Source organism: Pholcus phalangioides, unplaced genomic scaffold (genome assembly GCF_987345545.1).
Source record: "Pholcus phalangioides strain wild (caught in Gottingen) unplaced genomic scaffold, Ppha-v1.0 ptg000007l_1, whole genome shotgun sequence".
Classification (NCBI taxonomy): Eukaryota; Metazoa; Arthropoda; class Arachnida; order Araneae; family Pholcidae; genus Pholcus; species Pholcus phalangioides.
This window is the reverse complement of record NW_028301600.1, coordinates 30,865,163-31,009,341: the sequence shown is the minus strand read 5'-3', so window position 1 is coordinate 31,009,341 and position 144,179 is coordinate 30,865,163. Positions and strand designations below refer to the sequence as shown.

The 144,179-nt window shown below is 35.7% G+C and overlaps 3 protein-coding genes across 3 annotated transcripts; all 3 read left to right on the top strand.

Annotated features, from left to right (window-relative positions):
• Positions 1–29,928: 29,928 nt before the first annotated feature.
• Positions 29,929–57,493, top strand: LOC149085167 (doublesex- and mab-3-related transcription factor A2-like). Its single transcript, XM_089233928.1, has 5 exons — positions 29,929–30,096; positions 48,823–48,972; positions 49,069–49,189; positions 51,148–51,355; positions 56,404–57,493. The coding sequence occupies exons 2-5, from the start codon at positions 48,902–48,904 to the stop codon at positions 57,450–57,452; spliced, it is 1,449 nt and encodes a 482-aa protein (XP_089090054.1). The 5' UTR covers positions 29,929–30,096; positions 48,823–48,901; the 3' UTR covers positions 57,453–57,493.
• Positions 57,494–69,872: 12,379 nt separating this feature from the next.
• Positions 69,873–70,686, top strand: LOC149085166 (uncharacterized). The gene is made up of 2 exons (XM_089233890.1): positions 69,873–70,398; positions 70,499–70,686. The coding sequence occupies exons 1-2, from the start codon at positions 69,873–69,875 to the stop codon at positions 70,684–70,686; spliced, it is 714 nt and encodes a 237-aa protein (XP_089090016.1).
• A 5,702-nt stretch (positions 70,687–76,388) lies between these two features.
• Positions 76,389–133,403, top strand: LOC149085165 (glucosidase 2 subunit beta-like). The gene is made up of 16 exons (XM_089233032.1): positions 76,389–76,678; positions 87,133–87,249; positions 87,439–87,534; positions 95,879–95,936; positions 96,825–96,942; positions 97,367–97,430; positions 104,559–104,624; positions 108,225–108,327; positions 110,867–110,945; positions 114,685–114,774; positions 114,870–114,959; positions 120,736–120,892; positions 121,011–121,080; positions 126,518–126,682; positions 129,086–129,185; positions 132,413–133,403. Exons 1-16 carry the CDS (start codon positions 76,528–76,530, stop codon positions 132,554–132,556), a joined length of 1,668 nt encoding a protein of 555 aa, XP_089089158.1. The 5' UTR covers positions 76,389–76,527; the 3' UTR covers positions 132,557–133,403.
• The last annotated feature ends 10,776 nt before the right edge of the window (positions 133,404–144,179 follow it).

Sequence of the window (144,179 nt, the reverse complement as noted above, 5' to 3'; positions counted from 1 at the left end):
AACTTAAATAGTAAACGGGTTAAGTGTAAACCAATTTTTTTCAGTAAGGTTTTTAGCTTTTAGTTATATTTCCTTCCTTCCATAAATTATAAATGCATTTTCTTAGTGCCTATTTCAGGTATTTTTAGTGCCTTTTTGCCTACATATTTCGATCATTTTTAGTGCCTAAACTTTCGGGCTCTAGTCATTATATAAATGCTTTAATTGTATCTTTTCAGCCTTGTCTCGTCACTTGAACAAACCTTAAATTTTTTCTTAATCCCGGGATTATGAAAATTAAAGTGATGTAATCTCGTGGGAGTCAAGGAATTTCCCGTGATTCTATTCTTTGAACAGGTAAGCGATTTTTATAAGTATTGCCTACAGCATGTTTCTAAACTAATGTGACAAACTTCAAGGCGTGATAAAACACTTTTCATCCTAGAACATACAGGTTCAACCCATGGCCATTGGTCTAAATAGGACCCTCAGTCATCTCATGTGGCCCGTGACCTCAACCTTAATTTTGTAAAAATGAGCTAAGCAGCACATAACCAGATTTCTGAGGTGACCTGCGGCACATTTACAGATCACTTAAGTGACAGTTTTTGGTTAAATTTTTTCACCCAAATATTAATTTTTTTTCTAATTTATGTCTGCTTGGTAAGGGGGCACGGGCCTTCTGAGCAGCCCCCTGAGTATGCCTCTGCATGTGAGTGACCAAAAGAGTGACCTAGAATAATGAGGTTAATAAGCTTCGGACCACTCGGTGGGTTAAAGTAACCGACAGAGTGCCCGTATAGGAAGTTAATTTTTTTTAGTTTTATAACTATACAACCCCTTGCAATATGAATGACTTATCTGAGGTCCACACGATATTTGGATACTTTTCTAATTGGAAGTATGCCTCTAGGATCAACGATTCGCCAGTAATTCGCGGTATGTGCTGTTAGCTATGCGCCCTGTATATTGAAGGTGTTAATAGAGCAGGATTCCTAAACCGGATGTCCCGGCAATTTAGGATGCCGCCGAAATGTCTCGAGGTTGGACAGCATTGTCACTATATAAAACGCACATGAGCAGTTCGGAACCAGAGCGAAGTGGCGTTTACCCTGGGCGGGAAATTCTTAGGGAAAAACAAAAAAATAAGGTTATAAAATCGTCAATTTTTACAATGGGCAGCAAATAAACGTTAAAACGTTTCCACCCCCAACCCCCCGACAAAAATGACCGTCACTGGGCCTGATTTTTGCATGGGCAAGTGGGGCCCAAAAATCCAAGCAACGCAGTAATATATATTCACCGACAGTGCCGTCTTAAGAGCGTCGTGGACCCCCGAGCCAAGTGATTTTTCTGAGTGCCTAACAGGCAAATTTGCATGCTTTCTCTAGAAAATTTCATCCAGTTCTCCTTTTTGTGAGCCCCCTTTCCCCTCCCAGGCCATGTTCACGTTAGCCCTTGCGTTAAGACAGCACTGTTCACCGCCTAACCAAACATCTTTGGTCTTATTCACAAAGTGCCCCCAATTCCTGCCTTCCCCTAAAATCAAATCGGGCTCTGTCCTCACTCCTCCCTGCCCATGGGTACCGCGAACACAAACAAATTTACTAATACTGTACCTACTTTTTGGATAGAGAGAGAGACATTGTATTAATGTTGGGTTACCAACCGTCCTCCTACGTTTCGGAAGATTCACCCTTTTGTCCTCCTTTTCAGGTTTCCGGAGTTTGTCTTTTTCTTTGGGGAAAATGTTTTTTCCTCCACTTTGAAACACATATTTCTTCATTAATGTTAGTGTTTTTGTGGTTTTTTTTCCCCCACACGCAAAATTCACCAATAGCGGTCGAAATTCCCAAAATTTTTTCCGTTTATGCAATTTTTAGCGGTTCTGTTTTCGAGTTGGGGAAAATTATTGTTGTAGCCGGTTTTATTAATCAGAATAGTGGCGCCATCTATTGGGGAAATTGGGATAAGTGACGTCACTAAGGGTACGTGTGAAGACGTCCTCCTTTCTCAGTTTACGTAGCTGGTAACCCTACATTGTTCTGTGTGTGTTTTCAATCGTAGTTTGATGAATTGGTGGCGACATCTATGTTTTATTACATGAAAAAATATTTTTTCAATATTGGAGAATGTGTGATCGATAAAATAAAACTATAACGGGAGATCATAGGCGCAGAGATAGTATTTATGGTTTGGCCGCCTCTGCGATTCACGAATTTTTCCGCCCTTCTCCCAATCTAGTCCTAAATTCCTAATTTTCTTGACTATATTTCCCAGAATTCGCCACCCTGTTTGTGCCACCCTTCTGCTAATATAGTCTAGTTTTCTTTACTACTCATTCCTCAAATTTGCTGCCCTGGGCTATAGCCCGCTTAGACCCCTCCTCTCTGCCTGTCAATATGCCTCCGTCTCTAAGTGACTTGTTTGGTCACACACATGCTTTCACCCTCTCTTGATCACTCTTTCTGTGGCTCGCCAACAGAGGCGTTGGAGCCAGGGGAGGGGGAGGGATGCTGTGGGTGCTCGAGCATCCACGGTATTTTTTATCATGCGCCTGAACACCCGCAGCATTAATTCTCAAATTGAAATTTTCTACAAAAAACTTAGCTCGAGCAGAGTGCGGATACGTGGGTTGGGCTATGGGGGCGATCGCCCCTCCCAAGAGCAGAATAATATGGGGAAAATTTGTCTGCCCCGTAAAATACGGGATGATCCGATGCACCTGCACAAAAAGGCCGGTAACACATTCGATCGATATCTATTCGCAGCTGAAGATATCTGCCTCGGCTCCATTCGCAGCTGAAAATGGCTGCCTTCGCTCAGCCACACCATCCAGAGGCAACGGGAACGACCACCTCTCAGATGAGTCGAATACAAGGGGAAAATTTGTCCTGTAAAATACGGGACGATCGAACAAACTTACACAATTCGTCCCTCCTTTCACATCGTCCCGGCTCGAGTAACTCCTATGCGCACGCTTTTTGGTTATTCTTTTGGCCGCTCATTGACCTGGTTCTTCGCTCTCTAGGTCACGCTCATTTTTACACATCATCTAGATCTCTCTTTTGGTCATTCACATGCTTGCACACTCTCCAGGCCAATCTTTTGGTCGCTTTTACTGATCTTTTTCCTCGCTCTCTGTGATCACTCATTAACCTGGTTCGTTGCTCTCTAGGTCACTCACATGCAGGGGCGTACTCATGGGGTTGCTCGGAAAGCCCTCGCTCCCCCTCCCCACTAGCTGACCAAAAATTAGGAGAAAAAAATTAATATTTGGGTGAAAAAGTTGAAATATCGAAAGAAAATATCCTTTATATGCTATGTTAACCAATTTCTGTTAATTTAAATGCTTTTTTGAAGGGTGGTAACAAAATTTCTCGGGAAGAGAATTTTTTGTGCCCTCCAAATGTCGATCTTCCATACGCCCCTGCTCACGTGCTAGCTGTCGGTCAGCTATTCACTGACCAAGTGTCTCACCTGACCTAGAAAGAGGCGAATTTATGATTTTGCTGTCCGTGGGCACCAGAGGCGTTAATAAAGCATTGGTGAAGGGGGGAAACTGATGAGAGAGTTACAAGTCATCCCGTGTACACGGGATTCAATTCAAGCTCGTACGCAGGAGGGGGGGGGGGGAGTGCGTTGCATTGTGTATTTATTATCATTGCGGGAGGAGCTTAGCCCCCTCATAAAATTTATTTTTGGTCACCAAGAGGCGGTTTAAATAGCTTTGGCCCCCCAGGTTCCGGTACCTATGGTGGGCACACTGTTTTGTGCCAAATTTTGCCACCCTGCTTACAATTCTAATCATTTACATTCCCAATGCCGTTGGGCTCCGATTGGGCACCTCAGAAATTATATCTGATTACAAATTTCAAGAGGGAACATTGAAATTGGTAGGTAAGCATTTCTAGCCTGGTGGGGGGGGGGGGGGGGGGCTAAAAAATATCACATCATCTTGAAGCTCATAATCAGGGTATAGCCACTAGAATAAGGTCCTTATCAAGTCGCCTTAGATCAGGGGTGGCTTAAGCGAGGCTGCAACGGGTGCGGCGCACACGGGCGGCAGCGTAGACTTTACACAGTGAACGTAGTGAGCGTAGACTTTACACAGTGAACGTAGTGAGCGTAGACTTTACACAGGACCCTAAAATTTTACACAGTGAAAAATTACATGACATCACGCTTTGAGTCATACCTCAACAATGGAAACGTTGAGAAAATAAACAGGCCTCTGCGTAATACCAGAAACAAGAATGTAAGCTATCGGGGCGGCTCTGTACCCGTGCGGGACTTATTTTTTTTGTGCGCCTCTTACCTATTGCCTCCCCCACATAGCCCCTACGTCCTGCGTCAGGGCCACTAGGCTGGAATCTTTCGCTGGGCCCAAGCCAGATTTTCTATGAGGCCCCTTCTACAGTTAATTTATAGAGGGAAAAAATAAAAATCATAAGTATTTAGTCCCGGGTCCCAAGCTGGAGCCCTGTCAGCCCTACCCTTGGGGGGTCATGCCCAGGGCCGTCTTAAGAGCATCGTGGGCCCCCGGGCCAAATGGTTTTCCTGATGCCCTACCTGGTAAATTCCAGTAAATTTTAATCAGATCTCATTTTTATGAGGCCCTCTACACGTGAGGCCCCCGGGCCGTGCCCGGGTTGGCCCATGCGTCAAGACGGGGCACTGGCCATGCCCCTCCCTCATAATTTATCCAAACAATTCCGAACAAAGAAAAAATTTTCGCCTTTCATTTCGGATTCTGCGCCCCTCTTGAGCGGTACCCAGTGCGGCCGCAATAGGCCGCATGGCCAAGTGCCACCGCTGTACTCTATCACAAGGAACCATGGCCCCCACAAGGACCCGAGACTATTCTCATAATTTTTGGCGTTTTTTTCACGCTGTAAATTAACTATAGAAGGACCCGTGAGAAGTCTGACTTGGGGGGGGGGGGCGGGGTGCAAAAGATCCTAGCCTATGCTCTATGATGGGGGAGGGGGGCATGCCTCACCGAGAATTGGCTCCACAATATATATAATTACCCCGTTAAATATCATCTTCACAGGATAAGTGATGATGGCTCACAAAAATAAGCGTTGTTTCAAGGATTAAGTTATTTGGCGTTATTAAGAACTAGCTGTAATACCCGGCGCTGCCCGGGTTTTCTTCAATGGGCCTTCTTGGATCACGTGATATCTCCCTCTTTCTTTGAGGGACATGCAAACCCTGTCTAAGTTAACCAATATGGCGACTTCATGAAATAAACAAATCTAGATTTAAAGAAACATAGAAACGAATATTTTTTTTTCCTTTTTTAAGGGGCGCTAAGTATTTCGATTTCCCCCCCCCCCCCGAATCAAGTTATCTATTTCTGCCTGTTTCTGTTTCCAAAAATGCTTAAAAGCTGTGGATTTTTTTCGATGTACTTTTTACGGGCCCATAATTAATTTTAAAACAACCTAAACTATATGAATTCATGCAGTTGAATATTAAAAGATAATACGGAGACATTAATTTTCATGTTTGAGAAGATATAAATAAAAAGTTGAAATCAATGTTATTGCCTGGATATCCAACTCTAAAGAAAAGGTCCGGATAATTACTTCATATTTAACCTCCTGGGCTTCATATGCCTAAGTGAACTCAATATATTTCAAAAATCGAGAATTCAATACAATTTTTAAAATTATTGATGTGGCGGTAACCACACTAAATTTCCGCATTTCTATAGTAAAATCGGCAATTTTAACACTGATTGCTATGGGGATCATCCTTTGCCTTTCCCTCAAAGTGATGCTGATAATGGCGTCTATTCAAAAAGCTCTCATTACTGAAAGGATTGAAAAAAAGTGGCAAACCATTATAAAGGCACAAACTATTGTACATACATTTGCAACATTAAAGAAATGACAAACCATTGTAAAGGCATATACATGTCTGAAACGCATTGCTAGGAAACCACGGTAACCAAAGTGAACGTTCCGAAAGTGATTGTTGAGGCCCAATAACCATTGTTGCCCGACAGTTTTTTTGCCCGTTTGGGGCATTTGCCCTGCTCTGACGAAATTTTAAAGTAGCCTATCGTTCAAGTCGGGTCCCATTTGGTCGATCCAAAATTGCAGATTTGTATAGAGAACATACATACACACAGACAGAAAATCAATTTTATATATATAGATGATAAAATAATCCTGGGAAAAAAAAATTGTGCTTCAAAAGTGGGACGTATGGTCACGCACATTTTGCACGGTAAACAATGATGTGCGGCTTTCTGAAAAAAAAATCAGGTTTATCTCGAGGTCCCCTTCACTGAACTGAAGCCCCGGCCAGGGTCGCGTCTTTGGGACAGAGTGGCAGTGCCGTCTTAAAGCATGGGCCCACCCGGGCACGACCCGGGGGCCTCAGGAGAAGAGGGGCTTCACAAAAATGAGATCCTGTTGAAATTTTTTAGAATTTACTAGGTAGAGCCTCGAAAAAACCACTTGGCCCGGGGGTCCATGATACTCTTAAGACGGCCCTGCAGAGTGGGAGCCATATTCTGGTTTGGTGGTGGCCAGGGTCGCCATTAGGGACGGCATAGGAGGCTTCGCACAAGGGCGGCAGGTAAACTCGAGCCGCCCCTGCTCACGATGCTCAAAAGACAGCCCTGTTCATTACTCAAATTTGCCGCCCCTTTGAATTTTGCGCCTTTGGTTCGCGAAGTTGGTCCTAAACATTTTTGATGCCCCAAAACTGTTGAGGCGCACCTGGAGCAGTTATTATTTTCGCACCGGTCCCATGGGCAGAGATACGGGGGGGGGGCGTGGGGGAGCAATGCCCCCCAGAGTTAAAGGTAGAGTCGACTGTGATCTAATGTATATATGAGTTGACATCATCGTGCCCCCCCCCCCAGACTTCCAAGTCTATCTCCGCCTATGACCGGGCCTCGTGTGTCTGGTAAGGGCATAGGCCGGTATTACACTATAAAAGTTTGATAAAATCCATTTTATAAAACTTGAAAAATCTAGTTATTGGTTACTTTCTAGAAAATGCAACCGTTTACCTTATTGACTGCATTTTTCAAGTTTTATAATAGGACTTTTATCAAACTTTTATAGTGTAATACCGGCCGAAGAGAAATTCTTCATAAATTATATATATATATATATATATATAAAATGAGTGTATGGTGCTGCCATCTAGTTGTATTTTAGTGAAATATAGCTGAACCTGATCCAATCTGATCTACCTCCCCGATTTGTTTGATTCACGGAAACTTTGGCCCCGACATCTGGCCCCTGCCTTATGAGTGACCCAGTGAGTGACCTTATGAGCGACCCAGTGAGTGACAAATTAAGTGACCCTATGAGTGATCAAGTGAGTTGGACACACACCCGTGACATTTTGCCAGCCTTGACAAAAAGGTCACTCACTTGACCCCTCATATGGCCCCTCAAATGGTCACTCACAGATATGGTCACTCACAGATATGGTCACTCACTCATATAGTCACTCACTCATATAGTAAACTGAACACTCACAGATATGGTCACTCACTCATATAGTCAACTGAACACTCACAGATATGGTCACTCACTCATATAGTCAACTGAACACTCACAGATACGATCACTTACGTGGTTTACGGTCACTTACTGGTCATTCAGTCACGCACGTGGGCGTTAACGCCCCCTGGGGGCGATGGATGTTCCAGGGGGGCTGTAGAAGCTACGGGTATAACATAGGATCCTATGGGTTAGATTGCGTTGGAGGGCGATGGGAGAAAAAATTTCTGAAGAAGGGGCGCGATGGGACTCTTTAAATTGGTGTCTTTAAATTGGCCCTTGGGTAGAGACACCCAAGGGCCATGGTACTCACATCCTGCCATAAGGCCCCCTAGGCTGGTATCGTTGGCGGGTTCCTTGGCCAGGTATTTGACGGGCTTCTCTACAGCGATTTTATAGTGTAAAAAAACAAAAACATTATAAGAATCATTCCTGACCCCGGCACAGCCGAGCCTCAGGGCCGTCTTAAGAGTATCATGGGCCCCCGGGCCAATTAATTTTTCTGAGGCCCTACCAAACAACTTCTCGAAAATTTCAACCAGATCTAATTTTTGTGAGGCCCCTCTTCGCTTGAGGCCTCCTGGCCATGCCCGGGTGAGCCCGTATCTTAAGACGGCACTGCCAAGCCTCTTCAAGCTCCACCCTTGTCTGGCCCATGACCTCACTGAGCTCTAAATCGTTGCAAAGAGATAACATGGAATAATACGGGAGCCTTGTAACATGGCTCTGGAAGTTGCTAGTCGAAGTCGACCCGTATAATTCGTTGCATTGTTTTTTTTTCTCAGAAATTATTGTGGGGGCTCAAATGGCCTCAGCCCTTAGGTTCCGGTGTCTATATGATTCATCATAGGCGGCTCGAAGAAAAATCTCTACCCATTTAGGACCTATTTTTGGCGCCTCCTCCCTACGTCTCGTTTGTCACCAAAGCACTTTCAACCAGGGCCATCTTAACGCATGGACTCATCCGGGCACGGCCCGGGGCCTCAAGAGAAGAGAGGCCCCAGAAAAATGAGAAGTAGTTGAATTTTTCGAGAATTTTCCAGGTAGGGCCGCAAGAAAATCACTTGGCCCGAGAGCCTATGATGTCCTTTAGACGGCCCTGCTTTCAACTCGAATTTGGAGCCCTGTTTAGAGCGGCGTTCCGTGTGGCCGGACGGCCTAAGAGCTGTCTTTGCTCTTTATAGTGAATTTACAGTGTGAAAAAACAAAAAATGAGAAGTATCATCCCGGAGCACCCGGAGTAGAAACCCTACAGCCCGATCCTTCTGGGGGTCGTGTGATATTCACAGGGGAGGAGCTAATCGAGCTATAGCCCAGAGCGGCAAATTTGAGGAATTAGTGGTCAAGAAAATTAGACTAGATGAATGTGTAAAAGGCGGCAAAACTAAATCCAGCTATGGGTGAAGGAACTCCGCTGCAGAATGTGATGGCCTTGCCACTATGTTAGGTTTCATTTTTGATGTGCTCTCAGGCCCCTTTCATATCCCCACATCCTGGAGCAGGGCCCGGAGGCTGGGATCTTCGGCGGGCCCCCAACCCTGACATGGGCGGAGATAAGTGGGCCATGACGGCATTGCACACCCCCCGCCCCAGCGTCAAGGGTAGAGTCTACTGATCTAATGTATGTGTGTATATATGAATTGACATCATCATCGTGCCCCCCCCCCCGGACTTCCAAGTCTATCTCCGCCTATGAACCCAGACCTGTATATTAAATTTAAAGCATGAAAACAAAAAATGATGGTAATTGTTTCAGGCCCAGGGCCGCAACTAGATGTTTCGTCAGGTGGGGCAGGCATGCATTTGCGCGCCCCCTTGTAATGTTGAAGGATAGGTCGTAAGGTGAAATTTGCGCCCTCTCTTATCCAGCGCCCGGGGAACTAGACCAACACCAACTAGAGCAGAGGTGTCTGTTCTAGCTCTAGATACGCCTGCTCCCAGGGGCGTAGCCAGAAATTTCGTTCGGGGGGGGGGACCACTTTCATTTCGGGGGGGGACCAAAGTGACAGAGCAATGGATTTGGCCATCTTTTTCCCTTTTTTCGGTCATTTTCTCACATTTCGGGGGGGGACCAGACCCCCAAGTCCCCCCCCCTGGCTACGCCCTTGCCTGCTCCCCACTAGTTGCGGCCCTGCTCAGACTCCAGGGCTGGAGCCTTTTCAGCCCTACCCTTGTGGGGGCCATGGTCGCTTTAGAGGTTAAACATTTGCAAAAAAAATCATAATTTCCGGAGAAATATTCAATTAATTCCGGCAAAATCAGAAGGGGAAATATTTCAGAGTTACTAAATGTGGCGCCATCTATTATCGATATAAAAAGCGTACACGATTGAAATGGATTTTGTTTACACAAACGAATTCAAAACAAACAAAATATTTGTATGCGACAAATGAAAAAGAAATTTTAGGAATTAAAATTCATCAAGACACTTTCTTGGCGATTTTTTCAATAGGGAGATGGAGACCTGGCAGGCTATAGCCCAGGGCCGTAGTGTGCCTTTTCGGGGGGCCCCGGGGCAAACTTTTCCTTGGGGGGCCTCTCTTGAAAGGCTTATTATAACGCAAAACAAATGTAAACTTTTGTGGAGGCACTCATTCGGCTCGGGGCCCAGGAGCAGTGTTCCGGTTGCCACAGCCTCGTTACGGCCCTGCCAGGACTAAGTTTGGGGGATTGAGTGCTTTAGAAAATTTGTGGAACGGAAGAAGGGCGGCTAAATTTGTACAGTCCACAGGTGGTAAGACCTTGAATTCGCCTCTGTCTAGAGAGCAAAGGATCAGATCAGTGAGCGGTCAAAAAAGGCACCCAGTGCAGGGCCGTAACTACTTTGCCGCCCCCACAACTTTAAAATTCGATCTTTTTTTTTTAATAATAACTTGATCAGCACGTATTCCCAAGACATCGTTACGATCTGTCCAGGGAATTTGTTAGTGTTAGTAGACATCCATGCCCCACACGGGATTCGAACCCAGACCTGTCAGAAGCTAGCTCACTAGACTGCCAGGCGGCAGAAAATGTGAATTTTATGACGGTGTTCTTTGTTCCCACCTAAAACTTCCACCCTTAAATTTTTCCGCCTGGTGTAGTTCCCCCCCCCCCCCATTTTCGGTCCTGCCTAGTGAGTTTACAATCATGTGGGAGTGCACAAAACAGCGTTCAAGCATGTGGCTGACCAAAAGATTGACCTAGAGAGTGTGCAAGCATGCGAGTGACCAAAAGAGTGATTTGTAAGAGTGATTCGCTTAGGTATCTACTGACCTAAGTGGATTAGAATCGGAAAATTTGCCAAGGGGGGCGAATTTTTCAGGAATTAGTGATCAATAAAATGCTAGAAAATATGGGAAGAAAGGTGGCAAAATTGATGTAGCCCACTGGAAAGCGCGGATCTAGAGCAGGACGAGAGGGACGATCGCTCCTCCCAAGAGCCGAATAATATGGGGTGAATTTGTGTCCCGTAAAATACGGGATGATCCAATGCACCTACATAATAAGTCGCTTCTCCGTCGCATCATTCTTAATAATTTCAGAACCCTAGGCAAGGATATTTGATGGGTCCCAATATAATGAATTCAAAGTGTGAAAAAGAGCAAAATATGATATCAATCATCCCGGACCTCCGGGCTGGAGCCCATCATCCCCACCCTTGTGAGAGTCATGGAATTAACATTTGAAAATTCATATATTATTACAGAATACACAAGAATGCTGAAAAATATCGATACAAAAAATTATAAACGCACAATTAAATTAACACAAAACCGAATGAAAATTTTGAATCGATGACAAATTTAGAAAAAAAAATAAAATTTTGAATTTATGAAAGAAATAGTCCAAATTTCATTAATTTAGAGTTCGGCGAAAGAAATAATCTAAGAAATAATGAAAATTTAGAATTGATGACAAAATAAGGAAATAATTGAAAATATTAGTTCCAGCAGCGATAAAAACTCGGAATTAATGAAAGAAATATTGGTGAAAATGGTGAAATTGGTTTTCAGAATTGGTGAAAAATTCGGAATCAATGAAATTCTCAAAATTGACTACATAATTTCAGAATAGAAGAATATTTATATGCACTAAAAAGTAGCCAAATATGCTTTAAAAATATGCAAATACGCACTTAAAAATGCCAAAATATGCATTTAAAATGCCAAAATATGGATGAAAACCCGAAATATTCATTGAAAATCCTGAAAAGGTTGAAAGTCCCGAAATATGTACCGATGCATTTAAAAAATCACCGTGCAAGAAATGCATATTTTCTATTTCTTAGTACATATTAATTTACAAAAAATATCCCCACATATGCATATGTTACGATAAATGTGATAAATCGGTTATTATTAACCGGTTACTATGTATACTTACCAATCGTTTTGATAAGTATGATAAATTTACCACTCTCACCGGTGAATATGCATAATAACCAAGCGTCGTTGGTAAATTCGATAAATACTGAAAACGCTATCGCTTTTACTGGTGATTATGAATAATAACCAAGTGTCGTTGGTAAATTTGAATGATAGTTGGTAAATAAAGTTCGGAATAATACTTGAAATTTATCGCCTTTATCTGTGATTATACATAATACCCTAGTGTAATTGGTGAATTTGATATAAATACGGGAAAAAATTACAAATGAGTCTAGTTTGTGGGATAAATATAGTCGGACCCCGATATAATGAGAACAAATTTTACGATCGTATCCCGATAAATGATACAATACATGTGTGAATTATCATGTATTGTAAGATTGTCATATCAGTATTATATAATATGATTTATCATGTTTACCAACGACGGCGCAACACTTGGGTATTATGCATAATCGCCGATAAAAGTGATAAATTTAGGGAAAGTTAACTTACCAAAATGCTTGGTAAGTATGCATAATAGCCGGTTATTATGTATAATAACCGCATTTATCACATTTACCGTAACATATACTGCATATGCAAATAATTTCTACGCATTTCTTTTTAGGCATTTTTAATTTCTAGTTTGTTGTAGCTGCTCAGTCAAGAAATACCAGTGACAAGAATTTCGACACTATTTCTAAAAGAAAATTGAACACTTTTGACATATCCCTAGAAATAGCTTTACAATAAAACGTTTGATATGGAAGTATATTTATTTATTATATTATATTATTATATTATTATATTATTATATTTGGAAAATACAGTATTACAAACATCTCTATTAATTCACTAAATCCCCCTTGCGAAAAAAAACCGATGTTATGAAAATACTATGAGTAATATTTATTTGAAAAATTATAAATAAAAATCATCGAGCTTAAATAAACCTTCAAAAATATGCACTTATTCTGAAAATTCTTCAATTTTATGCATTTATATGCATAAATGCTAAAAAAAAGAAAAATATGCAAATGCGGCACACCTAGTAATAAGCTTAGGTGTGCCGTAAAATGTAACGCTACGCCAAACTCTGTTTTACTGGTACGCGGTAACCTCGAAAAGTACAAAATGTCCATGTTTAACCATGTCGTTGCATAATCCGAGGGGGAATGTGATGGTTAAGTATGGTACTCGGTTTTCAGTGAAATATGTCAACTTCCATCATGGAAACCGCTTTGAGAACTGGGTGGTCTGAAACAAGCTTGGGGGGAGAAAAAGATTCGAAGGCGTAAAGTAACCGCCCCATCGAACAACCCTGTTAATATACACATGCCATCATCTGTGTTATCCTTTGCTTACCCTCTTCCCTACCCCGGGTATTTTACCCTCCCCGTGCACATATCCGCTGGCTAAAAAAAAAAAAGAGAAATCCTTCTCCCTTCTTCCACCAAGAACAACACTATAAAGCCAACCCATAGGATTCATTCAGAACCCTCGAAAAGAAGCCCAAAATGTGGTCACAGAGCCTAAACAAACAGCTTTTGGGGAACTTGAAACCTCAAATAACACAATTTAGCCACCTCTGATAGTGTGGACTCGGGATATGGAAGCGGTGGAAAGAGACAGGGGATATGTAGGCTCTTCTTGGACAACGGAAGCGCTTGTGTCCGCGACTCATCCCAAAGTGCACTCACATTATTTGGCATTTTGCGCCGGAAGCGAAACATAGAAGCAAAAGTCTTTCCTGCCGATGATCCTTTTCGCTTTTCTAGTCGCTTTTGCGAACATGGCGATCCATACTCTGGACAGATGTTGTCGATTCTCGTAACAGATCATTCAGCATGCATTTCTCACTCAGTATCATGGTAGCACACAGACAGGCATGAAATTTCAAAAAAAAAAAATCGAATGTTTTTAGTTAACTTTACAGTCGACCCTCGGTTTGTGAACTTAATTTGTTCCTGAAGTACGGTCGTAAATGCAGAGCCGCCCGTTTAGGGGCACCGGGCTCCTTGGCCTCGCACTTACGGTAATACAGGGGAAAAAATATACATACAGTTTATTCGCTACAAGTCGAACTCCGATAACTCGAATATCTGTTTAACTCGAAGTTTTCACTCAGCCCCAGAACTTTTTCCGTATTTTAATGTTAAAATTTTCTCTTAACTCGAAGTTTTCTTTCTTCAAGTCGAAGTTTACAGGAATGAGAGAAATTTAAAAATGGTATTTAGTAATAGAATTTAGCATTTAGCAATATGATTTAGAATTTAGCAATAGAATTTAGCATTTAGCAATATGATTTAGAATTTAGCAATATGATTTAGAATTTAGCAATAGAATTTAGCAATAGAATTTAGCAATAGAATTTAGCAATAGAATTTAGCAATAGAATTTAGCATTAGAATTTAGCATAGTGTCAATTTCAATTTTATTATAATTTTAAATATAGTTTCTGAAGCAAATTATTTTCCGTTTAAAATATAGAAGTTGTATGCTATTGGTTATTTATAAATAGTGGATAAAATGGATTTACGAAAGGAGTTTAATTTTTTTATTTATTTATATTTATTTATTTATTTAGACAAGACAAAATCAAAAACATACAAGACAGAAACACAAAAAGAAAACTACGAAATAAACACTATTTGACCCAAAGGGATATAATCCTTCCATGGGTCATAAACAAATGGGAATTTATCATTTTTTAAATCACGGTTATTGTAGTTTCTGGGAGCGAGGTAAAATGAAACTGCTTTTGGAAAATGGGGGTTTCTTTGGTTTGTGAATGTGATAGGAAATTCCCTGTCTGCTTTCCGGGTTTGATCCAGTTTTTTAATTTCAAACCATTTAGGATTTCTCTGTATAAACATTAATATTTTAACCATATGTAATTTGCTGAGATTAAAACGAAAATCATTTGATAACGAGCTCTGTTTGAATCACAGAGTAATAATACTATAGAGTGCGCGCGAGGGGTTACAATGTGAAGCAAAGATCCGGAGTCACGTGACTCCAGTCGAAAGGCTGGTCAGGGAATCTCGCTGGCAATGCTTTCCTTATGGCTACTCGTATGACGATCTACACGCGCTGTCTTATTTTTGATTAGAATGGCCAACACTTGCGCAGCTTTCGGATGTTCTGAGCGGTTTAGGAAAGGGGGACCAGTATCCTTTCACAAGGGAATACTTTTTTGCTTATTCCTCTTCTTATAAATTAAAAATTGGAATATTAAATTGACGATGCAATGGATTTCTGACGTAATCTCAGTTTTTAACGACTCCATTTTGGATTTAATTCAATTAAAGTTCCAAGTTTTGGTAAAATTCAAATGTCATGAATCATTATTAAATGTTTTAATAGAATTTTTGGCAATAAATGATTGAAATTGTGAGTTTTATGAAGTTTTAACTGAAATATACGTCTCCGCAAGATTTGGCGAGCTAGTGAGTTCATTCGAGTTTTGCTCAACTTGGAAGAAAATATGCTTTTCAGAAGGAGAAATTGATGAAAAATATTCTATTTAAATAGAATGTGAGGAAAACTTCCCCCCCCCCCCTCTAGACAATTGCAGTTTTGCATAAAAATGCATAACAACCTCTAAAAATAATAGTATTTTTACCCCTCTTCACACCTGAGATAAAGCTATTACAGAAAAGAAATTTTTTTATTCATTAATTTGTTTTTTGTATGTGAAATTGCCGCTTCAAACAAGAAAATTAATTATTCAATTGATTTTTTGAGTCAATATCTGTACTAAGACCTGAAGTCATATATTGTGTACCTCAGATGTTATCTTGAAAAAGAATCATTCTAAAAACGATTTAATACCTTAAATTAAGATTAACATATGCATACTTTTGGAGCGAAGAGATTACATATGTCACATATATATATATATGTGACATGTGTAAATATTATATTATATATATGAAATATTATATCCTAAAATATTATATATATATATATATATATATATACACACTTTAAGTTATTACATATATACTCTACATGGAATTTTAATTCTTATAATTTAGAGAAATTGATGATGAGATTCTGTAATTTTCTTGAGTAAAATCTATTTTAATCCTGAAATATTATGTAAGTGTTTACAGTTTTGTGTGATGAGGTTATAAAAGGTTTTTCAGGAATGTTAGAAATGAAACTTTTTCTTATTGTTTGAATATTGTTTCATGACTGAATATGGTATGAGTGTGAATGTGTTACATTACATAACATAATATGATGCATTATAATTAATTATACATTAATTATGAGTATATAGAGTAATTGTAATGTTCTGGAAAGATATATTTTTGTTTTAATAACCCCTAGTATAAATAAATTTTCGAAATTAAAAGCGACAAAGTGAATGAAGAGAATATTTAAAAATATAAATGAATTAGGCTTTACAACATATACGTTGTTCCGTTTTCCAATATTTGTTTATTTTATAGAATTTATTTTTTCAAATCTGATACTCCCTAAATATTTCACATAAAAATGAGTGAAATTCATTGAAAAAATGAAGGAAAGTTTTCATCAACTTGATCGAATTGAGTCAAATTTCGTTACAGCAACATCCTAGCTTCTGCGAAAACGCGCCAAATGTAATAGCGCAGAACCTGTTCTTTCCCCGACAATACTGCTCATCTTTTCTTCACGTTCGACAAGTTTTATGAATAGCGTGCGCGGTCTATTTATATCTTAAGTCTATGGTTTGAATGGAATATTGTACGTGTTATTTTATTTAGAGGATATAAATTTGGATTTATATCCAAATAATCGAATTTAAATTTATTAATTGGATTTAAATTTGGAATAATCTTTTCGATTTTTTCATCTCCAGTAGTTTGACATGTTTTACTAATACGATATTCGTAAATAGCGATGTTATTTTAATAAAACTCTTTTTCTCCACTCTGAAATAAGAATTTCCGATAAGTCGAACAAACGATAACTCGAAGTTTTCTGTTGGCTGCTGCACATTCGACTTATCGAGATTAGACTTTATATAAAATAATTATATATGCAAGAGAGTTTTTAGAGAGTGCTCGATAACGCTTCACCAAAACTAAGTATCTTTTTCCGACGGATTTGCTGCGATATGTGCTATCAGCCATTCAAGGGTGCATATGGACCTGCGGATTGGATTGGTGTTTGTTTTTTATTGGTGCAGACACCATCAATGTTATGCTACGCCAAACAATGATCAAGCGGTATAATGACTTCTGGTAGAATTCGCGTTACCCATGTTGCACATGAGAAAAGGCATACCACATTACAGTACCGTGCACCTTTCGAATGGTTGATTGCATTTATTGCAGCAAATCCGTCGTAAAAATATTATATTTACTTTTGAGAAAGTGCTGTTGTGCACTCTCTAAAAACACCTTCTACCGACTTTGCTATTGCGATTCGACCGTACATTCTGTGACCAAAAATGCTTGTTTAGGAGTCATATCACCTAACAAAGTTTGTCCCATGAATTCAAAAAAAAATCACTTATTATTATTTCTTTCATCAATTCTGGAATCATTTCTTTCATCAATTCTGGAATCATTTCTTTCATCAATTCTGGAATCATTTCTTTCATCAATTCTGGAATCATTTCTTTCATCAATTCTGGAATCATTTCTTTCATCAATTCTGGAATCATTTCTTTCATCAATTCTGGAATCATTTCTTTCATCAATTCTGGAATCATTTCTTTCATCAATTCTGGAATCATTTCTTTCATCAATTCTGGAATTATTCTTCTAATTATATCTGAATTTTTATCAACTCTGGGATTTTTTCTTTGATTCTTAATTTGTTTCATTAGTGACTAGATATTATTCAGCATTCATATAATCTGTGATACTTCATGAATCTTTGGATGCCGATTTCCTTCCCCCACAAAATATATAAAACCGGGGCTAAGGATCCCCAAAATTATTTCCGCACCGGGCCCCGGTTCTGATAAGGGCGGCTCTGCGAAAAACCGAAACTAAATAATTTTCTCCATAGGAATCAATGTAAAATAAGTTAATACGTTTCGAGACCACGAAGATTTTTTATGGTAAATTTTTACAACAGTGCTTTATGTAAATCCAATTGAAATCATTAATACTGAAAACGCTTTTCCCTATAGGTAGTTCTAAAACATTTGTCACCCCACAGATCCCAATTTACGGTATCTTCAAATAGGTACTACAAATCAGTTACAACTACTATACAGTAGCGACTAAAGTGTAGTCTATAGTAACTAGAGGTGATTATTCTGAAGAACATTTAATGCAATTTTTTTAATGCCATTGTTTCTTAACCCTTTCCGTGGCATAGTAAAAATCACTAAACGCCCTTGTAAAATGTCCTATTTTTTTAATGAAGCAGGCTTTCTTCTGATTTTCAGCAGGTGCAAAATAAGGAATAGGCCTGTAGGGGATCCATTGAAAAACTTCACAAAATATCTATATTTGTCAATACTAAAATAAGAGGCGTTTAAGGAGGTGAGATATCTCGTTAATGCAGTTGAAAGGGCTAATACTAACGTCAGTCAATGAACATTTTAGAACCACGCATCTCCACCTATGGTCCACAGGTATTCAGAAGTTCTAATTGGATGTAGAATTCTAATTGGAATGAAGTTATTCAACCAGCTATCAAACAATACTGGGCACGGTAGCCCAGGTCGATAAGATACTCGCCTCACAGTACCGAAGGATGTTTAGAGATGTCGCGAGTTCGATACCCGGTTCGTCCTTGTCAGAAACTTTCCTGACACAGGGGTACAACAGAAACGGTGGCATGACCACAGAAAAAAATTGCTACCGCAGGGTGTCCCACATCGCGGGGTTAGCGCACCATCCTCTCGATGAGTATAAAAAAAAGGCTGCCAATCGGCAATAAATCGTAGGTCCCGGTCTAATTAGCCCTCGTGTGCAGAAAATGACCACGTGGTGCGACAAAAATGATCAACCAGCACAGATTTATGAAAAGATCCATATAAGTTTCAATTAAGGTTCCGACTTCGTTTAAAGCGTTATTTTGGAAAAAAAAAAAAAATCAGTTTTTCTATTTTTAAGAAAGCCCTATGCTTTGTGATCCCAAAACAAGCCTTATATTGTTTGTGTATAACCAACACCATCTATAGTAGATCTGTTATATATGGTGGTGGTACAACGCTTGGAACTGAAGTTACGCCATTTTTAGTATGGCGTTCTTACATCAAGTAGTCTGTGAATAAAAACTTTAAACTCGTTTGAAACATGATTTATAAAAATCTATTGATTGTATCATTGCAAAATTTTGATATGATATTTTTCCATATATTGTTATGGTTATGAACCAAAATCTAAGGTCTATCACGTGAACTTGTCTCACTAAAGTGTTTTATACACGATTTATGTAACATGAAATTCCAAAAAATTCACACGTACATCAACAGATTTGGTTGTAACTTATGAGCATACCATACAATCCTCTAAGTTTTGGCTCATAAACTGCAACATAAAAAGGATTTTTCCTTAGAAAATGACATTGGTAATTCAAAATCTATTGTTTTCAACATTTTGAGTCACTTTTTATCAAAAAATGTTATTAAAGTTCACCCCAAGTAACATTTTATAAAAAAAAAGTAGATACCTTAAAAACTACAACCTTAGAAGTTAGTGGTCCGTTGAATTGTTTAAGACCTTCTGCTGGTCCTTGGGTCTGAAAAAGGATTGAGAAACGCTGTTTCAGTCAAACCTTGTACATCTGCGTATGAGGTTATTACATGTTTTATTTCAAATATGAAAAAAAAAATAGTTTCACGATATTACAACTTTAGCAACACTTGAGACAACGGAACCCATCTACTATACAAACATTGATATAATTAAAGCTTTTCCTTCTTCTCTCCTTGAACAGTCACAAAGAATAAAATGAACTAGCAGCTCTCTCACACGAGGTTCAGTTACAATGTTGCGAATAAACGATGGGCTTGAACTCTTCGCATTCAGCAGAAAAAAAAAGTATGCTTCCAAGACGCTTATCAAATGAATGCCAAGATTCACGAGACATTTCTATTTGAAAGAAAAAACTATATCTGGACAAAGTTCTCTTTCAAACGTTTTGGAATAGATCATTGACGTTTGACAGTTTAATATTAATTATTTTCAAGAATTTTTATAGTTAAAAAACACTGCGCATTGTATTGTAACATAAGTTATTGCAAATAAAACACTGCATTTATAGCATTATTATTTACGGAACAAAATATTTTCGACTCCCGATAATACAGGGTGTTCCAATGGGTACGCAACGTCAGATTTCTGCAGATTCCGATAGAGATCATCTAGCCCAGTGTTTCCTCAACCTCTCTGAATCCAAGGTCCACTAAAATTTCTAAAATAGCTTAATAAATACAAATACAACGCCACAACAGGAAAAATGCCCAACGAGGTGGTATTTTTATCATGCATAATTACCGATTATGTTTACCGTAAAAATTAAGAGTATCAATGAAAATTAATTTTATTTCACAATTCAGAAAATGTTGCCACGCACAGTGTTTTCGAGTCCATGTGAAACTTTCGGTTTCAAATTCACTATATATGCAAGGTGATTACTTCATTCCCGTTGCCACATTTTACTGACAAACCGTTGATCCTAGAGGCATACTTCCGATTAGAAAAAGTATCCAAATAGCGTGTAGAACTCAGATACGTCATTCATGTTGCTAGGGGTTGTATAGTTATTCAAATAAAAAAAACTAACCTTTTATACGTGCACCCTGTCCTCAAAAATCCAGTCAAAAAGTTGTTGCCCTGTCTTTCCGAAGGCCCCAACAAAACACTTCCCATGAAAAAAAAAACTGCGTTTCAAAGTGCAAAATTCACTGAGATATTTGATTTCAAAAATTGGAGGAAAGTTGGGAAAGAACGGCAAAAACTAACGGACAACGATTCTTTCCCTTATCTATAGTGTTCTTTTCTAACTTCCCTCCGATTTTCGAATTCTAATATCTTTGTGAATATTGCACTTGGAAACGTGGAAGTTTTTTTGATGGCCTCAAAAAAGAAAGACAGGGTTAACAACTTTCTAATTGGACTTTTGAGGAGATGGTGTCAGTACGAAGAGTTAATTTTTATGTTTAAACATGATCAATAAGCTTATTTATGTAACCGATACGTTTATTGCTTGCATTTTTTAAGTTTTATCAAAACTTTTACAAAAATTTTATAGTGTATTACCGGCCTAAATGATTTGATATCGTTAAAGATGAAGTACAGGCTGTCTCATAAATTTGAACGGAATTTACAAAATCATTAAAAAAAATCAACAAATTGATGAGCCGTGGTGCGAGATTTGCGCCCTCGGACTTGTCAAAGAGTTCGATTCTTTTGACACAGTTGGATATTTTTTTGGTCGTGAGGGTAACTAAAATCTCGGGTATGTGTTAGTTAGTACCTTATCTAAGCTGAAAAATGCCATACTTTCGACTCGGACATGTTGTACGAGGGTGTGAATGGTTTTCTCATGCGACTGAAGGATGTTCTTGCATATGGCGGTGAATGCATCAAACATTAGTACAAAGTACTTTTTACCTTTTGAAAACAAAATTGCCTGATGTATCACATGCAGAGAGGACAGTTATGGGATCTGCATTTGATGCTTCCCTACGTTTCTTTGTCTGCGTTTACGGTGCTACGGTTACCATTCTAACGCCATTCATGGCTTTTCACTGCGCCGACCATTTTGCAGTGCATAAAAGTGTTGCCATTTGGATTTTTTTTAATTTTGTTGCTGTAACCGCGAGAGCTAGGTTTTTGTTTCTTTACTCATTCTCGAGCGCAAACTCTGAGATACCTCTTTCTCGAATTTCGTTCTCATTCGTTGATTTTTACGGCCGCTAGGGGCTAATATATAGGCAAAGTTATTTTATGGCCACCCTGCAGATTAGGGGTCTTCAACATTTCTTGAGTCGCGTGTACTTCTTATACACGTCATCGAACGAAGGGCACCCTTACGGCAAACTTTGACATGCGTATGCATGATATCTGCACAATTGTAACATTGGAATGTAGTTTTCGTAGGGTGTTTAATTGAATCGTTGACCGAGTGCTTGCGAGCATGAAATCGGCCACGAGCATTGAGCACCATGGTGCACTCGAGCAACAGGTTGAAGATGACTGCTGTAGATGTTTTCCTTTTGTTGACGTGTTGCCGAATAGTGCCTCCTATTGGCTAGAGTTTAATTTAATTTTTTTCCAGTCTCAAAAAAAACCCCAACTCTTCGACAAGTCGAATGGTATGAACTCGCTCTCTGCACCCCAGTATGTGCTCTCTGCACCCCAGTATGTAAATTTTTTGCTCTTTTTTATGATTTTTTTTAAATCCTTCCAAATTTATGGGACAGCCTGTGTAGAATAATTGAAGATGGGATAAAATGCTTGAGGTTTGAACGAATGATCTTTCGACTGAAACAGAGGTAAAGAAAAACGATCTAAAATTGGAGGAGAAGTTGCTTCCTGTGTACTACTCTGTAGGTTTTTCGTCTCAGCAGGATCTGCCAAGCCAGCAGTTACTCATCAAACTTGTGTTCTTGTGGGTATGTTCCAATCCTATTCAACTGGCAAAGTCACGAGAAACATACTTCCCGGGAAAAGTATTAGAAGTTTGTAGAGAGGAGGAAAGACAAAATGCTATGCTGCTCTCTTATACACTGTTGTGCTGTTCTCTTTACTGACATATGTTGCCAATCCTTTTCTTTTCAGGCTACCAGACAACTTGTCACTTGGGAGGCAGAATGTCTGAGATTACTTCTGTTTTATTAGTATTTTTAAATCTTTTCTCTCTTGGTCGCGTAATTTTTCCTCTCCTTCAGCCATGTTTCTTTTCTCGCTAGGTTTTACACATAATGCTTCCCTTAAAAATCACGGGAATGTGTCAGTTTAATGAACCAGGCACAGAAAGTTTAGGTATACAATAATAATAAAAAAAAGCAAGTAAAAGACTTTATACATTTCGCTACTGTAAATCGATTGATAGAAGCTTGAATACACGAAAATTGACAACGTGGGTAAATTTAATTATCCAGTTTTTTTCTTAATCGGAAACTTCATTTGGTGTTTATATATATATATATATATATATAAGTTATATAACTGGAGTATCGGAAATTGCCGAAAAAAATATTTCTCTCTACCGTTATTATGGATTTTCTCCGGTTCCCAAAGGACATTTATCAACATTATTCGGTGGAGCGACATCTATGATTTTCCCTGTTCAAACTTGAAACAGCGGTCGGCAAAATATTTAACATAAAAATAAAATAAAAAAAAAAAAAAGCTTAAGAGAAAGAATAATTTTCCGAATAATGTGTTTCTATCCAGCAGATACTTACAATACAGTAGGCTACATAAATACACGTAGTGAACATCGATTCCAATTTCATTCTTCAGCTCAAAAGTAATTAAATTGCCGAAATTTTTTGAAGATAAGAAATGGCTCACGTGGTGTTGAACGTTTCAAGGGTTTTTGCTTCAATAAAAACGTAGCGCTATAAATTTCATAAAATTGTGGAAAATCAAAAATAATTTTTTAAATTTTCAAGTTGCGTTAAATTTTTTTTTCCTTTTATTATAATTTAGTTAGTTCAGGATAAGGGTTGGATATATTCTCTTGAACCAATCGAAGGAATTTTGTTTTTACACGTATTTAAATGGCTAATTGAACTCTAACAAAAATGCAGCAAACCTTTCAATTATTAGTTTTTGGCCATTGCGAATTAGGTGATAGTGTGGCACAAACAATAAAATTGAATATTCGTCATTGAATCTTCGGTGATTCGAGAATAATTGAGTAGGATAAATTGATGAGCCACCTCTTAAAGGGTTAAACCTAAAAAAACTGTCCCTTTGGGCAGAGAGATACATCCTCTCTGTATTATTTTACCTTTATTAAGGTAAAATAATACAGAGAGGAAAAAATCCACACCAGAGATTAAGTTTGGCCGCTTTAAAAAGGTTATACTGTATCAAAACCAATCTATGAGATTGACCTATATCCAAGATTTACTGAACTTGAAATTTTTCTATTCGTTTTTAATGAGGATATACATAGTACAAATACAAGGCCACGACAGGCAATGTAGGCACAATGCATCGAAAAATCATGGCTTTTGTAATAATGAATCTTTAGAGTGAACTCTTGATAAACATGGAAATACAATACATATCAATAAAATAGAATGTAAAGCTCTTTAGCTATGCTTTCTTTAAAGGAGTGGCTTTTTCTATCTTATGGTTCATCTATGTTTCCTTTACTTCTTCACTACTTGGAGAGGTTCAAAGAAGTTTGCAGCCCGGATTCACTCTGTTGTGCTCTTCAATATAACGTTTACATTGCATAAAAAAAATCCCATTAGAAAGATTCCTGGCGTGTGAATACACAAAAGGAAGCCGATGAGAGCATCCAAGTCTTCGCGAACTGTTTACTCAGCGCTTTACTTCAAACATGCCGGTCGGACAATCTATCTCTCTTATATTCTTCAAGTACTACGTGTAAGAATTGGTTGGTACTTTTTGGCGCAAACATGGCCACGGTCATCGCTACATCCAGTGTTTGTGATTCCCGGATAAAAAAAAAAACACGCCGAAATAATGTTTCACAGCGTCGTACAAAGAAGGGACTAGAATAAAACTTATCCACCCTAGGGGTTGGTGGTTAAAAATATAGTACCTTGTCCTTAACAAATACTGAAACTGGTTATCGAGATATTTGATAACCCTTTCCAGTCCATAGTGAAGATCTCGGAAACTTGGTCAAAAATTAACTGAACGTAAATCCATCAAGCGATATCAGTGAGAAAATATGGAATAAATGCATCTAAAAGTAACCCCAGATCCGAGACCTTGTTACACACTTACACATGTGCCTACTTTGTAAAAATGAACCAAAATACTGTAATAACAAAATTTAGTCAAAATACAATAAGAGAAGAAAGTGCCTCGTGCTGGTATATCTTCCGACAATATCATGCTGGGCGCACGTGGACAAGAGGAAATGGGTATCAGTAAGATCTGTTACAAAAACAAGCTAAAACTTTTACGGTTAAAAGACGATATTCTCTCTGTACTCCCTATTGGAATCGTATGCCAGAGTGTTTCTTAACCTTTTTGAAAACAAGGACCAGTAAAATGTCCTAAACAATTTGGCAAACCACTTGTGTTCTGTATTGCAGGACATTCCTGTAATTTACGTTGTTCCGATTTTTTTCATACATTTGTCCCGTTTTTTCAATGATATTTATTTATGTAACTTGTAATACTGTATTTTCGTATTTACTAAAATACACGGGAGTTTCATAATGCAAATTATATTATGATAATTATGGCAAAAATTCTAAATAATATTCATCTCAGATTTGTCAGGTTTAACGTTTCGTCCTCAATCTTTTTGGAATTTTAATTACGATTGGTGAATGTGAATACTTCTGACAATGTTTTTGATGACAATTGGCGATGTTCCATATTTTACGGGTTATTATTCAAGATCCCAGTTAACCGAATTTTTTTTCCTCAATGAAATATGGTCATCAGATCATTTGAATACTTTTTTTCGTGAAGCACATTTTTGTTTACTGTGATTTGTAACAGCCCTTTACTTCCACACCTTCAGCAATTTCAGCAGTAATCATCAACTTGCATTTAAAACAATGAAATGCAATTTTTTCCTAAATTTAGTGACATTCCGTATTTAGGATGGCAATTTCCTGCATTTTCTTCGATGCTGTATGGGGAACCTAAGTATGAAAGTACAATTTTATTGAAACCCATATGGACAATTACAACGAGTGAATAATTTTATCAAGTCTGCCTGCGGACCACCTATGTCATCGTCCACGGAACATAGTTTGAGAAACTGTGGTATACCATGTTCATAGCAGCCAACGCCCTCGAGAGAGTTTCAAAACTCGAGGATGTACGATATCGTTTTCTAAAGGTTTCCAATAGATCTGTTTATGGCTAAAAATTTTCATGCTGATAAAATTTTCCAGTAATTACAAGTAACAATTAGTATCCTCTCTCTGTACTAGAATTTTTACGCTACACTATGGGAATGAAGTACAGTGGAGAATGTTAATAACGTTCCCACTTAGAACAACTCATCTTCGTGGTACCAACTGTTATTAATACTTATCCAGATTTCCCGTTTAAAGCGTTTTTCCACGGCTGTTTTTGGAAAAACATTATAAGCGGGATCCACTGCATTTTCAAATAAACTTTCATGACTTAATGAGTCAATATTTGATTGGATTTTCATTTAATCGACTATTTTTATTCATAATTCCAGATGTGTATATTCGATTCTGTAGTTTCTTCTCGATACACAAAGGAAAATTTACATTAATATCAACATTATGAACGTTCTGAAAAACGAAACCAATAAGCCTACCCAAATTTTTTGTTGCGACGTTTGTGTCATGTGTTGAAATGTTTTTTTAACAGTAGGTTCTACACCAAGCATACAATATCTTCTACGGAGCTGCTCTATTACGAGAAAAGAGAAAGAGGGCATCAGTGAGGATTTTATCCACGTAACAGCTAACATTATTTGCGTCCAACTGTCACACCGTAAAAATGATGGAATCAAAGCCAGAAAGAAGAGTGAACGATTGTGGGGGGTCCAACACGCTCCATCTGCAACGGATTACTGTCACCCGAATGTCTCTTTTGCCCCCTTGAGAAAAATAATTCTCGTCATTGAACACTACGTTATGCTCTAGCGATGGAGTATTCTTCTTCGTGTGAAGCAAACGAATTTTATCAACCATCGTAAATTCCGCAGATCAATCATTTTATGTGTGATTCACAAAAGTTGAAATAAACTTACTAATAACTAGAGTACAGAAAGTCAGACAAAAAATGCCATAAATGCCATTTTTTTGCCTATTTTCAATTTTTTCTGAAATGCCCTTTTGAAATTTTCCTGCCGTAAATGCCTATTTCGACTTTTTTTTTTGTGTTGATTCGTAAATTTTAGAAGCAATATTCTGTCGAACTTGGATATTTTTAGCATTGAGAACAATGCTAAAAAAATAATTAAAAAAATGCTAGAACTGACAGGACCTCTGGGTCCCATGTTGTTTTGATTTTATTTTTCTAAACCGTAAATGCACTGCGAACAATTATGGCAAGTTATTTTAGATATGCAAAAATTATCTCCAGAATTTGAGAGATATTTTTTTTTTAAATCGATGCAAAAACCGATCGGATACTAAACTCAATGTTAAAAACTTTTGAGAAAAATGGGTGCTGCAGATATGAAATGATTTTTTTTTTCATACATGGAAAACTTTATTACATACAATAGTTTTTATATAATTAGTCTTTTATTTCAGCTAGCACTATTTTGCATGTCATATATTAAGTATTCGAATAAATCAAAATCCGACCTATCCTCGAAGGACCACAAACTTTTGTTTTGACGTCATTAACAATATCAACTCAACTTATAATGCAGTTATTATAATTTATTATTGAAACTATAGATTCAGTGAGTGCAGCAGATTTTTTAGTCAGTATTCGGACCCTTAATATCGTAGTTTTTAGTTACTTTACATTCCCCCCCCCCCATAAATTATAGATACCTTTTTGCCTTCCTATTTCAACCATTTTTAGTGTCTTAACTTCCGGGCTCTACTAATAATCATTGATGAATCCGAAGTACGAAAGATTGGACACCAAGCGGACATGATGGAAAGAAAATTCACGTGTCTTTGCGGGGAATCGAACCACCAATCGAACCCACACCGTAGTCCGGGTGATTGAGTGCTCTACAATTAAGCTACAGAGGACGGCTATTTTCTCTTTTTTAGTGAGTAGGCCTATATGTGCTCTGAATCTGAATGGGACCACGCATGGGCAGCCTTCGTAACTCAGCTAACAGCTCTTATTGTTGAACTTCATTTGGACACCACAGGCTGTGTTGTATAAGCATGCAGTCAAATAAATGTTTTTTTCTACTTATTATTGGCTTTTTTTCCCCACTCGACGTCAAACCCTGCATAAGTATTTTTACGATTTTCACCGACTAAACGTGGTTTGCGATACTATGTTCTGTGGCAATTTTTGTTCCTTTTGATGCCTAATAACACCCCCTCCGAGTTTATCACCACTTCAAAGGCAACACCCCGTATACAATTATCACTACACTCTTAAGTTAACCTTGAAATTGGAAAGCATTGAAATATCCAAAGGAGAAAAATTTTGAGGAATTATATTAAGCATTAAGGATATTTCAATGCTTTCCAATTTCAAGGTTAACTTAAAGGCACCCTGGATGCTATTACATGACAAAAGAAAAATTTTGTCAGTATTACACCCAATATGGGGTGTTTGCACTTTAGAAAACACGCTGTATTTATATCATGGATTTGAATAGCATACAAATGCCATTCATTATTCCCCAACTTAATTTTCTATCATTATTGAAGAATTAATAGCAATATGTCCCCTCCCCACATGCTATTTTCCTCCAAAATGCCAGAGTTGAAATCGTTCTTTCTTGCTTTGTCAAAAACTAAGAGACGTGTACCTCTGAGCCATTCTGCTGGTAATTTTAAAAACTCCATGAACATCGCATAAGGGGCCATTCAAGTACGTAAGTAGATTTTCAGCCATTTTTGACCCCCCTCCCCCCCCCTTGTCAGCAAAAGACTGACCCCCCTCCCCCCGTCAGCAAAATTTTGTCAGCAGCTTAGAATATTTCATATCTTCAAAAAGGGGTGGTTGATGACGTAAACAACTTTCAACCCCCACTCTCCCCCCCCCCTGTTATCAAAAGTCTGCAAATCCGAAACCCCCTCGATGCTGACGTAATACTTGAATGACCCCTAAATAAAAATCGAATTTAGGAATTGTTGAGAAGCATCAATGCCGAAACCAGCTCAAAATACAAAATGCTTTTATTTGAAAAATATAAAATACTCGTGTATTGCTTGAGAGCAACATTGCCAAATAAAGGGTTAAAATGGATGATAAATGAAATTAAAATTTTATTCCGTAGGCTAAACCACTAAATTGTCAATTTTTTTTAATGATTTGATTACTCATGCGTAATTGCTTGTAGTAAAGCCGTATGTCAGTGGTTCTCAAACTTTTATCACTTGCGGCTCCACCCTTGCCCTATTCATGGTTCATCTAAGGATGCTTAGAATAATTTAGCTGATATTTCTCATTCATAAAAGAACCACTTCAAAGCATAAATATTCCAGCTTGTTGCGACGCCTGTAACAAAGGTCGGCGTCACCCCTACGAGCCGCGACATACACTTCGGGAAATACTGCCGTATGCGAGATCCAGGGCCGCAACTAAATAACCTGTTAGAAGGAGCAAAGGCAAAAAAGCATTTTGGAATAGCGTGTAGTGATGAAGTAGCAGTTAAAGGGTGAATTCTATGCCCCCTCGGCCCAGAGCTCGGGGCACCAGACCCCTGTCCCCCCCAGTTGTGGCGGCCTCTTGTAGACCAAACTATGCATGTTTTCGTGGCAGTGAATAATTACAATCAATCATGCTTGTAAGTCAAAGCTCCTCGTCAGCTAATTCGAGAAACGTAAACTCAGTTAGCAGCTATGGCGTTTACAGAACTCCGTTGTCGGAGGTAAGTGCAACTGAAGTTGTTGGTGTGGTTGTGTGATAAAGAGGAAGAGGGGAGACCATTGCCACCCCCTCCCTTCCCTATCCTGTGAGATGCTGTAGCATTCGACAGTGATATTTCGGCGGCAAAACAAACAAACCCTGATTACAGAGGTTAGATGATATACACATTCACTGCATCTCACTCAGTTTCCGGACCATCGGCGCATGGCTGTTTCTCCATTGGCTACACATACGGAGAGGTTGTTAGCGGAACCAATCGGATTCCAGAAATTATAAGGGGCGGTACTTGACTCAACCAATCGCTTTTTCACGTACCGAGGAGCGTATAATGTTTCTTTTTAACTTAGATTGCTCATTCTCTTTTGAAGTAATAGAAATATAAAAATAAAACTCATTTTGCTCTATTGTGTAAGTGTGTGATACATTTCAACGGTCCATACGCATCCAAGTCTTTTGATCGGGTCCAAGTCATCGTGCAATTGACAGTTCTAATTTTGTGTCCAAAGAGACAAGCTCATTGTATGTGAAATCCATTTTAGATGGGACTGTGAAAATATTTTCGCATGACTAAGGAATCGTGATTTTATTCTATCCATGGTAAGAAAAGCCGTATAAATACATTTTTTGCTAGGGCTGTGAATCGATTAAAATTTTCAACTGGTTAATCAAAAAGTTTCAATTGATTAATTGGCATTAATCGAATTTTTATCGACTATTTTTGAACGCTAAACATTCATCACAGACGTAGTATTGGTAACAATATAATATTAATTGACGCTATAAAAATATATTTCACTCATTTCAAGCACCTATTTTCTAGATGTGAACAAATATTGGAACAGATTAAGAAATTCTGGACACCCGTATGAAGCAATTTAATATGCTGAACATATTTTGTCACACACACACACATATCCTGGAATTTCTTAACTCGGATGTTGTTTTTTTAGAAAATCGATTATGTTAAGTTAATCACCGATTCCGAAACAATTTTTAATCTTCATACTGTCGCTTGTTTCCTTTAGAAAGTGTAGGAAATATCTAAGAGGGGGTTTCGCTTTCAAATTGTACTTGTGTGGGGGGGGGGGGGGGTACATGTACATGTTCCCCGAGCGCTAAAACTGATGTTCACATTGGAGACAATATATATATTTTGAACTTTTTATATTTTAAAACTCTAATCCAACTCAGTTGGGAACTGAAATCCTTCCAGTTTTCGTTGAATCGACTTGGGATTTGCGAATCCCAAAAAATTTGAAATTATTGATTCAATATTTAAAATATTTTCACTTATCTAAAATATTATGCAGAGGAACATCATTTAAGTCATCTAATCCGTTTCGTCGTGTAAATAAAGTTAATTTACATACTTTTAATGAAAATTTTAATTGAATTTTAATTGGATGTTGATCAACTCAAATAAGATTTTTAACTGCGATTAACAATTGATTGATCTGTAATTTCTGATACATTGATCTAGCTGAAAACACAACCAGATAAACATTGAGTGTTTATCTGGTTGTGTCAGTTTATGAAGTGGAGAAGGACAAAGCCTAGGGTAAACGTTTAACGCCTTAATTGCTAGTGTTTCTCTACATTACTTACGACGTATGCAAATTTAAATTTTCCTGGTTATTTTACTGATGCGGCTTATACGCCGGGAAGGTATAGACCCTGACGCTGCAGCTGACTGCTATGTTGGCCCTCGAACAGAAAGAAAGTTGGCCAGCCGTAGCCTATAGCCGTAATATTACAAGGATTCCTTAATTGTTAATATTTAAATTAATAGGGTTAGATCGGAGTTATGCGTGGTTTATAGAAGGAGTTAAATAGTAATTTTATTTGAAAAAGGGATATGTAAATTATATGTTACTTTTATGATGCGTGTTTGAACTTTTTTTATTAAGGTTACATTATAAGCAGGATCCACTATATTTAAAAGAAGTTTGCAAAATTTTGCCACATGCTTATTGAAAGTGAATAAACTCTTTTCTAGCATTCACAGAGCTGTCGGAAAATTATGAAATTATAATTATTTTTTGTCAGGTATGGCATTGATACATCATTTCACAAATGTTAGTGGTAGGCTTACGTAGTTGCTAATAATAGCATGTAGGCTATAACTGAAATTATCATCGTAGACACAAATATACATCGTAAACTAGAACATCTTCATGCATCGACCATGTGAAATCATGACGTACAGATCTCAACAAAGAACTTAAGTGATTTAGGTCTATAAACTTTTTACCATCATATAAAAATTACATTATGGTAAATTATATTTCTATTATTATATTTATCTTCCGTGATATTAATCGTAAATGACTGATTCGATCGAACAGTTTTATCATCTTTCAAGTTCCAATATACTATTGCCTAATTTCTAGTAGAATTGTCTCTCATCACCAAAAAGAAAATTCAATTTAATGCACGTTTTCTAGTTATTAATATTTGATATAGGCTTAGTCATTTTTCTGATGCAATTGGAACTGTTCTTCAAAAGATAATATTTTTCAATGATTATAATGTAGTTTTAGATAACATAAATGTTAAATTGTGTGAAAATTTTCAAATCAATATTGCTTTTGATTGAAAAATTTCAATCGAATATAAAATGTTTGATATCGCTTCAATTTTTCAGACTGGATTTATGATTTTGATTTTATGACGCTTACAAATATTGTGTTATCTACACGTCTAAAAAAGTTTTGTTCATTTAATTCCCTTACGTGTTGTAGAGCAGTGGTTCTCAACGTTTGGAAGACCGCGGCCCGGTTGATTTAATTTTTGTGAGTAGAAGGTCCGGTCATACACACGACTAATGGAAAATACATGAGGAAAAATGAAACAGCATATCACACTCACGGCCCGGTTTGACTGATGGCAGGTAACGGACCGCTGTCCGTATAGAGCAGTGCTGGTCAAAAAACGGTATCCGAGGAATGTGTTTCAGAGAAAAGCAGAAATTGAAGTAAGAAAATAGCGAGCGATTATGATATGGATCTGGGGAATCCTTCAGTTCCTCGATGTTTCACCAAAGGTGTCTTCGGGAAAGTGCTATTCGGAAAAAAAACTGTTTTAGAGATCTTACTACAGATGATGCGTGCTGTGATTGGTGGCAACGCAGTGGTATCCCAGGTTAATAAGACATTTTTCATTTGGTTAATAAGGCATTTTTCATTTGTTTCAAAAGATGGTTAGAGGTATCGCGAGTTCGATACCCCCTCAATTCTTGTCAGAATTTTTCCCGACACAGTGGTAAAACAGAAACGGCACCACGACCACACAGCTCATTGCTACCGAATGAAGTCCCTCACCGAGAGATTACTTCCAGTCTAATTAGTTTTCGTGTACAAAAAAAATGGCCGTTTTATAACAAAAATTCTCAAATTGCAGTACTTCATAGCATGTACACAAAATCCTCTAGAAAACATCATTTCATAATTCTCATAAAAGTACATAATAGACTAGTTAATTTACTTTTTGTTGTTGTTGTCACATGCACTACTCATGTCCGGCCTTAAATGGAGGGAACCTGCATGGCAACTCTAACATACGTATTACCATATTCAGACTAGTATAATGTGAATTATTGAATGCAATTTGAATGAAGTAGTTAAATTATAGTATTGATCAAAACCTTGAGAGCACGAAATCAGGCTAAAACATTGAGCCCTCTTTAGTGCTTGAGCGTAGCAATTTAGAAAAGTTCTGACGAACTTCTTTTCATATGTGCAATTCTCAGTGTGTGTGTGTGTCAATATTCAACAAAATACTCGGTTTTTTAGTCATGCCACACACAATATATCCGTCTTTGGCTGTAATTTAAATCCAGATTATTTTCCCAAACATAGTGTCTAAACGGTAGTTTTATATTGAGAAACCTCTCTACGGGAGACTATTTAGTTATCTATAATCATTGATAGAGAAAGCGGTGCTTTTTTCCTTTCCTATCGGAAAAGAAAAACTTGCTCATACCCACTTCCCTCGAGAGGGTATCAAATACAGCCCCGATCAGTTATTATAAGATTTCTAACTGCCAGAGGTCCTACAGACCTCCCCCCTCCCGCAATTGTGATATTTAATCAGTACTGTAATGAGGTTTGGTCTTTATAACAGCATATTTTTTTAAAAATTCCATGCGATTTCGACTATACACCCATGCTTTTTATTTATCCACCCAGTTAGCACGCAAACCAATCAATCTTTCCTGAGTAGTAGAGATATCTATAGTAATTCGGAATCTGGTTTAATACGTGAGTGTCGATCTCACAATTATGTGCAATAAATGACTATACCGTGGCAATAATCTAAATTTGGATGTAATTTAAAACTGATGCGATATAGCGTGAACATCCGATGGAATCGACGTGAAAACTCCAAAAAATGAAATAACTTGTAAACTCTCTGAGTCCTGGATTACACTATAAAAGTTTTGTAAAAGGGCTTTTATAAAACTTGAAAATTACAACCAATAAGCTGATTGGTTACATTCGTGCAAATGCAACTGATCAGTTAATTGGTTTTATAAAAGTTTCGTAAAAGTTCATTTATAAAACTTGAAAAATACAACCAAGCCTACATTCGATACGCTATGTATGTTTGAATTGTGTATTATTGTTAAATCGTATTAAAAATGAAATTACTGATATTGATGCACTTATATTTTGGCACTTTATTTTTTTTAATTTCAATATTTAATATGTAAAATATTGACTTTAAGCCTTGGAAATCCAGAAAAAAAGAATATAAGGTTAATTTTTTAGAGGGACATTTCTAATCATGAGGTAAGATTTTTCAATATTTTAACGTATAAGAATTACAAGGGTTTCATTCGACAAAGCATGAAAGGTAAGCTTTAAATCTTGGACGAAAAACTCTAAAAGATAAAAAGATAAGAATTTTCATCACTTTAATTAAAGCAATTTTTTTCAAATTGCAGTAGAATGTTATAAATTTTTCGTTGTGTAACTGATGAATGTTGTGGTTAACCTTTGATCGCTAGTGTATATTCATATACATAATGCAGATCTATATATTGGCCTACTTATTATTTTTTGAAGAAGTTTGGATGCCTAACATGCACAATTTCCAGGATACCGTGAGCTAGAAAGACGTTATTCTGTTGCACGTGAGTGTTAGGATACGAGGCATTGTCAGTGAGATTTATAAAATTTTTATTTTTGGAAAGCGGGGGGTATGGTTGCACTGTGTGGGAGTGCAAATTTTATCAATTAAAGATAATTGGAGTGAAAGTACAGTATTTGAAATCAAAATATGGAAAATTGTTAACGTAATTTGTGTTGGAAGAATAGTGTAACACATTTACCCCTTTGATTGACAAACTTTTACTGCAGTGAGAGGGAATGGAAACGTCAAGTGAGAAGTATTAATTTACAAGTAATTGCAATCTTATTTTCAAAAGGGAACATTTCTACAATTACTAAATTTACAATAGAAATAAAAACATTTTTTCTCCGGAATGGACTGATTTACAAAAGGGGAAAATAGCCGCACAAGTAGCATAAGGGAGTGGAATAAGTATATTTAAATATCAAATCTTTAGTTCCTTGGTAAAGATGGAGTTATCAACATTTAAATTTTGGAAATGTTCTGTTTTGAAAGAACATTAGTGAAAATATTACCTTTTGATCTTTTGATCAAAATTGGAGAGGGTTAAGTCTGAAAAATTGGAAATTTCTACGACACCCGTTGATACCAGAAGGTTTCACCTAGCCAAGGAAGGTACCCTTACTACCTTATCATGAGTACCTCTACCTTTTCAACACGGCCATTCTGCATTGGAACCTCCCATAACGAACACTCCCGTTAGCGGACACCCCCACTAACGAATACTTTTTTTGAATTACGTGGATGGGACTCAATGTATTTTACTATCTATTAACGGACACTCCTCGTTAGGGGACAAAATTTTCACTCCCACAGGTGACCATTATCGAGAGGTTCTGCTGTAAAATGCGACTTGAAAATCGCTTATGAAAAATGTGCTATTTTGAAAAAATCTCTTAACGTATATATGTATAAGTAGGAAAACCGCTTTTTTTATGTTCCCTTTTTGAATGAGAAATATCAAAGTGAATGAGCAAGGTGGATATGTTCCCTTTTGGTAGAAACGACCCACTTTACATTGCGATTGCGACGAGAAATATTCCCGTTTGAGTAAACCTTGTTGCATGATCCGACGGAGCTCTTCTCGAAGATTCAGAAACCGTTGTAAAGTACATTTCGAAAAACATAATGGAAATGTTCTCTTTCGAAAATAAGCTTCTCAAGTGATCTTATAGTTTATTTGAAATCAAAGTGGCATTTTACACGTAATCCGTTTCGAATATCCGACAAGAACGGATTATTTTTGGATTTCGCTCCGTAGGCTACTACTACAATCTGACAAGTGACAAAAAAAAAAAAAAAAAAAAATACGGTGATTAAAAATATAAAAATAGTTTCTTTGGAAACTGAAACTAGAAAATCACAAAAATATAATATAAAATATATATAGTAGCCTACTACTAAATTACACATTCACCTCGTCCATATTCCTCTGCGGAACTTCTAACGGATTAGTACAGTTGGAATGTGCGTGTTCGTAGTGTGAGTCTAACGTGGTTTATTTCTGTGTAATGCTTGTTATAGTGATGTCATCTGCAATCAATTTTTCGAACTATGAATGGAGTGTAATGATTGAAAAATTGTATCGTTGTAGCCCTGTTGCTCTCTCTGGCGACACTATTTTAACTGGGAGATGGGCTCACATTCGCGACTCGAAGTTGGAACCACAGAAAACCAACTTCAGTTGACCACCACTGTGGTGGTGGTAGTAGGGTCCTCATGACGCGACTCCGTCACTATGACCACTCGATCACCACAGCGACTTACACAGTAGTCTACTGTATTTCAAATATACAACAAGAACGGATTATTTTCCGATTTCGCTCCGTAGGCTACTACTACAATCAAACAAGTGACAAAAATAAGGTGATTAAAAAGATAAAAATGGTTTCTTGGAAACTGAAACTAGAAAATGTTATCAATTTTTCCAAATCCCAAGCGATTCTTGGGATTTTATCAGAGTGGAGATATTATCAAAAGAGTTTTCCTATAATCTTTTCCGCCTGGCAGTCGAGTGGTTAGGGAACTAGCTTCTCACTGTGCAGGTCTGGGTTCGAATACCGATTCGGGCATGGATGTTTACTAACACTAACAAATTCCCTGGACGGATCATGCTGATCCCTTGGGAATACGTGAGGATCACGTTATTATTATAATCTAGTTGTAATTGGTGAGACTTTGACCACTGGTTTTCACTCCTGAAATCTGTCATCTGTCCGTGTTTTTCACAATACCTTTGCTAAATTGTCGTGGTGAAAAACATTTTTATCATATTCGCATGCGTTAAAAACCATAGATGAGATCTATAAAATTTGGAAAACATGTGTGACTTCAACAGTTATAAAAGTCTTTAGAATCCCAGTTTTGGAACATTGAGAGATAATTGTTTCAACAAGTTTAATCAATTAATTTAGGGTTGGATGTCCAGTTTCATTATTTCCCCTGTCCGGAATAAAGGACGGACAGCAGTGTTTCTCAACCTGGGGCTATATGGCCTCCCTTGTGGTACTGGGATATTTTAAGGGAGCAGCGAGTAGAAATAAAATGGGAGGGTGGGCATGACTGCCAGCTAAGGGACCCAGAGAGAGCTGTGAAAATATTTTCAGTTGTGAAGAAATTAAGTCGACGAGGGCTATACATACATTATAGCGAAAAGTTAACAAATACTAGCCGTAGAGGAATTTACACTTTAACACACAAACTGAAAGGTATAATCGCTGACAATTATAAAATCATCTCATACAACCAGTCCTCGTTGTCTAAGTAAAAAAGAGAAAAGGATTTGGTCGCTCAGAGCCTTTTATTGTGTAATTTAGGTGGTCGTGTCAGAGCACGACAATATTTACCTTGGTCGCACAGAGCACATGACCTTATTTTCATCTGTCCGCAGGTGTAAAAAGGGACTAGGGTCAGTTGGTCTTTGTGCGTAAACATTTTTGCGGATAGGCGAAGATGGAAGAAATAATTTGCGGACGGGCGATATGTAAATAAATAGGAGAAATAATTTGCGGATCGGGAAAAAATACATAAACGGTATATAGACTTAAGAGGCGTTTTTTTTTCGGCCCGAAAATATACCGAGAAATAGGATTTTCTGGATGTCATGCCGAAACGAATCTTTGGAAAGAAAAGGGACTTGTCTCCTCCGGGAATCGAACCTGGTTCCCCTTGCATACCGGGCAAGGGCGATAACCAATACATCAGACACATTTTTCATTTCCTTATAACATGCATTATTAGCGTGAAGCGCTGAGTGGAGACATTTTGTCCTCACTTAACTACAAAAATTCTCGCCCAGGTGGCGATAGTAAAAAGAGATGTCTTTTTCGCCCCAAAATATACTGATAAATAGGATTTTGCTGTAGTTAAGGGAGGCCGTAATGTCTCCACTCAGTGCTTCACCCTAATAATGCGTGTTATAAGGAATGAAAAGTACGTCTTTGGTATATTAATTAGCTCACTTTCCCGGTCTACAAGGGGATCCGGGTTCGATTCCCATAGGAGGCAATTCAATTTTCTTTACTAAGATTCGTTTTGGCATAGCATCCAGACGTAAAATCTAAAATTATGTAACGGCTATGAATTGGGCGAAATGTTCCGTGGACCAGTGGTTGATGAACACTGATTTACATCATTCTGTAAGGGTGAAAAGAAAAAGTAGGCTACGGTTTTTTTAGACATAATGACGAACAAATGTATACCTACAATACTGTATTGAAAATTTATTTTATTCATACAGTAAATAGGATCAAACTTGTCGCATGTCGTACTTTGCTCATCACTGTCTTACGCTATTAATATTGATGTAGTTTTTCATCTTTGTGATACTTCTCTCATGCTAAAGTTGATAGTTAATGTTTCGTTGAGAACTTTTATGAAAACACAATCGATTGCTTAGAATGTACAGTTTTGTCGATGAACATTGCCAAAACTTTAATAAAATTGGAGGGAATAGGGGGCTCAGTTCCCTTACAAAATTTATTGGGGGCCTCAAATGGCTTCAGCCCCCCCCCCCCCCCCCCAGGTTCCGGCGCTTATTATAGTGCATCTATTTCAGCATTAAGAGAAGAATTCCTGTAGACTTTGGACCAATTCTATATTTGCTCATGTGCACGGGTTGCCGATTGCGGTAGTTTCCTGCATTGGTACAGAAATTTATATCCGAAACGACAATTTACGTCTTCTGCTATGGGTACCAGACTTGTGCTATACTTTGTTAATGAAATTATTTTACTCTATATCTCAGAAAGGTGTGTAGAAGATAAAGGTATAGATCTCGTTCAGACAAACCACACAATACTCTATTTATATGAAAAGACTTCTTCAGTTTTAGTTATCGGTCCAAAAATGCTGTGTTGCATATTGCAGTGTTGCGAGGTATAAAAGGCATATTCGTGTTTAAACTTGCGGCTGTGTATAGAGATGACACTTCCTCGACCTGTTTTTTTCCAGCGATTCTAAGCCATTGCCTCATTTTTTTCCCTTGTCAAAAAAAAAAATGTCAATTAGTATAACGTATGTACTATGAGTACGCACTGATCAATTTGTCATGAAGGTTGAAACAGTCATAAAAAAAGAAAAATACTGTATGTTTAAGATAACTAAAAATTGGAAAGAAAACTTTGTTTCTCTCCATGCTTCCGTCTCTATTGCGAGATGCTTACGGCATTTTACGTTGTGTTTACCCGAAGAATTCCTTCCAGACCCGGCCCGATGGAATAAAGTAACTCTCAAAACTCAGGTTATAGAGTTTTTGAACGGGGGGAGAGGGAACTATTGATTTTCGATGGAAAATCCATGACGGTTGTAGTCAGTGTAAGATCATCTAGAAGTTTTAATACCTGAAAGCACACAAATACACTGGCAAACTCTTAATCCCATCGAGAGCAAAATGCGCTACTCGAGTCCGAATTTCTCCGTTACGAATTAGAAAATTGAAACGGAGGCGAAAGTCAATTACTTAAGCCCCGGGGACAAAGTTATCCTATCGGAAAACGTGGATTTTCTTTTGTGTATTACACTGAAACATATAAGGTAGAAAAATGTGTTTTTCTTCTCTTTTCACACAAGTTCATTGAGAAGATCATTCGACTTGGTTTCACGCAAAAAAAAAAAATCTCAGAAAACTTAATTTAAGAAGAATTTTTCCACTTGCTTTTACAATTTATCCTTGCAGTTTCTGCCTTTCCCCTCATATTTCTTCGTTACAGAGTAAAAAAGTTTTGCTTTGATAAGACTCCAATAAATTATACAGGGTGTTTCAAAAAGAATAATCCGATTTAAAAAAATCATAACTATTCAGCTTTTAATCTGTTTTGATCGAATAATGTATAGGTAGAAAGAGGGAAATCTCGAGTTTCACACAGTTGCCGACAGGTAGCGCTAACGCTCTTCCTTCGGCCGCCACTTCAGTGTTTGTCAAGACTGCACAACAGAAATCGTCTTGTGTTCTAAGCTTCGCGAAGTGTGAGTCCGTAACAATAGTTCATCGTGCTTTTCGTCGACAATAGCCTGGTGTTGAACTTCCTACCGCTCAAAGCATTAGGCAATGGTATAAACAATTCCGAGACTCGGGTTGTCTGTGTCAAGGGAAATTCCCTGGCCGTCTTCGCATGTCAGACGAAAATGTGGAGCGCATCCAACAGTTTCGCACGTAGTCCACAGAAATCCACTCGCAGTGGATGTAAATATGCTCCCATAAGTTTGGGACGAATTTGACTACCGTATAGACATATGCGGTGCATCCCAAGGTGGACATATTGAGCACCTCTAATTTGGTTTGTAAAAAAAACCTTTATGATTAGCTATTCATTCATTCCTTTATGATTAGCTAGATTTCAAATCGAGAGATTCTTTTTGAAACACCCTGTATATAACCCTTAAATACTGTTACGAAACATCACAATGTGTACGAGTCAATTTCAAGTTTATTTAATTGCAGAATTTATCGAAAAAGATGGTTTTTTACCATACCGGATATTTTTTTTAAAACAAAGCAAGTCTCAGAGATAATAAATGAATAGGGGTATTTTTATTCTGTATTTATTAATTGGGGTATGTATACATAAGCTATTTTTCGACATGGTTTTCATATTCATTTAGACGTTTATCTGATCACACGAAAATCTCTCCCATCAGTATCGGTTGGTTAGGGACCAATCTAGGTTGTGATGTCAATGGGAATTGAGTCAGTGAGATAATTTATCATTACAATTTTATGCAGGAACATCAGGGCCGGACTTAAACCGGTGTGAAGAGTGCGATAGTACCGGGCTGTAAAACTGAACTTTTTTCAAAACTATAACTGCGTTAACGTTAAAAAGCCAGAACTTGAAGTTCTGTCGATGTATTGATGAAAAATATGTTGATGTATTAACAGATACTACAAACACTTAGACATTAACATAACACATAGGCTATCGCAGTGAATTCTCCCCCCCCCCCCACATCATCCTTGAATAAGGGCCTTGATTTTTGACAGGACCCCAGACTAAGATTTCTAGCTGACACCTTATAATTATTGATTTTCAAGAACATTTATAGTTTTAAATATTGGTAAAATGTAAGACCAAATACCCCAGAGCAGTGTCCTTAACGCATGGACCCACTTGGGCACGTTCCGGGGGCCTCAAGTGCAGAGGCCCTCACGGAAATTCAATCTGGTTAAAATTTTTGAGATTAAGAATGTAAACTGATAGGCAGGCATTTTTAACCAAGTACGGCAGAGACCTTCAACCTTTTTCTAGTCACGAGCACTGCCCATATCCATCATCAAAAGAAGAGCACCTTTTCGGAAGTTTGACATACTGAACGCATCGAATCAGGATGATTCTAATCCTTGAATGCAATTTGTACGAAGTGTTTAATCGGAACGTTGATCAACTGCTCGCGAGCACGAAATCAGACACTGGTATCGAGCACTGCGATGCTTCAGAGAGCACCGTGGTGCTCGCAAGTAACAGGTTAAAGATGCCTGAAGTAGGGCCTTCGAAAAACATCACTTTTTCCGGGGGCCCATAATTCTCTTGAGACGGCCCTGCCCCAGAATCCTGTTAGTCTTTCCCATGGGGGGGGGGGGCATAGACTTAACAGCACCATGAGCCCTCGGGAAAATAGATTCTCTGGGCATGTCTCCGAATCAGACTTGAGGTACCAGCCACCCCAATTCAAAATATTTTTTCATATATTAGCCATTATTTAGTTTTACATGTTTCGTTAATATTAGTCTCCCTAATCACCTGAGACACACAGTGGGCTGAAAAACTGTTCTCGCACCGGGTCGCTAAATGACTAAAGCCGGGATTACACTATAGAAGTTTGGAAAGTTTGGAAGTCTCTCTCACGGACACATAGGCCTATATAAATTAAATCAAACATTGCACACATCGAAACTACTCCCGAGACGTTATGTTTAACGTTATGACTAACGTTATGTTTCGCAATTAAAACTTCATGCATTTAAGCTTCAAAATAACTATCGAACACGTAATATTAAACAATTGCAGACAACAATTACACTATTTTTTGATTTGGCTGTGATCATATTGAATCAATCTAAACATCAATCAAAACATATTTCAATTAATTTAAGAAAAGCCTCGTTTTCTTGCCACACACACATACAAAAAACGGACTTACCGAAGATTTTTCATCACCTCGCTGCTTTGCAGCTACGAGCAGGCTAAATGTGTGGTCCTTATATCTATATATCTATAATTTTATTAAAATCTCCGCTCAAAATTCAAGAGCTCTCCAACTATTAAACTTATCATATGTAGGCCAAAAGACTATTCTGATTGACCAAGAGACCAGTGGGAATTTTATGAAATTTGCGCCATAATATGAATTTATGGTCTTGGCGCCTTTCAACATAAACCAAGTTATTATGCGGGGCAATTTCAGTGTATGAAAAAGCGGATGCAAAGATGTTATTGCGACGTGGTAAATGAGCGAGAAAAAAATTGTTGTTTATACGATTAATGTCGGCCTATAATTGCTAAGGATTGAATATTTCAAGATAAAAATTGTGTGTGTGCGCGCTGTGGTGATGATGCACTCATATCAATAGGTTACTTTCAAACTGATTCACATAGGCCTATATATCACTAGAGCCTGGAAGTTTTTTTCAGGAACAATGTAGTAAATGCTTATTTTTGCCTATTTTCCAACTTTTTTTGCGAAAACGTTTGTTTTGAATTTTGCAAGTCATAAATGCCTAATTTGACATCGTTTTTTTTCAAGTTTGTTCGTGAATTTTAGAGGCCATATTCTGTAGAACTTGAATGTTTTGAGCATCAAGAACTTCAAAATACTTGATATTTTTAAAATCCCTATATCTCTTAGGGATTTAATTATTATCCGAAAGTTCCCTCTCCCACCCTTCTAACCCCATTTAAACGCAAATAGGTGTAAGTGCCTGAGAGATAAAAAAAAGTTGATTTTGCTCAGCATTAACTTTGTTGGGTAGGAATGGATGTTTTTGTTTCAGACAACACATTGTATGTGTATAGCGACCGATCACTGCTCCAAGAGATCATCAGTTGATATCATGACTCACCTAGGCAGTGCAGGAGTTGAGAGGGCTCTGGCCTTGGGTCCCTTTTTATTTTTTATGCCACAAATGCACTGCAAACAACCATAGAAAGTAATTTTAGGTATTTAGTATTCAATTAAATTGACCAGAGACGCCCTCACGATCGTGTGACAGGTGCGACCCTACCGGGAATAGTTCTTTGAAGTACATGTCCGCATATTTGGTAACATGAATGAAAAAAAAAAAGTTAATATTTTTTTACAACAATAAAACGTTGTCGCTGTATCTCAACTATAAATATGATAATGAATTTTCTAAATAATGCAACAAATAAATGAGAATCATTCGTAACTCGAAAGAGCCCCGTAATCGTTTTCTCTTCGAGCTTCACGTCTGGTAATGCTGGCCCTGGAATCAACCCAATCTTGAGGGACCACAAACACTTTATTTTTGGCTTGAAATGAGTTTAATTTTGAAAATAATGCAGTTACTATAATGGAAAAAGTAGGTGGAAAAAGTGCAACCAATTTTTAGCCAGATTTCGGACACTTAATATCTAGGCTTTTAGTTATTCTTCCTTTCTACTATTATAAATGGTTTTTTTAGTGCCTATTTTAAGCATTTTTAGTGCTTTTTTGCCTGTTTATTTTGACCATTGTTCGTGCTTAAACTTCCGGGATCAACATATCACATAAGATTGGTGAAATATTGTTAGAACATCTGCTTGGGTATAAAGTTTATCATGAAAACTGGAGGATGCCGATGAGACACATATAAAAGTGGAATTGCCGATTCATCCACTTCGGGCTGATGAAAACTGAGTTTCCAGTCGCCTTTTTAGAAACCCATAGAGACAACGTCACGTCAAAAGATGTGTTTATCTGTTGATATTAAAGATGTTGAGGTGTTTGACATGGTCCCCATATTTTGGAGCAGTGCCCCTAGGCAGGGGCCGCCAAAGATCTAGTTTTCACTAACTCCTCTATAGTGAATTTATACCGCGAAAAGGCAAAAAAATGATGAGAATCATCTCGGACCCCTGGCCTGGAGTCCTGTCCGCCCCACCTTTGTGGGAGGCATGCTGTTTGGGTTTGACTGAACGGAACTTGGAGAATTTGTGACTGAATTGCTATTGGATTTAATGATAATAAGAAAATTGGAACAAGGAATTTAGCTAGGTTATACAGGGTGATTCCATAATTCCTCTTACCACATTTTACTGGCGAACAGTTAATCCTTGAGGCATACTTCTAATTAGAAAAAGTATTCAAATAACATATAGAATTCAGATGCGTCATTCCTCTTGTTTTTATTCATTTTTTCTCAGCCACCTCGTTGGGCATTTTGCCTGTTGTGGCGTTGTATTTGTATTCATGTTGCAAGAGGTTGTAATAGCTATTGAAGTATAAAAATTAACTTTTTATACGAACACCCTGTCCTCAAAATCCCAATTAGAAAGTTTTTGCCCTGCCTCTCCTGAGGCCAAAAAAAATCACGTCTCTAAGTGCAATATTTGCTGAGATATTTTAATTCAAAATCGCGGGGGACAAAAGTTACGGAAGAACAGCATAAATTAATGGAAAACGGCTTTTTCCCCTAGTTGATTACGGTCTTTCTTAACTTTTTCCAGATTTGAATTCAAATAGCTCAGTGAATATTGCACTTAGAAACTTGGAAATTTTTTTTGTTGGCCTCAGGAGAAACAGGACAATATAATATTTTTCTAATGAAATTTTTGAACACATGCTGTCCGTATAAAAAGTAAGTTTTTATATTTAAATAACAATTATAACCCCTTGCAACAGGAATCACGTATCTGAGTCAATTGGAGTTATTAAGGTTAATTGGATACTTCATTGAAAGTATACTCTAGGATCAACGGTTCGCCAGTAAAATGCAGCAAGAGGAATTATGGAATCACCCTGCAGATGAAGCTGTCTCTGTATATTGAATACTACAGGACGGAGAATCAACGTAGGTTTGTACACTTCACGTAGGCTATATATACGTAAAAAATGGCGTTCAATGAAATCACTTTTTTTTTCATGCAGTCGGAGAGAGAAAGACACTTCTTTCAATTTTCTCAAGTTGGAATCCGATAGATCTTCCATCAATTATCAATGAAGTCTACTAGAAATGTGATAGCATCAATTCTAAAATACTGACCTTAATACATCACCGCAAAGTGGCCACTTTTATCTGCTTTAGAAAACGTGATATTTTTGTCGTATACATATTTCGGAGTAGTTCAGTTGTTTAATGCTTTGTCGACCTCACTTTTTTTATTCATTCGCTCGTTATGGTCCACTAACTTGATATATTATATATAAGATAGTATTTCAAGGTATCTTTCTGTTCGAGTTGGATCTCATTACGTGAGACCGACTTTTTTACAGGGGCGAAGCAATTCGTGGAGTTAAATTTGGGTTTTTCGCAGAAATTTAATCCACAGTTTTAAGGCGTTAGCTTTAATTTCTGAAAATCTTTATGCTATTCACATTAAAAATGATAAATCGACACCACCTAATGAATTATCATGGCTTAGGTTCATTTCGATTTTATGATATTTCGAAGATCAATCGAGGGACCGATTCGAGAGCAAACTCATCACCTCAAAAACGTTGCTTCTGATTTGCATACAAGCACTCGGCTTTATTTTGACCAAGGCGTCTGACATGTGCGGACGTAATTTTCCGCGGAGCAACCGTGGGTTAAGATTTGGTGGTAAACTCAAGTGGTATCACAGGTCAGCGTGATAGTGGGTATACTTCAGTGGTTCTCAAACTTTTGCCACTAGCGGCTCCCTTTCCTTACTCACCATTTAACCATGGCTATCCAGAATACCATCAGCAAGAACCCACTTCACAGCGATAGCTCACCTCGACGATGTAAATTTGTACATTTAAGAGCCGCGGCGCACACTTCGAAAAACACTAATATAATGTATAAATGATATTTTCTGAAGAAAGTGTCAAAACGTGTTAGAATTCGTGTTTTTTTTTTTTTTTTTTTTTTTGTTATTTGCCTTTAATGTCGGTTCTTTTTTGTGTGTGCGCGTTAGTATCATAGGCAAAGGATTCCAATTTCGTCATGCTGATTTGTCTTTTTACAACTGAAATAATAACGAAATGTTTGTTTTTAAAATAACGCATAGACTCGAATACATAATAATACTGCGTTGAATAATACATAATACCTACGTCGAATCAAAAGTCTGATACAGCATTAATTGCAGATTTATTCACTCATGATTTGGGTGAATAAGATGATAAGAAAATATGTTTAAAATTGATTTTAAAAGATGTTTAATCTGGCAAGCAGAGTAGTTGGAAAGATCGCTCGATTTCACCTTTCGTTCTAATGTAGGGGAGACCGAGGCTTTTTGTCACACGCTTAATTTCACAGTTTGTGCATCTAGTTAAGGGGATTCTTCCTCCTAGTATTCATCTGCTTCAGACATAACCGTAAATTTTTAGAAAGATTTTTCTGAATTTTAACTGGATTGGTAATTTTTCGTTATCTCGGTTTTTGTTTTATTTAAATGGTATGCCTTTATTAGTCGATTTTATCGCGTATGTTTATTATAAAGTAATGTATAAGCTATTATTTTGCATAGTTGCAAACTTCCCCGTTAACAAAAAAAATCGTTGATGGATTAAGTTTTTAGATATATGGATCTGGGGACTGGTTACCCCAGACGAAACGGGATTAGTTGTCTCATATGAAAACTTACCCCTAAGGGAAATGCAGTGTGTTAGTTTGCCTTCACTTTGTTGATTTCTTTCAATATGTATGGAAAATGAAAGAATAATACTAAACTATAGTGAATTTATCAACTTTATTTCAATGTAGCGAGATAAATTACAGTTTCAGAGAACATTTTGATATATGACCTCAGCGTTGATTCCAGAAGCGAGTCTAGGGGCACGAAGCCCGAACTCTTTTTTTGTTTTTGGAGCCCCTTGAACCGGGGCCTTTGTGATGTTCATTTTTCCCTCTTACCGAATAGGTGAGAAGGAAAAATCACGAAGACCCCGATCCCGTTAGATAATATAAGAATTATCTAACCGAAGTCAGGTATTTATTTATTATTATCAAACTTAATACAGTATTATTTTTTATTATTTATGACCGAAAATATCATCGTTTGTTTTGCAAAGTTGATCTCGGATAAGAACAGTGAAATGTGCAGATTTCCGCATACAAGAATACCCTGACTTACTCCACCCCGAGTTACGTGATTTTCTGCGAAAAATGCACATTTATGAAATTCAATCATAATCACGAGATTATTTCTGAGATAGTAGAGCGTTCTGAGATTATTAAGTAATAATCAAATAAAGAATTGTTTTATTTTATCAGGACGTAGTATGGGATGAAACTACATTGTTTTTTAGGAGGCTATAGTGGCCTACGTAAAGATGAAAACTTCGCTGGGATTTAGAAATGGAATTCCAAAGCTTATTTGGTATCTGCAATTTTCACAGTGGTATCTGCTGATTTTATACCTCAAATCCAACGCCAGTTTAAAAATGTAATTTGTTCAATGTATTCATCTTTGATGACAATGCACTTGGGTCTGTAACTTTTAATTAATTTCAACTCATGGTTGAAAGTTGTTTTCTTGATTCCAAACACAAGGAGCTCTTTTCGTCCGATGTGTCAAGGTATTATCGAAACATCAAAGCGCTTAACACATGACTTTCATTTGTACAGATTTTAAGGGAAATCTGCACAAAATACTGTCTTTTTCACCAGATTGCAATAACAACGCAAGTTAAATTTTATGAAACCATAGAAGAAAAACCACAGCAATACGGTTATAGTAAGAAAGAAAAAGAGGTGTTCTTTCGAAAATTTGGTCCCAATTAATTAATGTTCATATGTATTTATTTCTTTGGAAAATTGTACCCCGACTTACGCTGGTGTCGTCGGTCCCACATATCTTGTAACTTCGGAGAGTTTTACTGTATTTTTAATCGTTATAATAACATCGTTAAATTTATGCATCAAAATTGATTTGAGATATAATAATTTCATTCAATATATGCAATCAGCCGTTTTCTCGAAAAATAAATAAAAAATATTTGGTTGAAATATCACTATTTTTTTATGTATGGAAAGATTATTTTTGACATCATACCAACATTTGCATATTCTATTGTAGTCATTTGACAACTTGGTTGATTTCTTTTCGTTATTTAAAGAAAAAAATAAAATTCGAATCAAAATGGAAAAAAATACCACATAACTCTATACAGAGTCCGAAATTCCGTATACGTATATATATTCTGCCGTTTTACTGCTAAAGAAGATGACAATAAACATAGAACCTATTTATACGAGCCTATGTTAAGCAACCATGCCATTTATCAAAAGCAATTGTAGAGCCCAAGTGGTGGAATAACGTATTTGCGGATTTGCTTGGCATACAAATACTGTATAGTACTGTATAACTGCAATTTTTATGTTTATGGATATTATCGTTTGTTGCTATCGATCTACTTTGTTTGTCAACAAATAACTGGTAATATGTATAGTTTTTTTTTTTTTTGACCAAATCCATCCATAACCATTCATTTTTACAAAATTTAATATTTGAAAAGCTGTATATTTGCTTTCGAATGATAAATTTTGTTTCTTTTCTATTTAAACAGCAATTTGTTTCATAGACTGAGTTTCTTCTTCAAGGCAGAACTTGATTCATGGTGCACCAATAGCGTGTTTCTATTTACAATGGAATCGCCTCCTCCTAGTCGAGTCATTGGGAACTCTGAACGTGGCATTCGCCGACCCAAATGTGCAAGGTAAATAGAACAATTTTAGCAATTATGTAAAAATAATCTTAATAACAATTATAGTTTTTTAGATTATTCTAAAGATCATTTTCTCTGATCTTCAAGGTGCCGAAATCACGGTATTATTAGCCTACTGAAGGGGCACAAACGACACTGTCGTTTTCGAAATTGCACCTGTTGTAAGTGCATGCTTATCGCTGAGAGGCAAAGAATAATGGCCGCACAAGTAAGTACAGGGTGATTCCGAAAGAATCATCCCATTTCAAAGTTATATACTTTTTTAAAATTAAAAACACATAAAAATGATAAGGGAATGTAAAGAAAAAGTATTGAAGATTGATCGATGACGCGAGTGTGTCGTTTATGAAGATCTGGCTTAAAAGTGAAATGGCGAAAATTATCAGAAAGCTTTTTGTGTTCTTCCTTTTGCATGATGTCAGCTGGTAATCATAGCCTAGCGTAAATTTTGTATAAAAGCATCATATTTATTCCACCTACCGACGGCTCAGAGTATTTATCGGTAGTATCAATAATTTGGGGATATTTTCTTAAACAAAAATGCTCAAGGCAACCTGACATGTCTGCAGAGAATGTATGTTGAAAGAGTGAAAGAGACGTTCCTATGCAGCCCGAAAAAATCGACTCGTTGAACTAGTCGAGAACTGGGTATTCCTTAGTTTATACTTTTCTTTCAAACCGAGCACAAATCCGGTCCATCATGGGCAATTTACTACCGAATGAGTTGTGTCGGAAATGTGGATGTTTGCACCTAACAATCTGAGTGCGTATATAGTGTTGCGTCTGATTTTTCAGTGCTGCCATCTATATTTCAAAAGTGGAGTGAGTGAAGTGTAATGATTGAATATTTGTACCGTTTGTAGGCCTGTTGCTCTCTGTGCCGAGACTTTCTAACGGAGAAATCGACTCGCCTTCGCGCCTTGAAGTTGGAAACCACAGAAAACCAAGCAGACTACCATGGTGGCACAAGTGGGGTTAAAATCCGGGACCTCGCGATACGAGTCCGTCACTATGACCACTCGACCACCACAGCAGCCTTCAGTTTATACCGGAAACAAATGTGTTTCAAGATATTTAAATTGCCCAATTTTAAGGCGCTGCAGCTTAGTGATGAGCTACAACGCGCGCGCGACTGAAATACTTGCTTTACATGCAAAAAGCTGTGAACGCAGACAATTTTTGCACTCAATAGCACTAGACCGTGATTTGCAAGAATTTTCATATCACCTTGACTTTATATGCGTTACTAAAGGAAGCAATATTGAAACATTTGTAATGCAATCTTAGACAGTTTCGCTTGATATTTATGTTCATTACTTATACTTATGTATTACTTGAATTATTTGCATAATTTTGAAATTAGATGATTCTTTTGAATCACCCTCTATTTCTCAGTTCCTTCTCAGTTTTACTACAAAATATACAGTGTAACTACTTCCCACATTATCACAGACTTTGTTATTCAGAAATACTAGAATATGATACAGATTTAGCATGAAGACATCAACCCTCTGAATGGTTTTTAAAATTTCCCTGATCCGCATTATAACTGCTATAGTGGAAGTCACTAAACCTTCTAGAAATTGATACCTGTTTTCAAGAAGAATATATTTTTTCCCTGTTGTAGTAATAAATGCTTTCCCCCAGGGACTTCTAAAATAATAATAAAAAACGAGAAAGATAAATACTCTAACTCTTTTGTATCATTTATTCTGTACGCATAGTTCTATATAATTCCGAAAAGATGGGGGGAAAATCACTGTCTGTCTCCTGTTATCTAACTTTCAACAAGAATTGACTCTACCCACGGGCAGTTAATTGACAGGACGGGGGAAGGGAAAAGATGTTATCGGGCAAAGCTCCATTGTACAGAGCCAGCTGGGTTCGGGATTGCCAAAATGAGAGGGTTTTAAGAAGACGAGATATCTCTCTGTGTCTCGCTCTCTTTCTCGGGATTGCAGCTGTAAGGATTAATAGCATTGTCATAAGAGTATTTCTCTGCAAGGATGGGAGGTCAAAATAGCTAATAACGGTTTGAAATAGTTAATTTATGAATATTTTTTCTGAGTAAGATATTCACTTTCATCCATCCATTCTGACATTCAAATTATGAAAATATCACGTTGTATATCAAGCGTAATTCAACATTGCATTAAAATCGATTAGGTTGCATTAAAGAGGGCTCAAGCTGCAGAAGATGCAATAGCGATAGGACTCAGAAGCGTAGCTACAGGCAAGGCTTTGCAATACCTACCACCAGGACCAATTTTCGGCTTACAGATGCCTGAAGAAACGACTAATACTGCAGCTAGTGAAAATAACGAACTAGTGAAAGACGATGAGAGAGACGATGAAAAGGAATTGAATCCGCACGGTAAGAAATATTTGAAAAATCTTAGGCAGGGATAAAACTTTAAAAATGCAACCAATAAGCGTATCGGTTACATTCAAGCAAATGTAACAACTATTAACCAATAGGCTTAATCGTTTTTTTTCCAAGTTTTGTAAAAGATTTTTTATCAAACTTTTATAGTGTAATCCCAGCCTTAAGCCTGGAACGAATTTAAAATTTACATTTAATCCTATAATAGTTAGTATTACTCTTTAAACGCGTTAGTTCTTTTTGAAGAACCCTGCATACAGCAGATGTGCACATATGCTTCATGTCCCACTTGACTCTCCTCCTCCTATTAGTCAGAACACAGTTCATGCACTGAATCTCACCTTTACACTCACTTATTTTGGCCCGGGCTCACCGCACTTCTTACACGCTTCTTCATTTTCACATTCACGCGAGGTAGGTGGCCGTATTGACAACAGCGAAAACACTGTAAGGGTCACAAGTACTCCTTGACAGCGACCCGTTGCCAGCCCACATATACTACGGCCCCCTGTATCACCTTCTGAAAAGGAGCCGGGATCCAGCTGCATAATCCAATTCTGCCCCTAGATCTTGTTCCAAATCTGGGCACCACTAATGTTATTTGTTTCTCGTTTACTCGACACACCTTCCGTACTGCAAGCTTCACCTCGTATTCGTGGACGTCTCCAGTGACCGCCATAAATAATTATTTTGGGGTCTGCTTTACTCGTTTCCGTCACCAGGAAAAAATCAGGAAAGATGTATGCATGGTAACTAAATTTGAAACTGAAATCATCCGTTTTCGTTGAATCGACTTGTTAGTCCTCTGCCGAAAAAATTGATCAAAATATCGACTCAAACATTTTAAATATGGCCATTTATTTCACAATGATTCATTTTTTCACATTTATTCACAATTATCAAATGGAACATAATTTATGAGCCATCTAAATCGGTTTCGTCGAGCAAATAAAGTTTATTTACATACTTTTGAGAAAAACTTTCGAATTTCAATCGGATCGATCGATTTAATTAACTCAACTAAAATTTTTAACTGCGATTCACATTTGATCACGGACCAGCCCGTTTTGGTATTACCCATTTTGATTTTTAACTGCTTGTAATTAGCCGGTTAAATGCAATTTTGCTGAAGATAGTTCCTGTTGAGCATTATTTGAAGAATTTGTAATGATTAAAAAATTTGCTGGTTTTTCCTAAATAATCAATTAAAAAAAATCTATAAAATTCCTTTATAAAAATAATTGTAAGTAATCATTGTGGATTTCTTCAATTACAAAAACCTTTTCCACGTATGACAAATTTAATTTATATCCAAAAAAAGGTCTACTACTTATTTTTATTTTATTTTATTTTTTTGGTAATAGGAAAACTAAAAAAAACTGCATATCTTTTTTTTTCGTATGAAAGGTTATTCCTCATCATAGACCAATAAAACGTATCTCAATATGACATAAAAAAAAGAAAACTTCTTTTCTGTCACTCAACTCTGTCTCTCGGGATCCGTGCTTATCGGAAGGCCTAGGGCAATCGGACTCGTCCAAGAGGTCCCAACCATCCCACGATTCAACTAATCGGATCTACGGTTACTTTATTTGCTGGATACTGCTACTCATTCGCTATCGATGGGGAAGACGGTGGAGAGTGGAGGCTCGAAATGGCAAATCCCGACTGTCCCTCGAGATTTGCCGGAACCACATCTCTTTGCTCAAAACTTCCGCAACTCCAGTCGATACCGTTTCCAGCTAATCAGCAATAGTAAGCCAAACAGTCAAGGGTTCTCGACGTTGGTTTGGGTTTATTAGAGAAATGCCGGTTCACACACATACACACAGATTTATTTCCCAAACCCTTTTCTCTTATGTCACAGTATGCGAGAATATCTCGATATACAATTTAGGCTCTCATTTCGATTTCCGATTCCCAATTCTCATTTAGTATATCTCCGAACTATCGTATACGCATAACAGAAATTTAGATTGGGGCAACGTCTCATGGAAAACTTCGCAGGATCACCAATTCATATCCAAGTAAATTTTACTTTTACAAAGAGTGAAAGTTACTTCGTAATGATTAGTAGCCTATAGTATACCGTAAAGTGGGGTGACTTGGTGACTGGCGAGGTGACTTCAGCACTGTTCTCATTTTTTTTTATTTTAGATGACGCTATAGTCGCTGAAAATGAAATAGAGAGGTGATTCCAGGTCCAGCCACCAGAGTAAGCCTAGATAATTTCCAGTTGTGCCCAAATCTCTCATATAGTTATCCAATCTCTTTTTACGCCTATTTCTATCGGTGTTAAATTAACCTGTGTTTTTAGGTTTCATGAAATCATTGCAAAACTGTTTACAGAGCTTTATGGTTACATCTTACACATAGGCTACTTGCTGACTACTACGGAATTTTACCGTAAAATACGGAACTACGGTAAATCGTAAAAACTAAAAAAAAGAGTCTGTTTTTTTTAGAAACTTCTTTTGTTCAAGGATTTCTTTGAATTCCATTATCTTATCGAGTACAAAATGATATCATCCAAAGACCGTATCTCCAAAGTATAAATATCAAATTAATAATAAATCCACCAATTGACATAAAAAGGTGCAGTTTACACTATAACTCATTATGGCGTCTTTTTGATAAGAAAATTCAAATTTTACTCAGAGATGGCGCTTTAAAACGAAAAACTCGCATCTCTATATGTAAAATTGATTTTCTGAGTCTGTCTTTGTGTATGTTCTTTATACAAATCTACACTTTCATACCAATCTTTGCCAAATTTTGTATGTGTACCGTGTACTAAACAGGCTCCAACTTGAACGATAGGTTACTTTAAAAGTTCCTCAAAGTTGGGCAAATGTCCGATAGGGTCAAAAAACTGTCCAGCAACGATGACTTTTGGAATATCTACTTTGGTTTCCTTGATTCCCAAACAATGGTTTGTCAATTTTTTCAATGCTCGCAGTGTATGTAGAAAATCCGGGCAGTGCCACGTATTACTGCACCCCCCCCACCCCCCACGCGGTGATGAATGTTGTCACTACGAAGAGGCTTGGTTCCAAAGTTGGCAGTTGGTATGTATGATCAAATTGCAACACAGCTCATCTTACACACTTAAGGAATAGAAAGAGTTTTTGGTCACGTTTAGTAAAGAAAAGTATAAAAAAATATTTTTGCGTATTAATTTTGAAAAAAAATAAGTGTCTATTTCAACCTCTCAGAAAAAAATCTGCAGATGAGACGCAATGGTATCTAGTCCGCACTAGGAAATTCCGAAGTTTTTTTTGCATGTAAAAGATTCGTGTATTATTCACAGGAAAATACGGTAATAGGTTACACGTATAATAATGGAATGTAAAACCATTTTGGTGTCCCTCCCCCACCGCCTTTCCAAAATTTTCTGTAACGCACCACCCATAGTCTCAAAATTATCTAAAGACAATGAACAAGACTTGTGCCACACACACACACAAGTACTTCTCTTCTCCGGTTCCCCCAATTCTTCAGATCAAGCACATTCGAACCAATCCAAGGCCAGAGTGCAAAACGAAGAGTCACGTTGTTCATCCTACCAGACCAGCGTACACCTCCCTCCCCCTTCCTCGAGCGCAGGCAAGCCCGAAGACGAACCCAAAGGGGCAAGTTATTCGACTTGTAAACATTATTTACGAACAGAAATACAAATAAATACAAGGCCACAACAGACAAAATGCCCAACGAGGTTTTTGGCTGAGAAAAAGATGCCCATAACAAATATGGATGTCATATATTTCTAAAATACAGCAACCCAATTAAAAATGCAATTATAAAAACTAAAAACTATATATACATGATAAAATATTATACAATGTCCACACAAAATATTTATGGTTGTCTTATATATATATTTTAAGTCCTGTTCCGTACGGCACTGTAACGTGTGCTCACATTAATGAGATTCGGCTGTGGATTAATTAAAATAAAATTACAAAATACAAGGTGACTGCTAAAAGGTTCCCGGCAGAGAGACCAGTAGACTTTTCTTTCTGAACACTAATATCCGAAAAGTCTTTTGTCCCCTTTTTGAAGTGCTTGATCAACGGTGATTCACCCCTTACGCGGCATTGACGAGATACTGTATTTCACCTCTTGAAAAGCCTCTTATTTTAGCATTAACAAGCCCAGATAGTTTGTAAAGTTGATTTCTCAATGGAGAACACTTTTCCTTATATCCCTTAGGTTTGCACCTGCTGAAAGTAATCCCACACTTAATTAAAATAGATATGGCATTTCGAAGAGAGTTCAGTGATTTCTTCTGGCCGCTCACAGGGTTAATAACTCGTGGTCCATCCTATCCATTTCGTTGAAAATTTTAAACACCCTTCCCCCCCCCCCCCCAGCCACCTGCGTTCTTCCAATGTAAACATATTCAGAAAATGAAGTCTCTCTTTATAGCTCAAGCCCCGTGTGCCAACGCACGCGTAACTCTTCTCTGCACCCCCCCCCCCAACCAAGTCCACTGTATGATGTCCCTCTGTAGGTATGATCTCCAAAATCTTACGGCATAATCCAGTTGAGGGTGAACTAAGCCTCGGAAAAGTGGAAGGATCATTTCTGGAGAACGCAAACACACCTTTTAAGAATGAAACCGTCCTAAATATATTCTATTCGCTTTTTCTGACCACCGCTGAACATGTTCTGAAAACCTAAGCCACTCGTCAATGAGAATACCCAAACCAGTGATCCTAGTTACATCCGGAATAATACCATTCACCACGAAGTGAAACGTGAGTTGTTCGAACCAAAACATGTGACCATGCATTTGTCAACGCAAAAACGATTAGTATCAAATAGTGCAATGTAATGAATTGGTGAGAACTATTGGTTCCTTGATTATTTTCGCACCTATACTATCGTAACGACAGCCCTGCTTCTAAGGAATATAATTCCATGACTAATCCCCAAATAATTAGTTTAAAACTGAAATACTATTTTTGGGAAGTATTGCGAAATTAACTCACTTTAAACCTCTAGTTTTGAAACTTTTTCTCTTTTTTTTGTTACAGAAATGTTGAAATCCAACGCAAATTCTAACGTTGATAATGGTAAAGAAAGTTACATTCAAGGTGAAACTCCATTGGACATAGTTCCAGTGATAGATTCAGAAAAATCTGTCAAGACGAAAAGGATAAATCGTAAGGAACGACATCCATCACCTCCAACCGGAAGACTTAGTCCCTGTGGTGTTCCGGCTGATTTTCGTCCAGGGCATCTTTCACCTATAAAAATAATGCAACGTATATTTCCGACACAAGAAAGGCGACTCTTGGAGCTTGTTTTGCAGGGCTGCAATGGAGACCTTGTTAAATCGATTGAACATTTCCTGTCTGCCAACGACGCGATGATGTTACGAGAGCAACCAGTCACTTGTCGGGCAACTGTAGCCGGTGGCCCCTCGTTTTGTTCAGCACCCAACGTTTCTATGACTAACACAGCTATGTTGATTCGAGGTAAAGTACCGGATGGAAGAGGAGGAATTCCTCATCAACAATGTGGATTGATTCCACACAGACTCACCTTAGGGTCGGTTAAGTCCGCTTTCACGCCTTTGACACCTCCTATAGCGCATCAGGGATCCCCATTTTGTGTCACGAGACCTCAAGCCGTCAATTACCATCAGCGATCAACTTTATTAGCCGACGCTCTACTTAACGAGGTTCCAGCGCCTCCGACAGCCACTCGATCCTCGACAATTTTCGGCTCCGTCTCTAGACTTACTGAACCAGTAAGTTGTCAACCTCCTATAACATCTCTCACTGCTTACGGACCAGTTCCATTTTCAGGACCATATGCTCTAGCATCTGGTTCACATGTACTTCTTCGACCGTACCAGGCGTGTCCTCCCGGTTGTATTCAGTGCCGTTCTGTTAGCATAAATACCGAAAATTCCACGAATAATGATTTTGGTATCGCTATGGACGACCTCACAGACCATTCTAGTCCAGATGCGGCATCACCTCCCAAAGAAACCGCTAGAGGACAACAAGCAGTTGATCTGTCAGAAAGATCTTGGCACGATAGTCCAACTAATGATCAAAGAATTTTAAAAAACTGAAAAACCATTTCTTGTTTTTTAGAAAGTGATAAGTTGTACAATATACGTTATGTCACTGAATGTAACTGTAAAAAAAAATTGATATTTAGCAATTAAATGTCTCCATTCTGTGTGTAAAATGTCTGTGGAATTCTATAATTAATCTATCTTTCTGATGAAAGTTTTATATGAACAAAAAACTTGTCTTCGGGAAATATTACCGTGATGCAAGTTAGTTTCTCAAAATTCTGAACGCTATTTCATTCAAGAAAAAATCTGCTCTCTAAACAATTCTGAAAAAAGTCTCAATGGCATTTACGAGATATCGTCCTTCTCATGCTAGAAGCACGAATCTGTATCTCTATTGAAACATATATTAAAACCCACCATTAGCCCTGAGGGCTGGGCATGGGGGCAAAAGTTTGAATCTGGTCTGGTAAGAAATTGTAGTCCACGCTGCAGTTCCTATTTATATAGTTTCCTTCTGCGCTGATTTCACTGTCTATGAGAGAACATATAAATACTTGTTTCCAAAAAAGAAAGAGTTCAATTAATAATTCATTAATAATTATTTATAATTAGTATTTAATTAAATGAAGAATTTAGTTAATTAGTAAAATATCCCGTTAAAATGTTTGCGGTCTCTGATGCCATAGCAAGCAATCAACTGGGTGCAGCTTATATACCGGAGTTGGTCCCTGGTGCGGCCCGCGACACTGCGTCTGCCCACTATTTTGGCACCTCGAACAAATAGAGGTTGGCCACCCCTGGTATAGAGCATGATAGGGGGCCAATATCTGAAGTATAGATACTTTCACTGTTCCACTTGGCGTCCATACCTGAAGGCGGAGAAAACCCGGTATTCCATATTACCCGACTATTTTATAATCCCCACACTTTATATGTAGATGGATGCATATCTTTATGCAAGTTTTAGGGAGGCCAATGTACTCATCCCTCAGTAAACAGAGGGCTTGAGTTTCTATGCCTAGCAGTCAGCCGCTAACTATTCCCATGTAGGAAAAATCCAGTAAAGAAGCATAAATGGATGTCCTTCGTGGCCACGAGAGTCGGTATACGTGGTACGTGTGTGGTTTTCCTTTCTCCACTTTCCTAACAACCCCCAAAAAGCGAACCTCGTTTGTGTCACAAATTGATGGAGTCAGATTGGTTATGCTCTCTCTCTCTCTCTCTCTCCTCCCTCTTTATATAAATATAAAACCCACACTTGGAGGAAATCCACTTGGACGCATTACTATATGGGTGATAACACAAGCAGCAGCTGACACTTCTCATGCTATCGATTACACCCTTTTCGACGGACTTTCTGATAAAATGCTGAAGTGGCGGCCTCCATGAAACCAAAAGAGAGGTAACACATACATCAACATATTCTTTTATATCTGCATTCATCGTGTTGATATGAGAATTTATTAAAAATTGAATGATTTCAATCACACAGAACTCACGTTTTTTACTTAACCATATTTTTTAACAACCATTTTGTGTTCGAATGAGAACTTAATTTTTGATATTGCATAAGAAATTCTTGAACGAATGATATCTGTTGATATAAAGCTTGCACGATTAATACTCGAGTTTACGTTCAATATAGGTCAAGAATATCGATTATACTTCGATTTATTCGGTCGATATATCGATTATATTCTAATAAATATATATAGAACAGCGCTTCTCAACCTATGATCCGCAGGCTGACTTCATAATTTACTTCTAACTGAATGAAAAGCTATTCAATTGTATAACTGATATCAGTAATTTATATCCTTTTGGGTCAAATAAAAATTAGACCTTCACTTATAGTAATCACTAATCACACATATCTCATTGAGAGAAATACAAGAAATTTCGATCCTAAGTACGGGATATCACTAAATGTAGCCAAAAAATGGAAATTATTGCTAAAATCGCTGAGGGGTGAGCGAACAAAAGGCAAATCGAATTTTTTTCATGAATCACAAATAAAAATTTGATTCATGAAAAAAACAGTCACTATGACTGATTGACCATATTTCATCGAAAAAAATGCCGGGAATTCCGATCACTTATTGTCACAAAAAATGTCGTCTTCAGTTGGCAAAATCACCAGTTGTTGCTATTCCTCTGAGGAACTTCTAATGGTACATGTCAGAATATGCTGTGTACATTACGTGGAGTTTGTTTCTGAGCCATGCTCTTTTTATGTGGTTTGAGAAGTACTGCCATCTCTTCCGAATTCGGAAGCAAATAACTAGGCAGTTAATTTTGTCTGTTGTATTTTGCGTGAACTTTTTTAAATATTGTACGCCTGATTGCTCTCTGTGGAGAGACTTGGCTGGTAAAGCTGATAAACGCCATGGTCTAACTGTTGCAGCCAATTTGTAGCATTAAGGGACAAAATTTCACAATTACGTCGCTGCCTTTCCAAGATGCGTCGGTGCATTATCAACGTTATATGTGAATTTTATAAAACATTGGAAGAAGACATCTTAAAACTGTACGCAAAGTCGCAATCCTCTCAGCCACCACGTACAAGTGCTTTTGTGGATATATAAAGTGGTTATACAATTACTCCGCCAACCAAGGGCGTAGCGAGGGGGGGGGGGGACTTGGGGGTCTGGTCCCCCCCCCCCCGAAATGTGAGAAAATGACCGAAAAAAGGGAAAAAGATGGCCAAATCCATTGTTCTGTCACTTTCGTCCCCCCCCCCCCGAAATAAAAGTGGTCCCCCCCCCCGAACGAAATTTCTGGCTACGCCCCTGCCGCCAACTTAGAGACTCCTGGAGTGCGTTTTGGTGATCTAATTCTTTGGGGGAACTTAGTATTTAAGTTAATCGGATCACGGGGAGAGATTCTAAATGGAAAAAAAAGTTCAAATCAACTACACCGGATGAAAATATGCCTTTTTAATAGCGAAAAAATTAAATGAAAGATTTGAAACTTCATTTTCATTGAATTTACTTAATATGTTGGCCTTCTCCGTGAAGAACAAGTTCAAACCGTAAAGAGCGGGAATAAAAGTCACGTGAAATGTTTGCACAAGAAAATCTCACGTCGTATAATATAATTCTGCTTTTTGCATTCAGGCGACATGTGCACATTTCTCTGATAAGTTAAATCTTTTAGGAGAAGCCAGAATCACACACAGACGAAAATCAACAGAAATCAAATAAAGTTGGCGTATTCTTCCTGGTGCCACACCTAAAGAGAGAGCGTCACCATTTTTTCGCATATCTTTAAATCATGCATATTAATGTCTCCTTTGTAATTGATGCTTCTCGCCGATAAACGACGGTAACGTGACAAAGGAACATGACTATTCCTATTATGCAGCTTAATCAACGGAGAGACCATTCTTTCTTAAGTACATTTTGCAAATGCTAAATGACTTGTTCTGCCTCATCATTTTCCAAGCTTAAAACCGGTGTTTTGCAAATTTGCATAAACTCTGGTCACTAGAACGCTCTCCAGAATAAATTTAATAATAGGCTATGTGCACATGTGGCAAAATTATTATATTTTTTTGTTCTGGATATGGGAAACTATTATGTACGCATCGCAATGTACATTTTTTTTATGAAAAACCTCACTGAAAATACGACACATACGAAATCATGTCGTCACCATAAAATTGAGCCATAAATTACCTTACTACCAACCTAACGTCAAGTCGAATTGTATACATATTTATTAATATAGTCGAAGCTCATTATAACGACCATGCGTTATTTACCGTTCCATTATAATGACCAGTACGATAAGTCCGCCGCTATGGTGGTCGAGTGATGATAGTGACGGACTCGTATCGCGAAGACCCGGATTCAAACCCCATCGTCGCCATAGTGGTGGTCGGCTGAAGTTGGTTTTCTGTGGTTCCCAACTTCAACGCGCGAATGCGAGCCAATCTCCCCTTTAAAAAGTCTCGCCACAGAGAGCAATAGACCTACAAACAGTACAAATGTAATTCAATTATAACACATCACTCACTTCCCTTCTGAAATATAGATGGCAGCACTGAAGAATCAAACACAACACTACGTATGCACTCAGACTGTTAGGTACACACACAGTTACACTTCCGGCACAACTCACTAGGTAGTAAATCGCCCATAGATGGTGATAGACCTGAGTTGTGCTTGATTTGAAAGAAAGAAAGTATGATAAGTCCCAAAATATTTTCTATTCACCATGTTATTTTTTTCATCCAATTCATAGACTTTCACGAAGACCATTTTATTAAATACTGTACAACGTCTGAACTCAGCTCTGCTCCGCCTCTTATTTGCAAAGAAATGTACAAAATTCACGTTTTTCGTTTGCCAAAGTTGTGTTTGACCTTGACTCTTGATATTGGAGAATTCAGTACATAGGTGCGTGCATGTAATTAATTATTACAATTTTATTATTTTCTAACGTGATGCATTTACACTGCAACTGCTTATATATCATAACAAAATCAATAATATAATTTTTTATACCATCCAAAGCACGAATTTTCTTGACACTTAAATGCGTAACTTTGCATATATGCAAAGGGTTCTTTAGAAGTTCATTACTGCAAGCCAGTTTTTGAAGATAAAAATTCAAAATTGACTTTGCACATAAGCTGTGATACCATATTCTTTCCATTTTATATTTTGAATTTGCTAGTAAATGCAATTATCGGCAACAATTCTTTGTTTGTTGCAGAGCAATTGTGGCCGTGATTTCGATAATTTGTTAAAATGTTTTTTGTTTTTGCATTTCTTTTTTTCTACCATGGCGTTTTACAACCCGAATTTTTTTCTTACTATAGTTTGAATCACAAATAAGGTAGTTATATATTTGGAATATAATACTGTATTACTTCAATACAGTTATTTTATGGGCTATTTTTGACGCTCTATATGGCCTCTTTAAGGCCCTGTGTAAGCAGTTCAATGCGAGATAGATTTTTTTAAAATTATTTTTAAAGCTTTCTATATGCATGTCATTAATTGTGAAAAAAATTATTAGCTCGAAAAAAAAAATTGATCATTTAAGGGTTAAGAAGAAAAAACAAGTTTTCAAGTGTCCGATATATATTGATATCGAATAATATAATGTCCTTTTTGCCATGGAACGAGGGGGTCGTTATAACGGAGGTCGATTGTATATTTTAATAACATATAATCATACATTTAAAACCACGGTAATAAAACTGCAGAAAATACATTCCTGAGGAATGTTAAAGTGAGAAATTGGGAAGAAAAAAATATAAAGATTTTCCTCTGAAAAAGAGAAAATACTGTATATGATTTTTCAAATGATCCAAAATGCGCTGATTACATCTCCAACACAAAGTACAAATTATCTTGTTGGGAAATGCTTCTCTCACATACAGTAAGTATAACCCACCTTTCGAGAATTCCTATCTCTCTCTCTCTCTCTCTTTTAAATAATTTGAATACTCGGTTTTCTTGCCTCAAAGCTATTTCGGCAGAGCAAACAAAGGAAAGACTTGAGAGAGAGAGGGAGAGAGGTGCTAACACAGGAGAAAAATATATATATAACGTGACGACAGCTCAAATGGATGCAAGAAACATAATAATGCCACTCACTGACTACATACATATACACTAAAGGCTCTCTCTCCCTCTATCTCCTATACCTTCCATCTCTAGAACATCTTTCAAAGAGCACAGAGAGAGAAAAGGCCGCGGGCTCGCTCCCATTTACTTATTGCAAATATTCAACTGATTATCTTTCCTAGCGTCCAAACAAGAGCTGATTGTAGATTCAGCTCTTTCGGGATTGCTCCTGTATCCTCAGCAACAAGGATCGGAGGGCGGAACAAAACTCATTGCAGATACACTGCCAAGAATTTTCGGCGCACGGGAGGTAAAAATTCAAAAAGCGCCTTTCGTACACAGTAAAAGCTTATATACAGAATAAAAGAGCCGAGAGAGAGCAAAGGAGGTAGGTAGGAAAAAGATCGACGTGTATATACTCACTCTACTTATGTACAAAGACGAAGGGGGTGGAAGAGAAGATATCGCAAGAAGATGAGAAGAAAGTTAAGTCTCTCCTCGTCTATTCTTTTCCTAGTCCAAATATGATTAAGATACATGCTTTAACGAAGCTGCTCTCCGCAAACAACAGCATTCGAGTTTTAGTAGAAGCTTTTGTGAAGGGTAAAGAGGAGGGTAAAATGGAGGAAGGTAGCTGTTCTTAAATGCCGTCATTAGAGGAGCACCAGCGCCCGAAACGCAGTGTCAACATCTCCGCTCTGCTTGTGGTGTGTTTTGACAGTATACTAAAGAGGCTTAATCCGTTTAAATCTGTAACGACATCAGAGAACGTGTCAGAAATCAGTTTAACGGGCCCGCTCAATGACAAATATTCATCGTTGGTTGGCCGCACGGGATAGAAGAGGATGGGTGGAAACTCGGGATATGCCTTTAACTGGATGGGTGACGAGCGAAGAGCCCCTCGGGCCACGAAGGCGACGAGCCTGAGCGCCATTGATCCGCTCTTTAATTCGATTTGGCCGCCGCTGCCAATTCAAGCCGTTTTCTACCCCGTCCTCGACCAACTTCCTATCCACTTACACACATACCAGTTTCCATCTGCTTACCTCTCCTTCCACCAGCTTACCATTGTATGAGTGTTTGGGAGGACGAGTGAGGGTGAATGAAGGTGATCGACAATCGCTACCTTCTCTCACACCACACGCGTCAATGTTCAACCATATACACACATACACTCTTCCATATTCTCTCGGCCACGCCATTGCAAAACTAATAGCGGGCTTCTCTCTCTTTCTCTCTTGACTGACAACGGGAAACTGGAAGCTAGAGAGTGTGAGTGAGAAAGAGAGCTTTCGGCAGGCTCTTTCTAAAAATCGCATTGGCGGCTTCTAATCTCGTAAAGCCGCAGATGCAAAAACTGGATCCGCATATCAAGCAAGAAACGGGCGAAATATATCACCTATTCCGCTACACGCTTTGGAGGCCCACCATAAATATACATTGGCGTCACTTCTCTCTCTCTCTCTCTCTCACTCACTCTGTATGGCTTTCACCTCAGGACAAGGCTCTAGGAAGAATAGGAATAGAAGTCAACGCGAGCCCCCTTGAATATCTAACCACGTCGGAGAATAAAAAGTAGATATTTTTATTTCTTTGAAGAAAAGTTTGAACCTTTTCATATCTATCGAAGGAGTGAAATTTTTTTTTTCAATTTTTTTATACTATTATTATTTTTTGGCATAGTGGAAACGCCTAGCGGGTGATGATATTTTCCTTTTCTTCACCATCTTTTTCCACAATCTTTACTCCTTATTGTATACCCTATAGGCTCAAAGACAGGAAATAGTCAGTTGTGCTGCATCATAAACGGCCAAGCCCGTTTTGATTTCTCTATTTTTTTGCTCTCTCTCTCTCTCTCTCTATGGTGATGTGAAAATAATAAAAATATATATAATAAAAATAAATTCTACAAAATAGGAAGCTGTTATATATATATGAAAGAGAATAAAACGTTGAAATAAACTTTTCTTTGAAAAAGACGTGAAAAGCGTGAAAAACTATCACGACAGTAAGAGTTTAGACGTGGCACTTTTTATTCAGCAACACTGTCACGAAGGATTTCAAATTTATTTCAATACATATCTGACGTCTATATTTTCGGTAAAGTTTTAAGTTGGTTCTTAGACCAGGAAGCAAAAAAACTATTCTTCATACGTTTTTCAATTAAGATTTACAATTTACTCTCATTTTAAATATAAATTTCTTATGGTAGGTATCGCCAATATTTTCAAATATTTTACTCATTATTGAATTATTAACCTGAATATTTTTATGGGGGATTTTATTCCTACATTTTTGCTTTCATGATTTTTTTTCATTCTTCGAATAGGCTCAAAAGCAAAAAATAGTTGTGCTGCATTATAAACGGTCCCATGCCCAATTTGATTTCTCTTTTTTTGCTCTCTCTCTCTCTCTCTATAGTGATGTGAAAATAATAAAAAAAAACAAAATGTAAAAAAATAAATTCTACAAAATAGGATGGTGTTACGTATATAAAAGAGAATAGAACGTTTAAATAAACTTTTCTTTGAAAAAGACGTGAAAAGAGTGAAAAATATCATAAGAGTAAGAGAGAGACGTGGCACACTTTTTATTCCGCCACGAAGGATTTAAAATTTATTTCAATGTATATTTGGCATCTATATTTTCGATGAAGTTTTAAGTTGTTTTAACTTGAGAAATATAAGCTAAGAGATTGAGCGAAGATTTATAAATCATCGTGCAGTAATATTAATTAATGTACTGGACTTTACCCCGCATTTGGGAAGTGGGGTGTGCCCGGTCTTCAAAGGGCAAAGTAACATTGAACTGAAATGTAAAATATGTAAAAAAATTAATTTTCAAATCGATATATAAACTACATTACCATCATTTTTTTATAACTTCGAACTTGGAACGTTTTTATTGTTCTATTCAAAAAATTTTAGAAAATCTTTAAAATCACTTAGCTATTTCAAAAGTTTTTCACAAAATCTTTTCAATCATTTGAATTGATTATTTATAAATTGATTTATTATTATTGAATACAGAAGATATTAACTTGAGAGTTTCTATAATCCTTGAAGCTTCAAAAAGCCAATTTTCTTTTAGAAACAGCTTTAATCTTAATCGGTCAATTATTTTTCTAAAAGCGGAAAAAAAGTAGTATAATAGTATTTAAGCAAAACTTAGAACACGATTTTTTCAGGTTTTAGTTTGTTTTAGCTTTACTTCAAGATTAAAAAAAATACTGCACAAAATTACTGAAGTTTTGCACGAATGGGGTTATATGTGTTAACTGGGATTACATCATAAAAGTTTTATAACAGTTCTCTCACAAAACTTGAAAAATTCAACCAATAAGATTGGTTACATTCGAGTGAATGTAACTAATATTGCTGAATTAATTAATTAACTGCCATGAGAAATTTAATCGAAAAAAGCTGGTACCAGTGAAACTAGAATTTTCATATTTGAGCGAAATATGCGGAATTCTCCGGATTTACTACAAAAGTTTTTATAAGGAGACGAAAAATGCTGCTTGTCAGCCGAATCTCGACTGTTTCATTAACTCTTTAAGCTGCGAGATATCTCACCTCCTTAAAAGCCTCCTATTTTATCATTGACAAGCCCAGATATTTTGTAAAGTTGATTTTTTAGTCGAACACTTTTCCCCTCACTCCTTTGTTAGCACCTGCTGAAAGTCGGAAGAAAGCTTTCCTTCTTCATTAAAAAAGATATGAGATTTTGAAGGTGGTTTGGTGGTTTCTGCAGCGCCGCTTAAAGGGTTTAAAAGAGTAATCAGAGCCTATCATACCAAGCTCTTAAGAAAACATCCACACTGACTATAATCAATCAAAAGCATTAGCAACCCCCCCCCCCAGAAACCGATATTATAGTGCTATTTTGCAGGAAAAAAATGTAATACCCCCCCCCCCCTTCAGAAGAATAGAAAACTGAACTCCCTCCCCCTTTGAGGAAATTCTGGGTACGCCTATGATGAGAAGTAGTAAAGATAGAAAAAGTAGTAATTTCATTCATTCATATTGCCTAAATTCACGGGATTTGAAGTACAACAGTATGCGAACATCAAGTATCAAATACTCAAACACTATTTAGGAAAAAAATGAGAATATATTATGATGGTGGGGCCATCTTGTTTTTATATAAACGATATCAAAAGGTAAATCATTTCGCGCATTTTATCTACTGTATGCTGAACAAAACGGATTCTGTATAATTTTATTATTATTATTATCATATTTGCCCTGTCTTTTCTGTAACTTCATAAACAATTCAATATCGAAAAAATTTCATCCTATCACATCTAAAATTCTAAATACACAAAATACAGTACACGGAAATGTTCAAACCGCTACAGGCGATTTCAAATTTTTTGAAATTCTATTACAAATTTTCGAATAGAAACCTGCCAACACAGTCAGAAAATTTTCCAACTAGATTGTTCATAAAAAAAAATAGGTTTCTTTTTTCCAGCATTTTGGAGCCTTCAGAAATTCTATTTCCCGAGAATTCAAGAAATCACTTATTTACAGTGGAACCCCGTTTATACGATTCTAGTTTATAGCACTTTCTCATTTATACGACGTTTAGGTTTGGCTTCAATTATGGTATAGAGCAGAGTTCCCCAAACTTTTTGCTCCATCGCCCCCTTCTTCCGAAATTTCTTTTCTCTCATCGCCCCCGCCTCATGCCATCCCATAGGATCCTATGTTACACTCGTAGCTTCTATCGCCCCTCAGGACCATTCCATCGCCCACCGGGGGCATATTGCCCACTTTGGGAAACACTGGTATAGAGCATATTCCTCTGCGGAACCTCTAACGAATTGGAACATGTTAGAATGTGCGTGTACGTGTAGTGAAACCTGACGTGAAGTTTTGTTTCTGTGTCATGTTTTTTCAAAAGTAAATTTCGACATTTTCCAAGTAAAATGTCAGAAATAACATTGTTTATAAAATGCCTTTAAAACTTTCATTCACAGATTACTTGATGTAAAAACGCAACTCTAAAGTACACGTAAGTTCGGTTCTAAGTGTCATAAGCAAAACAAGGCCTGGTTTAGAATCACAAAAAATTGGACTTCCATAAAAAACTCGAATTTTCTTCCTTTTGGAAGAATATAAAGATAACAGAAACGGTGACGTGACCGCAGAAAAAATTGCTACCGCAGGGATTTCCCCCCATCGAGGGGTTATAGCGCACCAACCCCTCGACGAGTATATAAAACAAGCTTTCCGTTCGGAATCGGCAATTGTAGGGACCGGTCTAATTAGCCCTCGTGTGCAGAAAATGACCGTGGTGTGGCAAAAATGATCACAAATGATTTAACTGGTTAACCAGTTAAAAAATTGTGACCATATATTGTTAATGGATGCTATAAAAATTTATTTTTTCATTTCACTCACCTATTCGGTAGATGTAAACAAATATAGGAATAGGTTAAGAAATTAAGGCTGCCCACTTCAAGCAATTTAATATGCTGGACATACTTTTTGTGTGTGTGCAAAAACCTGTAATTTCTTCACTTGGATCTTGTCGTTTTTTAAAAGAAATCGGTTATTTTTGGTAATTATTCACTAATTTCAAAACTAATTTCGATTATACTGTTGCTTGCTTGTCTCCTCCCGAATGGTACTTGTGAGGAGATGAGCTAATGCTTCCAAGAATACGGAAAATGTACTGTTCATAGTGGAAACAATAAATTTTGATTTTGTCTTCTAAAATTCCCATCAAACTCAATTTCATAACTGCCAAGTCTCCCGGACTCTCCCATAAAATTCTTATATCTCCCGAATTTCAACCGTGATTGTAAAAAGTCCCTACTTTTGGAGGGAAAAATATTCCTAAGGAATTTACCCGGAAAAAAGACCGTTGCTTTTTTTTATGCCCCAAATTATAACACAAACGTAATGTAAATTGTCGCCATTTTCTTCAAATCAAAAAATATTTCATTTTCGGGGGGGAGGGGATGGACAAAATTCGCCAAAGATGCCATGGCAAATGCCACACTACTGAGACATCCACTTCCTGGAGCTAAATTAAGTGTTTGGGTAGATGCTTCAGATGTCGCAGTGGGTGGTGCTCTCATGCAATTAGCCGACAAATGGGAACCCATCGCATTTTTCTCTATGAAATTGTCCAAAAGTCAAAACAAATGGTCCGCATACGACCGAGAACTGTTTGCAATTTATTCATCTATAAAAAAATTCAAGCACATGCTCGAAGGCAGGGAGTTCATTATCTACACAGATCAGAGGCCCCTAATTTATGCCTTCAAGCAGAATCCAAACAAATGTTCGCCGCGACAGCTTCGTCATTTGGACTTGATATCCCAGTATTCAACCGATATCCGTCACGTCCAAGGCTCTCAAAATTATGTCGCAGATGCACTGTCAAGAATCGAAATCGACGCAATAACTGGTTCTAAGGACATTAATTTCAAAGAATTTCAATCAAGCGACCCGGAACTGAAAGAAATTTTGAAGGGTAACAACACATCTCTACAGCTGGAACTGAAGCCATGTCATCTAACAGATGGTGAATTATGGTGTGACATTTCAACTGGTTCATCCAGACCTTTCGTTCCAGACTCGTATCGAAAGCTGATTTTTGACCACCTTCACAATCTATCGCATCCCGGAATCGCTGTAACAAAAAACCTCATTTGCTCACGATATGTGTGGCCAAACATGAACAAAAACATCACAGCTTGGGTACGCTGTTGCCAATCATGCCAGCGATCGAAAATCCAGAGGCACACAAAAGCACCTCTGAGCACCTTCGCACTTCCCGACGTTCGTTTTTCACATGTGCACATTGACATTATAGGCCCTTATCCACCATCAAACGGGAACATCTACTGTCTTACCATGATAGACAGATTTACAAGATGGCCGAAGTAACCATGTGCAAAGCATTCTTTGATTCATGTATCAGTCGTTTTGGTTGTCCCTCAACAGTGACCACAGATCGTGGAACTCAATTTGAATCTCATCTCTTCCAGCAGCTCGCAGCACTACTAGGAACAGATCGCATACGAACCACTGCATATCATCCAATTGCCAATGGTGTGGTCGAGCGATTTCATCACACCCTAAAAAGTGCCATCATTGCTCACGACAATACCAAATGGTCAGAATCGCTTCCGATAGTCCTCCTGGGTCTACGATCCGCTTTCAAGGAGGATCTTCAAGCTACCTGTGCCGAACTGGTGTATGGAACCACTATTAGATTGCCATCTGACCTACTTTCAGATGAGGTGTCCAAATCTACACCAGACGCTACCTATGCATCAATGCTGTCTTCGCTCATGAGGAGTTTATCACCCATTTCTCCATCTCATAAGAATACTTTCAAGATTTATGTTCATCCTTCCTTAAAATCTTTTTTCTCATGTGTTCTTACGCGTAGACAAAGTTCGACCTGCATTAAGCGCACCCTACACTGGACCATATCCTGTAGTGCAAAGGACCGACAAAGTTTTTGTAATCAAAGTAAATGGTAAATCTATCTCAGTGTCTATTGACAGAGTCAAACCTGCATTCGCCATGGATGACAGAGAACCACCTGCAGTCACCGAACTACCAAAGGAGATCAGTTCTAAACAAGACTCCAAAAGTCCGGTGTCAACGACAGAAAAAACAGTAACAACTCATTATGGACGAGGAGTCCATTTTCCAGAACGATTTGTTTCGTATTTTTGATTGCATATGTTTTTACACCCATTTATATTCTTGTGTTATGCCTTTACATTTTCGCATATGTGTATATATTATTTTGGCATTTCTCGCATAAGTGTTAATTTACATTATTTTTTTTTCAAATCATTGCAAATATGTTAACATCGTATACATTCGTATTTTTCATTCGTCTTTGCAAAATATTGAATTCTCAGCTGTCGCAAATATTTATACACACATGCACATTGCTTATTATTTGTTATAATTTTGTATCATCAATATGTGAATGTCAATATTGTATTTCTTACATTAGCGTTCGCTCGCTCACTGGGGGGATAGTCTGTGGCGTCGCCGCCGACACGTGTGGGAAAAGAAAGCCACTTCCTCAGAGCGAGGATTGATGTACGCGCTCAAAGCGCCATCAGGTGATTATTCTAGTTATTGCGCAGTTCGTTTCTCGTCCTGTATATAGTATGTCGTGTAAAATAAAGTCCGTCCCTTGTGTAAGATATAAATGCATGTCTCTGTCTTGTAACTACACGCAACCGATGCCTCTCATAATTCCCGATATGTTCTATGCATGTGTGGGTATTTCCTACGTATATGAGTAACTTACCCCGGCCAGGGAGTTACGCATATTATATGGATTAACTGTCTGGGGAGGAACATACAGAAATTCTATTCTATCTATGAATCATTTATATGATTTTTTCGATGAGATCTTCTTCGCGTTAACAATATTTTCTCGCAAAAAGGCAATGTATCACTTATTCATTTTAACGTACGTCAACTTTATTTATACAAAGGATTGCTGTTCATGTATAAAAATCCTTAGCGGTATCCCAGCAGAACAATTACACAAAGAAGTACTATATGAACAGAGAATCTACATCATATACTATTACCAAGAAAAAAAATTACAAAAAATCTTAATGCTTTCTGCTCTAAGTTTAATGGCATTAATAGACAACAAGTTTCACTTAATATGTTAAAAAACTATAATAAATTGTGTATTTGAAATAACGGATACTGAACAGTTCATTTTATTTGATAATTGACTAATCACTGTAATTTGAGAGAGTCGGGTAACATTAAAACACTTGAAACTTCAAAAAAAAAAGTTAATTTGGGTATTGAATATTATTATTTTTGTACACTTTAGAGGTTCCAAGAAAATTGTCCCATTTTTGCTACTGCTTATGACCCATGGAAGGATTATATATATATCCCTTTGGGTAAAATAGTGTTTGTTTTGGGGTTTTCTTTTTGTCTTTCTGTCTTGTATGTTTCTGTCTAATGAATAAAAAAAATGAAATATCGTGTAAAGATTTTGGTTCGTTTTAGTTCTAATTAAGGTCTAAAAACAAAGAAATTTTTTTTTTCAAAAAAACTATATAGTACACATAACGATTTAATTAACCTGTTACTTGAAAATTTAGTCAGCATTATACTTTTACAATAAAAATAAAAAATACCAATTCAAAAATGTTAAATAATAATACTAATAAGTCTCTTTATTTATTCTACCATAAAGAAAGCCATAATTTTTTATACATTTATTTGGCCGGGATTACACTATAAAATTTTTAAAAGTTCTTTTATAAAACTTGAAAAATGCAACCAATAAGAAGATTGGTTACATTTGAGCGAATGTAACCAATAAACTTACTGTATGGTTATTTTTCGAGTTTTGTAAAAAATCTTTTATTGGATTTTTTTAATGTAATCCCGGCCTTACAGAATATTTTGTTGAAGCAGTGTTTTACTGCTCGAAACATCTAAATGAATTTTATTAATTAGCATGTTTTGAAAACTAGTTGTTCCACACTTGTAGTGTCATCTGAAAAATCGTAAAGTAGTTTTTGCCTTTATACTTCAAAATGCCAACACCCAATAACGTATGCAAGGGATGTTACAGGAGTTAAAAAAATTGGTGGTGCTTTGAAGTACCGCCGGCAGTGAAAGGGTTAAATTGCACCAAGCAAGAAACCTTAATTGTTTAATCTATTCCTATATAGCCTGACAAAAAAAGTGCGTGAAATGAATGAAATTTATTTTTATAGTATCAATTAATATTGCAGTCGAACTCCGATTTAACGAATCCGAAAAAACCAACAGCTTTATTCATTAAATCATGGTCAAAAAATTTATCAGAAGCATAAACACACTCGAAACGCAAAATTTTAAAAGCTGCTTGCTTTGGGCTTGCTGTCACATACTCATTTTCTGACACCAATTGGAAAAAAAAGAATATATATATATATATAAACTTAAGAATATATATATGTATATAGAGTCGGGATGCATGAAAAAATTGCTTGATAAATGTTTGTTTAACTAGTCTCCATTTTTATCAAATTCTGTTGAATTTTTTGTTTTTTCCGTCTTTGAAGAAGAGCTGAGGGTCAAATCCTTGAAGTCAAATCTTGGGATTTAGTTTTTGGTCATTTGATCATTTTCGTCGCATCATGGTCATTTTCTGCACACGAGGGCTAATTAGGCCAAGACCTACAATTTATTGCCGATTCCGTACGGCAGCCTTTTTTTATACTCACCGAGAGGTTGATGCGCTAACCCCTCGGCGTGGGACTCTCTGCAGTAGCAATCATTTGTTGTACCCCTGTGTCAGGAAAGTTTCTTACAAGGATGAACCGGGTATCGAACTCACGACCTTTGGTACACGAACGAAACATCCTTTGGTACTTTTGAGGGTTTTGGGTGACGAGAAATGAGAAAAAAAATTGGATAGTTCGAAAAAAATTCGCTATATGGGTTTTTGGGTACAGGGTTATTATTCTTTAAATTTGATTTAATCTTCGTTTTCGCCAGAATTTCGTATAAAATTCGATAAATCAAAGAATTCGTTGAATAGAAGTTCGTTATATCGGGTCCGACTGTATGTTGTTGGGAAAACATTCGATTAAAATTCAATTAGTCAGATTAATTAATTAATTAATTAATTAATTTGTGCCCTGAAAAATACCCATTCTCTATACTTATGAGGCGCACTATATGTTGTCATGCTAAGAATAAGGACACGTAGCATTCAAATTATGCTACGTGTCCCTATTATGTGTATATACGTGTCAAAAAAGTAATTTTAATAGCGTGTTTACAATAGTTTCGGAATTTAAACACATCACAACGTTTTTACAGCATCTGTGGCAGACATTATGAACAGGGGAGGGGGGGAGGCAGAAAAGAAAAATTGGATATAGCTTTTGAATAAATACTTTTTATATGATAATACATCTTCCTTCGCTTTAGGAATGAGTCGGACCTATTCGTCTGACCAATCTGTTCAGTTTGCTTCACCTGTAGCATGGTGAGAGGTTTTGTTTAGCAAGGATCTAATTTTTTGTTACATTTATTGGCTCTTACAGTTTTAATGTTAAACTTTGACCTCAACTTTTTTTTTTTTTTTTGAACAATTTCTCATCCCATTTTGTTTCTTTCTGAACGGAACTATCCACCCCACCTTCCAGGCTTCCACCCTGCACAACATTAGTTGTTGCGTGGCGAACAATGGTTCTTTCAGTTGATCAGATTCATATGATTTACTCGGCCGAAAGACTTCAAGGGGTCTGTGGAACGCAATAAAATAACATAAAAGAAATTATCGTGTTTCGTAAAACCAGGACCGCAACTAAATGCTTGGTCAGCCAGGGAAAGAACGAATTTCGTCGCCCCTTGTAAAGTTAAAGAAGAGGTTAAAGAAGCTTCTTCTGGTCCAGCGTCTGAGACACCAGACCCACTTGCTCCGTGCTCCCCCTTAGTTGCAGCCATGGCCCCCCACAAGGATGGGGTTGACAGGGCTCCAGTCCGGGGGCCCGAGATTATCTTTTTTTTTTTGTTTTTTCATGAAATAAATTCAATATTTTCGGACCCGTGAAACATCTGTCGAGGGGGCCCGCCAAAGATCCCAGCCTTGGTGCACTGCTGTACGATGTGCGCGCCATGGTTGCGGCCCTACGTAAAACCAGAGCCGCAACTACATACTTTGTCAACTGGGGCAAGCAAGCATTTTGGTTCCCCTGTCTAATGTAACAAGAGCAGTTGAAGTGGGAATTTAGAGCCCGTTCTAGTCGAGCACCCAGGGCAACAGACCGCTGCTCCCCTCCCCAAGGCCGTCTCAAGCGCATCATAGGCCGGTAGGCCCCGGACCAATTGATTTTTCTGAGGCCCCACCTGGTAAATTACAGAAAAATTCAACTACTTATTTTTCTGAGGCCCTTGGGCCGTGCCTGGGTGAGCCCATGCGTTAAGACGGCACTGCCCCCCCCCCCAGTTGCAGTCCTGCGTAAAACACAATAGGTAGTTGCATTACAACTTCTCAATGAGAAGTTCTCATAATGGCTGAATAATAATAATAATAATAATGAACGCAAGATTTTAGCTTAAATAAGAAATACCGTTTTAGAATATCAAAAAAGAAAAAAACGGCACGATTTTTTTTTAACATTTTGTTACCAGTTGTGTGGAAAAGAAAAACTGTGAGTTACCCCGTTTTCATACGTCGGTTTGATCAAACTGGATGCATGGTCATCGTATTCGCTTGCGCATTTCTTCCAGATATAGTCATCAGAAACCCTGGAATGTGATCACATTAAGTAGGGTGCATTTTGTACTATGTTTTGCCCATTTCTCAATCAATCACAATCTTAACAGGGTTTTTGGACACAGCAAGTCTCTCCTGGCCACAGCACTCTCCCTAAGAAATGAATGTCCATTTCTAAATTGTTACTATCAGGAACAATTGGCTGGTTCAGTGGTTTCTCACAATTAGGGTTACCAATCGTCCTCCTTTTTGATGTCATTTCAAGCGTCCTCCTACGTTTCGGAAAATTTGCCCTTTTGACCTCCTTTTCGGATTTCAGGAATTATTTTTATTTTTTTCTGGGGAAATTTTTTTTCCCACATTGAAACAGATATTTCTTCATTGATATGAGTGTTTCTGTGGTTTTTCCCATACGCGTTCACCAATTGCCATTGGAATTCCCATAATTTTTTTTTGTTTCAGCTTTTTTTAGCAGTTCTGCTTTATTGTTGGGAAAAATCATTCTCGTGGCCGGTTTTATTTGTCAGAATAGTGGCGCCATCTATTGCTGAAAATTGGAATAAGCGACGCACCAAGGGTGCGCGTGCAGCCGTCCCACTTTCTCAGTTTTCGAAACTGGTAAAACACTACTCACAATTCTCGAGTCAGCAGCATGGAGCTTTTATTACTGGAAATATAAGTTCGTGTGCCAGGTCAACAGTCGTCCAGGAAGGTGGTATTAGGTGCTGCCATCTGTCTTTTGAAAAAAAACAACGTACTTCACAAAGATGACACTCACTGAAAAAAAAGTGTCCAATATTTTAATTTTGGAAGTCTGACAGCCGTATGTAGACTGTCCCAATATCATTCCAACGATCTAAATGCGATAACATTATGATATGTTACCAAACGCAAGAAAATAGCTTTTCAGTCAATTACATTGGATGAAAAGTGAAAAATCGAGATCTGAACAAAATATGGTCAGCCGCATTGACGTATCCTGGGGGGGGGGGTGCGGTTCAATCCTTTCGCCCTTAATTTTTTAGCCGAAATTTTAGTTTTTTTTTTGCAGTGAAAAAACTAATTTTTCCCAAAAAAACATCTAACCTCCCACTCTTTGGGAGAATCCTGCGTAAGTAGTCAGCGGCAAGAACTTGGTAAATGTGATCGATGAAACATATCGATATTTGCAAGTTCTTTAGTTTATTCGAATTCGAGAATTCCCGACGACGATTGTGCGAAGATATCTGCTCAAATACGTGTAAACAAACGTAACGCCGGTCGTGAATGTTTCATCGTATTTGGCTGCTACTTCTCAAAATTCAAATATGAACCTCGACTATTTATGCCATAAGAAACAAAGCGGCTTCTTGTTCTTGTTCAAAATGTACTTTTTCCATTCTAGTTTGTACCTGTCATCTTACTGTTGGACTGGGACCAACACAGAAGTTTTGCGGCCTCGTGGTGTTTCACTAACTGGTAAAGTTGATTCATACATTTCAAATAGATCACAGATGCGAGAATGTATCCTAGAAATAGTTGCCGTTACGTAGGCAATTTTCAATAATTATGCAACTAATTTTTTTTAAATTGTTTCCTCTAGCTCCTACAAGTTGTTTCTAAACTCATGGGACAAACTTTTAGAGGTGATATAGGACTCTTAAATAAGCATTTTTGGTCATAGAATGTGCGGTCAAATCGCAATAGCAAAGGCATGAGAAGAGATTTTAGAGATTGCACAACAGCACTTCACCAAAAACAAATATATATTTCTGACGGATTTGCTGCAAGTGCGATCAACCATTCGAGAGTGCAGGGCATTATGATGTGATAGGCCTTATCAAGGTTCAACCTGGGTAATGCAAATTCTACCACAAGTCATTGTGCCGCTTGATCATTGTTTAGCATGCATTACCTTGATGGTTCTTGCACCAATTAAAAACAAACTCTAATTAGAAAGTGCATATACACCCTCGAATGTTTGGTACTTCACATTGTAGCGAATTTGTTGGAAAAATATTTTTGTTTTGGAGGGAAGTGCTGTGTGTGTGTCTCCACTCTCTAAAAACACCCTCTACCACCTTTGTTACTACAATTCGACTGCACATTCTATGATCAAAAATGCTTGCTTAAGTGTCGTAAATCACCTTTTGTCCCATGAATTTAGAATCACCTTGTATGATGCCGAAAAAGTATATAAATGCCAAACATTCAAATTAGAAAAGGTTAAATTTAGGCATGTGAGTACATGCTTTGGATATAAAATTTCAAAAAGCAAAAGAAATTATTACCTAATCCAATAATTGATGCCTTTAATGTATATGACTATTGGCATGAAATGTTATGAAACAAAAACATAGACCTGTGCACATGTATCAAAGGCAACAATAATTCTTTGATAATGTTGGGATAACAGATTCTTTTGACATTATTTTTTGTATCTAAAGCAATGTAGTTAGCAATAATTTTTTGGAAGGGGAAAAAATCAAACTGGTAGTACAGTAAATTTAATCACAGTATACAAGGATATATCTCAGCTAACAAATTTCTTGGCTTAATGAATTTTTCTGCTGACAAAGGTTTTTTCACAATATTTCTACTTTGGCTAATGAATACAGATTCGGATAACTAACAATTTAGTTAACATTGCACACGTTCACATAATAAAGCAGTATTGTGAGTTAAATTTTTGCATAATGTACATAACAATTACTGTCTGTAAAGCTGATTAATTTATGTCCGCTTCAGAATCACTTTTTATGTATGTCTCAATTTCTCTTCCAGTAAGCTTTTGAACTATTTAGTGTAAAAAGAATGATTTAGCAAAAAATGCACTGGAAAAAATACTAGAATTGAACGATTTCATTGCTCATATTCTTCTGCTGCAAGACTTTTTGCCTCAAACTGAATGGTCTGGACATTCTATGAAATTATCTTCTTCCATCTGCATGTATGGGACATTGAAATGGGCTGAACACATTATATAAGAGGATACCTACAACCCAACTGGGTTATGTTCATAAGTTAAAAAAAGAAATATCTTCAGTTTCCCATTTTTCTGTAAATTTTCCTTCATCCAAATGTGATAGGCCTACTGTTCATTTCAGCCTTTGGTTAGTTTCCCTTTTTTTTAAAGTGTTTTTTATTTTGTTTTTGGTGTTTTAATCAGATGGCATATGATGTTGTGCCCATGCATAACAGTGATGCCTGCGACAGCACATGACGTTTCTCATGGATATGAGTGATATGACAGAATAATTCGTAACACAGCTACTGCCACCTGTTCAAGCATCCTTCTACTTTATCATCTCGCAACTAGATAGAGTTGAACATTACATTTCAAGGTCTGGGATTATTATTGCAATTATATTTGCCATGCTTTGAAAAACGCCTGCATACCCAAACATTTTTTTTTTTTAATTTTGGATTCGCCTCTGTTTTACTTATGCATATATCTTTTAGAAAAGGTTTAGCTGCTATGGATCCACATAAATCCATCAACAGCATTTCGTACAGTCACAGGACATATTATAAACCTAACCCCTTATCATATTACGTCTCAACGCATTCCTGATGTTTATATATTTTGCAAAGGATCCTCTCCTTAGCAGTGCATCACATGGGCTATTTGGTAATATCTACCATGTGAAAATATGTACTTTCCAGTTCAAGTTGTCCTCAGTTTGCTTTTGCACACCGCATTCATATTTTTTAAATATTAAAAAAAATATATTCTAATAGCTTCAATCTTCCAAACAAAGGGGAAAAAGTGTGCACATCTTCATAAAAAGAAGCATTGCAGGTAGCACGCCAGAGAAATTGACCAGATGACTGGTTGATAAAACTTATCTTTAAATTTTTGGCTATATCTTGAAGGAATTAAATGATTTTCCTCAGAAACCTATGAGAAATCGTGTTTCGCAGAACGGAGATTTCGGCTAACTAATGTGATTCCGGAATGAAATATGTTTGTTAGTGGAGGGGTCACTGCATATCTATAATTTTCTCATATTGTTGGGGGGAAACTCAGATTGTGTGGCACTTTATACAGCCTTGAATTAAAGTAGAGTGGCAAATCAAACTTTTCCTTGCCAGTGCCAATTTCATGACCAGAAATTTTATACTCTAGTCACTGAATTTTTAGCATTGGTGTGATTAAAGGGATATAGTCATGTGTGTGAACATGGGACTGTATCATATTTTGAAATCTGTGTCCCAAAAAATCTGCCTAATCTCTTGAATTTTTCAGGAGGCTCCCAAATTTCTATACTATTTCCTGGACTTTCAAAAATTTCTTCTCTTGAATTTTGACCATGATTGTAAAAGTCCTTACTTTTAGGAAAAAAATTATTCCCAGAGAATTTACGTAGAAAAAAGACTGTTGCTTTCATTTTAAATCCCCAAAATGACTTCAGAAGCATAATGTAAATTGTTGCCATTGGGTCAAATAAAAAAGTATTTAAATTTCATTGAGAAAGAGACAAAATTTGCCAAACATCAATTCGGCCTTTCCACATTTGAAATTGGCGAATCTTGTATCTGTGGTGACCATGTGCTTGTTAAGTCTGCTTGTCCCGTTTCAAACCTGGTGGTGATTTTGTTAGCATGATTTTTGATTTGAGAGTAGTAATGACAGGTAATTTAACCTACTGGTTAGCAACAATGATTGGTGATGGCCTACATGATGTCACATTTTTGCAAATGGGAAAAATTCCTATATTTTTAAAAAAATCAATTTTTTTAATGGAATTCGATCTGCATGAAATCTTCCACTTTCTAATTCTCCAAAGTTTGCAGCTATATGCAAAACAATAAATGAATTAGAAATTTGATGTTTCCTTTTGAAAATGTTTTGTGGCAAACCTTTGCATGTCACTTTTAATACCATGGCATGCCACTATTTGGCTGTTCCAGATCTAAAGCTTGCATTTGCTTGAGTGGATGTGTTAATTAGAATGTTTGACAGTTCTATATTTTCTTACCTTAAAAATTAGAGAAAAAAGTATTTTTGCATACGTCAGTTCTTGAAAAATCCTAGGTGATTGGGACAGGTGATCATGGCGACTATAAATTTAGTATTAGTGCCTAAAATTTTCCCATATGTGATGTTGAATTAGGTCTTCAACCTTTTTCTAGTCACGAGCACTGCCTGTACTCATCAAAAGAAGTACACCCTTACAGCAAGTTTGACATACGAATGCATGAAATTAGGATGATTTCAATCCTTGAATGCAATGTGTACAAGTTGTTTAATTGGAATTGTTGATCAAGTGCTCGCAAGCACAAAATAGGATGCGAGCATCGAGCACTCTGGGTGGTTCAGGGAGTACCTAGTGCTTGTGAGCAACGGGTTGAAGATGCCTGAATTAGTGATGACACAAAATTTTCTGATTTTGTAATGTGTTGTCTAACATAGGAAAGGGTCATTAAGTCCCGGAAAAGTTAAAGAAAGCATTGTTTAAAATTTTTTTCCTTGAGGAGAAAACCGTGCTAGGCTTGTAAGAAATTTGGCTGGTACCAATTTTTTGTAATTTGTCAAGCCCTTGCATACGTAATCTTTAATGCAAGATTCAGCAACTAATATTTTTTACTTTTTCTCGAGCATCTTTGATGCCAAAAAAATGTAAGAATGCCAAAAATTCAAAATTGCCCAAAATGTAACACCTTTATGCAGAGTTTATTTTCATTTAATAGGGTGCTTACCAACATGGAAAAGTCAGGAAATGAAAATAAGGTCACAGAAGGTACAAAATGAAAAAGAAAGTCGCATATTCCAGAATGTGGTTTTACCATTAACCCCTACAAATCAGACAAATTTTGTAAGTGATTATCTCTGGTTTTAGTCAGTGAAATTCAGATAGGACAATTTTTTAATTTTTTTTTTTCTGAAAGAGTTGGGAGGAGAGGGTTACAAAAATTAATTTGTATTTTCAGGGCCATAGTATGCTCTCTCTGGGTCCCGGGACAGACTTTTCTTTGGGGCCCTTCGTGAAAGGGTGATTATTATGCAAAACAAATTCAAACTTTTGTAGGAACTCATTCAGCCCAGGGACGGTGCCCCAGTTGCCCCAGCCTAGTTACTGACCTGTGCATTTTATTAAAATTAAAGTTTATCTATTCAGATGGTTGAGGTAAGAATCAAATAATTACATAGGTTAGATAGGCTACCTGATAAATTATTTTGCTAACACAGTAGAACCTAGATTATCCGGTCTAATGGTGGGGAAGGTAAACAGGGATAAACTGCCTGGAGTAAAAAGATTTATTTATTCAATATTGCTTTTCCAAGGCCTATACAAGAGGATGCAGTGGTTAAGTATAACAAAAATGACGATTGATGTTACTGGAAAATTTGGAAATAAGTACAATCTACAATATTTGGTGTTTGGTTGTTCCACTCAATAATAGTTCTTGGGAAGAAACTAAATTTATGGCAATCTGAAGAAGCAACGATGGGCTGTAGTTTTTGGGAATGGTTGAGTTTAACAGAGAAATATGAGGGTTTAATTATAATGTTGAAAGTGTCAATATTAAAAAACCCATGGAGGATTTTAAAAAGAAAAGTTTAACAACAGAGAAGTCTAAGAGAGGAAAGCGGTTAGATATTGAGTTGGCACTTGAGCTCCGAAATGAAAACAGATGAAGACCAACAGTTAAAACTGAAGCGAATGGACTTATTTTAGATAGATTCTAATTTGTCTATGTTGGTCTAACAATTTAAAATAAAATTTAAAAAAATAAGTATTTATGTATTTTTACCTGTTTTTGAAATGACTATCCACTGTATACGAGTCATTCCCAAAAAAAGTGTGCAAACCATTTCTGCAAGACTATATAATTTTTTTTACAAAATTTTAGAGCCCTCTGGTAGTAATTTTAATTTTTCACTAGTTCTTCATTTAATTGTCATGGCATTTCTTAATTTGCTTCAGATAGTAGAAAAAACTGTTAGAGACTTGGTGCAAATCTGGAATTTTTTTCAAAAAACTTGGAACCATTTTACATATATGTCATAGATGAATAAAAATGACAAAATTTCAAAATTTTGTCATTTTTATTCATTTTTTATGGAAAAGTTTTTTTTTGTTTGTGTCCCAAAAATTTTCCCATTTTAAAATGCCCACTCTGTTATGGTCATTTGGGAAATATATTTTTATACCAGATTAAACCTGATTGAACTTTTGAGCTCATTGAAAGTATTACTTTTAATGCTTGATCAACAATTTTGGTTTTGACTTTTGCAAAATGACTTAATATTCATGTTATGTCTTTAGTACCATATTTTTCTCTGTCCCACGCTGTTACTTCATTATCATAATTTTTTTTTCATCTATATCAGCATCAAGTGATAGTACATGGAGATATGCTTCAAAATATAATAAAAGTTTTCATCAATAATTTAAATTTATAATGAAAAAATAATTTAAGCTAATTTGTCCACTCTGTTACATCTTCCAAAAACTCAAGCAACAGAATGGAAACTATGATTTAGTAGTTTTCTTAGTTAAGAGGTTTGAAGTTTTAAGTAAAATTTAATAAGTTATCTATTCAATTTAAACCCTTTACCACATTCTCCATCATGTTATTTTTTCAGTTAAATGTAAAGTGGATAGACGAGAATAATGTATTGTCGGATAATCAGCATGGGTTCAGGAAGGGGAAGTCATGTGTAACTAACCTCCTTTGCTTCTATGATCATGTGACTAAAGCTTTGGGTAAGAGCAAAAATGTAGATGATGTTTACCTTGATTTCCAGAAGGCATTCGATCTGGTCCAACATGGTAAACTCTTGAAGTGTTTACACAAGATTGGAATTGGGGGCAACTTGCTGAATTGGATAGAATCATGGTTAAGAGATAGGTCGCAACGAGTTATGGTGAACGAGGAATTCTCTGGTTGGACAGACGTCACAAGTGGAGTTCCTCAAGGAAGTGTCCTTGGCCCCATTCTTTTTTCACTTTTTATCGATAAACTCGATCAGGGTATCGATGGGATTACTAGCAAATTTGCAGATGATGTGAAGTTAATGGGGGTAATCGGGAATCAAAGCGATAGGGAGTTGCTCCAGACCAGACTAAACAGAATTGCAGCATGGGCAAATGAATGGAGCATGACGTTTAGCGTTGATAAGTGCATGGTCGCTCATTTTGGTTCGAACAACCCACGGTTTTCTTACGAGTTGAATGGTGTCACTATCCCGGATGCAACTAGGGTCACCGATTTGGGAATTCTTATTGACGAGCGGCTTAGGTTTTCTGAACATTGTTCAGCAGTGGTCAAAAAAGCGAATAGAATGCTTGGTCTCATTTTCAAAAAAATCTCTTCGCGTTCTCCTAAAGTCATTTGTTTTTTCGAGGCTTAGTTCGTTCTGGACTGGAGTATGCTGTAAGGTTTTGGAGACCATACCTACAGAGGGACATAGACTTGGTTGAAGGGGTGCAAAGAAGAGCTACGTGTGTCCTTATTGCCACACAGGGCTTGAGTTATGAAGAGAGACTTCATTTTTTGAATATGTTCACATTGGATGAACGCAGGTGTCGAGAAGATATGATCGAAGTGTTCAAAATTTTCAATGGGATGGATAGGATGGACCATGAACTTTTAGTACACCACCAATCGACTGCTTTTACAAGGGGACACCAGTATCGATTGGTGAGGGACAATGCAAGGTTATGGTGTCGCAGGGAATTTTTCTCTAATAGGGTTGTTAATAAATGGAATAGCTTACCCCCGGAGGTAGTAAATTGTAACACAATTGACACATTCAAAAAGAAATACGATAAACATGTTGGGGTAAATCGAGAAGCTATCCATACTTAGAATCAGACAACCATAAGTATTCTTTATGGGCATTGTATAATATTTTGTCATGTGTATATATTTGTTTATAATTTTTGTTAATTGCATTTTTAATTGGGTTGCTGTACCAGGTGTACAAGTATGAAATGCGGATTTTTTTACAAAAAAACACATTAAATTCGGAAGAATGATAAAAAGTGCTTTATTCAAAGTATGCTCTATTGCTTGTTATACATTTCCCCCATCTTTCCTGAAATTTGTGAATACCACAGCAGTAAAAATCTTCCCTTTTTGCTACGAACCATTCATCAAGCTATTTTTTCACATCTTCGTACGAACCAAAGCGTTGCTCAGAAAGTGTGTGACCCATCAATGCAAACAAGTGGTAATCTGAAGGAGCCGAGTCTGGTGATTAAGCCGCATAGGGTAGAACTTTCAGCTGAATGCTTCCAACGTGCCGCAAACCGCTTTTGCTGTATGTGATGGAGCATTGCACATTGAACATTGTCAAGGAGCATTTCACATTGTCATAAGGCATTGCGATTGGAAACAGCTTGTTGACTAACGCCAAATTGCTCTGCGATTTGTTTTTGTGTCTGTGTAGTATCATCTTCGTCCAACAATGCTTCCAATTCCACATCTTTTTTTTTTGGCGGTTTTCCATGTTCCTTGTCTGCAACATCGAAGTCGCTACTTTTGAAAAACCGAAACCATCATTCACACGTATCTTGCGATGGAGCATGTTCACCATAAGCTTCTCGAAGTAATCGGTATGATTCAGCAGCAGTTTTCTTCAAATGAAAACAAAAAAATTAATGATGTCCGCGAATGCTCTTTGTTCAGTATAACTTTCGACATATTGAACACAACAATGCAACATTATGCACACACTTTTCCAATTTATCACTCGTGCGCATATGACACGTGTTGATGACACAACAAAATGGTGCAATGTCAAATCTTTATAGCACAAACTGCATTGGTGCATCTGTTTTCTGAAATCCGCATTTCATACTTGTACACCTGGTATTTTTGAAATATATGACATCCATATTTTTATGGGCATCTTTTTCTCAGCCACCTTGTTGGGCATTTTGTCTGTTGTGGCGTTGTATTTGTATTTATGTGTCATAAGGTGCATTTTAGTATGAGTAAAGGTGATTGTTTGACAATACATTCCGCATTTTATGGAACAGAACCATTATTTTTCCTATATTATTTGTGTTTCCAGGCTCTAGCCCCCCCCCCTCCCCAGTCCACCATGGATCACTAATGTGAGTGGCATAAACACGAGATTTATACCATCAAATTACTATTCAATTTTGACAAATTTTGAAGTTAAAGAAAGCCATCCTGATATAATATGCAGCTGAGCAAGTCCAGTGTCCACAAAATTTTAAAAGTTTTACTAGACCAAAATTCAAACTACGAGGGAAGGGGGGGAACGTGTTTTTAAATTTCCTCATGGAGTGGATGTTTTTCAAAGGTTATAGAGGAGTCTCTGGGTCACCTATCACATTTCAGGGGTCTGTCCAGACTTTTTTGTAGGGTCCTGTTTTTGTGAAAATTGTCATTAATTGCGGAAATAAGTTATTTTATGGGAAGCAAAATAATCTGGTTAATCTATCACAAAATAAATTAAATGTCAAATTTATATGGTTTCATTTATTTATATTCAGATCTGGAATTTTGTGAAAGGTCCAGAAAATGGGCCCAAATTTTCGTTGGGCAGACCCCTGCATTTTGTATACAATTTTTGAGAAAATAAAAGTGTAATTGCATAGTCTAGGCCTATTTAGAATATTTGAGATATCTTTCTCTCAGTCTGTTCACTCTGTTACAATGGTGTCCACTCTGTTACGGGCATGGCCCCCACACGGGTAAGGCTGACAGGGCCCAGGACAATTCTTAACCTTTTTATGCTATAAATTAATTATAGAAGGGCCCATGAAAAGTCTGACTGAGGGGCCCGCAAAAGATCCCAGCCTTGGGCCCTTGCACCTGAGTGGAATGGTGATAAGATGCTCATCTACCACCGTGAAGGTTTCTGTCACGGTCCCGGGTTTGAACCCGAGGGAGGATATAAATATTTTCCCTAACAAACTTGGTGACCAGCAATAGACAGTGCCTTCATTTCCAACCCATCTTATCAATGGGGCAGTAAATTGCAATGGTGAAGTAGCCTGAGGGCCCTGCTGCAGGATGTAGGGGACCATGGTTACAGGAAGCATTTTCGCAGTTCACAGACAAATTTTAAGAACACTTCAAACTAAGATGATAAATTATAAATTACCAACCCATTGTCTGTCAGAAATAGTTTTGATTTTGAGTAGCTAAATATATGTAAGAAATAAACTTTTCTATGTACTATTTCAAAAAAAAATAATGAAAAACCATCAAAACGACAAATTAAAAAAATTTTTTTACTGTTTATGTGTAACAAATAAGCTGATTTCATTATTTTAAGAGAGGAAAAGAGCAGAAAAAATAATTTTTTTATAGCGATATTTGTTTTGCGTGGATAAAATCCATGACTTTGTCATAAAACCCAAAATATAAAATATTATTACAAAATAAAAATGAAAAATATTTATGAAATATTAAACTTCAAGTCATTGTCTATAATTTGAAATCAATTTCATTTTGAAAATTTGATTTTAAATTTTTCATTTAAAAAATATGGAATGTACCCTTTTTTTTGGGCCGCCCATATATTCATATTATCTGTGTGAAAAAATCTAATAAATTACACTTATCGAAAGATAGTCGCACTACTAATATACTGGGTTTCATTAATGACAGAAATACAGTAGAACTTTGATTATATCTGGGCTAATGTTAGGGAAGGTGATCATGGATAACAAACCGAAAAACATGGTTACCCTTTCCCTGTCAGCCATTCTGCACAGTTATAAAATGTATTACAAGAATGACACAAACAAGAAATCCAAGGTCCACCCGATGAGCCATGCAGTTTATGTATTTATCGGTTTATAGACTGAGAATTTAATTTTTTTTATAAGTATTAAATGTTTACATTAAGTTGATATGAAATGAAAATTCCAATTGAACACTTTGTAACGTATAAAGCTACTAGCAGTACAACAAAACTGACTTGTACTTTATTCATGTAGCTAAACCTTTTTATGAACCGTCCAAAGATTTTAGCTGTCTAGATGGTTCTGGAAGATTTCCGTTTTATTTTGTCAATGATGATTATTGTGATTGTGCTGATGGATCTGATGAACCAGGTAATATATTTTTTGTTAAGAAACTACTTTTAATTAGAAAAAGTATATAAATAATCTGCCCATTTTAGATATTTCATTTATTTCCACTAGGGACCACATATGTACCAAAATATTAACTCTAAGAATATTTTATATTTTGTGTGCTACTCAAATTATCACACCACATATTTCAATATTTCTTTCATACAGGAACTGCTGCATGTCCCAATGGTAGATTTCACTGCTCAAACTTGGGCTACATTTCCAAAGAAATTCCATCATCAAGAGTAAATGACAAAATATGTGGTAATATATTTTTATTAAATGAAATCATGCACTATAAAATTAATGAAGTGAACATATATTGTATACCCATGCTGAGTTGGCCTCTTTAGTGCTGTTTTGGCAGGTTTTTTCCCCCTTGTTTGTTTGTTAACGATTGTTTGATCATTGTCAAATGATGATGGGAGCCCATGCCATCATTATGCATAATAAGTGGAGATAGACTTGAAATGCTGGGGATATAGGAACGATGTCAATTCACATATATATATCTAGCCTATATATATATGTACACATACATTAGATCAGTCTCTCATTGATGCTGGGCGGGGGACATTGCCACCATGCTCCCTGCCCCTGTATCTCTGCCCATAAGCATAATCAAAATTAAATTCTCTTATACCAGTTCTATATTCTTTCTCGGTTGCTGTGATTCAGTTTCTGATATGTAAAACCAGCTAGAACTATAGGAAGCCACAGTGCTCAGGGCAAACTTTAGGGAAAAATGTGATCTTTAATTTAATGGTAGATCTTTTCAAATCTACAATGGGATCTTTTCAAATTAGATGCCTCTTTCTTATACCTCCTTTCTGGCACGAATTCAGAGGGTGAGGGGTTGCGACCATTCTCTCTTAAGAGCAGAATAATATAGGAAAAAATTGGACTGCTCTGTAAAATATAGGGTGATTCAAAAAAACCTGCACAACAAATTGCCATTCCAAACACATCGCCTTACATCTGAGGCCTGTGTGCTGATTTTAAACTACTCTCCCCCTCAACCCATCTTTCTCTGATTTTCAGCTACTAGTTTTCAAAGGTGCCCGAACATGGGGCCTCAGGATATTTCATCATCAACAGCCATTTTCAATCCACTGCTGGATGAAGGTCTTCTCTAAATTTTTACGTTTTGCTTTGCCTGATTTTTAGCCATCCAATTGACTCCAGCCACTTTTCTGATCTTGTCAATCCATCTTGCGTGGAGACACCTTCTTGGACGTTTAACACCAAACAGAGGTACCAATCTAGAATACTTGTAGTCCATCTGTTGTCCCGTCTTCTTGCAATATGTCCAGCCCATTTCCATTTTAGACATTTAATTCTTTCCATGATATCATATACCTTTGTTTGGTTCCTTATCCAAGTGATTCGTTTTGTCTCTTGTGATGCCTAGCATACAATCTTTCCATGCTCCTTTGTATCATCCTGTATCCATGTTTCAGCTCCATAAGTCAGTGCTGGTAGCACACACTGGTTATACACTTTTCTTTTCAGGCATAATGGCATGTGGCTCTTCAGAATTAGTTTTTGCCAAAAGTGTTCCATCCAATCCTAATCCTTCTGTTTATTTCATTAATGATTCCGTTGTCCATGGTAATTTCTTGTCCCAGGTATACATAGCTTTCTACTTCTATCTCTGTGTTGTTGAGCAAGATTGTCCTCTTCAACGCAAAGGGGTTGAACATAACTTTAGTTTTTTGCAGATTCATTTTCAAGCCCACCTGAATACTTGCCTTCGCCAATTCTTGTATCATTTCCTCTAGTTCCTCTGGATTACTGCTGATAACAATGTCGTCTGCAAAACTCAAATGGTTGAGAAATTCTCCATTTATTTTAATTCCTTTTTTATCCCAGTCCAGTTTTCTGAATACTTCTAAAATAGCAGGAAAGAGTTTTGGTGAGATAGTATCGCCCTGTCAGACTCCTTTTCCGAGTTTAATCTTTGCTTTTCCTTTATCCAAACGAATCTCTGCAGTTGCTTTTTCATATATTTTCTTGATATTGATGTAAGTCTTCTCTACCCCAATTACATCTAGAGGTTTAACAACAGCAGATGTGAAGACAGTCAAACGCTTTCTCAAAATCATTGAAGGCCTGCAATGGTAATTCATATTACTTGTGTCTCTCTATGAGTTCCGTAATTGTTTGGATGTGATCCATTGTACCGAATCCCTTTCGAAATCCTGCTTGTTCTTTTGGTTGAGCTTTATCCAATTTGGATTCAAGCCTATATGTCAGCACTTTAATGAAGATTTTATAAATTACCGATAAGAGACTGATTCGTCGATAATTCTTGATATCCTCTTTTTCACCCTTTTTGTAAAGAACCATCATTGTGTTGTTCCAATCTTCAGACACATCCGATTTTCTGAGGAAAATTTCTGAACAAAGCAGCTAGCATACTGGCAAATTCTTCTCTTGCTTCTTTAATAATGTCTATTGAACTTACTTGTATTGGATTAAAATTGCTATATTTTCATGAAGTAAGCCCAGATCCATACAACAGCATCATAGGTCCCCTCCCCCGGGTAAATTACATTTTTCTCAGCCCCCCCCCCCCTACCTAGTTTGCATACTTACTCTCTCCAAAATTTTAACCAGATCAAATTGTTATGAAGCCTTCCCGGCACTAAAGGTCCCTGAGGCATAGCATAACAAGCTTCAGACAAAAATTTATAATTCTTCTTTATTGTACTTGTACAAATTCAACTCCATTTTCTTTTCCTGCTCCCTTTCCTCTATTCTGATCCTGTTCTTTATGTTTGTATAGTGTATTATCAAATTCCTCAACAATACTAATAATTTCACTTCCATCTTGTGATGGTTCCATCCTTTTTCGTGCAAAAATTTCCTTTCTCCCAACACAGTTTTCGTTTTGCAGATTTTAAGCTCCTATTATCTTCCAGTGCTTTCTTTACAATATCACAATTAAACTTACTGACATCTTCTGTAATCCGCTTTCACACTGTCTTAGAAAGTTCTGCATATTCCACTTTTGATTTAGGGTCATTCTTAATCTGAAATTCTCTCTGGTCTCATCAATTTCTTTGTTTCCTCTGTTATTTTCTTCACTGGTTTGATTTCTTTTTCTCCAGCGACTTCTTTTGTTACTACTTTTGGGGTTGTGGTTAAAGTTCTGTTCATCGTGGTGACATCTTGTCTATCTTCAGTGATGTTATATAGCAAATCAAATCGGTTCTTCAGCTCTAACTAGAATTTGTATCGATGTTCTTGAAGCTTTTCCATATCGATGACAGCCTGGCCGGATTAACCCATATGAAGGCCCTAATCACTCAAGTGATTTTGGTGCCCCTCCCTGTCTCTTTTACTCTTAACCTTAACCGATGTCCCTTCGTGACAATTAGATCTGTTTGCAATTTTCGAGTGTAAGTAGGCATTACCGGATTTCCACATGGGAAACGTGGACATTTGCCCAGGGGCTCCCCCCCCCCCTTATTTGTAATAGTAGGCCTATATATTTTACTCAAATTTATGTAAATTCTATTTGGTAAAGAAAATCAAAGAATTTTCCCCTAAATCACATTATACTATTTCCAAAGTTCCATTATTAGCAAATCCTATTAAATATGAATTTTAATAATATACCAATCAATAATAGACTTTATACACAGCACATATATAATGCACCTATTGCAATATTAAGTTCACGACAAAAATACTTTTCAATGTCTCAGTCTTTTGTTTGATTCCACAATTTCACATTTTTTTGAATGTAAGACGATTTATGAAATGACGACCACAAAGTTTGCATATGTGATCAACATGAAATCCTCAAATCTTCGTGAAAATTCTGTTATATTTGTGAAATGCGAAACTTGATGCATCTGATCTTGCAAACACTTTTTCAGGTGGACTGCAACAATCTTCATCCTTGGTTCAGGTTGGTGACACAGTGTCCCAAATGTTAAATAACGATAGAGGTTTATATAGAAGGGACATTTCGAAATTTTGCGGTAGCATCATTGAATCATCATTGACAAAACATCACCAATATATCAAACTGTTCTAGAGAAAAATTGTTTTTCTTATTAAAAAAGGATAAAATCAGTTTGATCAAGTCTTTTACAAGAAAAACTGTCATCTCAGCTTTATTGTGCATTGAAGCTGAAATAACTCAAAAATTAGATTTTGATGACATTATCAATGATTTGTTCATATGAGAGTGCAAAAAAAACATTTATTGTAAGATATTTCATGGAGAATTTTACATTACATTTCCCATTTAAAATAGTGCATATCACTTTTTTTATGTGTTTACAAACAACATGTGTTGTATTTTCTGACGAACCAAACCTGTTCAACCACAGTCGAAAGAGCCCCCCCCCCCAATGTCTCTTGCCCAGGGTGCCTCCCCCATCAAATCAAAATCAGGCTCTGTAAGTAGGCTGTGCAAATTGGCAAGCAGGTATTTTTATTTGGAGGGAGGGGGTTCAGAAGAATTATAAATTTTTGTCTGAAGCTTGTTATGCCATGACTCAGGAACCTTTAGTGCCGGGAAGGCTTCATAACAATTTGATCTGGTTAAAATTTTGGAGAGAGTAAGTATGCAAACTAGGTAGGGGGGGGGGCTGAGAAAAATGTAATTTACCCGGGGGAGGGGACCTATGATGCTGTTGTATGGATCTGGGCTTACTTCATGAAAATATAGCAATTTTAATCCAAAAATTAAGCAGCAAGTGCGAATTCTTGTCAGCAATTAACTTAGTTTCTCTGCTTTTGTGTCACCCTCAGGGCCGTAAGTAGAAACGAAAATTTACTCTATCGCTTAGGGGAGGTCTGCATTTATTCTGGCACCCTCCTCCTATAATGTTTAAGGGAGAGAAGTAAACTTGATGCCCTTCCTGTTCCAGCACCGGCGGAACAGACCCTCCCCTTGTCCTCTTATAGTTGTGGCCCTGGTCAATCTTTCGATAAAAACCTTCAATTGTGAAATCATGTACGCTTAAAATTTTAGGATTTTTTATTGGATGGTTGATGGGAAAAAATTGTACATTTAAAAACAATGTACTATTTTATCCTTTTTTGTGGTGCCCTTTTCTCCTGATGCCCTAAGCACATGCTTATTTTGCTTAATGGTTAATCCGGCCCTGGATGACAGTTTTTGTATTTTTGGTAAGTTTCACTTTTTCCATTCTAGTATTAAGCATTATTCTACATCTAACCAGTCAATGATCACTTCCTGTATTAAATTTGTTGAAAACTGCAGTCTTGGATCATATATGCTTCTTATTAGATAGGATGTAGTCTATCTCACTAATTGTTCCAGTTGGGCTTCTCCAGGTCCATTTTCTTTGGGGTTTCTTAAAAAAATGAATTCATGATGCATAACTGTTCGCTCTCTGCAAATTTGACGAGTCTGTTTCCTCTGTTGTTTCACACACAGTAACCATGACTTGCAACTAATGCTTCATCATTTCTTTTCTCTCCAATTCTGGCATTGAAGTCACCCATTGCTAATTTGATATGAATGGTTTCCTTTACTATGTATCTCGTCTAATTCTTCATAAAAGTCTTCTACTTCCTCAGAATAGCTTGTTGTTGGTGCATAGACTTGTATAATCTGTATCCGGTATCTGCTTGATATTTGCATAACCAACTTTGCAACTCTATCAGATGTACTATCTAACTCAACTGTGATTTTTCCACTTTTTATGAATGAGAAATCTTACTCCACTGGTTCTTACATTATCTGTTCCTCTGTAGTAAAATAAATGTCCACTGCCAAGTTTGATTTTCTCCTCTCTTTTCTTCTTACTTCACAGATGCCTAAGATGTCCCAATTTATTCTTTCCAGTTCTTCCAACTCCTGCAAACAATTTCCTGAAGAAAGAGATCGTCCATTATACATGACCAAGGTCAACATCTTATGGCAGCCTGGTCTAACCCAGAGATTTTTAGCACCCTCTGTCTTCATGTCTTGCTGTTTGCTGCTGTAACCAGGAACACTCAGACTGAGGGCTTTAGTTTATACAAAGTTCATACTTCTTTTTAGATGGTGTTTGGCCATAATCCTTTATGCTGTCTAGTGCGGATTGAAGGAAGCCCATCCGCGTCTGTTCACATGTTAAAACATGGCTACTTACAGGCTGCACCACGAGGTGGTGTGGATTGGACTTTAAGCCTCTGCTCCTAGTCGATTTCTTCAAGTCCTCATAATGAAGCAATTGAAGGGTCTTCTACTAGTTTACAAGTAAAGACTATTCAACAGCCCCTGGATATTTCATACCCCACAATAATTTGTAATTATGCAATGAGGTGATGCCACTATTCTAATTTACCTGGGTCATTCGAAAAATCTGGGTTCTTTATGAGTGAAAGTGGTTCCCTCTCGAAAAAAATTATCTTGGGGAAAAAAGTATGGTTGTCCGTCCCCCCCTTTTAATTCACTGGTATCTCTGAATTTTTTCCAGCATGCCTCAGGTCTTTGATCATTTGCTCATCTGGAACAGGCGGCCATGTTCTGGGTAAGAAAAGGAGGTATCTCTGTGTGAAACAAACAAATCATTCCTAAAAACATGTTCTATCCAAAAGGTTCATTTACTTTCATTGTCTACTAGTAGGAAAAGTGTGCAAAAAAGTCCATTAACACAAAGAATTTAACATATGGACTTTAGCTCATGTAATAAATCTAAAACACATACAGTCGATCCCCCTTATAACATTCCCTTACAGAACAGTTTTCCACTTAGTACGACTTGCTTTTGTGATCCCAATTCTAAGTAATTCTCATCAAGATTTCCTGTTTAAAGTGTTTTACTGCTTACAACGTTTTTATGACTTTTTCTAAAAAAACAAAAGACTTCTGATTGATTTTACATTTTGTTAAAAAAAATCTTAACTCTTTCAATAATATATTCTGATTAAATTTAAAGTAAATGAGATTTTTCTCTTTCTCTCTCTGTACACTTTCTCTCAGACACTTATCTTCTGATTCCCTATTCATATAAATCCTTGTGAAGCCATTTCTGGGGAGAATTTTATTTTCCTTCCCTGATGGCCAACCACTCTGATCTGTCACCATTTAACTGCCACATATTTTCACACCTGAATATGGTAGCTATGTCAAATTTGTGTTGGTGAAACTTATCAGTGTGCTTGAGTGTGCTCAGTGTTTGGTCATGTTTTGTGTTCAGTAGGTGGTGCTATCTAAGGCTGCAACTAGATACTTTCTCAAATGTGGCAAGCATGTATTTTATCACCCCCATGTAATGTAGAAGCAGTTATAAAGCGTGAATTCAGCGCCCCTTCTAATCCAGAGCCCGGGGCACTAGACCTGCCTGCTCTCCACCTCTCAGTTGTGGCCCTGCATCTATTCTCCAAATTGGTAATGCTTGGATTTGAAATTTAATGTATACATATTTGTGTTGTAGGTCACTATGATTACTGTGGCAACCCCAGAGCTTTTTTTCAAAGGAATAGCCAACTCAAAATTAGAAAACCAGCTTAAAATCTTATTTTTAGTCGGTTACCACTGTACAATCGCGTGTTTCAAGCCTGGATTTTCACCAAAGGCAAAATCTGGGGCGGGGGTGTGCCCTCCCCCCAAGAAGATAAAAAATTAAAAATATTTTTGTAGAAAATTAAAAAATTAGAAAAAAATACGTTCTTATAACTATATGTTAATTTAAAATTGTTTGAGTGTTAGTGACCCCCAAAATATTTGTGGAAGAAATCCTTGTGCCCCTCCAAAAGCTAATTCTGCATACACACCTGTGATTTTCGCGATGCGAAACGGTGACTACCACATAGCATCTAGATAACAAAACTGGATATTCAAGGTAGAGTTTTTACAGATTTTTTTTTTCTCTGAACGATCTTGAAAAATATTTTACAATTTGAACAGGCGTTCCAAAGCCTTTACTGTTTTTCAAAAAATGTGCATTCGCAATATTGTAGGAACAAGGCAAATTTATGCGTATGTAACCAGAGGGGAGAAAATCTGCAGGGAAATAAAAATTCTGAAATTTGAAAATTCTGTGCACGGCCCCTCATTCAGAGAAGCAACTAGATATCCGTCATCTTATGCTTTAAAAATATGCATGTGTATCAATATAATACAGTACAGTATAAAAAGTAGTAAAACCACTTTTTCAAGGTTGCAAGATCATGATAGATGGTGAAAAGAAAGAAAGGGGAGAGAAGTCATAAGAGTCATAAGCTTCGTCTGAATTAAACACTTTATACTTACTAGCTCATGCTTTTAGACCCTTTATTGTAAAGGAACTGACAATTCAAAATTCTGGAAGATAAGAGCAATCAGCTAAGTAACGAAGCAGTATGTATTTTTGATTTTATTATTCTGATGTCCAACAAGTTCAATGTCCCAATTTGTCTTTTGATTTTTTTTAAACCTGCTAACCCTCTGTTCCGGTTGGAATGGATGAGAAATATTCTACTGCACATCTAGTCATAGATTTACCATAAGTGACATGTTAAGAAATGGTTAGTTTGAGGTAATCACTGGTTTTTATAATTAGCTCAAAAAATTCAGAATTTAGTATTTCACCAACATAATTCTGCATGAATGCGAATTAAAATGTTTATTTTTTTTTTATTTTATAATTTGCAGATTGTTGTGATGGCAGTGATGAATACAAAAGCAGTATTGATTGCATTAATCTTTGCATGTAAGTATTCAAGCAATTATGCATTTTTAAATATGTACCCTGTGTTATGTTTAGTAGGTATAAAACATTGTTCATGCACTGAAATGTGAAACAAAATTTTCTCATGACCAAAATCAGAGTTATGAAACATTTAATTTTTGATATATTCTTAACCAGAAAATGCATTGGTACACCAAAACTTTAAGCAGGGCCATGACTAGTATTTTTGCTGCCCCCCGACAACTTTGAAATTCAATAATTTTTTAACAGTGTTCTTTGTTCACACCTAAAACTGCTGCCCCCTAAATTTTCCTACCCAGGGCAGTTGCACCCTTCCCCCCTTAGTTCGACCAGCTTTATATCTAACCGACCCAGCTTTAAGGACCCATTTATAAATTTATATCTAATGACCAATATAATTTTCTCAAGATTAAATTCAATGCCATAACATTAAGAATGGTTAAGGTGCTCCACACGTAAAAAAAAAATTAAGTTTGTCTTGATTACTTGTCTCTGAAATAGGATTTTTTTTATATGTCCCCATTTCTCTCTCATCAAAAAAAAAAAATTTCAATTAGCTATAGCTTCTAAACTCTGTTAGCTTTGGTTGTAGAAGAATTAATTTTCTGTTTATATGAAATTTTGTTTTTTCTCATATATCAGTGGATGAAAAGTTTTGTACTACATATGACTTATAGGACCAGGGAACTGCGTGGAAGTTTAAATTTGATAACTTTTAGAGATAAATTTAATGACTCATGGATTCTAGAATGTCTGACAACATTTGAAATTTTCCTCTAAGAATGATGGTTAAGAAATGGTATGATGGTAAGAAAATCATTTCCTCTAAGAGTGACCGTTGAATTCTAGATATAGAAATGTGACAGTTCATATAATTATTTATTTTAGAGAGCTTGGGAAAGAGGCAAGAGCAGCTGCTCAAAAACAGCAAGAACTATTTGAGAAAGGTTACCAACTGTGGCAAGAATACTCATCTCAAGGAAAGAAAAAGAAAGAGAGTAACAAGGTTGTGTGGACCAGAAATTCCCACCCTTAAAACAAAGATCAGAATTTAAATTATCTCTAAACACTATTAAGTGCTTCAGCACTCATTAGAAAATCAGTGTATTAGACCTTCTGTTAATTAGTAAACTTTATTTCATACTTTCCAAAGTGATTTTATTTTAAAATTTTTTTTATTTGTGTGTTCTTAAAAGAATGAGCAAAACTTTTTTTTTAAATTGAATATTTTTTTAAGAAAAGGTTTTTATTACAGGCAAAAAGTAGACATAAATGTAATATTTTTATTTACTACTATATTACATAAATTGCCTTGACCTACCTTGATAATATTCTCCCAGTGCAGAAAATAACCACACACACATCTAACCATTAAAAAAAATTGTGCTGAAATTATTGAGAAGCTTGATTTGATTTTTCTTTCTTTTTAGATAAAAATGCAAGAATTGAACACAGAGAAAGAAGCAGCAGAAAAAATTAAAGAAGAAAAAGAAGGTAATTTTTCAATTTCATCTTTGAGGTATGGTTTTAATTTAAAAAATGCTCGAAATAAGTTCAAGAATCATTGTGTTATTTCTGAGAGTGAAAATACAGTGTGCCACATAAAATGAAAAATTGAAATTTTTTTATATGGTTTCTCTCTCCTGTAACTTCCAATTAACAATTAAAAAGTTATTTGCCTTTCTCTCCTGGCACCAACGAAAAAAATTCCCTATTTCTAGGTGCAATATTTGCTGAGATATTTGAATTCGAAAATCAGAAAAGGCTTGGAAAACAAATAATAATAAATGAGGGGGAAAAGAGAGTGGTCATTAGTTTATGCTGTTCTTCCCACCTTTCTCAGTTTTTGCAATTCAAATATCTCAGTGAATATTGCACTTAGAAACATGGAATTTATTTTTTGGCCCCAGGAGATACCTTGCAACAACTTTCTAATTAAAAGTTGGAGGACAGGGGAACCTGTAAAAAAATTGATTTTCTTTTATTTTATGGTTCACTGTATTTTCACTCTGAAAACTGGTAGTGATTCGTGAACACATTTTGAGTATTTTTTAAATTAGAACCATAACTCTACAACCAATGGTTGATGAGATAATAGCCGAATTAAGACTTACATAACACTTTGTATGCATATTATAAATCATTGTTGACTAATCCAGGACTGCTCTTATCAGGCGTGAGGCCCAGTGCAAAAATCTTGTTGCTCCTTAACCCTGATTTTATATATTTTGTGGGGAAGGGAATTGGGCACCTAGAGATTCTCATGCATTATCACAGGATATGCATGAATGCTAAAAATATCTATCCACCAATGAAAATTCAGAATTAATGAGAGAAACATTCCTGGAATTGATGAAAATTCAGAATTAATGAGTGAAAATCCCAGAATGGATGAAATTCTGGAATCAAATCAGTTGAAGCTCAGATACCTTGTTTACTATGAAAAAAAGTATTTGATGTACATATTTTTTCAGTTCTATTACCGTAAGTTCGGGAGGCTTTCCAAACCATGGGGTCTGATGTGACTGTGCCTGTTGCACACCCGTGAGCGTGGCTCTGGACTAATCTGCATTATTTATGCTTTGTTAAATATATTTTGTATTTTTACTCAGTCTTTATTTCTGTTTTAGCAAAATAGCTTTATAATAATAGCTTTATAAGTATATTCCTCGAAGCAGAATATGCCAAAATCTGTGACATGCATGGCAGGAACAATCCAGGGGTATTTTAAGAAAGGTGTAAAAAACGCTATTATGGGAATTTTTACTGCAGAATATTTCTAGTCAGCTGAGGGCGCATTGCAGAACAGTGCAAAACATTCTGCTTTTAGGAGCGTATTGAAAATAACTGATGAAACCATATATAGCCGACACTTATTATAATGACCCCCAATCGTTTTGTCAAAAACTGATGTTATATTGAGTGGTTGTTATATCAAAAGGTAAACATATAGGATATTTTTTATATGGAAGCATTTGGGACTTCTCTTACCAGTGGTTGTAATGGAATGCTCACTGTAACTTGGGGTCGTTATAAGAACGTGAACTGTAGAAGGGCGGGGGGGGGGGCGCATGTAATCATTTTGCACATATAGGACTGTTTCTCAATGCTTTTGTGAACAAAATCAAAAAAAGGATTCAATATTTATAATTTTTTATACTTTTAGGATTTTTTTTGGATTGCTTAAATATTGATTCCTTTATTTTTAAAGGAATTTGATGACTGGTTGAAATTGTTCACATATGTGCCCCATTAAGGGGGTAGTTGTAAACATGCCTGGGGCACTTGTGAACAAGCATAAATACTTATAAAAACAGACTTTTTTAATTGCTTCTATTTTTTTATTTACTCTTGCATTTCTTCAATGCTATGGCTTAGAGTTTATACTCATAGAGCTCATTTTCTAAATTCATTTAGAAAACAGATCCAACAGAACCTGCTCTGTTCAACTTCTTACATTCCGTTCTCTTGCATTCTTCTCAACTCTGTTCTACTTGTCTAACAATACTTGCTGCAAAAATTATTCTCCAATGGCTTTATTTCATCAGGGGCAGTACTATCTACTCATGCTTATCAACAGGGTTGTTTGATGTAAACCAAGTTGGTTTAAACCAAATGGTTTTTTTTTAAAAAAACTTCAATAAAATGGTATAAATATAATTTTTTTTAGTCATTTGTTCCAAATAAAGATTTTTAGTCACAGAAGTGGTCAAAATGATTAATTTTAATCACTTATGCTAGCCCTGTTACATTTTGATGCTTTATCTTAGTAAGATCAAGCAAGCCCATGAATATGGGTTACCATGTATCCATACTTTTGTTTTATTTGTCATTAAAAGTAGCAGTAATTTTATCACCTGCTAGATGCAAGTGCTCTTATAATCCAATAAGACACCAGCTGCCCCATGAAAGACCAATGTGGGGTGGTTCATCACCAAGCAGACACATTCATTTTCTTTTTATAAGAAGCGGCATGTACTTTCTTTAATTCGTTTTTAATATAACCAGCAAAATGTAGATGGTTTTTTTGTCATCTTACATATTTTTAGTTTTTACATCCAAAAATTTTTATTTTACCTGAAGCCATTCTTTTATTACACATCCATACTAGAATATCATTAAAATACAATAAAAGGGATATGGCGAATACTGGAAGAAAAAAAATATATAATCTGGCTCTCATTTGATGAAATAAAAATTGAATCAAGAAAAAGAATAAGAGCAAAATGTAAAAACTGTGAAAAGGTTTTAGAAGGTAAAGTTAGCAGAATGAAGAGAGATAATCGTCTTTCAAGCTCTATAAGAATCAAAGATTTATTTGAAAATGAAAGTAAGTTATGATTTTGTTCATTTATAGTCAAATGATTTATATAATCTCATTAATAATTAATTCTTATTAATAATTATTTTTATAATCTTTATAAATTGGCTTGAATTTTTTTATTGAGTTAAGAAAAAATTTATTACTGGATTCGAAACGTTCTCTCAATTTTATAAATATTGGAATTCATATTTTATATATACATTGCACAGCTATAAAATCATTTCAACAAACACCACCTCCTATAAAATTGATTATATATTTTTAATCACCTAAAAACTAATCACCATTCGACTTTGATTATTTTACAAGAATAATGCACATATCTGAATTAATGTTTAAAAATACCTTATGTATCACTACATTTGAATGATGAAAAAAATTATAGCATTAATAAAAATTGTTTTAAATTGTTTATAGTTGAAAATTGTTTAGTTTCAGGATTAAAATTCAAATTATTGTTCTCAATAAAACTAGTTAGTTTCCAATTTTCTTCAACTGGATGTAAGCCTAATATCTAATAATTTAGATTATTCCATTATGCCAATGTACATTAGATCTATCATATCTGCTATTTAGCAGCGGCTCATAGAATGTCTCTGGGTGAAGCATACAATACACAAGGCTTGACATAATTTGGTTCAAGTTTTAATCCGCAAATCACTTAAGCATGTAAAATTCAACTGAGTATACTGTGATTTGAAGTTTGAAACTCCTATTATGAAACATTTAGAAGAGTGTTTCCTTGTTGTTCTCGTTAGCTGTATTTGATAAGTGTGAATTGTAATTGGTGCCGTGTCAAGTTGGCATGCTGACAGCAATGAAAAGCAGATGCAGCAGTTCGAACAGCCTCTAACATCCACAGTAACCTTTTGGTCCCTGCAAATAACCACTTTTCAATTACATGATAAGTGATGTATTAATGTGCAAGCAGGACCACAGAATGACCAAGTGAATAATAAATTGCATACCATCAGGCCTATTATTAACCATCAGTATTCAACCTTTACAAGAAACTACAAATAAGAAGTCCCGCTTGTCCGGTTGTGTCCATAATACAAAAAGTTGTTTTTTTTTGCAATCATCTCTTTTATTGAGAAAGTCAACCTAAGTACCCATTTTGTCAAGGTCCATTGATCACTTATATTTCTAATGTTTCGTTTTTTAGGCATGCTTTTGGTTACAGTCACTGTTCACTTCATTAGATTTTGAATGAACATAGTGATATTTCTCACATTTTAACATCGGAGCCATTAATTTTTATGAAAGAACTAGTTTTATATTTTACAATATTTTCATATTGTTTTAATATTATACAATAGTTTTATTTATTTTTTTAATACACATTTTGTTTTAGTCATATTTTCCTGAGTGTAATTCACAGATTATTACGTTAAGCATTCAAATTTTTTTGTGTGGATTATATGCTGTCACATTATCTGCAATTTTTTTATGAGAGGATAGAATAGAATAAATCTTTGAAAAAAATTAATTTGTCGATTTATTTTTTTGATGTAGATGGTATATATGAATGTAAATAGAAAAGTATTTTTTTCTATAAAAACATGACAAACTACCATTAGCATTCCTCAAGACTTTATTATTGATTAATGGCAATTTGCAGATTTTATTTTTCTGCAGACAATGTAATAACTTTTTTTCCCATAATGAAGTTTGTAGCTGCAGATAAAGGAGATAATACACTGCCATTGATTATATGCAAGAAATTACTGTGCTTTTTTTTTTTCTCATCAAATGGCATTGTAATTTTATTTCAACCACTTTAATGCAGTGTGACCTTACAAGTCTTATACCATTAAAATTAAAAATTGAATTCACGACAGTCCAAAAATTGTAATAATTGTAGAGTTGTATTTGTTTATTCATAAATTTATTTCAGGAAAACATTACCAGTAAATGCAAAAAAAAATCTTATTAGAATAATGAAAGAGAAAAACAAATTAGAATTATCTCTATTGGGAAATAAAATGTCATTTTCTCTAACAAACTAATTTTTTTTTTTTTTTCAAATAGCAACTTCATATTGGTTAGTCATTAAAGTTATACTTTTATTTAGATGACATCTCAAATTAACAATCGTCAGTTTCTGCAGAAAGTTCTGATGCAGCAGTGGCAGCAACAAACTTTTGTTCCAGTTCCAACCAAGAAGACAAAGTTTCAAATTCTCAAAATAAGAGACAAAAATTATGTACAACCTTAGATTCATATATTGTCAGATCTACTCCAAGCCTAGAAAATGAAACTGCCTTGGATTTGATGGTCTAATGTACACAATGAACCAGTTATATGTGTCACTGTCGCAATCAAGGTAGGTGATGATTGATACAATCGACACAACTGGGAGAGCTCACACAGCTGCAAATCTGGAAGAAATGGCACTAGCCAGCATAAAAAAAAAGCCAATTTGAAATTCAATGTTTCATCAAATCCGTAGTAACAGATAATGCAGCAAATGTCACCAAAATGCAGGACCTGTTAAGCAAAAATGATGAATTTTATTTAATAACATGGCTGTTTAGCACATGCACTGAATTTACTAGCAAATGATATTGTACCTTCTTGAGTTAAAGAACAGTTATTGGAAATTATAAAATATTTTTGCAATAACCAATTTGCAAATGCATGTTACAGATCACAAATAAATACTGTTAAACTAATTATACCTTCTGATACTCGATGGAATTCTTTTGCAGATGCATTAGAAGTTGTCCCACTCTGCTTAAAATTTGTGAAGAAAATAGATATGTTCTTGATAGAAACATTCACAAAACCTAGCGTCAAATTTTGTTTCAGAATCGTAGTACAAATTCAGAAATCGTAGTACAATCTACAATATTTGATGGTATGTTGTTCCAGTCGATAATAGTTCTTGGGAAGAAACTAAATTTGTGACAATCTGAAGAGGCAAAGATGGGCTGTAATTTTTGGCAGTGATCGAGTCATTCTTGTTTTCTTGCTTAAAGCTTTTAATTGATATATTTCAACATGAATGAAATTTTTATGCGGAAACTGTTCATATATTTATTCAGAAAATCCAAAAGCTTGTAAATTTTTTTGAGAAAAATTTGTGTATTGGTTTTCTCAATGTATCAAGTATCTAGACAATACGTAGTTGTCACTTTGGAAATGTCTTTATGTGAAACACAAGTGTATTATGTACCATAGGTCTATGACGTTTTCAAAATGTGACATTTCCTCAAAGAAATACTGCCAGTTAACAGATTTCTAAAAAGAATTGCCAAACTCAATTTAATTTTTCATTTCAAAGTCATTTTGTTTGTGGATAAACCCGACGCTGATTGATATTCGGACAAAACATCTTTTGATTTTATCTTGTATTGGCACTTCAGTTTCTTATTTGTAGTTAGAGGTGTGTGTATTTACTATGAAACAGGTTTGTAAATATATATATTTTTTATTTGAAATTTAAATTTTTCCAAAGTAAAAAATATTTTTGTAGTTTATAAAATTTTTGCATTTATAAATTAGACTAATAACAGCTGAAATTGGCCCAAAATGCAAAAATGAAATACATTAAACTGCAAACATTGGTTTTTGCTGCAATGTATGAAATATTTATAGATTAAGTTGACAATGGAGTTAATTACATCAATAAGCCAAAAAAATTTATTTTAAATACTTATTTGAAATTAGAATGATTTTTTTAGAAGTAAAGTAATTTTCTTTTGCAAATGATAAAAAAAAAAAACCTGGTTTTTCCAAAAGTTTTTTACCAACCCTGCTTATCAGTAATCCAATCCATATCTGCTCTGGTTATGACAATATAAGGATAAAATGGAAATTCAAGCATTGTTTTTCTTTGAATATTCAGAGGAAGATACGGATAGGGGAGACCCACTCCTTCAGCATTGGATGATGGCATTTTCTTTTCAAGATGGGGCTGGTCTAGTAAAAAATTTATTTCTTTGACTTGAAAATTTATTACAATGGCTATAGTTTTTTCTTGAAGAAAACTATGCATGTTGATACAAGATGAATATATTCTTATTTATAGTTGTAATTATCATAATGTAATTTATAGAGTCGAAACTAATTTAGTCCTTAATTTGAATAAAGAATAAAAATCAAAGTAGGCTTCATTGAAAATATGTGAAAAAAGTGACATTTTTTCAAAAAAGTCAGGATGACTAAAATTATGTGAAAATACAGACCATATTGGTCATCCTATTCATAATCATAATTTCTTGCTTCAATACTTGAGATATGTAGATTCTTTTTATTAAACTTTTCATGTTATGTTTTTTTATCTCGTTCTCTAGCATTGAAGAATGTGGCAGAGGAGAAGGAAACAGCTGCTTTGTCCAAGTATGAAGCTTTAAAAGAAGGTAATTTTTTTCAGATATGTTTTTTTATATTGGGTTGCAGTATTTTGGTTATATTTGACGTCTATATTTTTATGGGTATCTTTTTCAGTCACCTCATTGGGCAATTTGTCTGTTGTGGCCTTTGTGTTTGTATATAGCATTTTTCCCTGCATCAGTCAGCATGCATGAAATTCAAGGGGCACCACATTTTTAAATATTAGAGCCTATTTTTTCTCCAGTATGCAGAAAAAAGCATTGAATGTATTCAAAAGAATATCAGTTAATAATATTAATGAAATAAAAAAAATTTTAATGCTTTGCCTGGATATTGGTAGTCAGATTTAAAAAAAAAAATACAGTACCCATAAAAATAAAGTTATCTAAGACTGGATACATAGATGAGCGTAGTACCCTGCTCAATCATTCTCTGATGATTTGAGTTGTCTTTTTTTAGATGAAATTCTTAAGGCAACATATAAATTATATGTGTTCTAGTTTTTTTTCTTTCATTATATCTATATTCTCTGACAGGTTTGGTTGTACTGTATCCCCCCTTTTTAAATGTATTCAGTCTGTGAAACATCTTAGTTTTCTATTTTTTGTTACAAAACAAAACGGAAGAAAATTTTTTTTTCCTGTGTAAAGAGAAGCAAATCTCTATTTGTGTATCCAAGTCTTCAAAGTACAGTAGGACTTCAATTATACTGTATAATGGTAGGGGAGGGGAACACTGGTAATTGAAAGCCACAATTGAACTGTCGGGAATGAAAGAAAAGTTTTTCCAAGGATGATGCCACTCCACTATCCATACGAAGGTTTTATTTTTTTTTAACAGCTGGCTGATGCAAAGATATATTTAGGAAAGAGATAAAATACAACTCTCTGCCCTTGTGGGGTTCGATTCCTCACACGGGCAGTTGAATTTTCTCTTTCTTAAATATATCTTCACATCAGCCAGCTGTTAAAAAAAAAAACCTCAGTTAGAAAAGTTTTAGCAGAAACTACAAAATAATTCAATTTAAAATACATATTTAAGCATTTTGCCAGTTTCAAATTAATATTCAATATATATTGTCATGTTATTCATTTTGAGTAAATGTGGTGGACCTGTGGTTTGGTCTCCATGCTCACCAGATCTAAATCCACTTACTACTTGTAAGACACACAAAAGCATTGGTGTATGAGACATCTGTAGACTCTGCAGAAGACCTTGTCACGATCAGAGATGTAGCTATACTCTAATTTGCCTGGGTCCCATAACTCTATAATTGGCAAATTGGTTATTGGGAAAATCTGGGTTTTTGAGTGAAAGTAGGTCCCGCTCGAAATAAAGTATGCCCCACCATTCACTGGTATCCCTGTGAATCAAATAAATCATTTCTAAAAACATGTTCAATCCAAAGTTTCATTGAAAAGAAAGTTGATTTAAGAGTTTATAACTAAACACATGTAATAATTAACACATGTAATAATTAACACATGTAATAATTCTAAAACAAATATAATAGGTAAACAAATATAAGTTAGGCATATTTATATATTTAACTAATAAATCAATCTGTAAATTCTGTTCTTATTGATTGATTTTTCTTGATTTTCCATTTTGAAAAAACATAGTTCTTTCAATAATATCTTCTGATTAAATTTAAAGCAAATGAGTCTGACTTCTATCTTCTGATTCCCTATTCATATAAATCCTTGCAAAGTGATTTCCTAGTGGAATGACTTTCTTTTGTTTCTTCAATGGTCCACAACTCTAATCTACCACCATTTAACTGTCACGTATTTCCACACCTGAATAATGGAGCTATGTCGAATTTGTGTTGGGGAAACTTAGCAGTGTGCTTGTGTGTGTCCAGCATTTGGCATGTTTTGTGTTTAGTAGGTTGTGCCATCTATCCTCTGAATCGCTGTGTGGATTTGAAATTTAATGTACATATTTGTGTTGTAGGACTGTGTGATTGTCATGGCAACAGAGCTTTTGTCAAAGGAATAGCCAACTCAAAGTTGGAAACCTTAGAAAATCATATTTAGCTGATTACCACTGCTGTCGCAGGTCCCAAACTCAGATTATTGCCACAGGCAAATTCCAAGGAGGGCATGGGATCCCATGCCACCCCCCCCCCTCCTCCCAGAGAAGATTAGAAATTATTGTTTTTAAATATTTTTGTAGAAAAGTATAATATTGAAAGAAATACATTCTTATATAACTATCTGTTTATTTAAGATTCTTTTTGAGTGGTTAGCGACTCAAAATTTCTATGGAAGAAATCCTTGTACCCCTCCAATGGCCGATTCTGCATACACATCCCTGATTTTTTTTTTTAATGCAAAATGTTGATGACTGCATAGCGGCTATATGATGAAATTGTGGATATTGAAGGTAAAGTTTTTACAAATTCAGTTTTTTTTCCCCAAATGATCTTGGGAAATTTCTGCAATTTAAATGGACATTCCAATCCTTTACAATTTTTCAAAAAATATGTATTTGCAATCTGGTAGGAGCAAAGCGACTTTTCGGTATATAAACCTGCAAGGGGAAAAATTCTCCAAAATTCGAAAATTTGGTATGAGGCCCCTCATTCAGGGACACAACTAGATATCTCATCTTATTCAACAACCTGCGTGTTTCAATAAAATACACAGTGAAATGCTGCATTTCTACTTCAAAGTTTTTCAAGGTCATGATAGATGGTGGAAATGGAAAAAAAGTTGGGGAGGACTTTTCTCTCTGTACTTTTTTTCTTGGAACTAGAAAAAAATGTGTCCTATGGTACGAGTGATTCAAATTTTTATGTATCCTTTTTGAAATTTCAGGTATTCGACGCTCTGTAGCATGTCAGCGGCATCTTTGTTGCAATAATCCAATAATCCTTTTCATCCTTTTCCAATAATCCTTTTCGGAGCAGACAAGATCAGTACAATACAAAAAGTATACGAGAAGGTGTGCCAGTCTTTCATTTGCTGATGTAAATTGTGTAATGACACCCTTGGACTTTAACACTCTTTCAGCATCTCCTGTGAGTCTTTTGCTGATCTGCACAAGATTGTGCTACTTATGATTTTGTTACATCTTTTTTTTTTTTCTTTTCACTCTTCAAACTTCAATTTTGACAACTTTGCGCTTTTCTGACAGTCTGAGTGGATTGCGATCATGGGTTCCAAAGTAAATATCGTTTGTCTTGAGATGAGTACTATCACCCCTCTAATTTTTTCTAAACATTTTATGAACACCCTGAAAATACCCATGAGATAGGTGAAACATTTTCTTTGTTGTAGTTCCCATTTTTCTATAAAAATTTTTATTTGTTTCCATACATTTATTCATTTTTGTTTAGTTTGAATCACTTTTATACTTTTATCATTTTCTTCCATTTGCACCTTCACCTGGAAACTGAGTCTGCGCCATAGTCAGTAAAAATCATTTCATCAAATACATTTCATTATAGTTTATTAATTTATGAAAAATTCTAGGTTGAAGATGGTGAGAGATATGGTCTTTGAAATTTGTTGTTACATATTTCTCATAGAGAAAATTTAAGTAAATAGGCTGGTACGCATGTCGTAGCTGCTAGTCTATTTTTCAGCTAGTGTTAGAATTGAATCTTATATTTTTCACAGAAGCAAAAGCAACAGCAGAGGCAACAGAGAAATTAATACATCAAGAAGAAAAATCTCTAGCTGAGCAGGCTTTTAAAGATTTAGATCTCAACCATGATGGAGTGTAAGATAACCACCTTTTTCTTTATTTTCCTAGCATGTAAACCTTTTTCTATTTTATCTTAAACTTGTAAATATTGTTTTTACTTTACAAATGTTTCAGTATTATTCCAAAAATAATGAACTTTTTTTGGTAGACACATGGTGTTTCCGTTGCTGCTTTTTTTATATTAAAATTTCATAACACAAAATTTGAAAGTCTACTGAGATTGCAGTGTCTCTCTTTTATCATACTCTGTGTATCTTAAATATTTTTATAACACACCATCAATCAACTGCTTTTACAAGGGGACACCAGTATCGATTGGTAAGGGAGAATTCAAGGTCATGGTGTCGCAGGGAATTTTTCTCTAATAGGATTGTTAATAAATGGAATAGCTTACCCCTGGAGGTAGTAAATTATAACACAAATGACACATTTAAAAAGAAATATGATAAACATGTTGGGATAAATCGAGAAGCTATCCATACTTAGAATAAGACAACCATAAGTTTGGGCATTGTATAATATTTCATCCTGTATACATATATTGTTTGTAATTGCATTTTTAATTGGGTTGCTGTATTTTTGAAATATATGACGTCCATATTTATTATGGGCATCTTTTTCTCAGCCATTTCATTGGGCATTTTGCCTGTTGTGGCATCGTATTTGTATAAGGTGCTTAACCCTTTCACACCTAATACTAACAAACAAAGAGGGGTTGTTTTTTTCTTTCTGTAGATTTTATTTTTCATCCTCAGGCCTTGACTTGAACAACCCTTGAAGTTAGTGCTGAGGTTAAAAAGGAATATCTAAAATAAGGAAAAGAGCAGCCTACACAGTTTTTATGTGTACAGGGTCTAAAAGGGTCAATGTTAGGATAACCAAAAGTTGCAGTTCTGGCATTCAATGCTACAATTAAAAAAAAAACCCCAATGATAATGCTGCTTGAACTTGTAGAAATATTGGTGAAATCTGTGATCATTATTATTGATGATATTATCCATGGTTTTATGGTTTCATGAAGTTTTAAATTCAGAAATTTCATTCTAGAACAGTGTTCAACCTTTTACATCTGCCCTGCAAACTAGTGAAAATGCTTGAATAATTTCACTTGAGAGACCATCAGAAATAGGATAAATAATTTGTAGCTAAGCAAAAAAATATTTAAAAAATTAGTGAAATAATTAAGACTTGCAGAGACGGTTAAGACAAAAATAAAAACGAATGACTGCATTTTAATTTATAAATTTTCTTCAAAGTTAATTATGGTTTCCTTCTCTTCCTTTCTTTTTTGACATCCACTACTTCCGTTGCAAATTTTATATACATGGCTGCTGTGTTGTTTCTAAGGTCACAGCACTGCATTAACTTCCATTTGATTTCTTTGTTTCGCTTTTAGTACTGACGTGGCTGAACAAGTTTTTTTCACACAAATACAAAATGTTCAAAGCATCCTGCTCACCCTGCATCTCCTTAATCATTTAGAATTTTAAATGCAATGATTTTCTTTCAAGGTCAATTTGGTTCCATCTTGGAAATGTGAGTTAAAAATTCTACCAATTAACTATCTAATTTTTCAATCAATTGCATACTCCTCACACAGCTCTCATTTATTTTTATCTAGAAAGATTATGGTTAATTTAATGTAATTGCTCAAGTTTTAAAAGAGAAATATGTAAATATGATCTTGTCTGATCAATTTATCATCTACGAGTAGATATACCTGGCGTTGCCCTAGAAAAAAAGAGTTAATACATAAAATATGAGTTATAATGTTTATCAGCATATCTGAACAAAATAATGGTGACAGACTCATATCTGTTGTGATATAGTGATGTTTTTTACTGGTTATAGCAGGCGTTAGCAACCAAATTTTATTGCCATGGTACTTGACGGCTTTTTTGTTTACCCAAGATAGACTCTAATGTATGGTATATCCCTGCTATTTAATCGTCCTATATACAGTGAAACCCCTGTTATAACTAAACTGGTTTAATGCAAAAATTAAAGGGTGGAAGTGGAGGGGGGGGGGAGCCCAAACTGTGGAATGAGGAAAGACATGTTGGACAAGATCTGACATATAGTTGGGAAGGATTAAGTTCCATTTTTCTTTTAACATTGGAGAGACATAAAACCTCTTGTATGATAAACTACTTCTTGATTGAATTTTGCCTGCCAATGCAAAAACAAATCTCCCTTTTCTCAGGTCTTATTTTGTGAACAATGTGTATTTCAATCATAGTATGTATGTAAAATAAGTATGTTTATATATTTGATACTTTTTAATATTTTTCAAGGAAAAAATACAAAAAATTGATATACAATACATGCATTGGTTGACAGTTTTCTTGGTTTCTGATGAAACACTATGCATATTAATATTTGTTCATCACCAGTTTTATTTATGTTTATTATTTTTATTGTTTGATAAAAAGTTATTTTGTTTGGACCTGTGTGTCACATTTAGTTCTGATAGTTTTTCAGGTAATATTGCTAGTAGGCTGAAATTAGTTTGGTTTTATTTATTGAACTCTAATTATTGCATCTTATCTTGCAGCCTAACTGTAGATGAAGTTCAACAATTTCCTAAGTTTGATAGTGATAATGATGGTGTTGTTTCTGAAAAAGAAGGAAGGGTAAATTTATTTTTTCATAATTCGCTGTAGTTTTTATTCTAGTTTTCTCTCATGTATGCATATGTATATTTTTAAATCGTGACATAGAAAAAAATTGTTTTCATTTCATGAAAGGTCATTTTTCTAAATTCATTTTGTAAAAAAACAAGCGCATTTTATTAAAATTGTAATTTTTATTTCTTATCAGATATTATATCACATAATTTTCTCTAAAAATTACAGCAAAACTAAATCTTTTGAATTTTTACTCCATCTCCCAAGCTCCTGAAAAATTCTTAAACTCTGCCCCCTCCCAAATTTTTCCCATAATTGGGAAAAATCTACACTTAAGGTCCCCTTTACACATACAGTCTCCCCGCACACCTGAAGTGGGACATTCTTATGCAAATGATCGGAGTCTGTTAGGAGCATGCTGTTCCAAGAGCGTGTTGTTAAAAATAGACATTATTGTTCACTCTGTCCTTGCCCCATTCTGAATTGTGTGTGTAAAAGGAGGCTTATGGCGAAACCCAAATGCTTTTGCATGACGTTTGGAGTTTTGGAAAATACAACGCTCCATATTTTTTTAATTTAGTCGGTTACAATTGAAATTAGAATTTAACAAGAAAAAAATTCATGTCATTCAAGTTCAGTTTTTCTTCTCTCTTATCAATTATTAATATGGTATATAGCCTATGTTATATTTTTTATGCTACAAATGGTATCGTATATTTATATTGTACATCATATATTTAGCCAGAAAAACAGAATAAAAATAATTTTCTCTTCCCCCCTTCCTAAAATTACACTGGTCAACAATTTTTACTTTTTTTAATAACATGAGTGAAATAAGTTTTTTAGACTAATTTTGGGGTGCTGAATTTAAACATGACAGTAAAAAATCTCCATGTACAGCCTTTTCTGTATGCATGGTCATTTTTGAAATCGATATACACTATGGAAAACTCAACACCTCCTTAAAATAGAGATAATCGACATATTATTAGTAACAAAATATATTTATTACGATACTTATTTTATTATATCCATACATCCTTACACAGAGTGTCCTGTAAGTGCTAGCATTACCTTTATCTCATCAACTGCGTATCCGTCGTAGAGGTATAATTTCAATTTTAAAAATGCTCAACAGTTTGAAAAATGTTCAAAAATTACCCTGGACCAGTTTTGAGAGTGAAAATACAGTGTGTAACAAAATAAGTCTAAATTTTATATGCCCCCTTTGTGCTCTAACTTCCAATTAGAAAGTTGTTGCCCTTTCTCTCCTGATGCCAACCAAAAAAAGGAAAAACCATGTTTTTAAGTGTAATATTCACAGATATTTGAATTCAAAAATGAGAATTTGGGAAAGAACAGCATTAAATGCAGGTAAAACAGTTTTTCCGCATTTAATGTTTAAAATTGAGTTTTATTAGTAACTGAAACTTTAACATGTATTCATATGCACTTATCACATGCTGTTTTGTATTCCAGAAATAAAATTAAAAGTATAAATAATGCCTGTCTAGTTATAGACATACCTATGTGATATTGGATGGTTTTAAAATGAATCGGCAATAATCTTATTGTACCGTTTAATAAGAATACGTTACATAGTACAAAGTAATATACTTTGTATTTCTAACATATTTGCATTATTTAACGTAATACCGTATTATATACTTTGTATTTCGAATGTCACTTGTGTGTGGCCATGGACATCTTTCTCCCCAAGCTGAAACTCCTATGAGTTCCTCAACCGCTCTTGCATCTTTGACGTGCCTTTCAATTGTGCCTTTTGACATGCCATATTCTTTTTGAGCCTTGAAGTAACCCATCCTCTTCTTAACAGCATTAACTGCTTCCACCATCACTTCGCGGGACCATTTCTTTCGCTTTACAGGAGCCATCATAAAAATGTTAATTTGCTTTAAGATCACTGGAAATAAATGAGAAGTGAGGCGTTGTCTACAAAATGAGATCTCGATATGAGATATCCCATATTAGGGTCTTCACGCACACATGCATTGTATCTCATACTGGGCATAACCAATGTTTAAGAAATAAGTAAAATAATTGAGAAATTGATAAATGAATATGAAACTACATGTAATGCTGAGTATGTACCAATAACAAAATGCTTAAAAATGACTTGCATTGTGCATTGTAAAACCCGTCGAAAAATAACTTCAAAAACTCTTGTGCAGGCTGCACAGTTAAATAGGCTCCTGAAGCTGGAGCCGCATGCAAATGAGTTAGGTTATGTTGTTGGCCGCTCCATCTACCATCGAGTTAATAGTGCATACCTTTAAAAACAGATGTCACCACCGCACAAAAGAGATAAAGGGGTATCTCATATTAGGCTAGTATCTCATTATACGTCACTTTCCCCTATATGCATACCTTGAGTACATGTTCTTTGCCCCCCCCCCCGGAAAAAGTTGAAATGACGGCCCTGAAGGAAGACTGCCAGGAACGCGGAATTCGCCATGTTTTTGCCCATAGGGCTGGTTTGCCTTGAGATGTATGATTTTGAATTCACCACTGAACGCTGGAATGGCCTGTTTCAGCATGTTCTTGACCGCAAACTTTTTCCGCTTTTACACACTCTTGACGGTAGTTCTGTATTTGTTTTGACGAGCGCGCAGAAGCACACGTGTAAAGGTTTTTAGAGCTGTTAACTAAGAAACATAGTAAATATTTATGACGTTAAAAAAAAATGGAATATCTTTGAAAATTTAATCAAAACAAGTGTTTTGATTAAAGTGTTTTACATTTTGATTAAAAACAAGTGTTTTGATTACAAGGGACAGCACATTTGCTGAAAAAATCAATGTCCTGGGAAACTGAGACTTATGGTCAGCCTTTATATGGGGCGTTCTGCGCTAAAGCCAGAAATTTCAGATTTCATTGTTTATAAGACTTCCAGATTATCCATTGGTATTGCTTGTTTTTAATTATTACCATCAGCAGGAAAAGAAGAAAACCTTTAACCTTTGAAATGAAGAAAATAAGTATTGGGTTTTAATTTTCCTCTAATTTATTCTTTAGGGCTGTACCAAATATTTATTTGGATAACAAATCCACCCTTTCTATGGAAGTTGGTGATGCATCAAGTGGTAAAAGTTTTCACGAGTGCTTTATCAATATGCCTATACTTGGCTTTAACCTACACTGAAAGGGCTTCTCACTTCCATATTGAAATACAGGAGTAAGAAAGAAAAAAGTTTATATTCTGAACAAAACTCTCATTATCAAAAGAATGAAATTTTCACCAAATTTTAGTGATTTTCCTTTGGTTTCTTTTCCTTGAACTAAAAATAACAGAACAATCTTCATGTGTTAATTTCTTTGAACTTCAATTGTTGAACAAGTAAGTTCAACCCCTGAAAATGTCCAGCTTTCATTTTCATTTCATAATTTTTTTTTAAAGTTAATGTGAAAACATCTTCATTCAAACATAATAGTTTCTCACATGAAAACCTTTATTTAAAAAATCTGTTATATCTGTAGATACTTGTTTGCTGCTAATTGTTCAAAAACCTGATACACATTGATATAAATAGCTAGACAAACTGCAAAATAAGTGTTCAACTATTTTCTGTTGCATTGGTGTGAGATTTTTATTGGGCTTTTCACAATACTGTATTTTCTAGGGTTAAATCAATGGATTTTCTTGTAAAAATTGTAATTTAAATCAGTGTTACTAGAAAAATCAAACTTTCATTTAGCAATTTTTTTTATTATAAATTTTCAATAGCTTTTTCTCAATATGAAAGAATCAATGGGTCAAGAAGAATTTATAACATCAGGCTGGATGGCAATGAAACCAGTTTACATGTTAGATAAAGTTAGTATCATTCATTCTGATTCTTCTAATGAAAAGCTATTTTTTCAAATTATTCAAGAATTAAAATGTTCTTTTTATTGTACCTTTACTTTTAGATTCCTTTAGCTACTGTATCCCCTACTGAAATTGCTCAGGAGCACCAGAAAAATACAGAAGATGATGACTATGATTCTTATGATAAAGAAGTGATTTTATTTTCAAATGTTATTTTATCTGGACATAAGACTGAAACTACTAGCAAAATGTTTTGTGCAAGGATGACATCACTCTCTGCTACCATAGGAAGGTTTTTAACAACTGGCTGTTGCGAAGATGATTTTTTTTTTTGGAAAGAGAAAATTCAGTTGCCTTTGCGGAGAATTGAACCCACGTCCTTACATTTTCTTGGTGAATGCTCTAGACTACAAAGGCAACGAATCTCTCAATCTTTCCTTGGAGCTTGTGTGCACTGAACGGGCCCGTACGTGGACGGCCGGACCTGACTCAAGCTCACAACTGCTGACACTGCCACCAGATGGCGACTTAGTCCCGTCCAGCGTCCAGTGCACATGAGCTCCAAGGAAAGATTGAGAGATTCATTGCCTTTGTAGTCTAGTGGTCTAGGGCATTCACCCAGAAAGGGAGAAAACGTGGGTTTGATTCCCCACAAAGACAGTTGAATTTTCTCTTTCCAAAAAATTTTTTCGCAACAGCCAGTTGTTAAAAACCTTCAAAATGTTTTGTACCTACTTCTAAAACACTCGTACTAAATAAGTCCAAATAATTTTTCGTCAGAAATATAGAATTTTTTCCTTATTTGAAAAATTTAATATTTTAATATCAAAACAAAGAAAATTATGAATGAAACCAAGATCGTGAGGTTAACATAAGGTATTTTATCTAACATTGAGGATTCCAAAACTTTTTGTTTGCAGCATCTTTGAAATTTTAAGATCTGGCATCAGCTCTGTTCTATCTTGAGACAACAAATTTTTCAGGATTCATGTAATGTGTATCTTCAGACTCCACTTTTATAATTTCATATGGATTTTTTTCAGGTACCAATACCATTTTTTTTGGTTGCCATTACAATCTGTCTCCAAGGATTTGTTAAGCTCCATAGTACACTGTTTATATGTGTGTATCAGATAAGATAAATAAATAAATAAATAAATAAATATATAAAAACCAGAAAAGAAATATTTCTTTATTATTAGAGAAATGTTGAATTAGATAGCCTTTTTCATAGTTTTTTTTCAAAATGTAAACAAAAGATAGCTATCAAACCAACTTTATGCTGTGGTAGAATGAGTTGCATATCTCAATTAGATTTGAGGATAGACAAAGACAGAGATTGAAGGGACTCTTAGTCCCTTCCCCCCCCCCCTGCAATTTGTTAGTATGAATTTTCACTTGATACAAATTCAGTACCTGTTCTATGGGATGTATATTTGAAAATTATAATTTTTGTTCCATACAAACATGTATACCATGAAGCCCTGGTTACGATTAAATAACAATTGCTCTTCAAATAAAAATCCCAATTGTTCAGAATTTCTCTAGGACGACTTCTCAATGATGATTGGCATGGTTTTTTTCATTCTTGGAATTGATGCCTCACAATTCAACTCAAAAGATCATACTTTCCCCCTAATTTGATTGGTTACTAAATTAGATTTGCTAGTTTCCTTATTTTGTCGCCTCCTAGTGGCTTACTACAGATGTGCCCCCGTCAGGGACTTATTTAGAAATAAAATAACAAACAGTGGATTCAAACTTAGTCTTTACAGACCAGTTGCTCTTAACTGGGGGTGTGAGATGGGGAAGAAAATTACATAATGTTGACTGATTATTCTGGAAAATTTAAAATGAAAAGAAAAAGAATTAAACTTTCCAGTTCTTTAAAAAATATTACTCATACCGACATTTTGACGACATCGCTTTTTGCTCTGTCTTATAGGAATGTGTCACACAAAATTTGCATTGGAAAAAGTTTCTTTTTCGATTATTGATCGTACTTGTTTTCCATTTAGATTAAGGAAAAAATATTAATACCAAAAATATTTTGCAGTTTTCATTTGTTATTAGCATGGTCCGTTCAGATTTGATACCGTCTCAATAAAAACTTCAAAAAATTCAATCAAGTGCCAAACAAACATATATATTGCTATGGCTGGTATACATAAGTGAAGAAAAATATTGATTCTTTGTCATAAATTTCAATGTTTAAAAAAATTGTTTTTTAGGTTAGTTTTTGAATTAATTTAAAAATAATAAAATAGCCAAAACTAACTACAGTGGAACCTGTGTATAAGGATACTGTCTATAACAATAAACCTGCCTATAAAGATACTGTCTATAATGATAAACCTACCTATAACTATATTTTCTTTGGTCCTGGTAAAATTCCTATTTAATAAGATATAGCCCAAACTGTCTACAACAATAACCTGTCTATAATCATATTTTTAAATCCCTACAGTATCGTTTTAGACAGGTTTTACTGTAAACCAAAACAGAAATAAAATAATATTTGAAATTTATACAAAATAATTAATGAGTAATATTAATGTAATAAATTCAAGAAATTAGATTTTCTAAAAAATAGAAAATACGTTATCCTAAGGGGTGCGGGAAGATAAGTCATACTGCACTGGGGATGTAGGAGAAAAAAACTGTTAAGAACCACTGCTTTGGATCCTGCAACTCAACCATCACTTAATTCTATAAATTCAAAAAGTATATAAGCATGTTTCTAATGTAAATAGTGTAATACATATTTTTTTTATTTTGATCACATTTTTCTTTATAGTAAGAGAACGTTCATACATAATGAATGGGTCAATACCACATTTTATAAAATATTTTTGGTCTTCAACTTTGTTTAGTTGATTTTTGTGTTTGTTACACAACTGCTTCATATACCTCCAATTCAGATTTTTAACAGTTAATTTAAAATGGACATTAATCTAAAAAATATGGTGAAAAAGATCTTGTATTTAAAGCAAAGTAAATATTTTATTAAACATCTATTTATTTCACATGTACAGTAGATTCAGGTTATTTCAAATACAGATTCAGTAGGTTATGATTGAGGCAGGGTTAATCCTCAAATTATAACTTAATCACAGTATAACGGTACATAGGTAACAGAGCATATGCGATTTTACTGGCTAACCGTTGACCCTAGAGCAGTGGTGCGCAAAAAAGGTTACTAACTTTTACAGGTGCGCCCTGTTAAAGTTACTACTTTTACAGGGTGACTTAGAGAAAATCACCCGATTTCAAAATTTATATTTCTTAAAAATTAAAAACACAGACTAGAATGATAAGTAATATGTAAATGTACGGGGGAAAATGTGTATGTTTTATGAACAATTTTTGTTAATGGTCAATTTCAAGTGTAGAATCATTTTAAAATCGGATTATTCGTTCTTAATCACCCTGTATACGAAAATCAAGACCATACACCTCGCTACACTTCAATGTTACATAAGGGATACTCTATGCATAAGTACATGAAAAAACATAGTAAATATTTATGGCGTTAAAAAAAATAGAATATCTTTGAAAATTTAATTAAAACAAGTGTTTTGATTACAAGGGACAGCACATTTGCTGAAAAAATCAATGTCCTGGAAAACTGAGACTTATGGTCAGCCTTTATATGGGGTCGCCAATTAATTCTTTGGTCAAAAAGGGGGTTGTGCTTTAAAAAGTTAGCGCAACACTGCCCTAGAGGCATACTTCCAATTAGAAAAACTATCCAAATGATGTAAAGTATTCAGATGTGTCATTTATGTTGCAAGGGGTTCTATAGTTATCAAAATAAAAATGTTAACTTTGTATACAGACACCCTATAAAAGTGCTCAAGAACCCAATTACAAAGTTGTTGCCCTGTCACTTCTGATACCATTACCCATATTTAATTCTGTTTTTCCTGACTCCTCTAATTTTCAAATTCAAATATCTCAGTGAATATACACTCAGAAATATGGATTTTTGTTGTCTCGAAAGAGACAGGGCAACAACTTTTAAATTGGGGTTTTGAGCACATGGGGACTGCATAAAAAGTTTTTTTATTTTATTTTAATAATTATACAGCCCCTTTGCAACATGAGATTATTACATATTTGAGTACTACACATCATTTGGATAGATTTTCTGATTGGACGTATGCCTCTAGAATCAATGGTTTGCCAGTAAAAAATGCCATGCACCCTGTATATATATATATATACATATATATTATTACCATTATTTTATATGAAAAAAATTATCACGCTGGTATTGGTGAGTTTTGACAAAAAAAAATTAAATTTTTATAATGTACATTTTTCTATATATATATAAACGCCACAACAGGTAAAATGCCTAACGAGGTGACTGAAAAAAAGATGCCCATAACAAATATGGATGTCATATATTTCAAAAATACAGTAACCCAATTAAAAATGCAATTACAAACAATATAAAATATTACACAATATTATGATAAAACATACTATAATACAATAATACGATAATATTACACAATAATACAATAATATGATAATATTACACAATAATACAATAATATGATAATATTACACAATAATACATAAAATATTACACAATAATACATAAAATATTACACAATAATACATAAAATATTACACAATAATACATAAAATATTACACAATAATACATAAAATATTACACAATAATACATGATAAAATATTATACAATACCCATAAAAAATACTTATGATTGTGTTATTCTAAGTATGGATAGCTTTTTGATTTTCCCTAACATGTTTATCATATTTCTTTTTGAACGTGTCAATTGTGTTACAATTTACTACCCCCGGGGGGTAAGCTATTCCATTTATTAACAACCCTATTAGAGAAAAATTCCCTGTGACACCATAACCTTGCATTGTCCTTCTACTTCACCAAACACCAACTCTGGCCATATCGCTATATTGCAATTTACTGCCATTAGTGAGATGGGTTGGAAGTGAAGGCGCTGTCTATCGGTGGTTGCCTCAAGTTTGTTAGGGAAAATATCTGATCTATATCCTCCCGTGGGTTCGAACCCGGGACCCTGACAACAACCTTCACGATGGTAGATGAGTATCTTACCACCATGCCACTCGGGCACCCTTGCATTGTCCCTCACCAATCGATAATGTTGTCCCATTCTAAAAGCAGTCGATTGATGGTGTACTAATTCAATAATTCATGGTCCATCCTATCCACCTCATTGAAAATTTTGAACACTTCGATCTTATCTCTCCGACACCTGTGTTTATCCAATGTAATTCAAAAAATGAAGTCTCTCTTCATAACTCAAGCCTTGTGTGCCAATATGTTTGTGCGTAGCTCTTCTCTGTACCCTTTCAACCAATTCTATGTCCCTCTGTAGGCATGGTCTCCAAAATCTTACAGCATACTCCAGTCCAGGATGAACTAAGCCTCTGAAAAGCGGAAGAATGACTTTGGGAGAACGCAAAGAGACCTTTCTGTATATGAAACCGAGCATTCTATTTGCTTTTTTGCCCACCGCTGAACAATGTTTAGAAAACCTAAGCCGTTCAATACAATTATTGAATTAATAATGGTTTTATTATAACAGACAATGGTATGTATGATCTGATTCCCCTGTATATCAAAAATATGTGAGAACTGAGGCTCAATTCATTTTGCGATATACTGTCAATAATGAAGAAACTAACACATGATTTTTCATATCAATTCAAACTGACCTGAATAGATTTTGTAAATCTTAAAATATTTTTTAATCATCTCATTGACTATTAGTGCAGCGCCATTATCGTAACTTTCAAACACACAATAGAGCTCAATTAACAAGAATTAAATTCTTAGTGGTCTTTTACTTTCTGAGCATATTGCAATCATAAAGTTATTTATGAGACTTTGTTCTAATGCAGAAGACTAGTTTGTAATTCCAATAATCATTTGAGTAATTTTATTAAAGGATGATCTTGCGGATGAAATGTTAGCAGGTGATGAAGATGAGGAAGACGAAAATCTAGAACCCCCAACATTCCCACCAAATGAAGATTCTGACAAAGAAAATAGTCAGAAGCCCAATGATCAAGTATATGATGAAGAAACTCAAAAATTGGTGGATGGTAACAATTATTTGTTATTACAGTTTATCGTAATTTCACAAATATTGATAAACTTCAATTGTTTTAATGATGAATCTGCATTCCCTAAGTTGAGTCTTGCTTACACCTCTCTTTTCAGATGCTAATAATGCAAGAAAAGAATTTAAAGAGGCAGCAGATAAACTTGACAATATTCAAGATGAAATAAGGTGTGTAAATCGTGGGCAGTTTTGGCAGACTTATTTTTATATGTACAGCTAAGTAATATCTTTTGTTATATAATGTTTTATAATCATTTTATAGTGATCACCCCCCCCCCCGAAAAATTTTGTGCACCTTCCTTGAGAAAAGATTATGATGTATTTTTTCAGTAAAAAAAAAAAAAACCCCTTTTGGGAAGAAAAAAAAGTTGAATGCCCCCCCCCCCCCATGAGAAAATCCTGCATACGATACGACATTTGTATGTGCAGCAAAACATCGCTACAACGATAATCGATAATATAAGTACATCTACAATGATATTTTTTTCAAATCTTGTTTGGAATTGCCTGGCTTAATGTTAAACTCTCAGTACAACGACATCATCTACTATGATAAACGCCTCTATAACCCGATATTTTTAGGAGAATTTTGAAATCGCTACAACAATATTTTTTATATTTTGTTCAAAATTGTTTTGAATTTAATTTTAACTTCGCCACTTGTTCTCTTTCTTTTGAAGACATCTGATGACATCAATATTTTGCACTAAATGATCACCGAAAGCTAAAGTTATTTGTATTCCTGCACTCTGTGTACGACACAATAGCGCTATGCGGTAAGCTTCTTTACAGGGACAATACACATCTAAGTGAATTTTATAAATAAACTAATCAATTACAATTTTTTGTAATGAATAAATACATAAAAGCACATTTTACGATGATATTAACAATGCAGATATAGAAAAAATGACAATAACATAAATTTGATCACACGTGAGGATAATGTTACCTCTTTAATCCCTCTACCACAATTTTTTTTTTTGGTCCGTAGAATATTGTTATATCGAGATTTCACTGTATATTTAAACTAAATAATAAAATATAATTGTGTGTGTGTGATAATCATATCTCGAAATGTGATAATATTTATGTGATTTGTATATAATTTTACGCAATACAATAGAGCTCCCCTATGGGCCAGTTAAGAGAACGAATTGGTTAGGCGATATGGTTTTCCCATAGAAACCTGTGATTGCCATAGGCGTATTGCCATTTTCACGAGGGTGGGGAGTTACGTTCTTTTTTCCTGCAATAATTTTATAATAATTTTCCCTATAATCTCGGCTCTGGGGGGGGGGATAACACCCTAAACCCCCTTTGCATACGCCAATGGTGATCGTGATCCTTGGTCGGCAGGGCCGCAACTGGGGGGAGGACAAGCAGGTATCTTGCCCAGGACCAGAAGAGTGCGCAAAATTCACCTTTTATAGCCTCTTCTTCAGAATTACAAGGGGGGGGGGATGTCAAAATATGTGCTTACCTCAGCTGATCAAGCATTTAGTTGCGGCCCTGATGGCTAGTGTTCAATGTCAAAGTCTCTCGATTAACGATAATACCTCTGTTATGGTATTTTTCTCCGTCCGCAGAATATCGTTATATCGAGATTTCACTGCAATTTTATCATGCATAATACTAGCTACAATACCCGGCGCTGCTCATATTTTCTTCATTTATTGGGAGGATTAGAAAAGTGACAAACCATTACAAAGGAATAAATATATAATACTGGCAGGATTAAAGAAGTGACAAGCCATTGTAAAAGCACGTGTCAAACGCATTACTAGGGAACCCGGTAACCAAAGTAAACATTCCGAAAGTGATTGTTGAGGCCCAGAAACCATTGTTGCCCGACGATTTTTCGTCTATTTCGGGTATCTGCCCTTCTCTGACAAACTTTTAAAGTAGCCTATCATTCGATCCGGGCCCTGTTTGGTATATATCCAAATTTTGGCGACGATCGATCTAAAATTGTAGATTTGTATAGAGAACATACACACAGACAGAAAATCAACTATATATATAGATATATATGCACAGTATCAAATTTTTTCTCTCAGATAAGATATCCACTGCATCTCTATAGTTTCGTTGTTCACCAAGCAAGCAAGTATACTACACCAAATGAAACTACTGTAGAATCTTTACACATGACGAACCAGTTTGAAAAGTGTTTTACACAAAACAAAATTTCTATTCAAACGTTTAACTTCAATTTAGAACATCAAAGATTATTCCTATAACGCACGGGTTCTCAAACTGTGCGCCTCCAACCTTTGTCATGGTGTGAGGTTTTCGAAAATATTCTTTGTTAAACAGCTCTGGAGAGCTGGTGGAGCTCGCGGATAACCATTGAATAGGGGAAAAGAGTGCCTCAGGTGGAAAAAGTTTGAGACGCCCTGCTCTAACGTGAAGTTATTCCATGCAATGATTTTTTTGATAAAACGAAGCGATTCCGTTATGCCAGGCAATTCACTACAGGCGTGCAAAAAGAATAAATAAATTTAGTGAATTAAAGAGTTAAAGTAATAATACTGAAAATTATTTTCATTGGCCTTGGTTGAAGCACCGGCCTGAAAAATTGAACTGAAATAATTTAAATATTTATGTTCACTTCATCTATTCAACTGAGCAACTTTACAATTCTGTTACAGTCGTTTATACGACGTTAAAAAGGCTGAGTTAAAACGTTTTATAAAATGTTTTATGTATAAGTCAAAGTGAATAACAGCCTTTTTAAAAAATTACCCCCCCCCCCCTCCATACATATGAAATGTTATAAAATTTTATGTGTTTAATTGCATTCCAATTCTGTTCTAAAAAAATATTTCATACTTGAGAGGAAATTAAATCACATTTCAAATCATTTAAAGAAATAAAATTTAGCACAACACACATTACCTTTGGGACACGATATTGGGTACAAAATTGCAACAAAATCTTCTCGACTTGCAAAAATTTTCCCATCTTGGACTTTTTTTTTGGCAGTAAATGATTTTCAATCAGGAGCTTGCTCTTTGGTTGTTTCTCTACTTTATAATCGTTTCAAAAAGTTGAAACGAACATATTCAACTGGTTTGCAAGCAAGGCCGTCATTTCAACTTTCTCCGGGGGGGGGGGCGCAAAATTCTTCCGGGGGGGGGGGGGTCAAAACACATGTACTCAATATATGTATATATATATATACCATTTTTAATGTATTTTCAAAAGCCGGGGGGAGGGGCGCTTTTGCCCCCCCCCCCTAAATGACGGGCCTGTTTGCAAGATGAACTTTCATTATCAATTTAAAATTCTTGCTGAATTCGTCCAAAATTTCCAGGTTTTTTAGAGAGAGCGTTTTTGTTTTTCCGACTTTACGGACGACAAATTTGACAGTCAGCAAGCAGTGCCGTCTGAACGCATGGACCCAACCGAGCACGGCCCGGGGGCCTCACAAAAATGGGAAGTAATTGAAATTTTTGAGAATTTTCTAGGTTGGGCCTCGGAAAAATCAATTGGGCCCGGAGGCCCATGATGCTCTTAAGACGATCCTGTCAGCAAGCAAAGCACCACATCGAAAGAAAGTTCTACAGGAAATGATTGATAGAATTTACTGTGCATGTGTACCTATTTTCGGCAGACCTGTACCCCCCAAATGCTTACAGTAGATTTTCTCACCCTCTCGGGATAATGTTGAAAACATAGGGAGAGAAAAAATTCTGAAAGGCCATATGGCCATCAAAACAATTGAAACCCATTTCTTCGGGACTCTCCACATCTGTGTATTCTCAGAAAGAGGCAATAAACAAATCACCTAACTGTCCACTCTAAATGGTCATCAGCCATCTCACTGGCAATTTTCGTATACGTCAGCAATCACCCTAAAATTTATGTCTTTTGCGGTGACAATATGCTAGAACTGTTGCAGGAATGCTTTTTCACTGCATACAAAAATTTTGTGCGCATTTGATGGATATAAATTACGTTTTTCTTTTTTCAAAAGTTTCCGAGTTGTAGTCGAAGTGAAAACGTAGAATAATTGAGGTTTTACGTTAAATAAATGAATGAAATATTTTAACATTAAAATGTATTTGTTGTATAAAATGTATTGTTACCACAATTGCTACCCAAGTTAAACGTTGTATAAACACGAAAGTCGTATAACTGAGTGACGTATGAACGAGGTTACTCTGTAATTTGTAGATATGCCCTATTAAAAATAATCGTTTTTAAACTTTATGAAACACAATTCAACAAACATCGCAACTGGCCTCGATGCAGGGCCAAACTCTTCTGACATAGATTCATTATAGTTAACTCTTAATGCTCAAAATAAAAATTTAACAAAGATTCAAATTTTTAGCTTTGCTTACCGTTCTTTTGGGCTAGAACCGTAGGATTCATCCACGTGGGAAAAAAATTAATCCTTTATGTACGCAAACTCATTCAACTATTTCACTAGAAGATTTCGAACTGTGTTTTTGCAGACACGAACCGTAAATATTTTTCTGTTCAACAATATCGTCTGTGAATAGAAGTTTGAGGGGAGATGTGTCCTCAAGACATACAGCGAATAAAAAAGGCCTATGAGTGTTTGTGTGCGTTGTTTTCCCACATATTTTTACACACTTTGACTAATTGCCATCAAATTTTCCCAGAATACAAGAATCCTCCAAACAGGATGATTGTTGCCTCCAAACAGCGGATGTTATTTTAGCCACATTTCAGCTTGCTCCAGGATAATATGAAAAAGACAGTCCGGAAAACAGCTCTGGAAGAAGAAAACTGCAACATCCATTTTAAGAATACCATTTTTTGCTCACCAACAACAAATACAGTATACTTAAGAGGGGAGGGAGTGTTATCTCTTTAATTCAGAAATAAAGAAAATAGAATGCAAACAACACTCAATGTTGATTTCAGTGGCGAATCGCCTCCTCTGGCAAAAAAAAGCAACGCTCCCAAAAGAAAGAAACCTTCTGAGAGTAGAGTTTAACGAGGCTATGGAAACTTTCAAAAATGTGAATAAATGTAACAAGAGACAGCTCTTTGTCGGGGAAACACCTTGCCATGCTCAAAGCAATAAAACTGACGAGTTGATGGAAGCAATGTATTATAAGCGATGTGAGACACATCATTATTTGTTCTTTACTTGCTTTGTTCAGCAGTTCTGTTTTAGTTGTGAAAAATTATGATTGAAATTTTTGGCAGTATAAGGCCTGCATTATGCACTATAAAAGTTTGATGAAAGTTCATTTATAAAACTTGAAAAATGCAACCAATAGGCAGATTAGTTACGTTTGCTCGAATGTAACAGATGTGCTTATTGGTTATATTTTTTGAGTTTTATAAAAGAATTTTTATCAAACTTTTATAGTGTAATACTGGCCCAAGCTGTGTTATCTGTTGTGAAAATTGAAAAAAGTGGCATTACCAGTGGTGCAGGCACACGTGTACTCCTTTCTCAGTTTTCGAATCATATAACCCTATGTATATGTGTTTCTTTTAAATACTGAAGTTGATTATGAAGACATTCATATCGTTGTAGTTGTGATGATTTTATGCGGCATTACTCAAAAATCTTATATAAGTTCTGTAAACAATTTATATCTTTGCTATCTTTAAGGCAACTGCAAACAGACATTGAAGCAGATTTTGGTTCTGAAGAACAGTTTGGTGTGCTAAAAGGTCAATGCTTTGATTTCGACGATAGAGAATATACATACAGGTTGTGTCCTTTTGATCGTGCATCACAGATACCCAAATCTGGAGGCTCTGATGTCAGTTTAGGGTGAATTTTACTTTTTGTTTAATTATTCTAATTTCATGAAGGATGAGATTTTAACTCTTTTTTTTCAAAGCATTTTGAACCAAAATTTAATAATTCCCATTTGTTTAATTTTGGAGGAAAAAGTTTTGAGTAAATTTATAATAAAGCTGTATTGTTCTTTTGATTAATATAGTTATATTTTAATTCATATTATAATACCCGACAGACCAGACACGACCCAGGCTCTGTCCCTCCCGGGATATAATATAATACCCGGTGCTGCCAGGTTTTCCCCATGTATTGGCAACATTGAAGTGACAAACCATTATGAAGGCATATGCATGTCTGAAATGCATTGTTAGGGAACCACAGTTGCCCATTTCAGGCATTTTCCGTCTCTCACGAACTTCTAAAATTGCCTATTGTTCAAGTTGGGTCATGTTTGGCATACATGCGAAATTTGGGATGATTGGCCCAAAAATTGTGAATTTGTATATAGAACACACACAGATGGACAAAATCAATTACATATATATCAATGAAATTTCTTGGTTGAAAATGCTAGATAGGTTTTCAATTCAGCTTGGTTGTCTGTGTGTAGCTGTACCAGGGATGGGTGGTGCCTCATAGGATTTACTAACATTATGCTAGCATTAACCCCATGAATATCAAGCATATTTCACTTGTCTCTGCCCTTGAAGTATTAAACAGAATTTATATATAATTGTGAAATATATAATTTGTTTTTCTACTCATCAAGCAGAAAGTAATTGTGTGGCTGAAACCCAGTGTAATATGAAAACGTACACACATGCATCTAACTTTGGCAGGAGTTGAATGAAACCAGAATACAACATTGTTACAGCAAAAAAAGAAAAAAATTGAGTGGTGGAGTAAAAACTATATCATTATGATAGTTTCAAAACACTGGGTTCATTTCCAAAGGATTAAAAATTTTCAAGCTATAGTCTGGGATGGAAAGAACCAAAAAACAGTGGCTATCATGACAGACAAGATGGAAAGGCACACGAATGGTGTGCTTAGGTAGACGTGATGTTTCCTTTGCAGAACTTTGCATGTATTGGTGATGCAATGCAACATATTGAGATAGATACAAGAAATTGATTTCATTGATCAGGTATTAGTGGTATGGATTTCCTGTCAACTGTTTCAAATATGTTTTAATGAATTTTGATTTCAAACTGCTGTAAGTAAGAACCATTGGTCAGAATGACTTTAAAATTTGCACAAATACTCATGAAGCAATACAATTTTGCTTGGTGAAGGAAAAAACTAGAAATTTACCGATAGGTGGAACTGTACTCGTGAAACACTGGAGATTCTCTCACAGAATGGAATCCAATTGATTCAATTAAATTAGTAAAATTTATAATTCATGGAAATAGTATGAAAATAAAGTAAAAGAACAAACACTTACGACTTAGACAACATATTAAAGATTTTTTGTGTGTGTTCTGCTACGAGTTTGAAGCTCAAAATTGGATATTCCACAATAGATTGGAGTTTCCACAAGAATCAGGTGGTAGTCCTGTTGAGGAACCTCAAGAATGCTGTGTACAGTGGTCGCATTGCAAAATTGACTGAGCTGAAGGCCCCCATTACTCGCCACATCCACAGAATTACCACCAGAACACTCAGATCTGTTGCATGCATACATACAGTGTTGAGCTTCAAACTCGAAGCAGAACACAGTAAACAACACAAATTGAACATTTCTTGTGGAATTTGTAGGTGTTTTGTATTATTTAGGTGTTATTTCCGTCAATTACGAAAGTTTGCGCTGGCTGACTATGGTTTCCATTGTGTGAGCGAATTTCCAGTGTTTCACAAGTAGCGCCCGAGTGGCATGGTGGTAAGATGCTCATTTACTACTGTGAAAGTTTCTGTTATGGTCCTGGATTTAAACCCAAGGGAGGATGTAGGTAAAATGTTTTCCCTAACGAACTTGAGGTGACCACCAATAGACAGCGTCTTCATTTCCAACCCATCTCATTAATGGCAGTAAATTGCAATATAATAATATGGCCAGAGTTAGCGTTTGGTGAAGTAGTGTTTCATGAGTACAGTGCCACCTATCAGTGTTTTTATCCTACGCCAAACATAATTCCATTGTTTCAGGAGTATTCGTGCAAATTTTCAAGTCATTCTGACCAGTGGTTCTTACTTTACAGCGCTTTAAAATCGCAACTTTAATTATAATTGAACTGTATTTTTTAAGCATTTCTCGGGGGGGGGGGGGAATATGCATGGCTCCCAAGAAATTTGGCTAGGGCCTGAATTTTTTTTTAATTTGTCAAATTCTGCCCCATTCTTTAGCAGTTTAAAAAAAGGGGGGTTTAATTATTATTTTTTTTGTTAATAGGTCTTTAATTTGAAGTATTAATGCTAAATAATTTTAATTAGGCGATGGGGTCATTGGGCTGGACCAGAAGAAAACAAGTATACAAAAATGAAGTATGAAAATGGACAAGGATGTTGGAATGGCCCAGCTCGATCTGCTATGGTAATGTTCCACTAGTATTTTTGCCAGGCTTAGATTAAGTTAAATTATTTAGTTGAGATATGCTTCATAGTTACAGTATGACCTCTGTATCTCAAATCCATCTCAAAGAAGGAAGGAATCTGCATTTACTGTATTAAATCACCTCTGTGTGTCAAAATATTTTTTAAAGGCTATTTTCAAGATAAAACGATCATGATAGTAGTCATAAATCTATCTTATTTCTAGGAAAAACTGAAGAGAATATATTAATAGTATTAAAACCTATTATGATGATATATCTAGTCAATCCTGAGCATAGGTGGATATGGGGGGGGGGGGACAGTTCACTAAATGAAAGTGTAACATACATGGTGAATGTGACATGTGTTTTGCCAAATGAAAGGGGGTGATAGACGAGCCCAAGTAGAACATGAAACACCCTGCCAACCCTGACCTATCTCAAACTGTTTAGAGTTATGACGAAATGGTTTTCTTATAAAAAAAAAATACTTCAAGTCTGAAAAAAGTGAAGTTTCTTAAAGACCTAAGCTCAAAATTAATCATATATTTGAAAAGAGCAGGGAAAATCCTATTAAGTGACAACAGTTTCATGATATCTAGATTTAATGGCAGGCTACAAGTTCTGAAAGATTAGCAAAATTCAAAATAGAGTTGTCGCCAAAATTTTTCATGCAAACACCCTTGTAGCTACAATCAGTCAAATTTATCAAAAACTTGTCCATTGCATCAGCTGTCAAAAGAGCCTGCAATAAACCATATTGGTGATCTTGTTCGGGAAAAAGTTTTGGTCTTTCGTTTGCAATACATTGCTGAAATCTGTTCAATGAAGTAATTTTAGTAGGTTCTGGCAACAATTAATATTTCCACTTCACCAATCTCTCAGCACTTGAAGCTCATCATCTAATGCATGTATCCTGTAGATAAATATAATGTCAACTTACATATAGGAATTTTTTTTGCTAAATCAAAATGTCACCAAAATCAGTATCTGCCAATTCTGAATTTTTGTGAAATATCTACTTCGACAAATCTAGATTTCAGGGATGTAATGCATTGAAAACAAAAAATTGAATTTGTCTTGAACTAGAACACCGATATAGTCTGTTGTAGGTTCTTTTAAAAGTTGTACAGTGGACAAGTTTTTGGTAAATTTGACCGATTAATAGCTACACGGGTGTTTGTGAAATTGGCGATTACAAATTTTGGCAACAATTTGATATATAACTTTGTCACTCTTTCAGTGCTTGTAGCTAGCCATCAAATTCAGATATTTCAATGAAGTTGGTGTCCACCTTATAGGATTTTTTTGTTCTTTCCAAATATATGTTTAGTTTGCGTGAAGGTCTCTCAAACTTCTCAAATTTGGGTTTTTTAAGACATCTTTTTTTTCCATAATCGATTATCTATCATAACTCAAACCATTTCAGATACAACATGGTTGGTGGAGTGTCTCATGTTCAACTTGGACTCATCTATCGCCCTCTTTCGTTTCGCAGAACATCTCGTGTTCACCCTGTATATAGGCATAGGCTAGATATAAACTATTGTCTGCCCTGTTCTAAGAGCTTGTATCCACTTATATTGGGGTTAACATTGAGCAAAACAAAGGGTTTTTGGTTATGGACATAGGCCAATGATTGGAGCCGGTCATCTCATTGATGAGATACTAGATGTGTTGGTTCACTCTAATTTCACGATTTTCAGAGCAACGCTATAGATGAAATATCAGAGCTTGGGAAATTGCTGAAACAATCTTGCAAAATTTTATTTTTCAATTTTGTGGAAATGGGCAGTTCACTACAAACTTCCAACACCTTAACTGATGGCAAAATTATTGCTTACTGTACGCCAACTCGGCTGATGAAAATGCAATGCAGCTGAAGATTTTCCAGAGGTTTTAGAAAAGTGACATTAAAGAATGGGTTCAGAATGCTGTCTCATTTTCTGGAGAAAACTGAAGTTAGGACCTGAATTATTTCCGGCTCTGAAGACTCAGAACTAAAAATATTCATCAATCTAAGTTTACGGATTATTTAAACTTTCGGTTGGGCGCAATACAATACAAATCCTAACATGTCAGGCATAACACATTGTGTGATTAAAAATTAAAATTTTTGCTTTGACTCAAGGGAAAGCTTATTGAATTAAACTCTTCATTCAAACAAGGTTATATATGTGTTTTTAAATAACTTTTTATATTTCCTTGTGATTTCCAATAACAAAATTTGAACAAAACTTTAAATTCTCTCAGTAAATCCCACCATTTGGCACAAGGCAAATGAGTGCTTGATTTCGCAGATTAGATGTGCCAGACCAAACATCACTAAGGTAGCAAATAGGAATAATTTCATTAGTCTAGCAAAATGCAGTATTTTAGTTTTTCTCAATCTAAATTTTCACTACTTTTGGCATGTTTTTCATTGCATAGACAAAACTATTTCTTGAAAACTATGTCAATTTTTTTTTGGTTTACTTCAGTTTCAAGATAGAGAGGTTCAACTGTATTAGTAAACACAAATAACACTAACTGTAGCAACTTATGTATTGCATATTGTTTCAAAGTTCTAATCATAGTTCTGTATTTCTGATTTGTGTGTATATCCTGAAAAATGAAGGTTGTAGCTATTATTTCTGGGCGTTGTTTTAATGAACATGAATATTAATGTAATAATACCCAGCTCCCCTTAAAAGTTGTTACCAGCATACAAATACTAATGACTAATTCACTTTATTCAAATGCAAGTACGTCTAATGAACATTAAATGCAAAATTTAAAGTTTTTTTTAACGTAAAAGTATAAAAATATTATATCTGAATTTAAAATTAAATTACAAGAGAAAAAAATTGGATATTTCATCCAGAAAGTGCTGGATTTCATTAATGCACTGTACCGTATACAAAAGTTTTAAATGTGTGTAGCACGTATATGTGTTTGATCTAGAATGATTTTTTTTTTTACTTCTTTGGTAGATGGAGTTAGTGAATGAGAATCTAATTGTGGGCATATAGAAAAATTGAAATTTCCTTTTTGAATTTTGAAATTTTAGTTTGAAAGAAAAAACTTTTGAAGTTTTAGATTTATTTTGAAATTTTAATTTCCCTTTTTTATTTATATTCAACATTTCTGTTCAGCTGTATTTCAATATAAATCTACATTGTTCCTATAAAGCTTTCTATGAATGTGACTATTTTTTGTATTTAACTATTAATGTGCTAAACTTTTTTAGGTAATTCTTCATTGTGGAGTTGAAAATAAACTGTTATCAGCCAGTGAACCAAATAGATGTGAATATCTTTTTGAATTCACTACACCATCATTATGCTTCAACCCTCAGGACAAAAACAAAATGCATGAACACACTGAGCTATAAAAGAACTTTGAAAATATTAACCAGAACACGATTATGCTTTGGTGATATATGACTAGATTTTGAATACCTTTTCTATTCTGTAAAGTCATGTAAAGTAAACTCATTCACATGCCTACAAGAAAACTGGGGCATTAGTCTGGTGTGTTTTAAAACATTTATTTTTCCTGTTCATCAATTTTTTTTATATATAAAAGAGAATATTTATACACTTGAAGTTACATTACTCAAAGAAGTCAAGCTTTGGTCGTTGTATAAATTCAATTTTTTTTCATGTAATATAAGAAATTGTTAATCACAATCTGACTCATTTTCTATGAAGTATTAGAAAAATTGTTGATTGAAATTTAGATTGTTTTGAATTTTTGTTGTCCAAAATCATTTGTTTGACATCACTAAAGTTAAGTAATTAATGGTTGAATTTTCTAATTTTTTTTGTATATTTCAAAGTGCTTCATGGTCATTTTCTTACCATTAGTTAATTTGATAAAATATATGTAATTAGTCTTTTAATTTTCTATTCTCCCAAAGTAATCAGATTCTCCATTAACTTTTTATGTTTGTAAAATGTGTATTATCTTTTTTTATTTACACTTTATTATACTGAAGGGGAAAAAATACAACTTTGTTGGAATTTTTTCATATTTTTTTAAAAAAATTAATTGCAACACAAGTTGAGAAACATCTCAATGTGATGGAAATCAAGTGTTTAGAATTTTGTATGCACAGATTTTCATTAAGTGTTTTTGTCTTATAGATTCAATGGGTAAATTTTATAGAGCACACTATTCTATTGTTGCAAAGGAAATGGCGTACACACATGTTTAAATAAAAAGCTGCTTGAGAGATATTTTTTGAAGATCAATTTGATTAACAATCTTCTGATCAACAATCAGATTTGTTTACTAGTTGACACAAGGGAGTTCTTAGTGTGATATAACTTTGATTTTTGTTTTCCCACTTAATTACTTAAAAAATGTGACAAATATTGCTTATACTTTAACTGCACATATTCTATGACTAAAGAATCATATCAAATTCATTTGACATCAAACTAATATTCAAAATATTTCTTCATGAAAAATGTCTATAAATATCTCTTGAAAGAGACATTTCATTCACAAATGATAAGCTATTTTGGATAGAAATAAATTTTTTTTTAGATTTTTAAAAAAGGTAAAAGAAAATTCAGAATCAGTTGTGATAGTGATAAATGCGATTCTATATACTATGTAAAAATATATATATATATATTTTTTATTCCATTCTGACATGTGAAATTAAATTTTGTCAGTAATTTGATTAGTTCAAATTTTTTGCAAATTTTAATTTTCAAAAAGTTTTGGATGAAAACATGGTATAGAACAGTTTCCCAAACTTTTCTGTTCTACTGTCTTTCTTTTCAGTAGAGAATGGACGAATATTCAGCTGCTATTCGGTATTCTGCCCTTTTTCCAAGTATTTGGTTTGGTCAAATAATGCTTAGGTGCTCAGCCAAATATCTATGTAAATCTAAGCACTACAAACTAATTAAAAAAAATTATATTAACTGATTTTTTTTGCATAAATTAACAATTTACTAATTATATTTTATTGTGTGGTGCAAATCAATCCCTTTCTGTGCAAGAGTTTGTCAGTCAATTTCTAGGATAAGTAAAATGTGAAACTCTGAAAATAGAATTCTACTGCAATAATGTGAAAGTGAGCATGAATTACAAGTTCACTAGCTGAAGGATGTACCTAGACAAGAAATGTATTGAGCTATTGAAAGGGATAAAGAACATCTAGAGTGGAAAAATAGGTCGTAAATTTTATGCCTTAATACTTGAGAGTAAATAATGGTAGACATTTTCTTAATTGGATGTAAAATTATAAGTGTTGAAGTGATACCTCAGCTAACGAATGCCTCAGCTTAAAAATTTTCTGGTTAATAAAGATTTTTTTCATGATTCTTCTGCTTCAGCTGACGAATACAGATTCAGTTCAACATTTACGATGATAGGATGCACACACCAACATAAAATAGTCTCGTCATGAGCTGAATTTTTTGCACCAATCATCAAAATTATTGCCACTAGGACCCAATTAACTCATGTCCACCTCTGCATCTTTTTTCAGATGTACCTACACTTTCTGAAATTCTTTGAACCATTTTATATCAAATGAAAGATTCAGCCAAAATAGAAAATACATTTTAAAGAAAAGGGAGCCTATGTTTTTTCAGAACATGCATTCTTTCAATGCAAGACCCCTAGCATCAAACTGAACGGTCCGGGAGATTATCTTCATCTGTATGTATCACAAGGCTGTAGCAAGGGAAGGGAACTTGGGAGTCTGGATGCCCCCCAAAATGGGAGAAAATGACTGAAAAAAAAGGAAAAAAGATGGCCAAATCTGTTGTTCTATCACTTTGGTCCTCCCGAACGAAATTTCTCTCTATGGGCCTAATTTATCAGTCACAGAAATATGAAATATGAGCTGACCAAATCACAAATGGAGGGAAACATATGAATTTGATTGGGTGGTATCAACACGAGCTTTAGTTGACTGAAGCTGGGGTTGGTTGTATACATACTGGAAAATAAAAAGATCTTCAGCTGTTTATTTTACCCTTTATTCCTAGAATACTAACTATATGTCTCAGAGACGTAGAGGTATAGGCAGTTAACATGCAGTTTTCATCAACTCTTTTTTTAGTTAGTATTCTAGGGTTAATCAGTTTGTCTTTTTATAGCATTCCTTGGTGTTTTAGAATACTTATCTTTATAAATTATGGGCAGAAGCTGAAATAAATCGAACAATGTTCCATAGAAACCTATGGGAAATCATGTTTCGGCTAACGAACGTGATCCCAAAATGAATCACCTTCATTAGCCAAGGTATCACTGCAATATTAAAATATATCATTAAATTTGATTGTCAGTATCATGACAATAAAAATCTTTCAGCTAATAAATTGCTTAATTAAAATTCAGTATCAATCATTTAAAATTACCAATTTTATTTTCAATTCAAAACAACTATTTTATTTATAGTTGTGATGAATTTTAAGAAAATTGATATTCGGCCAAAACATTAGCAGAATATTTGGTATGTTTCTATATTCGGCCAAATCACTATTCGTCCCATCCCTACTTTTCAGGAACAAAAAAATTCTCATCACTCCTCCCTCATCCCTTCAGCAAACCCATAGGATCCTACATCATTCCTGAAGCTATTACTTTTTTCTCCCTCGGAACCGGCTATTGTCTCCTTTCTAAAATACTGATTCAAAACAACAGTGCAACTAAAAATGTTTGAAGAAATGTTATCTTGGTTCTCAGATTTATTTTTCAGAAAAGTGGGAGCTTGAGTAAAGAATCGTAATAAAATGTAGACGTATTGTAATATGTCAATTTAACAAAATCTTAGCTGGGCAGTTAGTTCACCCAAAGAACTGACTGGGTAGAGTGCTGGCTTCTGTATGTGTATTTTTCCAGAGAAATCACTTTATTTGAACTTGCTGGAAACTCGGGATCAGAGGAATCCAGTAAAAATGTCTTGGAGAATGTGTGAATAAAATTTTTACTTGTTGTTTTCCAAAATTTTGAGTATTTGACATACTATATCATGTCAATGACTTCAGTGCTTTCAGATTTTTAATCCAAAGTGTTTCAAACTTTTAATTATATTTTTATTCATTAGTCATTCAATGGTTCTCTGTATGCTGTTGTGAAGTTTCAAATGATATATTTCAAATTTTCTTTGATACACATTTTTTTTTCTATTTTTTGTATGTGCGTGTGTATGTTCTAAGAAAACACAAAACGTATACTTATAACAGGAAAACAAACAAATCATTCCAGATTGTTTTTTATTGATGAAATAAAAAATTGTTTACATAAGTTTTTGCGTGCTTATTTTATTCTCAGGCAAATATTTTGTGATTTTTTTTATGTAGTTATCAGTTCTACCGTATTTTCCTGCATATAATCCTAGGACTATATCTGTTGAAAAAGTGGTTAAACATTAAAAAATGTGGATTATCTACTGTTCATTCCTGCTGTTAATGGTTAAAGGATAGTTACGCTGTTCTGTTCAAATTGCAAGTAATAAAGATTTTCCTAAAGGATTAGAAGCTCTGTGCAATCCAAAAGGGTGAATGAATGAGGAAACCATGATTTTGTGGCTAAATAGTATATAGCGTAAAAGAAAAAGCAACATTTTTAAGCCACGTGCTCCAGTTATGGATTCAGTGAAAGCTTGTATTCAAGAAAATGTAAGAGACTCCTGCAAAAATTGTGGTGCTTGTCTTTCAGTCATACCAGGCGATTTGACCAAGAAGTTGCAGCCTTTAACTTCAGGAATAAACAGGCCATTCAGAAGCAAAGTTAGAGCCTATTGGGAAAAGTTGGATGACTGAAAGGATTCATTCCTATACAAAAGGTAGAAATGTATGCCCAGCTTCCTATGCTGAAGTATGCCAGTTTGTTAGTGATGCCTGGAAAGAAATAACTAAAATTCACAAAATGTGGATATAGAACTTCGGACTGTAGTGATTCTGACTGAAAATGGAAATCTTGAAGAGGACAGATTCTTCCGAATTAAATGAACTGTTGCTCTTTTATTTGATTCAGATGAGTCTGAATTTGAAGGGTTTTGATTGAACTGTAAATTTCATTTTGTGTGTAAATAATGCTATTGTTTTCTAAATAAACTTCATTAATCAGCATACCAATGGATTGATCATTGAAGCACAAGGTAAGTTTTTATTATTTTTTAAATCCTGCAGATAATACGCTACTGCAAATTATACATTGGTTTGTGTTTTTTTTTCTTCAAATTCACATGCAGATTATCGACACCACAGATTATACACAGGAAAATACGGTATTTGCAGAAATATGGAATTCTGATTTTAACTCCTGGGCTGCTTCTCATTATTTATATGAAAAATTTATTGTATTTTTTTCTTTAATATAGTGAAATAGATCTGTTCTTGAATGTAATAAATAACAGATTTAGAGGTCCAGAAATGCAGATATTGAAGCCCAGTTGAGTTGTAAACTGATGACAATTTTCTGGTTCTGAATGCAGTCTTATTTGTTATGTTTTTCATATTGTTTGGCCAATTTGCATGTAGTGTGGGGAAATTTCCATCCCTGGTGGTCAAATTAAAACTATTTTTATTGAAAAATTCTCTTTCCCATGATCCACATTACTTAGATTTTGGTGGAACTTTATCAAGGCTGTAACTGATTTTTTTCAGGGGGGGGGAGAGGGACATAATTTCATTGTTTTTTTAAAGGTTGTTTTCTCCACAAAATTTACTGCCCACGCAACTGCCATCTCCTCTAGTTCTGGCCCTATTCAGGGGTATGCATATATACACTCCATCCCAAATGATACTATATTTATTACCGCTATTTACATTCCTACATGTAATAAAATTTAGAGTCCTTTGATTAGTTGCAGTGAGTGATGAAGGTAGGACAATGTAATATGTCGCAGAAAGTCTGGGTTTGTGGGTAGCATATTGGTAAATCTATTCTTATACAGTTTTATAGGGCTCCCACTCATCTTACTTTTTGGTAAAATGTCCTCCTTTCTAGTTTTTAATTCTATTTTTTTCACCAAATCCTATGAACGAAATTTCTGTAATTTTAATTGAAGAGGGAATCATTGATATATTGCCAAATATTGAAAATGTTGTAGATTGCAATTAATGATTCTGCCAAAGCAGAAATTGTATAATTTTTAAGGTTTTTTGGGGGTGGGGTGTGTGTGGGCCATTTGGTTCAACAAGTAGAGTAGTCATTAAAAACTTCTGTTTGGATGGAAAAAATAATTTTGTATTTACTACTACATGCCCTTGGACATTAACTAACATTTATCATCCACAGTTATTGCCCCCATTTTGTGTGTAGATGAAACAATAGTTTGCGTAACAAAGCAGTTAGATACATAGGCCTATTTTAGGTTTGGTGATTCTGATGCTACCTGATAGCATTCAGTTGGCTTCTGTATTTTTAGGACATTCATATGCAAAAACAATATTTACAATTCTCTGCAAAGAGCTAGAAATTAAAGTGCTTCATTTGTCAAAAACAATTGCACTTGCATTAAATGGTAGAATGTGAAGAATTCCCTTTAACAAAAGGATGGAGAATGCAGTAAAACTATGCGGTGCACCTTGACTTATTTACATCGGACGTGGAATATGCACATTTTTCACTGTGCTTTTGAAGTGACTTTAGAAGACTCCAAAAAAGATTGTAATTTATTGTGAGGAGAGACAGAAAAGAATTATCTTAGAGGATAGTGCTATGGGGGGGGGGGGGAATTTTAAATAAAGGATAAAAAAATTTTACTGATTTTTTTTATTACGCTATGATTATATATGTTGTCTAAGGGGGATACTATCCCCCGTCCTTTTCTAATTTTTTCAGTGGGAGCCCTGAGTTTTAGCATACCTTTTTACACCCGATTTAATATATTTGGTAAAGCTCAAGTTTGTGAACCCGCGTGGCATGGTGGTAAGATACTCATCTACCCCCATGAAGGTTGCTGTCATGGTCCCAGGTTAAAACCTGAGGGAGGATATAGAGGAGATATTTTCCCCAATGACCTCAAGGTGACCACGGATAGTCTTCATTTCCAACACATCTCATTAATGGCAGTAAATTGCATTATATATAGCGATATGGTTGGTGTTTGGTGTAGTAGTCTGTGAACCCAAAGGAGAGTGGAGAACTACCTCTACAGTCCCCTTAGCCAAAATCCAGTAGTTAAGACCAGATGTGTCTTTAGCTGGTCAGTAGTTAGACATTTCTATCTGTAAACCTAAGGACCATAATTAAGGACTGCAGAACACCAGACGTTAAGCAGTTGTTCATGGTGGCCATCTTGAAAAAGAGGAAATTTCACCACTAGCTTCAAGCTTGTGCTATCGTATTTACCGGTAAAATGTTTATCGCAGAATTTTGTTCAAGAAAAATTGATAAAACATTGTTTATATCTTTGGTTTCTTTTGATGAATTTATTCATCGTATCTTCTCCAAAATGTGTGATTTACGTATTTGTTGACATAACTGGCAATCGATGAAGCTGTGATGAAGTCATAGCATGTTCATACTTAGGTAGGAATTATTTTATTGTTATCAAACTACAGTGGAGTCTCCTTTATCTGACATTCCATATTATATGACTTCCTACCGCAAGAAAAACACATCAATCGGCAACAAGAACTGCTCAAGTTGTGAGTGTAGTCTATTTTTGTTACTCCTGACTCTACCGCAGCTATATATAAGGAGCCATTTAAGTATGTCAGCATCGGGGAGGGGTAGAGGGTTTCCAGATTTGATGAGGGGGGTGACTGATGCTTACGTCATCAACCGCTCTTTATAAAAATATGAAATATACTTAATGACATCTTTATTTTCCATCTTTACTAAGAATACCAAAAACGAGAAAAACCTTTTTCTAGTTTGTGAACATCTAAACTAACATTCCTATAGATAAGTCCTCTGCCTCAAGTAGACCTCTGTAGACTGCCCCCACACGTCCTGTTTTGGGTGTTGGCTGAACTATTTTGTGTCCATTCCATGCATCTCATGCATTGTCCTTGAGTGATTTGCTGAACTCACGTACATAAGTGGATACGTGCTCTTTAAACTGGGGAAAGATGGTTCACCAAGGCTTTGCATGGTGATCGGGGGTTGTCTATATTTGCCTTGCCCCCAATGCCAATGATACAATCTTTTGTGAATGGCAGATCGCCACCCCTTCTCCCACCTCTATACTGTCTATGCTCCTGTATGATGTGGATGAGAAAACAAGCTTCAAGAAAAGAAACTTCTACTCCTGAAAATAATTTTCTTGTGTAATTGGTGAACTGTGGTTCCAACTGATTTTTGCATAGGTGGGATACTAAAAAAAAAGAGGCAAAAGTTTGGTGTATTTATTTACTATTCCTCTGAAATAATTGAAAGCGCGTGTTATGGGCCCACCTTGCACTTGAAAAAAAAAAATTGGTAATCATTAGCTAGTCAAGACCAGACACATCCGCAATAAAAAGTTTCGATAAAATTTGGTATAATGGACTATTACACAAACTGATTTGCTTGAACATGCCATACAGCATAATAAAATTTGTAAAAAGCTATCTGGAGGCTCAAACTTTTCAGGTCCAGATTAATGATTCACTATCAGAAATTAAGCAAATACGAGCTTCCATTGCTCAAGGCAGCTTTCTTGGGCCACAACCCTATAACTTTCACATGAATGACTTCCCCAGAGCCTAGAGGGGAATGACAGCGTTATTTGCCGATGATTCTTGTGTTATCCAGGTTGAAAGAAATCCTCAGAAAGCACTGGATAACGTACAATACACAATAGCTGAGGTAGAGTCATGGTGCAAAAGAAGCAGTGTTGTACTAAATCCAACAAAATCAGTATTTATGTGGGTGACCTGCCGGAATATCCTTCCCACGAATGCTCACATCAATGGAATTAACATTTTCCCATCAACACAAACAAAATATCTCGGCTTTATAATAGACAAAAGACTAAGCTTTCAAGCACATTGTAACAATGTAATAAACAAAGTAAAAATTGCTTCAGTAATGATCCGTCGCCTCTTCAGTGTCAGTTCTACACTTTCGATCAACAATAAGTTAATACTGTACAAAATGCTGATTTGCCCTACACTCCTGTATGCATCACCTGTGTGGATGTACAAAAAAAATACAACTTGATAGCTCTCGAGCATCAACAAAATAAATACCTAAGACGAGTCACACAAGCGCCATGGTTTGTGCGTAACGTTAATATCAGAGTGGACACCAAAGTCCTTACGATATGTGAATATGTCAAGAGCTTAGCAAAAAGGTTCTATGACAGGATGGACAACTCAGATTTCGACCATTTGAGGGAAATCTCCCCATATAGTCCTAGAGAATTCCTTGAGTTCCCCAGACCTAAGAATGTGCTTTTGATGGTCAGACCCGACATAAAAGGCCTGTAAATATATATATTTTGTGTAAAAATAACCATCTACGCTCCAATTATCTTCAGTGAAGGTATATATACATATAAATTTTCATATTCTCTTTTCATCATAATTCATCATGATGATTGGTAATGGGAATCATCATTACCGATAAGGGGCTAAGCATTCACCCACTCCTCCTTATCTTATTGCATCACACGTACTATGATCAGGCTGTCTCTTCAGGAGTACATTCGTCAGTCACACCTCACGAAGTGAAGCTGGGTACGGCCTCTTCAAGAGAATGAGCCGTTAAATTTGTTAATTTAATTTTATCAAAGTACGTTAGCCATGATATCGATGTGTTTTAAAGAAAGATCTCACCCAATTATGTTGATGACAATCCGCTTGACCTGATACATCATCATAACTTCACTGTGGGAACTGAAGACTATAGAGGAATCAAATCATTCCGGAGGGCGAGAGTTCACGGTCACATATGCGGGATGAGTCCAGCAACACTGACGATGTTGAACACACAGATTAAAGTATTAGTAGCCCAGCAAGATGAATGTGTATTAGATCATTCCAAATTATCTTACCAAGGAATTACTCGCAAGCATTTCTAAGAAGCGTGGAAGAGACACTTTCCAACAGCTAGATTTTGAAGATGGCTAAAAATGTGATTAGTATCACATGTTTAAAAGTATCACAACTACATTACATGTTGTAAGTACGTTAAGTGAAGAGCATCTACTGCTCAGCACATGAAGCTGCCAAAACCACGAGTGAGTTGGAAGAAAAATGAATGTGATTGCTGTTTCCTTCCTGGACTATTTATAGTTGACGAGAACTAGTTTGATGTTGGACCAATCGGCACGCGGCTGACCTGTATGAAGAAATATATGAAGTCATTTATGTATTTTACGTATGGACACGTGGCATTGAATATATTTTTAGCACTTGTATTTTTGGGTCACAACAATCTAGACAAGATAGAAGAAGTTGATCAGGCTTCTCCACGATGTAAACATGACTATTAATATTGAGATCACTGACTCTTAATACGGATGGAAGTCCGCAGATGTCTTCTGCCCATGAGACAAGGTATTTGAATATATTTTCATTACATACATTATTTCACTATATTAAATTATGTATCATGAAATTATTCATGAATCTGACACAACCAGCTCTTCTCCCGGGGATTAGATAGTGTTATTCACACTAGGGAGTTAGTGGTGACATGACAATGAATGCAACATACAGCCCAAGGGTTTATATGTTACAATTGTACGCAGATCAGTTACATGCATATGTATCTGTGTGATAATTTGACAAATGTCATGTTGTTTAAAAGTTGAAATTTACGCCAGTATGGCAACAAAAAAGTAGTTGCATCGATGGAACAACTTGAGGCAATAAAGGGACTAGACAAGGGAGAGACAATGTAAAAGGTAGCTGATAGTAAAGTCATCAAATTTTGAAGAAATTAAAGCATTCAAGAAAAGATTTCAGAAATTTCTAGAAACTGGAAGCCTAACGGGTGATCAGATGCCTGTGATGAGTCAGGCCTTAATTTAAAAATGTTACCTAGTGAGAGTCTTGCAGCCAGAGCTGAACTGGCAGCCCCTTGCTACAAGCGTAGTAAGGAAAGGCTGACAATTTTAGCATGCAGCAAAGCTTAAAATGGACCTTGCAATGATTGTTTAAATGAAGTCCAAAAATCTTAGATCTTTCAAAACAGTTTCAAAAAACTCTCTTCCTGTAAAATACTAGTCAGAAAAGTGCATGGATGAGCAGTGAAATTTTCAAAGACTGGTTTTTTAAGGAATTCATTCCTTCGACAGAGAAGTTTTTGAAAGAAAATAATTTACCCAGAAAAAAACAGTTTTGTTGCTAGATAATGCACTCTGATGCAGAGGAGCTTCAAGATGGGGATATCAAGGCAAAGTTTCTGCCCCCCCCCCCCCATGTAACTGCCATATGCCAACCTATGGATCAGGGCATTTGGGAAGCAATAAAAAGTAACACTCACAGGAAGCTACTATCCACAGTGATAGAACAAATTAAAGGGCAAGACATGATTGAAAAATTGAAATGCATCAATGTAAAGGATGTTGCTTATTGGGTTATGAGGGCTCCAACTATTGCCAAATCATGGAAGAAGCTGCTAGGTGATGAAAGTATGGAAACAGAAAGCACAGATGAAATTGAAGATACCATTCTACCTTTAGTGTAACGTATCCCTGGATGTGACGGTGTATCTTTACAAGGAATCAAAAGTAGGATGAGAAGGACGATGATCAGTATGAGCTAACTGATGAATAAATTGTTGCTCTTGTCAATTGCGATGACAATGGAATTGAAAATCAAGCACCAACTGTTGAGCCTCTCAGAATTTTAACATAATGGTGGAGTTAAGGTTCTAGAAACTGCAATTAAATGCATTAAGCAACAAGAAGCAGCTACAGGAATCAACATAATGATTCAGAAAAGATGGCGAGACTTGGCACCGAAGAAATGGCACTCGTCAGGTAAGCAGACTACACTCAAAAATTTCTTTAAATCATCACAACTTTTTAAGTACTGTATTCAACTTCAGAAAATTCTGTAACTGAGTCAATTTTTTCTATAGTTTTGTTGTAAAACATGATT

Excerpts from the sequence above, each read along its gene's own strand:
- LOC149085167 (XM_089233928.1), top strand. The coding sequence starts at position 48,902 with ATGGAATCGCCTCCTCCTAGTCGAGTCATTGGGAACTCTGAACGTGGC. Across the intron at positions 48,973-49,068 it reads CGCCGACCCAAATGTGCAAG|GTGCCGAAATCACGGTATTA; the intron begins GTAAATAGAACA and ends CTGATCTTCAAG. Across the intron at positions 51,356-56,403 it reads AAAGGAATTGAATCCGCACG|AAATGTTGAAATCCAACGCA; the intron begins GTAAGAAATATT and ends TTTTTGTTACAG.
- LOC149085166 (XM_089233890.1), top strand. The coding sequence starts at position 69,873 with ATGGCCGAAGTAACCATGTGCAAAGCATTCTTTGATTCATGTATCAGT. Across the intron at positions 70,399-70,498 it reads TGTTCTTACGCGTAGACAAA|TGTCTATTGACAGAGTCAAA; the intron begins GTTCGACCTGCA and ends AATCTATCTCAG.
- LOC149085165 (XM_089233032.1), top strand. The coding sequence starts at position 76,528 with ATGAACCTCGACTATTTATGCCATAAGAAACAAAGCGGCTTCTTGTTC. Across the intron at positions 97,431-104,558 it reads AATTAAAGAAGAAAAAGAAG|CATTGAAGAATGTGGCAGAG; the intron begins GTAATTTTTCAA and ends CTCGTTCTCTAG. Across the intron at positions 110,946-114,684 it reads TTTCTGAAAAAGAAGGAAGG|CTTTTTCTCAATATGAAAGA; the intron begins GTAAATTTATTT and ends AATTTTCAATAG.